Source organism: Ascidia mentula, chromosome 6 (genome assembly GCF_947561715.1).
Source record: "Ascidia mentula chromosome 6, kaAscMent1.1, whole genome shotgun sequence".
Classification (NCBI taxonomy): Eukaryota; Metazoa; Chordata; class Ascidiacea; order Phlebobranchia; family Ascidiidae; genus Ascidia; species Ascidia mentula.
Genome location: NC_138571.1, coordinates 4,643,566 through 4,783,420, shown reverse-complemented (window position 1 = coordinate 4,783,420; position 139,855 = coordinate 4,643,566). Strand labels below are relative to the sequence as shown.

Here is a 139,855-nt window from a genome sequence, read left to right as displayed (position 1 = left end):
ATGGCAAAAGTTGTATTGTAGACATTGCAACCTACTGCGAATTAAACAACATTAATTAGTTGCCATGAACGCAATATCGCACATTGGTCATACTGTAGTTCACAAACATAATTGAAAACGATGTTTTCTATGTTTACAAACGTCTCAGCAATTAACTCCGTGACTTTTGCACCCTTTTCTGTTCAACAACGCATAGCGCGTTTTGTTAAAATTTAGCGGCTACCATGTATACGAACATACTGTATTATGTCAACATACAATCAAACTTCACAAACTTGGTTCGACCGCACACATATTTTCACTTGATACTAATGACTAAATACATATAACGCAACCTGAGCTACGATCCAGTTAACTGCAACCCAACTCGACTAGTATCCAAATTTGAGCGCTAACGGACGATAACAAAGCTATTAACGCCCTATAGTAGCGTGGACAATAGAAACACACAGGAGGCTATTGTGATCACTCGCTAAACTAAATAAACCTCGGCTTTGGGAATGTTTGGATCATTCTTTAAATATTCTGTTAAATGGAGACTCCTTATCTAGGGAAAAAGGCAACATGTTTATGCCATCAGAAATGGGCCTGAAGATAATTTTATTGGCCCAAAACAGTAGAATGTGGGTAAAAATTATACAACTAAAGTGTGAGTTTTTGTTTATTAACCTAAATACTGTTTTACATCAAGACGTAATCATGTTCAAACTTAAGTCCCAAAATTTTTGGTACATGCACTAGATAATATATCATGTTTTGACAAATCCTTACACAAACACAGTTTAGCAATACCTGATTTTGTGTGCATTTCTAGTGGATAGTTGGGATTTTGTTGGGTGTTTGTTCTGCCCAAGCTGTGATTGACAAAATCGATGACATCACTCACTGTGTCATTGTCATGCATCACTGAGCAAAAGTTATGCAAAACAAGAGTTGTATCAATAATTTTTTAATGTAACATATACCAAAAATTTCAACAAATTGTTGTATTTAGCAAATAAATTCCAGAAATCATGAAAACAAGTATATATAAACATTAATGTTAATTACCAGTTGGTTTTTGCACAAGGCTTTTCACGTAATTGACTCTTGGTTGCCTTGACTGGTCATTTTCCATCAAAAATGGAACTTTTGATGTAACGCTTCTACTTCCTTCATCACCATCAAACATATCTGGTAACTAAACAGTAAACAATGGGGGTAAGACAGGAAAATCAATTCAAAGCCAACCACAGAATTTGGGGAGCTTGGAGCCCTTTTTACCATTTTGAAATGTTTAACTTGTTTCCTTTTTTCCTTATTGCTATGTTTGTTGGTAAATAAAATTATGTTTAAGTATTCACATAAATTCTGAAGTGGCTTTCATGGAAACCTAGTAAACTGCAGAAAAAATAGAACAATACCTCGGTGGCAGAAAAATGAAGAAATGCAGCTTTACGTTCACTGTCTCTCACTGGACGGTCATCTGCACAAAAAGTTGTAAAACATATTAAGTTTGTTTTGATTTTTTCCATCATTGCAATTATCACAATTTGTTTGAATCACTACAAACACTGCATTTGCATTTTAGCATTAGGATCATTGTTCATCTTTTAAGGTTTGATTTTTACAATCATTGTTTTACAGAATTGCCAGAAAACCCACCAAGTCTTCTGAGTAACGGTAACATGTGAGCAATGAAAAGACGATAGTCTGGTTCATTTCCTGTTACTGGGTTAAGTCTGAGATCTACGTCACGAAGATTTTGGTTTTTTCTCAATCTGAAGATTTCCTTAAGATTTTGTACTTTGTTGTAATAAAGATTGAGTTGTTCCAATAAGCTGAGATGTTCCAAACCCTGGGAAATTATATTAAAAATCCTTAAAATAACTGATGGTTGCAGTGCATTTACATCAGTGGTACACAAAACATGGCACACTTAAGTTCTAGTTAAAAAAATCAGCATATAGCGAAATTTAACATGCTTCATCCCCGCCTTTTACCTTGAGGGAAACAAGATTATTCTTTGATAAATCCAGATGCAAAAGTCTGGTAAAATTTTGCAATGAAAATCCAAGTTTGCAGATTTTTTCATGGTAAGTCCCAGGAAGTGCAAGAGATTTTACATCATCTGTAAAAGCAACACTCATAGCAATAATTTGTAGAGTTTGTTTTGGCAAAAAGATAACATTCGGCTTGTATGATAAAAAAGTGTCAAATAAAGTTGTTTAAACTCACCTAAATTGTCGTGGTCCAGTTGAATCCGATCCTTGATCCACTCTTCAGTTATTTCTAGTATTGTAGCCATGCTTGCATGTCAAACTACCAACTAACATACAATAGGGAAAACATGCATTCAACAAATACAAGTCCATAAGTGGTTACGGTTACTTTTTTGATACATTGCATCATGCTTTTTTGCATAGAAAGTTAAAATGTAAATGAGCCATGAAAAAGTTGAAATGTCATGAACATGGATGAAACTTCTTAGGTTATCGAGTCAGGCGCCCAGGGTGGGTCTAACGGTAACGCCAATGGTCTGATCTGATATGCCAAATGTACACTTCCACAATACGTACTATGCACTGTTTGTTTTTTAAACAAATTAACTATTCAAAAAGTCTTATTGGACAATGCAACGAGCAATCAAAGCCAAACCAGTTTCACATTTAAATAAGAAACAACAAGCGAAATTGAACAAACAAAAATTCGTAAATTTAGCGCTGCATTCAGTTACAGGGAAATACCCTTGAGGTAAAAAGTTTTAAACACTGAAGGGGTAAAAGTTTAATAATTTGTGCAACGAAATCAATAAACATAGCTTCTGCGTTTTACCAATAGTATCATGCCCTTGAGTAAAACTTAACTCAAAATATGTGATAAATTCTTGGAAATAATTTTTATATCCAAACGTTTCAAAAAAATTCGTAAAAATAGATATGTAGGCTATTCGTTATTCAGTTTTCAGATACTCATTTCAAGTTATCCAAAACCAAGAAGTATCGTATTTAATCTTCTTGTAAGTGTTTTATTACATTTTGTTAAACCGTTTGTATGTTTAGTAAAATAAAATGACCATTCGCAATAATTGAACTACAAATATACTCTTGATTGAACTCTTGTCCAAGTAGCAAATGAATATTAACAAAATATAACTTAAAATAAGCCGATAAAGGCGTGATGGTCGTGCATCCTTTCTTTGCCCGGTTACAGCTGTCGTCGGCACGTCAGGTAAATCACGTCATTTCGCACCTAATTACGTCACAATCGGACTGGCTGCGTCACAGCACAAGGGGAAGTTGGGGAGTTTCGCAACAGATCTAATCTGAGTAGTGTTAGAGAAAAGTCCATGGGTATTATTCAACATCCAGAATAGATTAGAGACAAAAAAGTTTTGAGCAAAGGTACTTTAATTGCATGTCGTAGAGGTTTGTGAAAGTAAATACTCACAGTTACTTGTGTAGATGGATACATAGTCATTTGGACTACAACTTATTGTGAAGGCCGCGTTTTCCGAAACTGTTTAGATTGATGCAGCAGCCATGTCGGGTGATTTACAGAAGATTCAATTTCAGCTTGGAAACATATGCAATGCTTTTTCGCACATCACCCAAGTCGCACAAACAATTTTGCTTCGACTTGACGGTCAAGATAAGCGTTTGGATTACATTACAAACCAGCTTGCTGGTATTACTGCAAACCTGCAGCCCGTCCCCGACAAGGACGAAGGAACTGGCAGTGAAATCAGTGAAACTTTAAAACCTTCAGCTTCTACTCCAACTCTACATAAAGTGGAGCCTGTTACCTTATTGACAAACAACGTAAGAAATATTTAAAGAAATATCTATTTAATTATTACGTCCAAAACTTGCAATAAAGTTAGTCAATCTTTTTATCGATAACATAATTTAACAATTTATTTTTGCCTTCTAATAATTTTTCAAAAAAATCTGTAAATGAAAGGTGTTTATTTTTTAACGCCTAGACTAATGAAGAAATCACCCCAAGTCCGTCACTGGTGTCGAGCAAGAGCACTCCATCCTTGATGACAAATGACGTTTCACCAGAGAAGGCGAAAAAGCTCACTAAGAAGAATGGCAGGAGAGGTTAAAATGACTTGCAAAAATTATGTGTAGCTGTTTGTTTTGTCAAACGTTTTATGCAGGAAAACTTTTCTGCATTGAAACATCAGAGTTTTCCGTAACGAATGTTAATGTATTTTCTTTAGAAATCAGTTAATATCAGTTTAAGTACTTTATGTGACATTTCGTGCATATATTATTTTCATAAACTTCTCATCTACAATTTCAGGGAGCAACTCGCATAAACCACTTAATCGACAACGTCACAACAGACACGTGATGCAAAAGCAAGAAATAAAATGCAATAAAGGCGCAACAAAATTTAGCGACAAACCTGCCAATAATGAAGCCAAGATTATGTCCAAGAAAGTGTCGTGCGAGAGTGGAGTTTTTTCGTCTGATGATCTTTACTCGGAAGAACTCGATGACGAGTTTGTTTATGAAACAGGTATAAAAAAGTTTGAACTATACTTCTACTTTAAAAGTTGGTTTATGTTGTTCGGTGCCATAAGACACGTCATACTACTAAAGTGAGTCACAAAGTTTTTCCAAACTTGATAAGCCCATATAACATAGAAATCTGTGTGAATATTACCGCTACAATTTAGTGTGTGGTATTTTAATTCAAATATATAACTAAAAATAACAGATGGTTGCCCTGTTCATACCTAACCATTGAAATTCGAGCAGATTTCAATTTCACACATACGAAAAGTTTTTGACACGGTGTAGCAGTATTTTCCAACAGACATGGCGCATTCAACGAAAAATCAGCTACAGTTTATGTGGTATTTTTCGTGTTATGCCCATACATGATTTTCGTGAACAGCAAAATTCATGTAATAGTGAAATACGTGGAAGCAATTGCTTAACGTAACAGGCCTTAAGATTTATTTTCTAGAAACGTTATCATTCAGAACTGTGGCCTGACAACGAGCTAAGGAATGCTATTGTTTGTTATAGTCTTATCAGAAGAAGAAATAGTAATTGCTGAAAGCAGCAGTGACCAACAGGACGAGGTAGACCAAGAGACGCCCTTCGCAACTCCGCCAAGTATCTCACCAAGCCAAAACAACACTGCAAGCGAATCAAATCAACAAGAATCAGCTGTTGAGAATGACAAAACCCAGGCGCAGAATTCAAACCACGCCGAACCTTGTGTCGTCACAGAAGCACAGACTGATACAGCTGAGAATCGCCACTGTGACGTCACAGAGATTGGTTTTGAGGCTGCTGGCGCCAATGCTTGTGATAAATCTGAGAGCCAACTGGTGCCTACGTCTGTTAAGAGCACTGGTGTGCAAAACAACAAACCGAAAGGGAATCAGTTGTCTGTTATGGGTCACACACTACAAGAAGGACGTCGTGCTTCGTATGCAGGCCTAACCTTAAAGCAAAAGCAGAAGATCCTGGCTAAAAAGACAGACGTCAATAAAGGTGAGAAAATGAATCAATTAGAATGAAAATTAACAATTTTGCTGTAAATTTCAAAACCATGAAAATGTTTGTTTCTGTTTCTTGCATTTGTCAGTTTTTATTGCTAATAAAGATGCAATGTATGCGGATAAAAACAATCGGCGCCTAAATGCTTATAAAGCAGTGTTTCGTAAACTTTCTTGTCCTCATAACCTTTGCAAGACTATTAAAGTTGAAACACAAACGTCAAGAAAGCTCGAACGTTTGTCACAATTGACGATTTTTGTCTTATTGTACTTAGGGTGTTATAGAACGTCACAGCAAACATTCGTAACAATTAAACTAAAATGACACAATTTTAAGCGGACATTTTGTTGCTGACGCTGCCAGATTCAATAATTCAAGGCTCTTCAGGCAAATAGTGATATTTATATATGAATAAAATTCACACATAATTATATATCAGTGTTAAGCGGACATATTTGTGCCCCAAATCTACAATTTCATAGAACACTTTATATATTTTTATGGAAACCCTGGGTTCTGCGGAACCCACTTTGGGAATCGCTGTTGCAAAGTTTTACATCGTGAGGTATACGACCTTATAGCGGGGACTCATAGGAGAACACACTGGTGGAAAGTAATCAAAACTGTTGCACTTGCAAATAAAAAAACCTCTCAGTTTACAAATTCCAAAACTACTTTTGCGCCATGGATAAAAAAGGTGGAAACCTGTGCGCGGTTAAGCCAGCTCAAACGGATACGATTGGGCATTTTTTTAATTTTTATTCGTGTGTTATTTTAGATAGGATGACACCCACATCTTTACCAGCAAACGAACCACCTCCACGACCCCACTCAAGTTGCACAATCCCTCGCAACGATACAATGAAAAGTGACGTAGGTGATGCGTCATGCATGGATCGACGGTAACTTGGATTAATTGTGACATTTTATTATCAACAAATTTTATTGAATGTTTGTAAAAATACAGATTAATTGACGTCAAACGTCAGTTTTCAAACTCCAGTACCAACAGCGCCCCTGGCGGAATTCAGATAACAATTGGAGCTGATACGGAATCTGAAGATGACGAAGACGTGGAAATAAGTGAGACCATATTTACTTTTTCTAAAAAATATTGGTACTTATTCCGTTTTTTTCTTGTAACAACTCGTTTTTGCCCCCATATTTTTGTATAATCCATTTTTCAAGCAACAACTGCGATTTGCCGCAAGTGACTAAGTTCTGTCTTTAATTGTCAAAACAATAATTTGTTTTTTATTCACTTATCTCTATTTATCCAACTTTTCACACAATGTATTTAATGCTATCGCTTTTTATTTGTTAAAACGTTATTTCCACGTTTTTTGAGAAAACTGCCGCAGTTTTCTTAGTTCTTAACTTTGTCTTTGTAGAACTTCCGAATATTCCAGCTCCGGCATTTTCCTACAGAAGTGTCACAGTAAAAAATTCAACTTACAAACATTTCTACGAACTGAAGGAACAACTTGGAGGGTAAGTCGGTCTTCACAAACTTGAACAAGACTTTAACCACAATTTTAAACGACATTCGCTAAAACCCGATTATGTAACGTGTTGTTTGGTTTTGCAGAGGTCGGTTCGGCAAGGTTTACAGATGTGTTGAGAAGAAAACGGGTTTACAACTCGCGGCAAAATGTTTCCTGTGCAAAAAACCTGTTACAAAAGTACGGTTTGTTTTTATGTTATTTTCTTGTGTCCAAATCGCAATCGAGTTAAAGAAAACAATGAAAAATAGGGTGTAAAGTGTTAATCAACCAAAACGAACTTAAAAAGATATTCTGACAAAAACTTTATCTGCACCACTGGTAATGCACGAAAGCACAACGAAAAAAAGTTTAATAAAGACGTGCCTTTTTTGTTGGATTTTTTTCATACATTTCCCGTGGATGCACTTGCGCGCAGTGTCCTGCACTTGCGCGCAGAGTAAAGTCGATTGCACAACGACTAAAACGTCCAATACAATGAAAAGGCTTTGCCAGAAGATCTTTGTGATTTGTGTTAACAATTTGCCTGACATGCAATCGCAACAAACTGTGAGAAAATTTCGTTTAAATGAGCTGGACATATGAAAAATAATTTTTCGGTACCCTATATATTCATTGTATATCATGTGAACTTTGGTATCGCTATAATCTGCACCCATTTCAAGCGAACTCCATCAAGACGTTGTTATAACTAACTTTTGCTGAACTCGTCTGTCGTTAACAACGTTTGTCATCCAGCTGACAGATAACGTTTATCGTTTCAATGAGGTTGCAAGATTGCGTGCAAACCAGCATAGAGTTTGTGTTGCTGCTAATTAACCTTCGACGTTAAGTTCAAAACCTATTCAAAACTGCTTGTTTCACATCAATTTATCAATGCAGACCCATAAATGGTTAATCGTAAAAAAAATATCAAGTATTTTCAAAAGTAATGCAGCTGAGTCCATTATATATCTCGATAGCCAGCGAGTTTTGGCCAACGTTCACAACGTTGAAATTAAAAATACTGCCTCTAACGAAACAAGTATACAGCATTGTTTGACAGCTAACTATGTCTTTTTCTTGCGTAATATCTGCCCGAATTACAAAAACATCCACAAGTAATAATATAACTTTGTGTTCCTGTTGCTGCCAGGCATATTGTATTTCAATTTATCTGTTCTTCTGGCACAATTAAACGTATGCTTTTTATTCACCGACCATGATGGCCTGCTATTTAAGGTAGAAGACGAAGCCTATGTCAAAAAAAGTAGGCGAAACGGCTGTAAATAAAAATATGCGTTGTGACAGAAGAACAGATCAATTGAAATATAATAATATAACACGCACACAAATCTAAAAAAATGCCGGAAAGTTAATAATTATTTTGTCAACAGACTCTTCTTAAATCCAAGTCTTTGAAGAGAGCACCACAAAACCTAAAGACAAAACGAACCCAACAGGAGCCAGTTGACAAGGTATTAACAAACATAGAATAAAATGACCTCACCATGCAAAAGTGACGTAACTGTTACGTTATAGGAAGACGTCATGATCGAAATTTCCATCATGAATCTGATTGACAACGAGAACGTGGTGAAGTTGTATGATGCTTACGAAAATGACAACACGATGACACTTATACTCGAATAGTAAGTTAGTTTAGTTTCCAACAACAAACTTTACTACCTTGGTGAATATGTAATCCCTCGAAGTTGGTTGTAAGGTTCGATATTGTTGAGCGGCATTTCTACTAACTCGACTTTCCAACAAAAACACTAAATAATCTTTATTTGTGTGTGGTTCTATCATTTCCTGAACTGTGTATTTCGTTGTGTTGACGACCCTTGCAGTTTCAATGGCATCGTGAGCATGGTTTTGTACCGTGCCAGTATTTTTAACAGTGTGTGTAGTAATTAATTGATCCGAAAATATTTGGCATGGGTGTAAATTTGTTAGCGGTCAACTTATGCAGATTGCAATCAAACAGAATTATGGTTAACAGAAATGTTGACAAATTCGCGTATTTGAAATTTACTATAACCTGCATTTGCTTTTACAATATGCAAAAATCACCATGGATGCGTTGTATTTTTCACTTCTAAACCTGGTTCTTTACAACAGTTTGGGAGGTGGTGAATTATTCGAGAGAGTGTTAGCCGACCAATCACAACTAACAGAACTTGATGCTGTCCTGTTCATGCAGCAAATCATAAAAGCAGTTCAATATCTCCACAAAAATCTTATCCTGCATCTTGATTTAAAGGTAAGATAAATACGAAACTAGTTTAATAAAATTGGTTCTCGTTTAATGCCCATTCTCCATGATGGTGCTTTACGTAAGCGCTTTTGCTACCTTTATGACGTAACAATATGGTGTTTGTTCGGCCCAGTATGTTTTTGTATCTTGTGTGTCAAAAATTTTTGATTTCTATGCAATTCACGTCACGCACTAGTATGGCTCAAACTACGCCTCTGTGATGTCACAAGAGCAACAAAGGAAGATGTCGTTTCATAACTGCGGCAATGTGATTTAACAGTGTGGTGTTTAATATGTCAAAGATCTTGTCCTTGATCAGATCAATATTTGTAAATACTCTTGCATTATATGTTTATAGTCTGCAACTTTTCTTAACAGCCGGAAAACATATTGTGTCTGGATCGCACGACTCACCACATAAAAATCATAGACTTCGGTTTGGCGAGAAAGTAAGTTTTTTATTCTTTTATTTTATCTCAAACTGTTTAATTTAAGCCAAAAAAAAGGACGGAGATTTAGTGTTTTCAGTTTGGATCAATTGTGCTCCGTATGTAAGCAGATCACATACTTAAATTTTGAGATTATGATGAGATGTTTTAAATTAAAAACCAGAAATGTATTAACTCAATGTTGCGAATGTATAGAGTTTATTTGTTCTCCGAAAAATTAATTGATATTTGTGTGATCCCAGGTATATTCCACGTCAGAAACTTGTTGTCCAGTGGGGAACCCCCGAGTTCATGGCGCCTGAAGTTCTCAATTACGAAGTTGTCAGTTTTCCTTCTGATATGTGGAGTGTCGGGGTTATATGCTACATACTGTAAGTAAAGAACCAAACTTCCACTTCCAAGTAATAAATACCTAAAAAATATAGATTCCGCCTGTGCCATATACACCGTCAAGTCAGTTATTTTTGTCTATCGTCGCATTTACATTAACAACTATGTTCAAACAAAATGCCTCAATATGTCAAAAAACACGTTGAATTAGGAAACCTTGAAGTTAACATTCATAATTTTATGAATACCTGGAAAAAGTTGTTTAAATCTTCATTGCTTCCGTTTTTAGTTTAAGCGGAATATCTCCATTCCTGGGTGAAAACGACAGTGAAACGATGGAAAACATTGCGGATTGCGCCTGGGATTTTGATGAGGAACCTTTTAAAATTGTGTCAGACGATGCGAAAGATTTTATTTCAAGGCTATTGGTCATTGCTAAAAGGTATATTTACTCTATGTGGGTTGGTGTGATTTTAATGCCTCGTTTCGGGTTTGAAAATATCTGCGGTGAATTTAAATACAAGTGAAGTTTTAGGTGAACTGAAAAGCGTTGTGAACAAAGATACTGGGCAATGTTGCAAAAAAAATTATATAGCGTTATTTAAAAATTATTTTGACCCTTTTTTTCAAAAAGATGTGCACAATGTACGTTGTTTTTTCTCGTTCATTTCTTCTCACGTAATGCGAGCATGCCAAAATAAACGGGGAGTTACAAAATCCTGTAAGCTTCATACACTTATTTTAGTGGTCGGATGAGCGCAACACAATGTCTCCGGCACGAGTGGCTTTCCACCCCGCTCACAAGTAGGAGAAGAAAAGCGCTCATGAACAAAACTCAACTCAAAGTCTTTATGGCCAGAATGCATTGGAAGGTAAGATACCGAAGGTCGAGGGTTCGAATCCCGCCGTAGGAAACTTTTTCTTTCATCGCTTATATGTTTCCCAGGCAAGCATTGCGGCAGTTACCGCTGCCAACTGGCTTCGAGGAAAAGTTACGAACTCGGGGTCGGACAGTGACGTAGGATCTGCAGTTTGATGACGTCATTCTTGTCGTGTCGAGTAGCGACCAACTTTCCACGTGATATTGTTGCATTCTAGGAATGCCAAAATGGACATTGAAATTATGTCTGCTGCGTTTGTGATGTCAAGTTAACCAAAAAAAAACATAAAACAAACAGCTTGTGTGCTTGATGACTAACTTGAGACAAATGAAATCACATCACATATTTTCAAGCTCCCAGGTGGAAACCATCTATAATATTCATCTTTTATAGATTGTTAATTTCATTTAATTGATAAATTTATAAACGAAGCAACCCGAGCAAAATCTGAATATATTCTAACAATTAAATATCATCGGTGAACGTAGATTTTCCTTTGTCTTGTCTGCGATCTGTTGACGACTTTCCTCTTTATTTTCCTTGCACTATATTCGTCGACGAATTAATTTAGTGAATTTTTGAAATATTTTTGCACCGTTAAGTTTGTTTAAACGCCAAAGCAAACAAATTTACAACCGTTGTGTTGCGATTTTGGCGCATCAACAAAAAGATTGCATGATCCTAATGTAATAATTTGCAATTTTGATAGAGTTTGAAAACAATTTTAGTATTTTGCTGTACACTTTTGTCAGTTCGGTGTATGATGTTTTTTGCCGCGTAAAATTTTTATTTCAGTGTGTTTCAAAAAAACAGCGATGTACAATAAAACTTGTGCTGGAACCTGAGCCGTAATAAAACTTTATTATTCATGTCCTAATGCACAGCAGTCCTAATTTGTCGTTTTACAGTTTTCAACACATGTTTTTTTCGAAATAGGATTAGTTAGAACCGTATGGTAATGTCATGAATTTATAGTTTCGTGTAGCATCCAGAAGAAACAAAGCATGCTTAACTTGTTTGGGGACGTATTTTGTGTTATGCAGCACAAAATAATTCTGACAGCTGTTATAAGAAGCTACTTACAAAAAAAAACTCATTTTAGTCTGGCAAAAAAGACACCAGCACGTACCTTTGAAGACATTCCAAAGCACTACAAATTAAAACTACTTCATAAAACGACCAAACACAAACCCTTTTCGCTTATCTTCCTGTTGTCACATGAGGCCATGTAATATAGCATCTATTGTTTGGAATGTGATACTGCAAGACGTATAAAAACTGTAAGACGGCTAGGTTGCCATAATTATCTTAATTCTAATGCAAACTTGTTCCAGATCACAATCAATAAAGGCAGGTATGAAAAATGTAGTTGAATCTTGTTTTGAGGGAATTCTGCCCATTGACTCCTGCCGAGGTGATCGGTAATTTTTCTCTGTTGTGCTTTTGACTGCATTCGGACAGACGCTAGTATTCTGAAAGTTGAGCTTTATAAAATGTGAATTCATCGGCATTGTGGTATTGAACCATTCGTACCTATTGCTTGGATAGTTTTTGCAAAAACTAGTGTTTTAGTTTGTGTGAAAATCAACCTATATCCTATGGTTTTCCGGTCAGTAGTTGAGTTGATTATTCAGCCAACAAGGTTGGGTACATCTTAATATCATCCAATAAATATAGATAAAAACACCAACAAACGCAGTTCACTACTTTAAATTAAAAATAGTGAAACCCAAAAATGTCATTGCACTACGCATATACATTGATGTAATATAAATATTTGCAAATTACCTTTTGGTATGAAACCCGCGCAAGCCTTATCTGTGACGTCGGTCAGGTCAGCTCCTTATAATGATGGGAGCTACACCAACCGCGTCATTCAAACTGATGATGGCATAAGTTTTCGCCAAAACGTTTTTTAAACATGATAATGTTAATAGCAAGATGGGCCAGTCTTTTTATGCTCAGACCTTTTGGTATGTTATGCACGTCTGCCGTACAACTAATAGCATATATTAATTCTACCAATGCTGCAACTCTCAGCTGTTTTTCGTTTATTTACACTTACAAATATTGTCACGTGTTTGGAAAAGCAACGAAAATTGGATTAAAACGCACACAGAAGGGTCAACGACAATGGACAAGCACAGGGCATTGTGTTCGTTACGTCACAATGCGACATAGTAAGTTTCAGAACGGGGAAGAAAAAAAACATTTGTGGAATCAAAATCAAACAAAGGAATTTCCTACTTGAAAATTGCAAACAAAGCAATGACGGCGACGCCAACAAGAACAACAACATAGGCCACAGTTGAAATGCATTGAAGCAATCCTGGACAATGCACAGAAGCATTACAAAAGCTTTTTCATTTTTAAAAAGGGGTTATTGATCAATTGTGCATGTGAACAACAAGATAATGGTCCATTTGAACACCCATTGACGTTTTGTAACCACAGAAAGTTTGCATTACATAAGGTAAAGTTTTCATACCATAGCAAATTGGAAAAACAATGTTGCTTGCCCCACTTAGAGAAACAAAGATGACCTAATTTTATTCAGAAACATACATCTGAAAACTGCTGTGAAGGTTTTGAAAACATGAACCCATGTTTTGGAGATCAAATGCAAGATATTTAGGTTAATACTGTTGCCAGCTGTTAATTGTGGTAAAGTGTGAAAGGCCAGTTATTTCCAGCTGTCTGTGACATCAAAAGGTTAAATAGAAATGATTACTTCGGACAGGAATAAATTATTGTAGTGGTTTGAAACAATTTTGGTGGTTTTGAAACAATTTCAATAACCATGTGCATTGGCTGTACATAAAAAAATCAAAATATTTGAATATAGCTCAAAGATTATTTGAGCAAAACATACAAAACCATTCTTAAATGAGCCACTAACAACTCTTATAAACGAACTTTGCAAATCTTGCCATATCCCCAGCATTACAAAGGATTTTTTGTCGCCCCACAAAGGTACATACAATTACATGACGCGTCAGCCAAGCTGTGTTCCTGGTCTAAGTTAGGTTTAAGTCTGGTTTGATGCACAACTACTGCAAGATACACCACAGTAGTTTGCATTTAGTTTTAGTGAGTGGCGCACTGCATGCCGCGAGGTTGGGCTTCTTCGTCATCCTCATCGTAAACATTACGACCACCGCGACTTTTGTGATTTTCATCAAAACTGGAACATTAAATTATTAGTTACAGAATTTGTTACAGTGGAAAATTAAAACACCTGAATTATTCTTTTAATGTTGAAGTGCAAACCATATATACAACTAAAGTGTATACAAGTGTAAGTACTAAGGTACCCACAATTTTTTTCTAAACAGGCATTGATTAATAAAAGTGGGCTGCAGTTAAGAGTCACTGCTTTGACCCACCTTTTATTTAAACCAGTGGGCCTGTGTGCAGCTCACTTAAAACAGTAAGTTAATTTGCAATACTTACTCATGAAGGTTCACTTCTTCCATGTGGTCCGTGATGAGAACCTCATCTTTCGCCGGAAGAAGTTTTTCGAGTTTTTTAATATTTTCAGGGGTCGTCCACCTGTCTGGAGGGAAGTTGATCTTGAACTGGATTACAAGTCGTCCCTTCTCGAATGGGTCCCGGTAAATAGGCATTCCCTCGCCCAAAACACACTTGATGTCTCCATACTTGATCACTTCCCCTGTCAAGTAAATGCATTAATATATGGGTATATTTTTGCTGTGACAGACAAGGCATATTTTTTGTTTGTTTATATTTGTCGATCTCACTCGAGAAAGAAGTTTAGTAGTTCCAAAGTAAAATTATCTTCGCATCAAAATTATTGGAAAGCAGCAGACACCTCTTCAATTTCATTTATTTTGATCAATATTAGCATAATTGCACAAACATAAGGATATTAATAAACAAGTCATACCAGGAATCGTGTTAATAACTATTTCCCTGTTGTCCAAAGTTTTTATGACCCTCTGAAATCCACACAATGCCTCTGTTATTGAGATTTCCATTTTCATTAAAAGATCTTCATTTTGTCTGCAGAGATATTCTGCACATTAGTAACTTAAGAGCAAAAATAAATGAACATAAAGAAACCGATTAAATGTGTGTAATGTTTCTGTTAAATTATTAAAATAGGTTGATTTATTTTTTTGATACAGTTTATCATAACAGAGAATGAGTTGTTTTATATAATCTAACAATCCACAAAAGCAATGGATGTACTTTACTCTCGCTCGCCAAGCAAAAAAAAAATCGGACCAGAGTGCAGGCTTGCCTTGGCCACCACCATATTGGCCACACAAAGTATAAACGATATAATATTGCCCAACTTTCACTTTTGTCTGACAATCAGGCAATAAAAAAATCACAACCTGATAAATAGCCACTGAAACCTTACCTGTGGAAAATATCGTGTTCTTTTTCAACGAGGACAATTACAACATCTCCCGGTTCAAGGTCTGGTTCCTGATCACCCTCTCCATGGAACATAACCTTATGACCCTCGGTCATCCCTAAGCAACAAAACATAGCAAGGTTTTGAAAAGGCATTAAATACAATCAAAAACTTGAGTCTGTTAGTTACAATATATATAGATATGTATGTATGTAGCTAGCAATAAAGTCTTGAAATATGTTGAGGTTTTAGGGTAAGTCACATTGAATGCTTGTGTATTTTAACTGTTTCTCCAATCCCACCTTTATCAACATGAACTTCAAGTATCTTGCTCTGCTTGAGAACTTTTTTTCCATTGCAGGTTTTGCAACGATCTTTTGCGTTGATTCTCTCCCCCTTTCCGTCACACTCACGACACATAGATTGAATCTGTGGTGGGAAAACATTGCAAACATAAACAAACGCAATTGCCCTGAGACACACAATTACAAAACCCTGTGAGTAATGGTTGCATGCATTGTTTTGTTTGAACACTTTACTGCTTACAACACAAACAAAGGTTTGGCACTTGTAAAGACAAACAGTATAAATGGTGAAAGTGCTTTTTACATAAATTGACAGTAACATTTTATTCAGCTTTGTGTTGGCACACAAATCAAATTCATTTAAACTGTACATTCAGATGCAAATAAAAACTTCTGCTTTCAATGGTAAAAGTTACAACAGTTTGAATTGTTAATTGTGTAGTCTGTACACCAACCTGTTGCATCATTCCGGGTCCAATTTGGTGAACCTTTACTTGAATTCCAGTCCCACGACATGTCATACACTTACTAACAGCTCCTTCTTTTCCACCTCTGCCTTTACACTTTTCACAGATTACATTTTTCTGCAGGGAAAGACGTTTTGTTGTGCCATTGTACATGTCTTCCAAGGAAACTTTTAACTGGTGAACGACATCTTTTCCTTTGTGTGCTTGGTGTCGTCTTCCACCCCCACCTAAAATTGGGTGAATATTTCTTATTTACTTTTAAATTTATCAACAAAAATTACGAAAACAGATACATTCTTTTAATACTGTTTAAAAACTTGAAAACAGTGGATTGTGACACACTTCACACTTGAATTAAAAAGAATAAGCCTGTTTGATCTTATCTTGTATGCAAGTTGTATATATATGTATATATACAGATTTACATTGTGCGTACCAAAAAACATGTCGAAAATATCGAAGCCTGAATGTCCATCATGTCCACCACCCTCTTTGACTGCTTTTAGACCACCTTCGTCATATATTTTCTTTTTCTTTGGGTCACTTAGGATTTCATACGCAGCTGATAGTTCTTTGAACTGCATAAAAAATTACAACAAGATCATAAAAGTTTTCAGTTTCGAGATAAACATATTTTTCTGTCCTCTACAACAGAAAAACAAGCATAGACAAAATCAATGTAAAACTGTTAATTAATAACTTAATTAACAATTAGCTTTTAATAATTTTGTTTCATAAACTTTATGCACCTTATCATTAGCTTCTTGATCGTCAGGATTCTTATCAGGATGGTACTTCATGGCAAGTTTGCGATACGCTTTTTTCATTTCAGAATCGGAAGCACTGGGACTAACGCCCAATACATCATATAACTGCGTGTCCTTCACCATGTTGGTGCTGGCGTTTAGTTAATAAATTAGCTAACTACAGAATATAACAATAAATATAATATAGAGAATCCTGAAAAGTATGATTTTGCATGACATAACTACTTACAATAATTGTAAAACTACTTGTAAAGCACATTTTCCATTGTCTAAATATGCCTAGACTACGCTACAAACTATTTAACCTACATCATATATAGCCTATATTTTAATAATTCTTAAGGAGACAAACGGAATACTGTACATGTACTGTATAACTGTTATATATAGCATTGCTGTACACAATAAGTATTTTGTATTTAGTTTTTTCGATACAGGGTTGGTTTAATGACAACATTTAAAAGTCAATTTCGTCCTGGACTAAAATATCACAAAATTTGCTTTAAAAAATGCAGCGTCATTAAATTTATTTAAAACAACTAAACCACACCAAAAGGAAGACAAAACAGCTTTATGTGGTTAACTGTATTTTAACAAACAAACCCTCGCGTCTGGTATTTACTTCTATCGGCATATAACAGTAAAATTATATAACTCGTTCACCAACCATTCACAAGAAACAACGGCAATTCTTTGTCAACCGGTAGCGTGGATCGTTCTAGATGTTTGTTTTTTTACTAGAGGGCAACAGAGATGTAATTTTTTCTGTGGGGTTGACAACTCAAAATATACAGCAGATTACAACAGAAAGTGGCTAATTAAGCTTGATTTAATTTTATTTTCTTTCAAGGAATTCAGAAATCTCAAATAGATATAAATCAATGGATAGTCAACACTATTAAATATAATGAAGGCAGCAAATAACTTTTACTCACAACTGAGGAATCGAACCGCGTGTCATGTGGATTCAGTTCCGGTTCGGGTTTTTTTCAAACTAACCATTCAGAGTATTTCAAAGATTCAGATTCGGTTCCACGTTACTGTTTTATTTCGAATTTGAAACGTAATTATAACGTAAATTATCAAATTTATATCAAAACGTTGGAAAAAAAAGAGATGGCTTTGACAAATCATATAAAAACTTCATGAAATAAAACGTTTGCTTGTGCAATTTCAAACTGGGTAGTACTGTCTCAACGCAAAGACGAATTTGTTCGAAAGAGGTTTAGTTGGGTTTGAATTACCCAGTTCGTTTTTTTTTCTCAATACGAATTCAGATTCAGTTCCCGATCATGATTCGAAAAAATGTCTTTTTGTTGTTGTTGCGTTCCTATGAAAAAAGTTGGAGAAACACTACATTTTGGTCCAATTTCCGGCCATTTTTTTTTTGCAAACATTATATTTTCAAGTAAGATCATAAACAACTTACCAACAAAATAATTTAAAGAATGGCAACCAGATTATGGATGTTAGCTTATCTCATGTCTTTCTGACGTCATAGACCAAGCTGACTTGGTTGAAACGTCAGTGAGTGTTTTTGGATCGATGTTGAAGAAGAACTGCAGTTTCTTTGAAATTCGCACGGCTTCTAAGGCATAATAAACAGTTTGGCTAAGCTAATTCAAGTATCATCTATTGGATACGTCTATTTTGCTCGTGTCACTTGCATCAGTTGGTCAGTTCGTGTAGTACTGTGTAGTGTACGTGTCTCGTGTTTGTGTGTGTGAAGTCTATGTCATGTGGCGACACTGACACATTGCCAGCACTATGCTGCCATCATTTAATACCAAAAGTGTTTTGAAATGAGCTAATGCCATTGCTAGATTGAAAAGTTTGCCTAATTTACGCAGGGAATTTGTTATTTTTCTGCATTTGTTGGTATATTTCTGCTCAGTTTGGTAAAATTTGTGTGCAAAGGAAAAGTCAAACATCTTAAAAATCTGGAACTCTTACCGCTAAAAACAAAATCTGGAATTGTGTTTTTACACTTTAAATGAGATAGTGACTTCATTAATTAGTTAGATCAATGGTTGCAAAGTAATTTTGTCATATTGTTTTGTGGGAGGGTGAACCCTATGGGGGGTTGTAAGAATAAAAACGTTTTTGTGTCATTTGTTGTAAATAAAGCGATCAAATACAAATAAATCTTGTAAGATTGCTTCTGTACTTTGCAAAACATTTGGCTTTTGCAGTTAATAATTTCTTTTGGGGATAGTATCACATTAAAGAATGATATAGCTTTGTTTATGAGTCATACTAACTGCATGACTTTTTAGCTTGGGTCATGAGAAATGAGATTTAATAAGGGTTGGGGACATTGGTTTAGATTGTATGCATTGTAGAAAGTTGTTTTCTGATTACAGGTTTTAGTATTTATTTCTTTAATAAGTCACTGATCTTCAGCAGTAAACGACAATGTCATATGCCTATTTATTTAAATACATCATCATTGGCGACACAGGTACGAATGATCTGTAAATAAAATGTCTTAATTGTCATGATTTTGTGTTCTGTAAGTTGGAAAACTTAATTTCATGTTTTGCTTGTATTATTAATCAACCTTTACCAGGTTTACGTTAATTTATAAAGAGTACAGCCAGGGTTTATTCAAGTTTAAGCATTTGTTTTATAACTTGGTATATATATATATATCTTGCTGATTATATTTAGGTGTCGGCAAATCATGTCTTCTCCTGCAGTTCACAGACAAGAGATTTCAACCAGTTCATGATCTGACCATTGGTAAGATATTTTATGTGGACTCTTTATTCAATAATTGTGTATGGTCTATTTTTCCTGCAAACCTCTTCTGTTCTGTGTTTTATGTGATTTAATATATTTAGACATGACATATAATATAATATACACAATTTGCCATCATTTTTATTACCTGAATTATGACAGGTGTTGAATTCGGTGCTCGCATGATAACTATCGATGGAAAGCAAATAAAACTTCAAATTTGGGACACGGTTAGTCATGCATTTCATTTTGTATTTGATGTGTTTATGCTACAAACACATTTTCTATCCACCACTAATGACATATCATACCATGACATTTGCAGGCTGGACAAGAGTCATTTAGATCAATCACCAGGTCTTATTACAGAGGGGCAGCTGGTGCTCTGCTTGTGTATGATATAACCAGGTTTGTTTGGTTTTTGAGTTAATTTTGGTTATAAATCACATTCCCAATCAGCCAAAAAAAATTGTCAGTCTCAGATTTCCATATATATATAAATTTGTAACGAAAAATATTTTTGTAATTTTAGAAGGGACACTTTCAACCACCTTACGACATGGCTCGAAGATGCCCGACAACATTCCTCATCAAATATGGTTATTATGCTCATCGGAAACAAAAGGTCAGTCAGCCGAATGAATAATAATTTTGTGTATTTCAAACACAACCAAACTGTTGTGAAACAAGTTACCATCAGCTAAGATAAAAAAAATAAGTGTGCTGATATTTGGTGTTGTAATTGAATAAAACAGTACTTATTTCAGCAACTGCCTGGTTTTGGAAACAGTTATTTATATGTGAATGATGACCTTTTTTATGTATATACAGCAATAATAATTTCTTTTCAAAAAATGTTTATTTTACGTTTTCTCATATGCTTCTGTGGAAAAGAGCACAAATCTTAGACATAGCATGATTTTGCTATTGTTAATACAACTAATGCCAAGTACAAAAGTTAGGTAGTCAGTCTGCTGTTGCATGAACAACCACTACAACAGGTTGTAGACAGCACTTGTTCTTTTAAGATCAAATAATTCCTTATGCAAATATTCCATTTCAGTGACTTGGAAGCACGCAGAGAAGTGAAAAAAGAGGAAGGTGAGGCATTTGCAAGGGAACATGGTTTGATTTTTATGGAAACCTCCGCAAAAACTGCTGCCAATGTGGAAGAGGTGCGTTACGCAATTCTGTATTGTCTTATAGTGGGATTAAATATAATACAATAGTCCCTTTGCTTTGTGGGAAGTGCTGATCTTGCCATCCTGTCATGTTAAGTTGTATTGCTAACACGCATGTTTCCTGTAAAGTTTGTTGAAGTCATGAAATGTTGCTGAAATGTACAACCCGGTCTGTGCGATTTAAATAAGCTGTACATGTAAAAATTTAAATTTTGACACATATGCATAAAGTCTAACATGTACTGGTTGTAACAAAATTTCCGGGAATTCGTAACCCATAAAATGTAGTTGTTGTAATTTGCGTATAATAATTTTTGGACTGGTATGTATGGTTTTCAGTATATTCCACACATATAATTACAAACTTGTTGTTTATTAAAATCAAATTTGTATTGTATAACGATCTTGTTTAATACTGGCCTGAGGCCTAATTTCAATGTATCTGCCAATAATCCCTGCTGCTTTGTACTCTTCTGCTCGTTAAAATATACAAAAGATGGTCATTGATTTTTTCTGCTTTTACACAAAGAAGTGACAATAATAATCTTGTGACCTACATTCCCAGGCTTTCATCAACACAGCTAAGGAGATATATGAAAAAATACAGGAGGGGGTATTCGACATTAATAATGAGGTAATCTGGCCATATGCCATTTCATTTATTATTCATGCTACACTTAGGAAGTACATTGTTACGGCATCCACAAGCTTTGCTTGGCATTTTATGTATAACTATTCACTTACTTGTAAATCTTACACAACGAGCTTGTCAATTTTTTTATTTTAATGGCACTGTTATGTAAAGATTTGCTGGAGTAGAGTATGAGTATATTTTTTTTCTTTGCTGAGTTTTTCTTTACAAATATTTTTCTCTGCTCTCTTGTCTCAAAAGAAAATATGAGACTGATCCTCTTACTATCACTAAAAGTTAACAACCAACCTTGCCTAAACTTATAAATCTAAAAAATTAAATTGCTTTTTGGATTAAATACTTGTATTATACCCACATGTACATTTAAAATAAACACAAGAACTTATACCAAGTTTCAAAACTAAATTAGTTTTTATGTAATCATCATTTACATGTGTAAAATCTGGGGTTATAATATTTTGCAAAATATAAAATGTGTTGTAAAATATCATCTCCATGGCCTTGCTTCTATTAAGCGATTCTGGTAATTAATCAAAATTTTAGTCTCATTACAACAATTTCCACCTTTTGACCACATTTATGAAAATATATATTTCCAAGTTTAATATCTGTTGGTTTTTGAAAAAGACAAGAATATTTTGCTAAAAAGCATCGACAATGTCTAAAAACAAAACCAAATTATGATGTCACAGGCGAATGGAATCAAAATCGGCCCCCAACATTCCCCGGCATCTGGTGGTGTCGGAGGTTCAAGACCTCGTCAGCCGACAGACAGCGGGGGTTGTTGTTAAACACCCACGACCATATTTCATTGCTCGTGCTCTGCACTATTGGGTACATAGATTTCCTTCTTGTTGTCAGTGGCAACAGCGCTCCTTCGTGCCCCACATTTAATGCTGATTGTTGTTTTCTACATATGCAGATTTACTCTGGTTTGGGCTTGTTTTTGTTCAAAATTGCAACTTTTTTCTAAAAAAGTTGATTTCTTTGTAGTTTGGAAGTTGGGTTTAACATATTTTCTTCAACGTTTAGTTTACGCTTTAATCTTTAATATCTACATAAAAACTTAACTTCTAATTTATCCATGTAGTTTGGTAATCTATTAAAATTCAAAGAGTTCCTAATTCCAACAAAAGTACATTCTTATTTTGTTCACATAAAAGTTTTCCAAAAGAATTTTTTTGGTTTCTTACCATTTTATGTGCAATGCCTTTCAACGACTTACTGCAAAACCTTTTCAAATTTTCTCCCAAATGGGCAAATTTTTTTGTTTTTTTACTTGGGCTCCCATACTTGCATAGTTAAGATTCTTAAGAAACCCGTTTTGATTGTATTAGATTAGGGAAATGTATAGCATGACTGCTTCAAACAGCCCTTTGTTATTAACTGTTAGATTTTGTACGCATATTATTTGGTAGATTTTATTTGTGTTGTAACAACGTCCTTCAATGTTTGAGCTGAAGTCTAACAAACACGCACTCAATGTAAATTAGACATGCTGTTCTTTTCTCATTGTGTTGTGAATTTCTTGTTGACCTGATGGATCCGAATATTTGTAAATTGCTTGTTATTATAATAACTCTTCGTGTTTAGAAGGCAAAGATTCCCACTAGTATGTTCCACCTTTCACATATCCACAGGATGAAAATATTCTGTCTGAACGTAAACTTTTGCTGGATTTTTAGTGCCCAAAGTAATGATAATATGTTGCAAGCAATTGGCAAAAACTTGCCACAAAAACGTACAATGTTATAAACAGTGCCATGGCTTTTTGAACCACCTTGGTGGTATCTCAGACCAAACCCTTGTACTGTTATTGATGTGGTAGGTGCTGGTGTTGTAAACCTCGTCCCCTGAAACACAAATAAACTTTCAACCTAGCGTTGTGCAATTGTTTTGTTACCAAGGCAATGCAGAAATATCACAATATTTGCATGTTCCTTCAAACACAAGTGGAGTTGGTTTTGCTGTGATGGAGTTTACCAGGTGTGGCTGATGCTAAAATACAGTGTGTTGCATAGGGTCTGTAACCACACTCTACGTACTATTTCTAAAATTATGTCTAATGACTTCGTGTACCAACCTATGTGTGCAACTATGTTGATCCCTATTATGAATATGTAAATTTTAATGGGTAGATTTCCGGACATTTTTTACTTTCCTGGCGCAATAAATCCCAGGCGTATGACAAAGTATTTGAATGTAAACTCGTGAATTATGAATAATTACCCAGGGTGCACGTGAACACATATACTTTGGTCATTATCTCGTAATCACACTTCCTCCCGGTGAAGTTTGAACTCTCAACATACCCGAGGTCCTAATCCACCAACCCAGTTACTAATCTTGAGTGAATTCATGATTGGAAAGACCGACAATTTGCCACCTCTATATTGGTTCGGGGAATTCCCCATTCAGCGAACACTAAAGTGACACATCCTGAATGCCCAGGATCGAAAGTTCGAGTCCCACCGAGAGCGAACGTAAATGTGTTACTGATTGAGACTTTTCAGGAATTAGGGGTAAATGTTACGGTCATGTGCTCTTATCTGAAACTAACTTTTGAGGAATTCTTATTGAAACAAAAATAAGAAAACTAGATATTTTTCCATAAAAAAAGTTTTTGGCAAAAAATTAAGTCGAGAATGTTTTGCAGAAAATGGATAAAAACCTGGGATTTGTGAATTTTACAGCAGAGATTTCTCATGCCTCCAAATCTAAATGGATCGACAAACCGATATCTTGAAAAATGCAGTTAATTTTAATAATATTCTGAAAGTTGTAAGACAGTGTGGCATAAATGTCGTTGTTCATAATGAGGCGACAACTTCTCAGCAGCTGTGTTTAGAGCAGTCTTAAACTTTTAGCAGTTAACGATAGTCAAAAATTTTACGCCCATTGAATTTATGAAATCTGAATTGAAAGGTAACTAATAGGACCAATTATTAAAAGAACAATATCTTATAATGCAAAGGTTAGCACCTGGCACCAAAAGAAAACCATTCTATGTGAGAAGAATATATACTGTGTGACATCAGTAAGACAAAACGTGGACTGGTAGTTGAAAAACACAAATATTTTATGAATAGAACAATTATTCAAAAAACAAGATTGCAAAAAACTGTTTAAAGGTTAAGGGCTATTATAAATTATTTTGGGTGTGCAACTGTGCTTGTTGGCTGTTGAGACACTATTTGTATACCAAATTCTAACCCTTGTCACTTCGAAATTAACCTTTCATTCTTCCGTGGTGAGTGTATAGTAAACGAAGCTCAAACGATTGCAGATCAGCTGTAAATAACTATTCTAACGTAAAAACCAAAATACAAACTACTAAATTTTGATGCATTAATATATGTGTACTCGATAGTGACTTTAAACTTGTGGTGAAGCACAATATGTGTAGGCCTATGCTCAACAAAATTTGTAAACTAGTTGTACTACAAGAAAAGTATAAGCTTGGAATCTTTCGCATTATGCAATTTAAAAACCGCGGTAGTTTTTAAGTTATGGATACGAATAATAATCAATTTGTATAGGAAGCTTAATTGTTCTACATGGGTGACAATTAATACATACCTTCTTCTTCGTTCGGACGACAGGATATTACTCACCAGGAAACATATCTTCGTACCGCGTTCGGACATCTAATTGTTTTAGGCCAGATTGGGGTAGAAGTTCTAACTGTGGGACAGATTGGGTATAATTATAACTGTGGTTATATTGTTTAGTGTTATTGTCGTGAAAGAGTCAAATAGTAGAAGATGCATTACAAAATGTTTGTGACAACCTTGATGCTGCTTCTTGGAAAACGTAAGTAAAATTACTATAAGAGAGCTCAATATTTTTTAATGCTTATAATAAAAAAAAAGCTAACACGGGATTTTACAAGATTTCTAAAGTTAAGTTTAATCTGTGATCGATCCTTTGATCAGATTTTGTAAGTTGTTTAGACAAACAAATTATTTGTTAGGTTTACGATGCTCCTGGTGGAAACTATCTTTGATTGGCGACGGATCTTCAACTGGAACGACCTATTCATCTACAGGCGAATTCAAATTAATTTGCAAGACAAATGAAACAAGTCGATTAATGACGATCGAGTTTTGCGAAAGTAAGTTAAATCTTACAAAGTACACCATACACAATTATTGCAAAATGCAGATGCATAAACGTGTTACAAAACGACACATTTCGCAGCAAATGTACAAAATATACACAATTTTATATAGTACCTATAACAGAATGAAGCGAATCGACATTACACAGGCATTGCTACTTCAATATACACAATAGCACCCAAAGGACTTCAATGTCATTTATTGCTGCATGAAAGTTACCAGTTTATTGCGATTTTTTATAATATTTAATTTTTCAGGTATTCCATTACGCATTCAGCAACAGAATGTTTAGGCTTTTCCTGCACAGATTAAGTCACCAAATTACCCGAGCAATTATGATATGCAGACAACTAGTATTTGGGATTTGACTACGGGAGCCAGACAAAGATTCACCTTCAACATCATGGACTTTTCCACAGACGTCAACTATGATCTTCTCTACGTGAGTCTGACCACGTTTAGCATCATTATATTATGTAAAACTCACATCAAGTCTTCTGGCAATTAAAACTTTTTATTGTGATCGATTTTCGGTCGATAATCGTTGCTTAGGATCATAGGCGTCGATTTAGGGGTGACATGTCACCCATCACAAACAAACAGGGGTAACAACGCATGTATTGTCACCCCTGTATTTCGTTTAATTTAAAAATTATTGTCAGAAAAAACACACACATTATACTATGCGTTAAGCTACTTTCAAATGACCTTTATTATCATTGTCACAATCAGGACAAACACAAGTGTCTCGTGGATTGTTACGCAACAAAGTGACACGAAACGGAATTTGCGTCGTTTGCCTATGTGTAAGGCGATACGACCGACGACATGTTTTTTGCGTGTTTCTACTATGCTTAGGATAATGCGCATCATCTCTGACCAGTCACAATGTGTACCTTTTAATAATGAGTATTTCGGTGCTTTTTGCAAGCGGAGCTTTTGGAATTGAGTTCAATTATACCTGACATTATCAACACCAAACATTGATAACATATCGTCAACCTGTTAACTGTTAGATTTCATCTGACGAGCCAGGAGCGAACTCCCTCAGGTTGTCTGGTTCTACTTCACCACAATTGTTTACAACAACTGGAACCAATATTCGAGTCGCTTTTCTGGCTGATGCTGTTTCTTCTCAAACTGGCTTCAGCATCGTTGTCGAAAGTATCATTTTGTTAGATTTTCTTGATATTTTTACTACCAAAACTCGCGCTAATGGAACTGAACTTCTTACACAATTAAATGTCGGTTTCGTACACCGACGCTTCGCCTGTTACCTATATACAACGATGATACATCTATGGTAATGGTAGGACACCCAAACATGTATTTAACCAAAAAAAATGTAAAAGTCCAAGAAACGAGTCTCCTTCTGTTCGCCCAGTTTCAAAATAACCCACGCGTTTGTCCAGTTTGAAAACAACGGAAATGCATCGCGATATTTGACAAATTGTCTCATTGTTATCACTTGCATTCAATACTGTCATGGCGCTTGTAAAAGAACAACTAACTTGAAGATCGTACACTGGGTAAAATATCTTTTTCTACATGTTTGTGCGCTGCATTATAAACCCGATGAAGTCTGATTGCATAACAGCCGGCACGCGATTAGAATAAGATGAACATTTTATTATTGACTGAAGGTCATTTCTACAGAAATCAAAATGTCTCCGGAAACAGCGACACAAACCTAATTGTTGGTGCGAATAAAACTTATCTAAGTTTGTCCCCTTTTTTATCTTTTGTTCAATTTTTTTAGATGTCTTTTTTGTCTGATTCAGGTTCTGTAATTGTTCCGGAGAACATCACGGGGATTAAATGCGAAGAAGAGATTGAGATAACGTAAGAAATGATTGATTTTTTAAACATAATGTGATTAATGACTGCAATGTGTCAGTTACATCGTATGAACACACGCTAGGATTGTGAATATGACTCATTGTTCATTTCGACTTTAGCACGTTTACGAAAGAATCAACAGGGTTATACCGTGTGTATAATTTACTTGATAATATACAGATGATAAAGGGTCGTGGCACAGTATGCAGAAAACAATAGATGCCAAAATGTCGTCATGTTTTCGCATTAGTTATTACCATGGCACAAGTTATTGCCAAAATGTCAACATGTTAACGTGTGTTTTTCCTAAAATAAGTTTAAGTGTCTCTATCCACTTTACATAAAATTGGATAAGAAGGGTGTATTTTGCCCATTTCGCGATCCAGAAAAGATAGTTGGGCAAATATTTTTTTAAATTCATGACATTTAGAATTCGAAGTCAGGACAATCTGGCGAGACTTACATACGAGAGTGGTGATGTTCTTTACATCAGTTCCGAACATAAAACCAACCTTGATGAGTACCAGACAAATGCAAAACTAACGATGCTGCACCGATATTTCGCTTCAACTTGACGCGATGTGAATTCATATACGAGGTATGTGTGTTGTTGAAAAATAAGAAATATACACGCGTTGAAAAAGTTTCCAAAATAAAACAATTGATTCCTTGAGAAGACTGACTTTTATATTATAACGTACACGAGCTCTCGCGAGTAACCCTCGCTTCATCAGGTGTGAATGACAAAGTGATAGAAAAAACAGGCGCAAATTCGGGTGAAGAAAATAGACACGATGAAACGAGTACATTAGTTTGTTCTTGCGGCATCGTCGTCTACGTTATAATATAAAAGTCAGTCTTCTCAAAGAGTGCCAAAGCAGGACAATTTACACGTATAAAAATACACGCTTAACGTTCAAACCAGCCCGGGTATTTATTTATTATTTTCATTTTAGACACGAGACGACCATCTGATCTTTACGTTCATCGTTCGTGACGCCAAAGCAATGGATTCTTCCAAAGCAATTCAACGATACGTTTCACACAGCATCAGTATGACTTGTAACTTCACTGCAAATTACAATCTCTTGTCAGAAGTTGTTCAACCTGCAATAAAGTGAGTATCGGGATTGTCAATGTTAAAGACATTGTATGCATTGAGCATTCCCCCTCTATTCACTACTTTTACGAAAGTACAAAATGTTTTGCTTCGTTTTCCAGATGAAAATGTGTAGTTTTGTTTTGCTTTGCTTTGATTGGTTAAGGCTACAGATCACGTGTACCACATGACACCATTACTGGTTGTGGAATATTTTTTTATAAAAAACTAACCATAATTCTGAGAATGAAGATACTGACCAATATTGCATAAAACATTGTGACATTTTTGTATTGTTTTCTGCAGTGTGGGCCAGTCTCTTCATTCTACAAATTATGAGTAAATCTGTTGTTGATGTTCCTTAGCCTAACCATTATATGTTATTTGCAGTGAAATAGAAGTGGATGGTGGTTTTATATCTGGTGAGTTTAATGTTTCATTGAACGTCTACAGTGACGAGGGATTCAGTGAGCCAGTGGATGAAAGCTCTCCAATAATCGTCCCACAACTATATCTTTGCTGTGGTTAAAATGAATGGAATTCCAGAACTGGAAACAGATTTTATCGTCCAGGTTAGCAACTGCACCCACTTATTTTTTTTTACAAAAAGCTTTTGCTTGATGAATAATAATACGTGTTAAAAGGCAGAGGATTGTTGGGCTACACACGTAGAGGACTCTGCTGACTCACTCTCATATCCTATCATTGAAGCTGGGTGAGAACATTAATATTTCTAGTTTCAAACTAACACGTTCATTTAGTCGTGTTCTGAATTCGATATACTTTTACTGTTTTGAGGATTTTAGTTTGGTTGTCTGGATTCATACTTGCATCTACTGCAGTGATGGAGTCTAACCCTCGATAGTAGATAAGAATACAAACCCCCATTTATCGTGAATTCAGATGCGCAGCGCCATCTACTGACAATGAAGGTCCAAACAGGAAGATGGTGATTCGAAACTACCAGACAAATAACGCAAGCTTTAAACTCGAAACTTTCGTGTGGACAAACGTCACAGACGACCAACAAGCGATCTATCTTCATTGTGACGTCACCATCTGTCAAAATTCAACAGGATCTTGTCCTGAGATGGTCAGTTTGCAACCTATCTTAACTTTGTGTACTAAGTGCACTTGGATGGAAATTTACCACAGTAGTTCAGGTATATATTTAAACCCGAGGTTCTCGAACTGTGCGCGACGATGCCCTGGTGCGATTGAGTTTCCAAGGGCGCCGCGTAACAATTGAAATCAGTGGTTCTCAAATTTTTTCGTGTGGAAAAACTTTTTCATGTGGAAAGAAACATTTGAAAAGATCGACGGCACTTGCGGTCAATGAAAAATCTATCAGGAGCTATACCAACCAACCGCATCATTCAAACTGATGATGGCATAAGGTTTTGCCGAAACGTTTTCTTTTAAACATGACAATGTTAATAACAATATGTATGGGCCAGTCTCTTTATACTCAGAATTATGAGGAAATCCGTGATCTGTGCCCCTAAGAATTCATTGATTTTCGTAGCCTACTTATCAACAAAAAAGTGTTTAATAAAAGTACTGTGATTTCGCCGAATGTGTAACAACCAATAACTTATTGCTCCTTGATTTGCAGAAATCTTGAACGAAAAGCTGAAGGAAGTCAATCCCGAGGACAACGAGTTGTTTTTAGCATCGGTTGTGATTCTAGCTACTGCGATGTTGTTGCTGGGTGTATTTTAGGCGTTTAAAGTTACTACATGAGCTGTACTCATGATTTAGTAACTAAGAGCACTAACATTAAATTAAAAAAAATAATAATTTTCGAGACCTTTTAAGATATGATTTTTGTTGTGAAAATTCATGCGAAAATGTGCTTAAAAATTTGTAACAACATCATGTTTAGTGTCACTTGTAGAAGATTTCGACGACAAAATATATTTGGGGAAATTATGCTGTGTTGATTCTGGTGAAAAAATCCATGCCGCAATGAAAGAAAGATTCCCCTGTATTATTTGATTTAAATCAATTTAACAACCGCACCAGGCAAATATCAATTTGCCTTTGTAAATAGACACCTATGGGTTTTATTAGCTTACAGTTAAGATTGTAAGATGTAGCATATAGGATTTGCAAAGCTGACCAACCATAATTTTTAGTAATGTTTTTGATTATAGTGGTAGAGCACCCCACGTATATATAAAGTTTGCCTGGCAAGTTGTGAGCTTGTGTACCAGTTTACCTTGGCCACAATATACCCCGTGTAACCACTGAGCTCCTGCAGCTCAGTTGGTTGAGTTAGCCCAGGGTCGTGAGTTCAAACCTCACCGGGAGATTGTTTTTTCAGATCTCGCTCCGACTTGTCGGGAAAAGTGGCTGATCCAGCTTGGCTGCAATGCCTTTAAACCTCACAGTTAAAGCAGTTCCAATTTGTTTGCGAGTTTCCTATCTCTCTACATGCAAAAAGTTGCATCTGATCTCCTAGAAATCATGCATGACGAAGATTCTCCAAGAGAATAAAGAAACAAAGAAAAGAGGAGCCCTTGCTCTACCATGCGATTATACTATGGTAATACCATATACTTATACCATTATGGTAAGCCAGTGTTATATGTGACGTCACAATGGTGGCAGCCACAATGCTTTTTTTGCTTGTTCTTGATATTTAGATCGACTTTGGGTCCTTGGGATTGGGATCACTGCAAAGTGTAAGTTTCCGTTGTATTTGGGTGTGAAATAGTGATTGTCATCTGTTGGTGGACTGATACTTGGTGAAACGCATTCTAACTTTGCTATTTCTGGGTCATAGTGCTTTCATTTCGGATATGTGTTTCTTGTTGTGAACGACACTCATAAAAATATTGAGAATGACAAACTGAATTCCCTTCTACAGCCAGTACTTAACATGGCAGTGGCAAAGGTAAACCCAGCAATAAGTAATTCTCGAGGAAAGTGGCTAGTTGAACCAAATTTTCAGACCTTATTGTTACAGTGAGATTTATGTTCTTTATGTTTATTCCCGCCACTTGCTTTGTGACGCTTGGCGTCTGTGACGTAACAGTGCGCGGGATTGCAACGTACGCTGGCCACGCTTTTAATGCCAGTAATGAATGTGCTTGTGCTGTACTTGGATAGTTCAGCTTGAATTTAATTTATTGTGTTTACCTTTTTAAATCAGCCAGCTATTGAATAAGATATAGGGCTGTTAATATTTGAATAAAGAGTTTAATTTGGACCTGAACCCAAAAAGTTGGTACGTATGCAGCGCTACTGATATTGTTGTTGATTATTTGCTGTAGTGGGTGAATGTTCGTTTTAACAAGAACCGACGTTGAGTCACTGGTCGCGCTCACCAAATAAGGGGAAAATTGTTTAACAAAACACCAAATAAGGGGAAAAGCTGGATTCTACAGGGCGAATCACATTGGCATTTTTCATTCAAAACAAAACAAAAAATTGCAAGGTAAGGCACAACAAAATGCACATTGTTATGACAGTAAAGCAGGTTATGAGGCACTAGAGATAAAAACACACCACGCAACTTTGGAAACTGGACAAAATAGTGTTTTTTGATTTCATTCTAGAGACAAATATTAGCAATACACAAACCGGGAAGTGGACTTTACACAAAATACTAATGATAAATTTTTTTTTCCAAGTGGACGCCTTCGTTTTTTCCAGTAAACAAACAACACAAGTGATAGTTTTTGAATTATGTATCTTTATGATCAAATCTCACTTTTAGTTTTTATGTTACAATTGCTTCATTATTGCCAAAATGCACATAAATCAAGGGCAAAATACAGTCAAAAAAATACTGGTCAAAAAACACATCCCGTTTACACATGGATTGCACTTAATCTACATTGATAAAAAATATGTAACCTTTCAATTGCTTTGTCAGTAATGGCAAGGGAACCTGAAATAAATGATTTTAAAAGAAAAAGTCACAGATAACCACAATAGATGATTTCTTACAAAACTTGGGGGTATGTTATTTTACTAAACAGAAACCCCCGGTGACCTACATAAAAAATAGCGCCAAAATGAGTAACATATTTTGCCTCAACCAGGAATATTATGCGAAGCACAAATAGGTGAATGTGTAATAAATATTTTGCATATATATCCCCTAGATTTAAACATTCTTTTATTTTTCAAAAAGTTTCAAAATCATTCTTGCCAAAAAAACTTCTGAAATACTTGTAAAAAAATCGACATATGGATTTTCAAAAGGAAAGCAATTAAATGAACAATGCTCATTGATCAAAATAACACTGAAAACAAAATGTGTAAAATTAGGTTCTTGTTAGACCATTTACTGGTTGGTGGGGAAGGCTGAATAAGGTGGAGGTATGGCTTGTGCTGTTGATGCAAAATTAACATAATTTGCTTTAACCAAGAAAACACATTGCTTGGAGTTGCATCATATACAAACTGAAAACTAATCAGAATGAAGCAATGTTACAAACAATAGGGTCAAATAACTATGTTTTAATCAGTGCGTTTGAAATTTATTTGTTACTGTTATTTTATCTTGTGTCACATTTTTGTGAGAGTAAGATAGTTTTGATTTCATACCTGCTTGTCTTGAGCTTCCAGCATTCACTCCATGAGCATAAGCTTCTGCAACGATGGCAGCAAATTGACGAAGTTTAGCTTGGCTCACCCCTTCAAGATAGGAAACTTTCGCATGAACTTCACATTGAAGGTCGTCCATATGTTCTGCTCTGAATATCTGCACAAAGATTTGCAGAAAATCTTTACCGGCACAACATGTACACCAGCAGAGTGGAAACTATTTTCAATGTAAATGAGTGCATAAATGTGTTTGTGAACTTATCTTACAAGGCTTCTCTGACAAAAATATCATTTTATAATGTTTAACCTTAATTATTAAGGATTTTGATAAACTATACCAATTACAAAAACAATATTCAACAAATTTAGTGTTGCATTAGTCAAATCTTCAAAAAATTGCTGAAAAGAAAAATATTTTTTTATAAAAAACATGTAGTATATAATTTGGTCTAGCATTGTTAAAATTGCTGGTTTCAAAGTTGTTTGAATTGGTGGAGAAAATTTTCGTAAATTTCTTTTGGACAATAAAAGTTCCTGTCACTGTCTTCAAGGTTTTTTTCATCAAATGATTCTGCTTTAGTTAAAGGATTCAGTCATAAACAGCACTTACACGGTATGGAATTCCAAAAACAAGCATAATGGGCAGACAAAATATCCACATGGCCGGATTGAAACATAAATCACATTTCTTGCTGGAGTTTGTTATGCAGAATTTGGAACCAGTAACGGTGTAATTTGTATGAAAATTATCTTTAAACCTTGATTTATACCAACATTTCAGCAATGGTCCAAGATTAATCTAAAAACACAATCAGAAATATAAGCTATTGTTGCACATATGGTAAGCAGTAATGTTTCATTCAGCTCACCATATGGGAGCATAATGTTGTGCTTAATTTTTAATTATTGCAGGAACTAAATACTATTCCCATTTAAGTTTATTTATCTTATGGTTTTTAGTTCTTACAAAAAAATGGTTTTACAATTCTGCTTATCTTGAAAAACTTAAAACAGGTTGCACAACATCACCTCTAGTGCAAAGCTTTTTCCAGCAGCAAGGGACTGTTCACATTCATCCAGTTTATCTTTTAATTGTTGCTGTATGGCAGGATTGGTGCTGTTGATATACATCACAAATTTACCTGTAAAAAATATGTTTTGGGCCATCAAGATTCCGGCAAAACTTTTTGCTAAAAATTGGCAAATATATTGACCAACTGAAAATTTGACAAAAGTTTTTTTTGCATACCTGTTGTAATGTGCCATCCATTTAAAACTCTCTCCTTTTTTTTCAACACAACATGAAGATAAGTTGGTACAGTCAGAAGTCTTTGCTTTATTGTCTCAAATTCTGATACATTTGTTATTTTCAATTCCCTTGAAACGCACAAATATTTCTTAAAGTTAAAGAACAGTTAGCATTGGAGCATTAGCTATATGTGTTGGAGAAGGCCTTTTTTTGTAGTAAATGCTTTTGGTTGGGTTTTTATGATTGCAAGATATCAATATAGACGTAACAAATGTGGCCGGGCATCATGGTAACTTGAGCAATTCGTATGTTTGCAAGCAAGTTTGACAAGAATTATTGATTGGAAATATAATAACCAAGTGCTGTAGAGACGCTTATTATGGCCACCAAAACTTTTCCCAAGTCGATCAAGCTCTTAATTGGTCGAAATATGTGCTTTGACCATGGGTCGTTATAGTTTCACGAAATATTAAAACAAGATTGCAGAAATAGATGAGTTGGTAAACTTACTCTCCATATGTATCTGCAAATACTTGATTATCGTGGGCAAAAACATTGGCTTTGCGTGGATCATGGTGAAGTTTGCCATCTTGCCCAGGTTTAAAATGCTGAGAGGAGCATTTTAAAAATCTATCAAGCAACGTCACGCCAACCTCGATCTGTTGGCCTCTGTTTCCAGGGGCTATTGACATCACGACTAAACTACAACAAAACTTGAAAATACGTAATTTTTACTACTGCTGTCTGCTTTATAGCAAGTTGACGACCAACTCGAAACCTCAGTATGTTTATCTGTACAGTGTTTGTACAAGAGTTACGTGGGAGCAAATATGTATTTAGTGGTCATGTGTTTTCTTGCTACCTCGCATCGGGAAAACCCATGTTAAGCGTGATCAATTCCCTAACATGTCCGGACAGTCGTTTTATATTTAGGAATAAACGTGTATGTACGCACCGTCATCAGTTTCGGTTCTTCGGGCGGATATTAAACAAAATGCCTTATATTCTGCCAAAACCAGAACCTTTATTGATGTGCAAATACCACAAAACATATCAACTGTAAATGTAAAATAAAGTTCGAACTGTTACCTGTCAAAGCCTTTGTATTGCGTTAAGGTTTTATTGATTAGGAAAAGCAAAAGTACAACATTGAATTGCAAGTTTGGTACACAACAATATTTACATTTCAAAAAAGGAAATTTGTACTCAGAAAAACACGGGCACTTTAGACATAAAAAATAATGAAACTTGTGAAAAAAACAGACAAATACTTTTTTCCTATGAATATCTTGGGATTCCATTTGGGCACAAAATGCACTAACATTGGCAGCTAAAAGATCATAATTCAAAGTGTTTTTGAGATATGTGTTTGCTTTGCAAAAAATGATAAAGTAAAAGAATTAACAGAAACATGGAAACAATGTGATGCTTTGGAACACAAAGCTTGGAAAGAGACAGACAAATACAAATGCACAGAATAAGTGAACAAATCTATTATGCAAACAATTGCATGAGGATCTCCAATCAATGAATTAATATGCACTCCAATACCACTAAATGGCAAAGATATAGAGTATTTACAAAATCCTTGCGAAGAAGACAGTTTTATACAGTAAGTGATTCTGCAAAGACTTGTGTTACTAACATTGCCTGGCTGTTTACATGCACTTTAAACACATGTTGGAAAATATACAAACAAATTGATGTGACAAATTTAAAGTAACTGTGGTTACATCGAAATTTCCAAATACCCTTAAGCTATTAAGTTCAAAGGTGCCTTTAACAATGTTTAAAGCATTTCCAAATGTACTTCGGTGCAAAAAACCTGGAGTTTATTAATTAAACAAGAAAGCCAAAGTTAATATGCTGCTATACATTATGTGCAAAGGTTTCGAACACGACTGCGTCCATCGCCAGTGCAATATAAGAATGCAACCAAGCGAGCGCTGGGGAAGACAAGCAACATAACAACACGCTCAACTCTGACGCTCTCTTGGATTTCTCAAATTGCAATGATGATGGAAGCAGTCATGTTTAAAACATTTCCACATAATGTATAGCAGCATATTGGCTTTGGCTTTCTTGTTTAAATTTTAAATTAGGTTTCCATGAAAGGCATATTGGTAAAGAGAATATTCAAGACATCAATAATACTGAAAAGTAGACACGGTTTCATATTTGACCATATGCTGGTGGTGGAGGGTTATCTGAATACGGTGGAGGCATAGCTGGCGCTGCAAATATGAAACAGTATAATCACTACACAAGAAAGTTGTATACAGTGACACCGGAATAAAGCAGTTTGTGAACTGAGGGATGAGATATAGTGTGTAACTTCTAACGTTTAAATTGTGCATTATGTTTTAAATTTGAGAGTTTGGCATGTTAAAAATATGTCCTTACTTCAGACTTTCAATAATAGCAATACTTTTATTATTACCTTATATGTTGCATTTTAGGAAGCTCTTTTATTTTAACTTACTGTCAATAGAATAAGGGGGAAAAGATATCTATTTTAATGCAAATGTATCTGGAAAAAATCCTACAATTAATCTAAGTGTCTCTGGATTTTCATTGGTAAAGTTGTCATTTTCCAATTGGGTAACAAAGCAATTACAAGATCAATGCACATATACAGGAGTTTCTTAACTTACTTCAGTAAGTTCATGTCTTAAAATTAATGTTTATTGGCAAACCTGTTTGCATTGCATTTCCAGCATTCAGCCCACGTACGTAAGCCTGCGCAAGCATTACGGCCAGTTGGTGGCGCTCTGCAGGACTCACACCCTCAAGATAGGTGACATTGGCACGAACAGGACAGTCAAGGTCGTTCACCTTTGCTGCTCTGAAAATCTAACAAAAGATTTTCAAAAGATAACTCACATGATAACACAAAATTCTTTATATTTTGCACAAAAAACTTAATTTAGTCTTGCAGTGAATCTCTGACAAAATGCTAGGACTATGTCATAAAAAATTGTTTCTCAAACTGAGTTCCGCTAGAACTCTGTCACACTAGACAGATCCTCAGGTACTGCAGAAGATTTTGGAATTTGGAAAACAAGCTATTTATATACAAAAAACACACAATAAAGTAGACAACCGGTAATAATATTGTATATGCCTCGCCGATGTAGTAAAAGTTATTTTTGCTTTTCACAGATCGAAAAGTTCAATATTTGACATGAAGTTTGTAAATTACAGAATGAATTTCATTGTACTCAGAAATATAAATGAGCATACTTACACAATATGGAGGTCCGAGAACAAGCATGAATGGAAGGCAACCAATCCACATAATTGGGTTGTAACATAAATGACATTTCTGACTGTAGTTTGTGATACAGAAATTGGAGCCATCGGCAGAATAAGATCCAGACATATGAGCAAACCTTGTCTTGTACCAAGCCTTTAAAGCTGGTCCAAGATCAATCTAAACACAAGGTCTTAATTATAAACAAATGCTTTCCTTTCAACATTGGCAATGACCATAATAATTGTTCTGTTTATTTTTGAAGTGGTTTGCATGTGTTTGATAAATATACTCAGACAATATTGATACTTTTTTGAACATATGACCAAGATGTTTTGCATGGAAACAGAATTATTAACACACACACAAAACTCTCCTCATACAAAAAGACAGGAATTATATTTTTTGTTGTCTGTGAGTTAATAATTAGAACAGTAATGCATTTGCTTACAATCATCCAAAACAGACATGTGAGTATAATTCACCGAGCAGATTACTCCATACATAATCATTCCATGAACACTTCATCACCAAAGACTTAGTTCCAGATTATTATCAACAACTTACATGGAAACCCTTAGTTGGCTTTCATAAACTATACTTTGCAAAACCAAAATGTGTGCACAAGAAAATAACTTGCTAGTATATCAACCCCAATGCGTTAATCATTGTTGGAATCAGAAAGTATAGTCAGTAAAAGATTTGGGCCATGGTCAACTGTTGTTTGCAACATGTTTGGGTCACTGAAATAATACTGAGGAATGCTGTCCTGGGCAAGCGCGGTGCTTTTAAATTACCCGATAAGTGAATTTTGTTTAAACATATATAACCAACGTTTTATTTGCCATCTTTTAACATAACAGATACTGAGAAGTCTTATATTTTAAATACAACTGATAATTTGGTTGAATGCTAATATGTGTATTTCATTCTGTCTCGTTGTGTCAAAATTAATGCTTTCACGTTTAACTGGGTCATGACAGACCAACATATTTGTCAAATATTTTAGTGCAATAAATAATATGAAGTTAAGCGATTTTGAGTAAAATAAACAGCACTGATTTTACTATGCAGGAAAAGGCAAATCTATTTCCCAAATCTATGAATAATCAATTAATTGTATTTTTATCCCCAACAGTTTTTCTTATTCAAATAAATTATTAAATATACATAACAATTGTCATTGATAGCACTGAGGATTTATAAATGCAAATGATCCTTCCAAGAAAACCAGTGTCAGAATTTAGACATACCTCAAGTGCAAAGTTCTTGTTTCTGGAAAGGAGATGTTCACATTCATCCAATTTATCTCGTAATTGTTGTTGTATGAAGGGATGTGTGTTGTTGAGGTATATCACAAAGTTACCTGTTACAAAATTCAACAGAATTGCAAAACCCAACAACAACACTGAACAAGAAGACCAAAGGATGAGAAGCAAATGTTCAAAACACACTGTATTCATCATCTGTGTTGTACTTAACTACAACTTAGGAAAACCAGATAGTCTGTTAAAAGTGACCATATTTACACGAAACTCAATTACTCGCAGAATTTTTGAACACTGATTACATTTAAGACTGCTTAAAAAAGCCTGAACGGCCCTAGATACAAACATTTCTGAGACAGCAGTACTTAAGCATTTTTCTTTTAAATTATATTTTGGTTGGTTGCCAATATTTCACCAAACTCTGTATATATTATAATACAAAATACAATCGAAACACAATACATAGTTCAACCAGGGCAAAGCAAACATACCCCGTGTGATGTATCTTGTGTTCCCAGATTTCTTCTCCTTTTTCAAGACAACTTGTAAAAATGTTGGTTGGGTGAGAAGTCGATGCTTAATCATCGCAAACTCAGACGGATCATCGAGTTTAAGTTCCCTTAACAAAAGCAACATTAAACACTCCTGTAATGATTATTTATTATTTCACATTATGTGGTGTTATGCAGTAAATAAAGTGACAGTGATCCATACATACATACGCAGACAGATTTTTATGGATCTGACTTAGATTACTTAATGTTTTTGCCTAACTCTGGTTTGTTTTATGTTTCCAAGTCTAAAATTGGCAATTTAGTCATAGCCTATGGTGAATACTAATCTTCTGGCAAACTTTATTTTATCGATGTTTCTGTTATGTTATGCAGCTGCCTTTATCATGAGGTATGACATGTAAATCAAGCAATGTGGACAATGTTGTGTAACATAAACAAGCCTGGCAACATCAGTAACAATTTAAAAAAAACATATTGCTGTAGTTCTTCAAAGCATCCCTAAATACATACTGGTTATCAGTCACATACAAATGACATCGACTTACTCTCCATATGTGTCCGCAAACACTTTCCTATCATGGGAAAATACGTTCACTTTGCGTGGATCATGGTGAAGTTTGCCATCAGGTCCAGTCTGGAAGTGCTGAGGGGAACATTCCATAAATCTTTCCAACAAAGTCACACCAATCTGGACTGGTTCACCTTGACTTCCAGTCGTAACAGACATTATGGAAGGAAGTGCAAAATCGCAGAAATTTTAAAGGTAAATACACAATCTGCAGTAAATTAAAAGTAGAAATTCATCATTTCCTAGTAAATGCTTATTACACCTACTGTGTGAATGAATTAGTTTCTAATATATTTCAAAATGAATTTTAAATGTTACTATAACAACTTTGTGTCCACGCTTCTGGTTTTAGAAAACATGTTTCGCTTTTTATTAAAGCATCTTCAGTTCTTATTTATCTAGTAACATTTAAAATTGAATTGAAGGTTAACTTGTGTCACATGAAAGAAGTGCTGCTGGTTATGTATATTTCATGTAGTAAAACAATTTATTGATATTTAAAAATGGCTACACTGCCACTAACTACGCTACATTTTAATTAAACCCTAAAAAAACTTTGACTTGCATACGCTATGTCAGCAATTACAAATGAAAAATAAAGTGTTTGTCTGTTGTCTCAAACTAATTTAAAATTTTCAAGTTATGACACAGCAAGTCAGCAAAACCTAAGCCATAAACATCGGGACATCAACTTGAAGAGGAACCACATGATGTGACGCCTAAATGTATAAAACAGGATAGAAATGCCTGAGGCAATCACAATGTATCATTTATGAATGATGTAGTCACCTAAGTATCTTTAGCTCGGTTATTTATACTTAAATGTGACAAAGATGCCATGCGTCAATTGTTAAAAGACACGAAAAACGTACAACAGTACCCAAGTTTGGTCCCAAATAGCTTAGAATCGTATTAAGTTATTATGGTTTCGGCTTTTTTCCTTTCATCATTTTTTTCTCCAAAGCGACGAGCTGCAGCGATTCGCGTCATAATTTTTTAACGTTGGAGAAACATTTCTATGGATAATAAAGAGGGAGATACTCTTGAACTGAGTCAACAAGTTTTGGTCCGACTTGATCCATGCATATGTAACATAAAAATCTGTGCGACTACAAACGCCGTAGTTTAATGTAGTATTTCAATTCAAATATATAACCTAAAATAACAGGTGGTTGTCCTGGTCACATCTAACCATTTAATACTCGAAAAGTTTTCAATTTTGCACAGATATGTGAATCAGGTTTGGCGAAAACTTTGTGACCCGCTGTAGTAGTATTTTCCGATGACAGACGCCAAACTTATTAAGTCCATGGGGTTTTTCAACAGTGAACTGGGCCTCTACAGGCGGGTGATTGGCAGCATTGGTCAAGCCCCTGACCCGTATACCAAGAAGAAAACTTGATCGGGCTTCGAGGCCATAAGGGTTTAAATCCCGGTTTGGTCAAAAAAAGAACAGGACCTCTGTGGTCCACCGAACGATGGATAAGCAGGGGGCACAGGGCTTATTAGCTTTTACTGTATAGTGGACCCACACAACGATCAGCGCAGCTGGTGGCGGAGAACAACTGATTTAGACTCATGGCAATTTTTTCAATATCTTTCAGATTTCAAACCAAGATGGGAAATAAAAGAAATCTCCGGTCGAGTTATCTCTAGTAACGATATATAGCGTGAGTATAGGCCTATAAGAACCAAAGCTTCCAGTTAGTTGTGATTGGTTTATGTTTCCGTGCCCGCCAGACACGTCAGCTGTGGGCTCTCTCTTGTTGGTTCTGTTGGCCATGTGAGACCTTTACGTGGGACTGGCTGATGTTATTAAAGTAAGGCCGAATAATAAACAGCACATGAGTCAATCGAGCTTGCAGACTTTAAAATACTTGAAACAGACTGTAGGACAATCTTGAAATCATTTCATTTGTTTAAAATACAAAAAATCAAATACACCTTTTTGCAACAAATTAAGGAGACTCACATTTACAGAAGGAACACGAAATAATTTTACACCGTCTTGACCCTGATTGCAATAATCGGGTGACTATAAGTGTGCACTTGCATATACGAGGTAGAAAAGTCATTAATTTAACATTTGCAGAAAAATAAAAAAGAAAGGCATTACGCTGAAAAAAATCCTCAAGTTTTTGCATATCTCATTTTTTTACGATGTTTCTCCGACAACGAAGTCGTATGGTGGCGGTAAAGATTCAGACAAAGTTTCGTATGCGGGCGGGCTTTCGTTTAATGGATTGTTGTTATACGCGCTCCGAAGTAGAACGTTGGTTGCATCTGCAAATGTACAATAAAAAAGATTTTGTCAGTGTGGATTAAAGTTTAAAAAATTTGAGAATATTAGCGGCAAAATTTATCGCAAATTATTTGTCGTATGGCAGTGTTTTAAGATTGTATGTTGATTTCAATTGACCCACTTGCTATAGGCTACGGACCAGCGAGAAACAAAGTTTGCACTGCCTCTAGTAAATAGCAAACTAACTTTATCAACTGAAATGGTAATTTTCATCTGAGTGGAATCACTTAAAAAAATATTTTGACTCACCGAAAAGGTCGGCGGCTCCCCTCCTTGCCTCAGCACTTCGAATCGATTCAAGAAAAACATCCATACTGCCCGACATGCTTAAATTTAGAGTAGCGTCAACCACCTCGGCAAATTCCAGTTCCACATTCACATTTTTGTGTTTAGCGGCGCGATAGATCTGAACAATAGGAAAAGTGTTGCTGTATAACGGTGGTGGTGGGCGATATTGTAACTAATAATTTTGTTTAAACTGTAAATACACGTCATTAATTTAAAAAAAACTGTATGTTTACAATAGGAACTGTACATATTTTAAGCATATGGTATTGCATTCACTCACAGTGAATGTATAAATTCCTGATTGAAAACGCCTAAATTTTCCATAATAACTTACAAAATATGGAACACCACAAAAAATCGCCAACGGAAGACAACCCCCCCAAAATAAGGGGTGGGTGACGCAATCACTTGCTGTTTTCGACCATGTGGAAAACGTGACAGAAGCTCCCTGTATGATGCTGTATCCCATGTTTCGAGGGAAATGGCTTGCATACCATTTATGCAAGATACGTTGGACTGAAATCTGGGAAAAAAAGTATAAGTGCTTAATAGGGTTTGTTATGTAAAACGATTTTCACAAGTTAAATTGTTTTTTGGTGGTAACTGCATGCTGATATATACAATTCGTAAAGTTAATTGTGTTTGAAAGCATAACTGACAATAAAGGTTTTTATGCAAGTGTAAAAATATGAAATATGTGGGTAAAGATTGTGATATCTTTCAAAATAAATAATGTTAACTTAGTAATACAGTGGGGGTAAAATAGTGCCAAGCGACAAAAAGGTCTAGATTAAAACAAGCTTAAAATAAGAAAATAATCATTTTCTCTTACATTCAAACTGAACTTTTTTCCTTTAGTTCGAAAATTTTCACATTGACAAAAAGCTTCGAGAATTTGTGATCGCAGAACGACGTGGGGTGACTTAATGAACACAACATATTCGCCTGAAGAAAAGCAACAAGTTTTGTTATATTCCAGTCCCGGTATTTAAACTGGCATTTGTAAATGTTTTGTGTCAACTCAATGCGTTCAATTAGGATTGACATGTATTTGTAGAATTACAAGATTTTTCGTCACAAAGACATTTTGTGTCTGAATAACTGAATAAAAATTGAACGCCAAAGCTTTTATCAGTGTAGACTTAGATCTACTATAAGTTATGCTTGTTTGGAACGCGAGATCTTCTTACACAAATTTTGCACAGTGACTTAATACCTCTACTTCTGCACGTTTCAGTGGCGGCGTCCACTCTGCAAATGCTGACCAGAAACACGAGGGGTTTTTCTGTGAGAGTCTTCTTCCAGTGGTTTAAACACTCTGATGAATTTTCCAATTTTACGTGACTGAAACACAGAAAAAAGCTGTTTAATTTCATGAATGGATAATTGAAACCTACAGGATACAATGCAATGAATTTCCCATGCTAAGGACATTCTTACCTTGAAATTTGAACATTTTTATTTACTTTCACAAGCGACCAATGCTCAAATATAAATTACTCAGAAATGAATAACAAAATTGCCAATTACAACGCATACCTCGGATAATTGTCGTAAAAGATATCTTCAAGGTCACCGAACACTGTGACTTTGCTTGAATCGTAGTGAAACAAACCGTTCTCATCTTTGTAGAAGTAGCTGCGGGGGTAAGTGGCATTGAAAGTGGAAAGTAAGGACACAACTATTTCACTCATGTTTAAGCTTATGTTTTTTGCCAACCTGTAAAAGCTACAGAAATTTAGTTCATTTCAGTTTTGTACAAGACACTCAGTAACAGTACTTTTAACCTTCCCACATAAACCAATCGAATGATTGAAAACATTTTTAATACTTCTTTATATAATTTCTTTGACGAAATAACAATACAAACAATCCACCAGGCTTGTACACTACTGATTAAATGACATTTCCATTTCTTTCTTTTTACGTCACAATTAGCATTGAAAATATACAAACGCAAACGAACTAAGCTAACAATAGTATTTCAGCATATGTATGGAGCTTGCTTAACCGCGTTGCGCTTTTATACAGTATTTGGGCAACCGAAAGTGCGTGCGACCACTGGTATGTTGGCAAGAAACATTGGTATAGTCACCATTCGGCATGTTGTGCGTGAATTGACTCACGTTGGAGCAAGAACCGCTTGCTGTTGCTTGTTGTAACTATTCCGAATTTAACGGATGACGTAAATTTCAGCCAAACAAAACTATTGATTTAGCTTGGCTTCAGTGAATAAATTTTGCAATGAACCACATTTTGCCTCATAAGTTGTATTTGCATTTTCTCGCATAAATTTGGTTATTATCATGTGTTTGGCTAAACGTGTGTACATTTTAAGTTTAATTACGCTGGGACGCTTTTGTGAAAAAAAGAACTAATAGTTACTCTCATTTGGCGTAGGCAGTTTACAGTGTTTGCAAATGTATCCTTTTTTGAGTGATCAGGTTGATAAATTCAACATTAACGAGCAAACAAAAAGGTAATTCAAAAGGTAACACATTTTGCGGTTGTGTTTCGGGGACGTTTGCCTAGGGAAAAATTTTTGAAACGCCCCCCCCTCAGAAAGTAGGGTTACTTCCCCCCGTAGTTTCACCACATACTCATGTTTGTGACGACACAATCGTTGCGTGAGTCATCGCCAACATGATGCTCTTCGAAATTTTTATACCGATTTCCGTTTGTTGTTGGTGAAATGTTAATTGCAACAAACTATCGGCACCAAGGCAGTCTGTACAACTTTTGAAACAAAAAATATGACACATAAAACTTGTTGCGCACGCATTATTCCATTATGTTCTCATAAAAACTTTTATATACGTCATAAAAGCGTCATGAATTACACTGAAAACGCAAACACTTTGCGTTGTTCGGGTTGCTCAGCCATTGCTTTGCGTAATTACTTGCTATTGTGACGTTTAAATGATATTGCATGAGAGATGCAAGCAATGCATTATCCGATCTTTTAGTTCGAAATATTATGCAACAAATAAACACTTAACAGGCTCAAGAAAAGCCTTGGAGGTAATTTATGCTGGGAGTGTTTCCGTTATGTTTATTTGCTACAAAACTATGTTACTAGAAATTAAGAAAATTGACAAATCGAGTCTATGTGATATACAAAAGAATTGTAGTGTGGAGGGTTTCAAAGTCGGAAAACTTGTCGTTTGCAACAACATTTTTGTGCAAGCCAAGCTTAAGCCTGTGGCATTATTTACAAGCATTCCTTTACCTCTCAATGTGGTATACAAGTAGTCTGTAGACCATTGTTTATTTATAAAAAAAACACGCTGAAAAAACAAACAAAAATATAAAAAATTCTTCAGTTATTTGTGTTTGCAGCAGCTTCATAGGGAGGTGGTGAAGGATATGACAATGTTTCATAAGCAGGTGGATCATCGTTAAAAAAGTTGATGCAATTTGGAAGGAAAGTTATATTGCTTTCATCTAAAAATATGAGTGTTGTGAGTTACAGCCGACGACATTTCCAATATAAGTACAGGGTATCGAAACTCACAGCCCATTTTTTAAGGTTGTGATGTTTACTATAGCAACACACTATTGGGAGTTTTACCACAAACTGTATGTAGTTTTGTCGTGATTATTGAAAGAAATTTATAATTTTTTTTCGTGCGTGGATTTTTCAGTAGTACGTAGAATTTATTAAAAATACACGCAGATGAGAAATGTTTATCTGCAGTAAAAGTCTTCATATAGCAAGAGCGAATAAATGTACACATTTAAATAGATTTCAAAAGACAAACAACCAATTTAACAAACATAGAAGGTGTCTTACTTGTTGTTGCGCCATTTTCATTTGATTGCCTTTCTAGTTGTGACGAACTTTCAAAAACTGAATCCTGACCCGCACAGGATGAATTTGGAGAGAATTCCGCACTCTCCAACTGGAGTCTGAGTTTCTTGTGTTTGACAGCGCGGTAAATCTAAATGAAAAATTATATACCCTTAAAAAAACACTACGTATTGATAACAGAACCGTTAGTTGTAAAACTATAAGACTATGATGATGATTCATCGCATGACAAGCAATATGGCATCCCCGCAATTCAATTTCAAATTTCCCAGGAAGCCCTTTGCCCCGATGTCAACGCGCCAGTAAATTTATTTAATCAAGATATTAATTACCACAACTTTTTGCGTTGTTAATAAAATAACCAGTAGCGCAGTGTCAAGGCTATTCATTTCGTTTTATTTGGAAGTTTTGGGTTCACGGGCCAGTCAATCTTTACCTTAGGAAACATGCAGCTCATGGCCAGTTTCAAGCACAGTTTTATATGCCGGACTAAACTATAGAGGAAACTCTGTCTGCAATATTGTGATGCAAGTAGTTGCATACACAATGTTTACTGTGTTAAGTATTATTGGAATCACATACCAAACACGGAATGCCGTAAAATATTGCCACGGGAAGGCAACCTCCAATTAGAAAGGGGTGACTTTCACAATCTGCGCACCCACGTGACCACGATGATAGGATCACAGATCCACCCTCTATCACACATCGACTGCTGGTGTTGTCTGGGTGCTGGTTTGCATACCACTTGCGCAAGATGTTATGAATTGAAATCTGCAAACAAATAAAAACGTTTGGTGTGAGTTTTAAAAAATTAGGATTTTAAAGCGTACAATTTCTTGCTTGTTTAACCCTTTAATCTAGTTTTAACGACTATATGCCAATGTTACACTACTTGATTTTTAAGTGGACAAACAAAGTCCATCTCATCATTTATAAACTTACTTTTAAACTAAACTTTTTCCGTGCGTTATGAATGCCCTCGCATCGACCGAAGGCTTCTTGCATTTGATGTTGCATGGAGGTATCGAGGGAATTTATAAACACAACATATTCACCTGCAAAATATTGACAATGTAACAAGTCATTGTGATGTGTTTTCTAAAAAACTTTGAAAAAATTATTACACATACTTTTATGGCTTGTTTATTTTCAACAAATACTTTATTTATTTTTGAAGACATCTTCCCACTTATTTTTAATAAATCGCCATTTAACGCGAGGAAATTAACATCGTCTGGTAAATAAATTCTTTTGTTCTTTCATTTACAACGAAATATACAATCGCAAGCTTATGTTGAAAGACAAGCATGTTGAAAACTCAGGAGACAAAGGAACCAACTTTGAAGGTAAACATTTTATTGTTACGTCATTATGCATAATGGGCAATTGTTATCTAAACAATAAAAAACACTTATTTTGCGTGATTCGGTTAATGACTGCGACATGGTAAATATCCCAAATTAATCACAAACATAAAGTAAGCATTGCCCATGTATGTGTACCTGTGTCTCTGCAAGCATCTGTTGCCGGATCCACAAAGCTCATGGTGACTAAGAACACAATTGGTTTCTCCATAAGAGCTGTTTTCCACGCCTTCAGGTCATTTGATGATCCGTCAAGCGTAATGTGGCTATAAATAGACAGGCGTGAGTGATTATAACCATGTGGAATTTTTCTAGTTTCGGAAATTTCTTCGAATAACAGCACCGCAATTTAAGATGGTAATAGGCTATTTATTTTTGCGTGCTACCAGCACTTCGTATATTGGTGTTCGGAATTTTTTGCGTGTACAAAATATAAAATTCTGCAAAAAGAATGTTTAGGTAGTTGGCGCACTGGGATGGACATAATCGCACTGGGAATGACATATTGTTACAAATTTACATCGTTTAAATCTTTACCTTGGGTGATTGTCACTGAAAACATCTTCTATGTCTCCAAACACTGTGACTTTACTTGAATCGTGATGAAGCAAGCCGTTTTTATCTTTATGGAATAAGTTTCTTGGGTAGGTTGTATAGAAAGTTGAAACAGGTAACATAGAAATTTCAGCCATAATGTTGACAAAATGCTTATTTGAAAGTCTGCATGGCAAGAATGAATATATTAAGATTATCTACTAAAAGGTCACCTGCTAGATCAGTGGTTCTTAAAGTGAGGCAATTATTGAGTATAGCAATATATTTCAATAAACCTTGTACATGTAGGCTATAATTCATATCTGTGAGCATTTTAGTAAGATTGCAGTTGCGAAAACAAATGCTTTGGGGACATACAGTGGTTCTGGCGGGACCTGACAGGGTGTCAAAAAGGTTGAGAACCACTCGGCTGGATCTTTTCAATAAAATTTCCGTTAAATATTCTCGCCCAGCAACAACAACAACAAAATATGTTTTTTCGTCCAATTAAGCAATGCAATGCGGCTAATACCTCTCTGGCGCTAAGTAAAATGCATATAAAAGGTTATAAAACTAAATATATTTTCATCGTCTGTTACTATCTTTCACTTCTATAAATTTCACAATCGATATTAACGTCGAACGCTCGAGTAAAGAATAAATACGGTGCCGGAAAAGCTCGTCCATTTATACGTTGCAGCACGTGCAAGCTATTTCTGTCATGCAAACTTTCCGGAACGTAACAACCTCGCGCAAATTAAACATGAGCGTGACTTTAAATAGTCACCGCTCCTGCGTTGCATATTTAGAAACTTACATATATGTGACAGACAGAAAATGACGCAACAATAATCACGCATTTAAATAAATCTCGCCAAACGAATCAACATTTAATTTTAATCTTGCTTGATATAATTTTGTCCCTTATTTACAATTACCTTGTTTGGCTGCTTGTGAATTTATTACCCAGTTTGAGTTTGCAGTTCTCTTTATACGAAACTGAACAATTGAAATCCATTGAACTAAATCAATTTGACGTATTAGATTCTAACAACCAATACTCGGCTACTGCTTGTCTGCCAATATTCCAACAACCAATACTCGGCCACAAGAAAAATGCATCAGGCGCATATTGGAAATGTTGATATCAATTAAATAAGTTCCGTCCTCAAAGTTTGCTGACCACCAGTTAATTTCTTACTGTAAGTTGAATTTTTTAATTCTCCGAACATCAAAAGAGACTCGTCTTTAATATCCTAACCCGAAATTACGCAACCACTTACGAAAAAAAGCAAAGCAAAATTGCAACGCAAACGCCACCTTTCGAATCACTACGTCTTCGACCATTATATGACTATAGATTGACCTGCAACACGACAAGACTTCTGCCTCGGCGTCGCACGCTGCGTTAAGCTACAGTTTAGTCGATTGTTGTTGATTATTAATAGCAATGATCGGCACGACGCGAGAATTTGAATACGGCTACTCTCTATCCACCACCGCCAAGAATAAATTTCGAGTTAAAACAAGGGCTTCCGATAAGTTTAGAATAAATTTGTGTTTATTTGTATAAGAAGTTATTTTGTAGTTTTATATTATTAGGACTTAATTTAGTGTTTTACGAAATTAGATAATCTTACATGTAATGTTATATATGGTAGAGATACAAATGTTCTATTAATTGAAATGTAAAACTGATTGATATTTGAAGCAATAGCTACGTAATAATCATCTCTTTTGTCACGAAGTTTAACAAACGTCAAGTTATTGTATTGCGTAAACATGGAGGGCAAAGGCAAATGTTTTGGTCACGGTTGTCTATACCTTCGTTGTGAAGTGCTTACGTACACCTTGGTTGAAAGTTCTGACGTCAATTAGAATGCATGATAAAAGCTGAATGGCGCGCGGGTCGCATTGTGTCGTTCTAAGTATTCTCCACTTTTCAAATTTTCAAATTCACCAGGAACGGTTACGATGCAACCGAGAAGACATCCTTTATACCAGCGGTTCTTAATACTTACAATATGCCATCAAGATCATAGCCTATGTACGTTATACATATATAACAATTAGTCATAAAGCTCAATTTTCAAAAAGCAACTTTGGATTATTGAACTTGTCGTTCTTGCCTTTAACACAGCTATTTTCAGCTGTCACGTTCCGAAAGCGTTGATCCAGTTATCGTGCAAAAATATTCAAACTTTAGAAGCTAAACCGAGAAAGAAATCAAAACTGCTGATTACTTTTCAATGCCGACATACAGTTATTTTTATCAGCAACAGTTTCGTTTTCCACAACCGAAACCATATTTTCCAAGCCATGCACCCACAACACACATGTTAGTTACGCATGTGAAACCACAGTAGTTTCGTTCGTGATCTGAAGACTTTCCTACAAAGTTTTGTAAACATTGAAACCGACGGATGTTTTTAACCGCGCGCGCCAAGCGATTTGCGTTAAACTTTCAAACCTTATGTGATTCATTTCAGTTGTCTGTGTTTCGCACCAAAGAATTAGGGAGTTGTCTATCTAAACGATTCAAGGCACAAAGACTATTTAATATTGGCGCATGGGTAATTAGCTACTTGCTTTGAACTGTGATCAATCTACACATTCCATGAAGTGACATATTTACTAAGCATATTTGTTTAGACAAATGCAGCTTTTGTGAAAACTATAGTCATATTAAAATAATGCACACACTTTTCTTCGTTCAGCCCTATTTGAACAGTAAACTGTAAGTTTAAGCCAATGTATCCTTTGGGGAAAAAAAGTTAATTTGTCGCCATTCTGTCGGCTCCCAACAAAAGAATGATATCAATTTACAGAATGTGTAAAGAGACTCAACAACTGAACAAAGCATGTATTCCACTTATTGTTTACGTCACAATGGACAATGAAAGTAGTTGTAAGTTGTTGTGGTTTGGAGGCAGCAGAAGTATTAAAACCCATTATGTTTGCCTCGCACTGGAAAATCAAGTCGAATACAATATTTCCAACGACGAATTAAGGCATTCAACAGAATCGATTGCGGCTAGTCCAGGAAACAGCTATTACAGCATTATCCGTAGTGTTTGTGTGGTCATGCAGTTAAAAGAGTTCGACCCGAAAAATATCTTATGCGATTGCGAATCAAGCAAGCTAGTTAGACACATTCTTTTTGGTATTGATCAAGTATCTGAAAAATTTGTCGTCATTAAAGTCGTTTCAAGAAGTGGAAACACTCATGATTTTAAGGCCAAGGAAAATAAGTAAAGACCATAAGTTTCAATGCATATTTACAAAGAGGGAATTCCCCTGTTTTATTTGTTTTTCAGACTAATTTCCGATCTAAAAGTGATCCAGGAACGCAAACATGAGAACATCGTTTGTATCTTTGGATTGGTCAAATGGGGATTATCATTAGGAGTTGTTGTCGAACATTGTTATGGAGGTACCCTAACACGGCTTCTGTCAAACAAATCTGTACGTCTACCTGTATCGTTGCGGGTTCAGTTGTTAACTGATGTGGCAAAAGCACTTGCGTTTCGCCAGACTGTAAAACTTAACAATTCGGTTTACGGTAACATTACAACAGAGCAGTTCATGATTACTCATAATCTGACCTGCAAGTTTATCAGTTTTGGCGCTAGTGAGTTAGACACACTTGGTGGCAGCAAAGGGAACGAGTTTGAGTTAGCCACATACTTTTGTGCGCCGGAAAAAATGCAAGACCCAACTTTAGTTGACGATAAACAACTTGATGTTTATAGTTTTGCGTTGATAATCTACATATTTCTAACCCGCCGGGAGCCACAAGTAACGAACAAGGATGACTTCAAAAACTTCATCATAAGCGGTGGCCGGCCGGACTGTAACGAGATACAAACGTTGAAAACAACTCTAACCATCGATGAAACTTCAATCGTGGATTCGCTTGAAGAAATGATGATGAACTGCTGGCAACAAGATCCCAGAAAACGACCAACCATGACTGAAACGAGCGAGAAGTTGCAGAAAATTTTCGCACAGCTAAACACAGAAACTATCGATGAACAACGACGTGTTGTTGTTGAGGAAATGGGCTTAGAATGCCCCAAGCGAGAAATGTACACCCACCCTCTTTCTTTGTATTCCACGCAAACGAACACTTTTGGAGGTTTGTTGATAATTTGTTCTTCTTAAATAGCCGAGAAAAATATGTGTTTTCAATCAGAGATGGGTGACGGAAATCCTTCTGCGCAAAACTTGGACCACCGAGATGTGGAAGTTGACGTCGCAATTCCCGGCATTAGTGATTCAGGTTTGTTTTTTCTAAACTCAACTAAACTACCAAATTTTCCAAACATAAAATACAGATTTATTCTAAAGCCATGCACTCTACCAATGTTTGCATGAGTGACCATATCTATTTACCATTTTTAAAACCAAAAAAAACGAAATAATCTGGTTTAGAAACCCAGCGTCAACCTTCAGAGCCTGGACGAGTTCACCCTGGCACCGACTCAACTTGTGAAACGGTGGACGGAATAACACAAAGTGAACAAACCAACATAGAAACTGGTAACCACGGGTAGACACAATTCTATTAGGAAGTACAAGCAATGAACCAATAATTATCAGTAAGCTCCAGACAGGTATGCACTGTTTCGACCTATCCGTATCATCAGTGCAACTGGTGACTGACGACAGTATTGGTGGCCCAAGCAGTTGCTTGGCCACAGTATGTACTACAGTACTTCATACCTAGTTTGGTGCCTTACGGTTCGACGAGCAACAAAGTGGAATAGTCTCTGTCCAGATACACTGATATACGATCAATGAATCAGTGCACCTGGTGCAAGCAACACCACCTGCACTGATGAGACCTGACATGTCCAACCTGGAGCTAATATTAGATTTATTTTTCCATGCTAAGTTTTTTGAGAAAGAAAATGGCATTCCTCAAAATCTTGTAAATTTCAGTTACAGAAGCATCCACAAATGAAGAAGTTCCAGACAATCCTCAAACATCCAACATATTACGTAGGATTTCAAATAACTTATCAGGTATGACGTTCCAAACATAAACAAAGGACGCAAAACATCGAAATTTGAAGCTACAGATACGGTTTCACTTACACTTACATATGGCGTTCTGTACATTACACCTCAGTTACATGTTCTCAGGGTTACGGAACTGGATCATCGTTCTTTTTGTTGTTTTCGTGGTCCTTATTTCCATTGGAGTTCAAGCTTTCTTCGGATAAAATAGTTCATGTCTATTTCATACCCCTGCAATGCTTGGTTCTTGTCTGGTATTTTATTTCTCCTATACTTTTTGGTGTTTTTGAACGTTGGGGTGTTGCGACGAAAACAACTACGATATCCTATCACTATATCATATAGGACAGTCCATATCAGTAATACTTAATCTCCATGTATGCTCTATTTGATTTGAATTGCCGGTAAATAAAACATATATAATAAATATTGTGCTTTAGTTGGCGTTCGCTTGGAAACATTAAACTGGGGTCTAATAAATATCAGGTATTTGCGTCAGGTAGGCCTAAACATTAGCTTGGCTGGAGTGCTAATGAACTTTATTGATTTCCACATTTACAGATGTGTTTTTGTGTAGCATTTACCGCCTATCGAAATAAACAAAGCAAAAATTTTTTTTCTTCATTTTACATAGACCTAGGCAATATTAAATGGCAATGTTTGTTCAAAATCAACAATTTTATCATAATACTCAACAAGTTGATTTATTCTACATGAACCAAGTAATCGATTATCGAACAAACCATCAGCAGTATTCTAAAATAAAAATAAAGTGTTTCGCACCCAAAAGTCTTCATCACAATATGCTACAACAGTGTTTCCCAACCAATGGTACGCGTGGTACCACTAGTGGTACGCGACGGCATTCCAGGTGGTACGCGAGCACCTTTACGTGATTATAGCAAATATAGTCGAATTTGAAAAATCGTAAGCGATCTCAAAATGTTTGTTACTTCATCCCCTAGGTTACTTTATAACACTCAGCTAGGTGTTACGCGTCGAATTTGTTTTATGCGTACGTATGCTGTTACACTGATAAAACATTTTTTTTGTATAACGCAAGCGAATATTGTCTGTGAAAATACAGTCAACACTACAAATGTCTCAAAAGGGTTAACGTCGTCGTAACATTTCGTCAGGCATGAGTACGTTACTGCTTCATGTAAGTTGGGAACCACTATGCTGCAACAACATATGCCGGGAAGCAACTCATCCTGGCAAATGCTTGTGCAAAGCGTCATAATACGCAACGCAGTATTGCTGCCTTGCCGCTGTAAGCCACGTGGTCGCTTTATACGTCACTCAAATCAGCTGTTTTCCTGTCTGGCAGCTTGGGCTGCGGGCTAAAAGCTCACTGTGTCACAAAATGAGATTTTTTGGAAAATTGTCTTGGTACTTTATGTGTCTGTCTGACTAACTTTTTGAGCTATCATAAAGTTCAATACCGAGATTAAACGCCGTCATCTTATGTTTTTTTGAAGACAAAATTGTGCACCTGACTGAATTATCATTGTAGTTTTGTGCTCCTGTAATTTTGTTTTCATGGCTATTGACATCCTTATTTTGATATTTTCACATTTGACTTTTAGTAAGTTTTGTTTGCATTTATATTAAAAAAATAAATTAACCAAAAAATATTGTCACTTCATCTTTATTCACCCTATTTTCTGTTCTCCAAACATGCGCAAAAGTACAACAAGTTGATATAAACATCAAAACTGAACAGAGCAGCATACAAAGCATGGTGTTGCATAATTGTCAAAACTCGGGTGCATTTAAATGGACACAAGCACTTAAAAAGTGTGGGCTATTCTCAAACAGGTAAATTTTGCAAAACTTCAAAGAAACTAAACATAATCGTAAACAGAATTCTATTGTTTGTAAATTTGCAACTGTGATAAGCTTATTACAAGTGTTTCATTGAACACATTCTTACCGTACACAAAAAGATTGCACATGGTTCAGTTGGTTGTTTAAAATAATAGTTCTTATTTTGACGAACCCCTCACAAAAATTCAACTCGATAAATACACAAACCGCAGCAAAAATTTTTCACATTCTGCAAAAATGGACAAAACAATTAATGTGCACACATATACTATGCAAAGTTCAAAAAAGTAACAGTGAAATTTCTCCCATTCCCAAATGAAACAAAGAGTTTTTTATTCTTCTGATGATGATTGTTCCTCTGATGAAATTCCCTCATCTTCACTCTCATCAGCATTTCCATCTCCTTCATCACCAGAAATATTCCACTGTGGATGATCCTCGATCACTGGTTTTGCCTCCTTTACGTCCAACTTCAAATCAAATTTTTGGTCACACTCGAAATATGAATCGGATCTCAGCCAAACCGTGTAAGTGTATCGTCCTGGTTTTGTTGGGGCCGGGAACTTTAATTCAGTTTCCTCTTCTTCGCGGAGATTTGTCACCAGCACTGGAGAAGTTAGAAGAAGATGCTTTTTACGATCACAAACATACAACCACCACCACTCTTGTTTTTCTACGGGCATATAAGGGGCATAGACGGTGTGAGTTTTTTTATCTTTTACTTCAAGGGCAACTTTTTCTTTCCTTCTGTAGGAGGACTGCATTGCCTGCCATTCTCTATCATCCTTCTCATCATTATGTTCTGGTTCTGAGTCCGAGTCAGATCTTTCAGAGTCACTTCCAGATGTATCTGCTTCCTCTTTGTTCTTCATTGGAACTTCCGTAACAGGACCATTAGTTTCCTCAGCCTTTTTCTCCAACTTCTTCACTGGTTTCTTTGCACCTTTTGCTGGTTTCTTTTTCTTCATTACCTTTTTCTTCTTTCCTTGTTTTTGCCATGCTTTCAACTTGGGCTGCTTTTCTTGCAACTCCTGTTCTTCTTCATCCACCACTTCAACTTCGGGACTGGCATCAAGTTCTTGAAGGTCTCCAAGACATCGTCGTTTCATGGAGACTGTAACTGTGACAATGGCACCGGCTGTAATGACGTGAGCCTCTTCATCATCTATAACTTGGGTGGTTACATCCAGATCTACCAGTGGAAAGGAACGTAGGACAGAGAGCATAGTGTCATATTCCTCGTCACCCATTCTTCTTAACATCTGTCGACGATCACTTTCACGTAATTCGACAAGGCTTCTTAGCCCACGGACAGACTGTCGCTTGTGCTGGTAGCAAAATTTTACAAACTCATCGTTGAAATAAGGCAACTGGAGAAGAGATGATTTGTTGTCTCTTAATCCTTGTACCATCATAGGGGCTAGTTTCATAACATTTTCTAGGGTTTCCAATCTTGGTAGATTAGCTTTGTTCCAGTGTGCCATGGTGGTAAGTTGTGCGATGCAATTTACCATTTCCTGAATCAAAAGAGGACTTTTCCGCAGTACATAGTCAACGTCTTTTTGGATAATAGCGGAGTTGATGTCCAACCTGCAAAGGTGGCTGTAAATAAGAACCCTAGACTTGACGCTATATGGAAAGTTAAATGGCCTGTCCTTGGCATTTTCCACAATGTTAAAGTCGTGCTCTAATTCACTGATTAGGTCGGGAATATCTTCATTATCCTCTCTCGATGGAGGCCTCACTTCCGTGTTATGGTCATGGCTAAATTCAAAGGAACCAGAAAATATCATCAAGGCACGTTTCAGGTTCATAGTGGGGGTCTTGTTGATGTAGTGATAAAACAGCTGGGTTGTGTCAAGCAAAACCTGTTCTTTAGTGTACTTGATGGACCGATTCCACCAAATTCCAACCACCAAAGGCAATGCTATCATGAATAGAAACATATAAATGCTTAAAACAACAAAAGAGTTTTGGGTTTCAACAATCCATTTGGGCAAAGCTATTCCAAACTCCATGGCCTGGGGACCATCGGGGTTGCCGTATTCACGCCAATTCTGCATTGTTTCTTCATCGGTGAGTGCTTCGTAAGCTTTTCGGATTCTCATGAACTTTTCAGGATCTCCGCCTTTATCAGGATGGTTTTCTTTGGAAAGTTGATAGTAAACTTTTTTCAGCTCACTTTTTCCTGCATCTTCGCTAACACCCAAAACCTCATAAGGATTATATTCTATGTGGTCATTTTCAATGGTTGAAACTTTATACACCAACCACAAAAAGCCAATCCAAGCCAAGACAAGAAGAATTTTTCTAATGCTAGGTTTCGATTTCTTTCTTCGTAATTCTTCCTGCTTTTTCTTGTACCATTTGCTTTTGCCATGAATATCACGCTGGCTCCAAACTTGTCTTTCTTCTTCCTTTAATGTTTTTGGCCACATCAGGTAAGTCAGGGGAATAAGAATCATTGCAAAAAATGAAAGCAGAAAGTATAAAAAAGTGGAGCCTTTTTCATCATAGGAAATCTGTTGTGCCATCTTGTTGCTGTACAGACTTTCCTTGTGTACTAAATAAGCAAGTCTAAAGTCAATTAAAATAAACAATTTTTTTAACACTTTCCGAAGCAAATGGTTAGCTAGAATAAATAATGTTTCTAAAAATTGCTATGTGATGCATAAAACCATTTAAATAATAACACATGCACTCACTGGCCTGGAGTACGGCTTGTACAGCGCACCCCCAACCTTTTTTTAAATTTAAGCACACAATCGCATCGCGTTTCTTTGATGAAGGCGCATTTCTTTTCTGATTACACTCATAAAAGTACTTAACACGCAGTTTCGCGACCTACAATTACGTTGGTGACGAACGTGTAGATGGAAGAAAACCAGGCTTCGTCCAGTTTTTGTCGGCCAAACACATTGTTAACATAGACGACGCTTTAACTTGTATATTATAGCGTGCAAACGACCTTCTAACGGCATTAATTTTTCTTCACCGCACCCCCGTTGATGGGCAAAACTCTACGCCTATGCATGCACTAAAAGGTAATTTTCGAGCTACAAGCAGAAGCAAGGGTAAACAATGGTTTTATTGAGGCGTTTTTAAATTAGATTAGAATTAAAATTAAATGAAAAATTAGAAGGTTATTCTTAAATTAGAATTACCAGCATAAAAACAATTCAGTTTAAAGTTTCGTGCTGTTTAAACTAGAAAATACAATTCACCGGTTTTGGTGAAAAATCGTCCCGAATAAAAAAGGCGTTGAACACATCAACAGTTTTGATAAAACCGCAAATTGGAGTAGAACTAATATTTTACTTAGTTTTTCCAACTTAGATAGGGGCACATTTTGCTCTAATTCGTCAAACTACAGATTTAGAATTACCTGATTATCTAGGCCTGAAACATGCTTCGCTTGCATGTCTTGCCTACTCTCCAAACTAAGATGAATTAAAAGGTACAACACCCACTAATATAGCATACAATATATATGAATAATTACATTTTGGGCTGTCACAAAAATATACACTTTCCTAGCATAGATTTTGTTGTATCTTCCGAAAAAATCATCATATCTCTAATTTGTAATAATAAGTTTGTACGGAAAACACCTAGGCAAGATATTTTTTGAATAAAATGTAGGTAAATCGTTTGTTGGTGTTGTACCTTAAAACTTTGTAGAAAATTTTTCTGCACAACTTTTTTGCATGTGCAACAAGACACAAGACAGGGTTGCCATTTGTTTGCACGGCCGGATATCAGAAATTTGGTCGTTAGAAAATTGGTTTGGCTGCGAAAAATACGTTTAGCGGTAAAGCAATTTGTACGTTTTTATACGTTCCGGTGTGACTGAGCATACAAAAACGTAATCACCTCGACGTAATAGCCCTCCAGCATCGGGACAACTGACTGAATTTTAATTAGACCTCGGCATTTAAATATCTCTAGCCCACAGTTACTAGAGCCCAACTCAAACACGTTTCAATAAATGAAAGTTTGTTTTTTTCGAATCGCCTGTTGTTTCTATGGCTAACGGACACCCGGTAACATATTTAGCAGAAAATACTACAAATGATCTTTATTCGTCTGTTTAACTTTTTCTTCGATACATATATTTCGCTTGTGTTGACAGGCATAATCAGTATCGCTAAAAACAACACAAAAACGCAGTTAAAACCAACATTAATACAAGAAAATAAATGTAAAATACCTCACAAACTGACAATGCATTACATGTAACGATTGCGCAAGTTGAGACTAAACTGTCGGCTTTGACTAATCTGAGGAGACACTCGATCAAGTGTCTCCTCAGATTAGTCAAAGCCGACAGTTTATAGTTTCCTGCGTTACAGTTGGTTTGTCGGAAAATTTTGAAGGAATTGCATCACCGCGAACTCAACATCAAACTTGTCCAGAAAATCCCGGTGAGACAACATACTGCCTGCAGGTTTTGTCCGAACAAAACCGATATTCTGTTCTTAGAGCGAAGTTCGGTCTGAGACCACAACAGAGATCTGAGACCGAACCGTGATATATATATGTGTCGAAGAAAACGTTAAACAGACGACTAAGGATTATTTATAATACGTTTCAATAAAACTAGAAACTCCAGGAATTACAGCGTAAGTAAAAGCATTTTTGAAAAACACAAGGTGAATTTTTCAGGTTTATGTGCGGCCTATATGCATTACCAGTTGTAACACGTTTCGTTTTCAAGCAGGTTGCAAATGAAGGCTGTGTGGAAGTCGTTTCTTCTGCATAGGTTAATGTATTCAAAAAACGCAACAGGGCCGAAGTTGGCAAAAGCAGGAGCAGCGCTAAAAGTAAACGAAAAATATGAAACACTACATGAGAAAACTCCACATGAATATGTGTAATCTATATTTAACTAAATGTTTTGTTGCAGATTTTATTCCATTTGTTGTAACATGGATTTTCTAACAGATGTATACATCTATATATCACATAAATATTGCCCACCGAAAATTATGCATCACAAAAATCCGCATAAGATATATTATAACAAAATACTGTTTAACTAACACAGCAGCAGGACAAAGTGTATGTGCAGCAGATGGCAACATTTTTGAACAAAAAAAACGGTAGCATCTACGAATCATTGAGAATTGTGATTTCGTGAAATAGCTTAATAAGTTACTGCGCAGTAGTTGTTAAATACGGATTGAAAAAATTGCAGACATAAGCTTTTGACATGCTGTATCGGTTATTTGTAAACTTCATTTTGGTTAAACACTGTTTCAAATACCATTTGTATAATCACATAAGTATGTTGGTCAATTTTTCAGACGTCACATTAAATCACGACAACCAAACTTTCATAGTTTCGTCTTTCCCTGCTTTGCTCAATGCCTTCAGGATCCTAGGACATTTCGACGCGTGGATGGATATTTCGTTTGAACGTTCAGGTTCCAGTGTAATCATGTGGGAGACATGAACCACTGAAGCCGCTAATCTTACACCGACACTGCAGTACAGCGCATCTTTTTCCCGATCCGACAGCGGCACCACGGACTGGAATCCGGCTATCACTTCACGCACGATTGCGTTTGGTTCCGTTCCGCTACCTTCGCACTTAATAAGCATGTATGACATCATAATTGCCAGTTCGAAAATAATCCAACTGCAATGAACGGTTTCGAAGTCGATAATTCCGAAGATCTTTTTGACGTCATCTGGGATGGTGATTAGTCTCGAAACAACAGCACGCCTGTCTTTGAGTATGATGTTTGTGTCGTTGAAGTCTCCATGTATAAAACCTGGGCATTTATTGTATGTTTTTATCAATATTTAAATAAATTCATGGAGTCGCTAAATTGTTTGGTTTCTTAATTTATAATTTATAAACTAACAACGATTCATGGATAAAAAGTAACCAAGAAAATTATTATGAGACCTCTTCTCAGTTCACTGATTTTATTTTGGAGTAAATCTTCGTGGAGGTCCAGAAATTCTCCAATAACGACTTTAAGCTCAACATCTTTGATACAATCTAGATATTCTCGAATTCCTGCAGCATGTTGCATGATCCACACGCTCTCTGGATGAGTTGGGTCAACTTGGTAAACTTCATCCAACTTGAAAGGAATTTCCTGAAAACATCACAGTGATACGCTGGTGAGTAAGACGCGCACAAACACTGAAAAATTAACAACAAATTCATAATTTTGTCCACTATAGTTCTGTGGGACAAATTAAGCGGTAAGACAGATCCGCCACACACTGACTTGCATATCGATGTCATGTACAAACCTGTAGACACTCAGTCACTGTCCCACCGAAGTAACCCAAGTTCCAAGCAAGGGTTTTGAGTTCAACGGAGTTAAACGACTCATCAAACACAGTCTTGCCTTCAATGTACTTGTACATATGTACCGGGTATTCTATGGTAATTTCTGAACAAAATATCATATATATATAGTTGCTTATAGTAACCTAGATGTCTCCAGTCATCAACTGACAAATAATGAAGACGAAAATGTTTACTGCTGTGCAAACAGGGAAGCTTGGTTTCAAATAGGAAACAATACTAAATGTCATATTAACATCAATATAACTTGGACCAATATCACTTGAACTTTTTGTTCAAAATCGTCGAAATTGTGTCTCAACATTTCTCATATGTTTCCTCATTACAATTCACCTTTGATTGACAATTCGTCTGTTGGCAAAACAATCAGAGGTAATGTCACAATGAACCCTTTGTTGTGTAAGTGTTCCAGAACTTTCGCAATTTCCTTGTCTGAAAACAAATATGGTTACCTTAAATATTTGGCGAACGAATTTGAGAATTGAGTGTACCACAGTAATAGGGCTCTATTTTTTATACTTCTAGCAAAAAGCTGTGCCCCAAAATTAAACTCCGCCCTCAGCCAGGTTTAAAATCCTACAACAAGGAATTTGACTGCAGGGAAACTCGTGACACCGGATACATGACGAATGCAATTAGCTGTTATTGCCAATGCCCTTGGTGAAGTTATGTCCCATGTGTACGCAGTTCTGCTTGTACAGCGACGAATTTGACAATGTTTAACCAACTTTACCCACCGCAACAGATAGAATCTTGAATCTGAATTTTCAGTATGTACTTGCATAAGTCCATCCGGTCAACTGCAAACAGCAAAATATAAATCTTAAACTATAAAAAAAGGTTAATCTTGTTTTCAATTAATTAAGAATGTTTATGCCATGATTCAATTTATCCTGACTGATTCCTTTGCATAAATAACACTCCACTCCAGGTAATAATGTGTGATTAAATGCCTGAATGTGATATATCGTCCACAAATGCATTAAACCCGAACCTAATCCGTCTTTGTTCCGAATTCTTCCGGTTACAAGATAGTTGGCATCGCAAAGTCCATACAAACATTTTGATTCGACGACTTCAACCCCGAAACGCAGGGCAAGTGATTGCAGAGTGGAAAGTGAAAGTTGCTTGAAATCCATTCATCAATTTTACGCCAACTCATACACAGGAAACTGTCAATCACCCAACAAACGGAACTCGTTGAACTAACAGAGACTGAATAAAGACAAACATAAAATTGATGCAAATCAACTGCACAATTTTCTGCACTGACAGTTGACCCACATGAGTGAAGAAATACAATTTGTTTAAGTTCTGTTAAAGCGTCTCATGACATTCCCACAATTATTTTACTTTCAGCACCTTCAAAACCAGGTCCTATTTTTCGACTCCAACATAAAAGTTACTGTTAGCAGTGCCGTAAACCCAGCGCACATGTTATTTTAAACCAAACTTAACAACACACCTCAAAATTTATAAGCAAAATAAATCTGAAACTTTTAACAAACATTTTGTCTGATTTTGTTTAGCAAAACTACATCTGCGTGCTGCATCTGCAGGCAATTTGGCTCTACTTGCAAGACGGAAGCAATTAAAACAAAGCAAAGTTCAACAACACGCAACGGCTGACGACGACAGAAAAACGTTCAGACGAAGTTGTAGTAAAACGCAAAAACAAGAAAAGTAATCACACAGTTACTTTGTCGTCTTTCCATACATCTCGTTAAGTTTGTCTTCGTAATAAGCTTTACTTATGACGCAATACAGTGCAATTGTTAGCTAACAGTAGGCGAACAAAACGCCCCTTGCATTAGGAATGAGCACGCAACGAATTTGTATATTTTATACCCTATGAGAAAAACAACATCCCCGATACTTGGAAGCATGATAGCAGCAGTGTGTGTGATCAGAGACTACTAAGTAGTCTCTGGTGTGATTATTGTGATATTGTATAGGTGGCATATACCAGGGTGCTGACTGCAGTGTCAACATGATACATTTCTTCACATGTAAGGATACCCATAATTACAAATATTTACAAGACTGTAGGACAGAACATTGTGTGTGCCGTTATTGTTCCTTTGTAAGTTGATCTTCAAAAACGTGCATTGGCTATGCTTTTGCTTTTCAGCTTAATTTCGCATGTAAACATACATTTTAATCCAAAAAGGATAATGTTATAATTATATGGCTACAATTCGTTGTTAACTGTTTAACCATTATGTATTTGTTGATATTTCTTGTACAGCCTTCGAGTTACTTTGCAGCGGAGAAATCATGAGATTAAATTGACCAACGGAGATATAATAAGCTTGAGATTCATGATGTCAAGCTCTACATAGCAATCTAAAGTGGCGGGCGTTCACACCAGCTGGCATCATGCCGTGATGGCCTGATTTTCTTGCTCGTGATTGTATAGTCACCATAAAGTGGAAGTCTTTGCTTGGCCGTTGGGTCAGCAAAGTCGTTTGAAAGTCACACCAGCTGCACTGATGAGACCTTACAGGTCGAAACAGTGACCATCTGTATGCAAATTACACACTTCATATCATTGGCTCCACTTTGCTTATCAAGTAATGATTATTTTTAGTGAAGCGCGAAAATATGTTATCCTGATTTAAATAAATGCCATTTATTAAGTTTCTAATAGTAAAAGAATATTGGAAAACGTTTGCAGTTAGCTCAGCGCGAAACTTTGGCCTTCACGCCCTCCTAGTCATTGTTGGAGGGCATAGACGGTGTACGATTGATTTTGAGCGCTGCTTGTGTCCGTTTTACCTTGTATTAATGTATATATGCAAATATACATCATGACGCATTTGTGTTAGCTTTACAGTTGACAAGAACAATTAAATCGGATATCGCCCAGAAAAACAAACTAAATGTGTAAAAGGGAAAGTGTTCGTACGCTGCTTTACTTTTCCCCAAGTAATTTGTGTTCGTTGCCAATTTCTCGGCAGAAAAAATTGTTGCTTTACTTTCCTTTAAAAATATTTCTATAAAAAACACTGTGACGTCGTTGAGCGCCGTGTTTCATCACCAAAGTTTTTCCATTTCGTTTGAGTTTTCTTTATTCATCTGTAACTCTAAACGAGATATATTTGCATACAAACCCCAAACACATAGCGTTGAACTTAAAGTAGTTCAAAATTTTTGTGAACCGGCGACGAACTTAACCCTGCTACAAATTCGCACCCGAAAAATGTTGATCTTTTAAGAAATATTGATAGCATTGACAGTATTTCTAAGTACGAATTCGCTTGCTTGGTACGATAATCATTATAATCATTTCAAAATGTCACGCAGTCTATTATTGAATACAATTCGCAGCAGGTTTCACACCAGTCGCGGTTAGCGGCTGGCATCGCGGTTTTCTAAACGCGGCAAGCGTCAAAGCATTCATACCAGACGGCATCATGCCGTGACGGCGTCATTTTCTAGCTTGAAGTGGTTGAAGGCGGAGTTAATCTGATTTAACTTTTCCGTCAGCCGCAATGATCGATAGCTTGTAGGATATTCGGCTTGTTATGATAAATTTAAGGTGGTTTTGATTATGTTTATTTGTATATGGAGTGTTTGGTTATAAGATATCAGAAGTTAATTAATGGATTTGTGGTAATTAATTTTTGGACTTTGTGAAAACGTTTTTTTTACGAAATATTGTAGATCAGCGTCACTAACGTAGTCATTTGCTGTCCTAACAGTAAATGCGAACCAAGTAATATATAAGTCGTCAATAAACGATCTGTAGATATTCAAAATAAAGTTAAGTTATTTGTCATGTAATAAATCCAAATGAAGTTTCCCATTAACGTTTCTACGGCACAAAGACGCTGAAGGTGTTTTAGATATTGAAATGATTTGCACTGCAGGTAATAAATCACCTTGCCGCTTCCAAAAGCGCGGGAAAAATCCGCGACCGCTACGCATCGCGTCATCGCCAGCCGCAACCGTCAACCACGTCTGGTGTGCAGAGCCCTAAAGTAATTTCCATGCAATTCCGCCTTTCTTATAAGTGTCGCACTTGTCACATTCTTGTTTTTTGTGTGAAAGCCATCTGTTACGACCACTTGTGCGCAGCCTGTTCCTGCGCCGTTCGTCCCACAAGATAAAACGCGCCCACCCAATTATCCACCAAGACAACCCACTCCTGGTTTAAATGCTCGCGTTGGGATGTAGCAAATAGGCTATATTGAGCGTAGAGGTTTTTTTGTAAACCACAACATTCATATAGCCTAAAGCAGATTGTTACGTCACAGTATAAGTATCGAAACAATGTAGAACGAAGATATGCTGCCTCCTACCACAGTTAACAAATTGTATCTGTGTTAATCATTTACATTTTAAATATACAAGACTCAAATTAAGGTCAAAGCACTTCACAAGTTTACAACACAAGTAAAAACTAAACGTACCAACTGTGGGGTGACCCAGGTCCCTACTAGCCCGCGGCTAGTGGTTCAACCAAAGTTCCAAATACACATATATTATTACGTCTTAATCATTTAAATAGAAACCAAATAAAAGTTAGTTAGCTCTCAACAGATAAAGTTTAAAAGCACAAACAATTAAACCCTACAAACATGTCGTTCTAAAGACAGGCATGCAGGGCTGTAACGTTACGGACAACATAGGTAAGCGTCCAAGATCAGTGGTCTGGACAAAATCAGTTGCCTAAACATGTGACTATTGAGGCAATCAGGGATTGTTTATATTTACAAGGAAGGGTTAATACAAATTATTTAATAGTCTGTTCTTATGGCACAATAAAAAACTTTATTAACCGACGTTTCGCCTGTTATCCAACAAGGCTTCCTCAGGGTAATGGTACAGCACATAACCAACACCAAGAAAACGTACCAACACGAAAAAATAACGCCAACACCGCTTGTGAAATCACGTGTTTTCAAAAGGGCGGGAAAACAACAGTTACAGGAAGTTATTATAAAGCACCGCCCTTACGTTTTTAAGGTTCGCTTTTATTGTGCCAGAAGAACAGACTATTAAATTACAATATGCCTGGCAGCAACAGAAACATTATAATTTATTAGTCCGTTCTTGCAAAAACCAGCCAACACTTTCTTTAACGTTCAGCGAATAAGCGCGTTATGTTTAAAACTAGCCATTGTTTCCAAACATGTTGCATTGTTACGAAACAAGTACCATTTTTCGTTCAATCGGACCTTCAAAGAGACATGCGGTAACAGCCCACAACATGCAAGGTTTTTAATTGTTTTGTCGTGATTTAAACGTGTATTCTGAACTTATGTAAGTACAATAAGCCTGGTCGTTCTCATGCTTTAGTTACCAGATACGACATTTTTGCTTTTCGACACGCACGACAATTTTTCTCAACATGTTCCTCACGCAATACAAAATCGACGTCCTGGCACACCATACCTTGCACTGTGACCACGATAGCTAACTTAAATTGTGAGGGTAATCACGGTAAACCTTGCACTATGTAACTTTGTTAAACATTAATAGGGTAGTCACGCTAAACCTTGCACTTTGTCCACGATAGGTAAGTTTGTTAAACGTTAGAGTAGTCACGCTATACCTTGCACTTTGTCCACGACAGGTAAGTTTGTTAAACATTTGGGCAGTCACGCTATACCTAAAGTTCTTGTGCCAGAAGAACAGACTATTAAATTACAATATGCCTGGCAGCAACAGAAACATTATATTTGTCACAAAAATATTTATAATTTTCTTAAACATTTTATTGTGACTGTCTTTTATACAAAACGACCGTACATGCCCTGAAGCGGGTTTTCAACTTTTCGCCTGACACGTGAGGACGGCGTTATTTTCTTGCAGTGCGTGCTTGTTGCGTCTTCGAATCTTTCCAAAACCTGTTCTATCGTGGCTGAAATTCTCATGCAAACTGTGCATCGCGGTGCCCTGGTGCGTCGATTCGAATTTCTGAGAGAGTCGCGTAATAATTAAACATAGAAAATGCAGTTTTATAAAGAAAAATAAAATGTAGGCAAATAACAGGTTAGTCTGCGGAGACTAAAAAATGTAAACTTTTAAACAAACCGTTCTTGCAGAATTAAGATTGTTGTGAAAAGTTTAATATTTGCAAATGCGTCGAAAGCAAACAAGTTGGAGAAAAAAACACGGCATGACTTGAATTAAAGGAAAGTCATATTATAATAAGGGGAGTTCTCTTTCTCGTATAATTATATCATTTATATTTTGCTTCCCAAAAAGCCACGCATAAACAATGAACACAATAGTATAATTCCTAGGTCATGCGAACAACCACATTATCGAATCAGGGGTCCACGGTGCGGAGAATCAAACTCTGACGAAGAATGGCATCCGATTGCATTTAGAGGTAATGGGTTGCAACAAGATGGTGATTGGCAGCATTGGTCAAGTCCCGACCCCATGAATAAAACCTGATTGGGATTCGTGGCCAGGATATCCTGGGTTCAAATCCCGGTGCGATAAAAGAAAAGATGTATCGGAAACCTGGTGATCACGTGGTCGTGATGACCAACAGAATCGCCCAAAGGGCAGATTTTTGTACGGAATGTACTGTGTTAAATTGCAACAGTTTGCTTGGTGATGAGAAATACAGTCAATTTTGTGGACTGCCTAAAGATGGCAACTGTTTCCACCAATATAAGGTCTTATCAGTGCAGCTTGATTAAACCGTATAGATCAAAACAGTTGCGGTACATGCAGCCCACAAAAATCATAATATTGGATCAATGCTCAGTTATATAGAAAAATCAAATCAAAAGCTTGCTTTAAGGTGTATTACAAATTCTTTGTATCCACAGGAACCCTAGACTTTTGGCTCAGTCTTAATTGAGGAAAAAAGGAAAAAGCATCAACAGCACTCCCTGAGTTGACCAAAATGTAAACGCATGGCGTTCGCAAGTTGCGCATAACCAAGGAGCGATTCAATTTAGTACTTTGTTACAATTCATGTTACCTTTGCTTGATACCCTATTTGAGTGCTACACAAACTCTGGTACATTTACCATTACCAGAACTCATTCAGTCAAATGATGGTACGAGACCATTTAATATGTTTTATTAGTTTGGCATAAAATCCACATTACCAAAACAATTTTTCGGGAACGTTTGTTTCTTGTATTTTCATACCGGATCGTGTGTTTATGTAACGGTAACTGATTTCCTAGAATTATACGATTGACATTTCCTCATAAGTTAATACAGGTTCTCGGTATTTGAAAAATGGGCCGCCATCAGCACAGCGCATAAGAAAGTTTGAATAGAGCACTCTCTTACTTTACATGTCGATTTTGAAGTAAAACCACAACCTTAGCCCTGTCTACAATTCATTTAAAACATATTATTGTTTCTTATTTCGCTTAAACATTTTGACATATCGTGCAGGGTGTACAGGATGTACCGTTCAAAAATTGTACGCGGGTTTAAAGCCATTATATAACAACCTTATCAAGTATGGTTACAACATTTGTTTTTCATTAAACTTACGTATCCATGACGTAGCTGATACCGCACAAAACACACACAGGGCAATGTTTATGTAGCAGGCGTGTGAGAGGGTTTTTTTTTTTCCTGTTTTGGGTGAATTTCTGATGGTGTCATAATTTATTTTCTTCTGCCGATAGTTTGTATTCCATGAGTTGGTTGCATGGAATGTTTCCAACATCATAACATCATATTTACAAGTGAACAATCATCCAGCGACACGATAAGTTCATATCCGTCTCCATCAGCATTATGTTCCAACTTCATCATATTTCATCTTATACGATGGTCTTTATGATGCGTAAGCACGATGAAGATAAAACTAAAGAACAACGCTTACAATAGATAGACAGCAAGCTATGCTTGTATTGTGCTTGTGTCCCTCACATAAGTGGAATATTCTTATACCTGTTCCCCTTGTAATACCCGTTAATTGCTGCCAAAATTTGCTGTTTTAGTCACAGGAAAATGGAAAGTCTCCTCCGCATAGCGAGACAGGCTGCAATTCTATGGCAGAGCGAGAACCACCTTCACATGGGCTGCGGACTCGATAGTCTTGTGGTTTTATCAGTGTCCATTTTACTATTCGCGTTTATAGTAAATGTGCAATCAAAAATATTTGTTTGACTGTTGGAGAGACCCGGACTGCAGCAAATAGCTGTGAATTACCTTTAACCTAAATCTTTTATCTTTTATCAGCATTAAGAGCGCTGATCATCGGAATTATTCGTCAAGGCCAATCTGCCGGGTAGCTAAAAAAAAAATCAAGTAATAACAAAATACATACATTTTAAACTATAATCCTGTGCTGATGTGAGTGTGATAAAGAAGGGCATGATTCCAGCAACAACCATCTTCAACCAATACTTGACAAACACAACAAGTTTATATTTTGCAATTTTATATGTGTCTGTATAACTCTGCCAAGTGGCAGGCGTTTTGTTAACTCTAGAGTAGACTAATCCTAATCAAAACCCTAGCCCCAAACCTGACACGACATTGTACGACAATAGAAATATTACATCATTGTTAGTCGCGTTGTGCTCGCGAGGCGAAGTGTTGGTAATTATTGCGAAAACATTTAAAGTATCAGCTTGTTATAAAAATCGCTAAAAATTTGGTTCAGCGGTAAAAACCCGATGGGTCAATTGGTTCTCTAATGTATTTTCCTACAAAAAATATTGCTCTTATTTACCATGGAAAGATACCGAATTGTTTGGAAACCTTGCTCCCATTTTGAGTCTGATATCAACACAACTCTCACTGATTCGTCTTAAATCCTCCCTCTGATCGACTAACGATTTTTTCAAATGTAAATTTGGCAAGTAGCAGTTTCAAGAAATACCTGTCAAGTCAACTTTGTGACATTTGTTTATCCACATAAAATTAGCCTACGCTAAAGTTGAAAAAAAAAATATTTTAGCCAAACAATCTAAGTAATAGAAAAATATTGTAACTCTGTAAGTATTTCTTAATTCCGCACAGAAACATTAACAGATGAATGTGCATTGTTACCGTTACTATTTAGGATGCCCAGCAGTCTTTATATATAAGCACCCTTGTTACTGCATGTAGGTTTCCCTTCGCACTGCTCTAAATATATCGCCAGCAAATAAACATGGACAAGCATTGTTACACAATAATGTGAAAACTATGCGGACTTGTGTTTAACATCTTACATTTATTACCGACATTTCTTAAACTAGTGGCTTTCTCAAAACAACATCCTGGAAAAAATAAAACATCGTTATGTCAACGCCAACCATTGTGGCGCAAATAAATATCAGTCTGATTGTACAGATACTTCCACGTTGGTTTTTATAACGTAAACATGGCTGCAGAGTAAAAATTTGAATTGCCTGATTTATTATAATGACATGCCTTAGCGATATAACTAACCCGTGTTTACGCCAAGTTCTGTCAGAAAAACTTGTATTTGTACCTTTTTTTATATGAGATCAAACAGTACCTTGGTATCCTCTGGATGTAAAATTACCTTTCGACTACTCGGTAAATCAACCGCACACAAATGTAATCACAGGACTTTCCTATGTACCGTGATTGTTGCAAAACAATAGCTCAGGAAGGCTGTGTAAGCTTCGGCAGTGTCTTCCTCTTCAACGACATGACACTAATATCCTTCTAAATATTTCAATAACCATGACTTCGTGCGCGGCGCTCCTTGACTGCCAATAAAGTGGTGACACGTTGTATCTTATTACGCCGGTCAATGATGTCATTAATGAGTTTTTGACTCGTTCCTGCAAACACATCTATCAGTCACAAATAAATGAAAACCCCACAAATAAATAACAAAAAAGGCGCGAATATCGAAAATTTTTGCCAGGTTACGTCATCGCTAGCTGGTTTCGCAATCGCACAAATCACCTATTACGCAACTTATCCTAGAGATTGGTGTATAGGTCAAACTATAATTTTCACTGTTACACCAGAAGTGTCACAACCGCACGATAGAACTCACCAAGTCAGGTGCATGTAACTCAACCACCTTATGCAACAAAAAAATTCTTGCTTCCATGCCGACCTTATGACATAACAATTTGACAAGTATTACGAAGGAGTTCGAAAAGGGGCCGTCCCGCTCCCGCTACCAACTTCATGCACATTATCAAAATTCAAAACTGTTGTGCGCAGAGGAAATATACGCAAAATTGTCACGCTAAACCATTCGTTAACGAAACATACTATTTTGGCATACGTTCAAACAAGTGCTTATTGGCCGTGCCAATGGTTTACAAACAGCTCGTAAGTCCCCCTCTCCCCCACGCCACAATTCCGTCTCGGTCCGGTTTATGTCCAATTCCGCTTTTAATCAAACCAAGAAAGACGGTATTTTGGAGCCGGTCATTGGTCCGTTGTCGTCACGTGAGAGAGAGGCGGAAAAGGAGCTGGCGCTGCGATATAAAAAAATCAAAATGCGGAGATTAGTGCGTTCGAAAGTAAAATAAAAACTGACATAAAAGAAAACATTGTACCAAGCATGTGAAATAATGATGTGAAGAAAAAGTGGCGTTAAAGAAACATGGCATAAATGATACATCAAAAATTGAGAAGGAAAATGTCGAACTGTTAATAAATACAACATAATGCGGTGCAAAAGATAGAAGTAGGTTAATTGAATTTTGAGGCTGGCAAAGACCAACGAGAAAAAATGAACAAATTAGCTGATTATACAACAAAACACTGTTATTGTGTCACAGTACCACTTTTTGTCCGACAGTGGGCGTCGGCTGCCCTCGGGTTTGCACGTTCTGCTTGTATGGCATAAACAAAAGTTCTGTCGTCCTTGGATTCGGCTGATCAACCGGCTTCTCAGTGCTTAGTAGTCTCTGGTAAAACTATGGCAAAGGCAGATCAATGTATTCGAACAAAATGTGAAAGTAGAGCAGCAAATATTTTCTTCCTTTTAAAAAATAATTTGGTTGTCTAACACCTTTTTAAAAACTAAAATTAATTGAACAAAATGGCACATAAGCTTTTCTGTGAAATTAAATTTTCTTTTTAACAGTATTCTATGGTTGCACAATTAATGTTTGTTTGCAGCGCCACTTAGCGAAATGTTCAAATCCCGTGCGCACTGGTGCGTGACAAAGTGTAAAAATCCGCTCTTTTTGAGGTCATCGGTTACGAAATCTTGGATTGCGTAACTTAAATTACATAATTTCTTTTTTTGTGAATCATATTTTTTAAATATGTAGTAACTGAACATAAAAGAGTTTGTCATAATAAGACCTGTTTAGAATGCTTTGGATTGCATGGACATGACTATTCCGATCGGATTTTATAATATTTCTACTAGGTTTTCCATAAAAATTTAACTCGTTGCGAAGTTTAAAATGGTGCTAAGCAATTTAATCACCGATTGTGCTGCAAGCAAAGCAATGAACAATCGCAACTTATGCAAACACAAATAAAATGTTCAAGAAATTGTAAAACCATTTTTTTGCATCATCTTTCAACAAAAAAGTCCCTGCTAATTTTTTGCTTACCGTTACTTGGCATATTATGTTATGAAATGCAATGCTGTTTAAAGTAAGCTTACTATTTCATTTTAAATTTCTTTAACTTGATCTAAATGTATATTTTTGTTGTAAGACTAGCAACAGAAGTCCTTCTGGTGACTGAAAAGAGAAAGATGACTTCACAAACAGAATCAAACTCTGTTGACACAGAAATTCCGGATGATTTATTTCTTAACCAGGAATCAACTACCATTGTAATTGATGTCAATGAGGACAGTGACTTGTACGAACTGGACGATGACGAGATGTGTGACATGGAGGTGTTCGTCGACGAGGACAACTACTTGAATGCAGGAAGACATGGAAGGACCAACCAGCATCTGCAGTACACAACAGTTACATCTCATGAAGATGACGATTCAGTGAGATGTACTCTATGCAGACACTATTGCAATAGTACAGATGAATTTATGGGTCATATACAGACCCACCATCCACTTGTAATTACGGAGACTGGTTTTCGATGTCCGTTCTGCAAGTACAATGCTAAGGCACGGCTTTCAGTGGAACAACATCTTCGCATACATTCCAATGACAAACCTTTTAAGTGTGGAATCTGTGGCAAGAGATTTAACCAAAAGTCTGGGGTTAAGCAACACATGAGGTCGCATTCCACAGCAAAACCATTTCCCTGCCATCTATGCAGCAGTCGATTTAAGGCTGCCAGCACTTTGGCTTGTCACATTTCTATGAAGCATGACCAGAATAAGCCGTTCCAGTGTAAAGTGTGTAGCGCCTCATTCGGGCATTCAAGCAATCTAACAATTCACATGAGGACACACACTGGTGAACGACCGTACAAATGTACAGTGTGTGAAAAGTCATTCGTACAGCAGGGACATCTCATTACACATCAAAGACTTCACACCGGAGAGAAACCGTTTAAATGTGAATTTTGCATTTCAGCCTTCACCCATATTGGTAACCTCCGCCAGCATGTTATCACTCAGCATACCAAAGATTACAAACACAGATGCAAGCTTTGTTCCAAGGGCTTCATTGGCCCAAGTGATCTTAAACGACACATGATGAAGTTTCATCCCGGCGTTTTGGAAGGTGAAGTTGTGCAGGATGATTCAAGTGAATATGTTATTGTCCAAGGTGAGTTCAGCCCCCAAGAATTGTCCGACGAAATAGAAAATGTTGGTGAAAATACCACGGAAGTTGTCTCGGCAACCAACGATGAAGAAAATGAGGGGTCAGGTGAACACCAAATTGGAATCAATTCTGACACATTGGCAACAGAAATTGTGAAATCTGAACAAGTTATAAAAATTGAGCATGAAGAAACCAACCTTTAATGGTGTGTTGAGTTTTGTATGTGCATGGCAGGATATTTCCCATGGAAAGTGTTGTATGAAACTTTCAAGTTTATTGTCGAAAGAATAACAGTCTTGTCAAAATATATTTGTGTGTTAAATGTATTTTGTGCCTCTGAAATGTTAGGCTGAACATTTGTCACAATTCACAGTGTAACATTGTTCTGTCACACAACTTTGTCTGCACAAAGTATGGGAGCCACATTGTAGGTTACATAGTGTATATAAACCTTTTTCATCAACCAGTGTGATAGCCTTTTTCCTAAGTCTCTCCTTTCCCACAATGTTTTTTTAAGCAGTTGCCAACTTCACATAAAACCTGGTGACCAGATGTGACCAAGTAATATTATTTCATTTGAGGAAATACTAATAGTATCCTGAAACAATTTATGTGTTAGCTTTTATGGGTAAAACTTTTGCTTTAAATAATTCATTGCTGCTGTTGCCAGGCATTGTTTATTACTATGAGACAGATCGACCGACAAAAAATGTTGAAACTTACAACTATTTTTGCCAGAAAGCTGTCTTATAGTAAATTCTGCTTTGGTTAATGTAAGCAATTGTTTTTGGTTTGTTGGAATAACTTGTGTATAAACCTAATTTCTCACTGTAGCAATTCTTGAAAAAGATGCATTGGTGTGCTGTGAGGTGTCTAAACTCAATGTAAGCCACATAATTGGACAAAGTAATGACAAACAAAATCAATTATCATCTTACATGCACTTTTGATGTTTCTATGGTTGGTTTAATGTCCAAGATTGGTGACAGCTGAAATGATTTGTCTTGTAGTGCTGTATTGTCAAGTCACAGTGACATGTAACATTTTCATGCTCAACGCATCCAGTTAACATTTGAGTTGTGTTTGGTTGTTGATTGATGCAATTCCACTTTAGACAAACAGTAGAAACATATTTTGTGATCAACAAAAAACTGACAATATGGGAAAAATCAATGGTGGAACAGTTGTGGAAATGAAAGGAGACGAAATGACCAGAATTATTTGGGAAATGATTAAAGAGAAGTTGATTTTTCCATATGTTGATCTGGACATTAAATGGTAAGTGTTTTTCTTGTTTTAAACATAAATAAAGACTAACCTAAAATGCTTGCATATTGAAAAGAAGGTTGTTTATTAATATTCATCTGTTAAACGTTATAAAATAAAGGATTTCATTGTTTTTAACCATGATTCTTTATGTCAGAATTGGGTAAAAATATTGATAATTCTTTTGTTGTCCAAAACATAATAACATTTTTATGTGTAATGCTGTTACTGTATTGAATATAAATAAAAAGAAAACCTTGTCTGTCAAATTTGGACTTTTCTTTCTATTTGTGTTGTTTTCTGATAGTTTCGATCTCTCAGTGGAGTACAGAGATGAAACAGAGGATAAAGTGACTGTGGAAGCGGCAGAAGCTGTCAAGAAATACAGCGTTGGTATAAAATGTGCAACAATCACTCCAGATGAGAAGCGCGTGGAAGAATTTAAGTTGAAGAAGATGTGGAAATCTCCAAATGGCACTATAAGGTTTTTATCCTTAATATTTTCTAGGTTTAAACTAGCTGGTATGTAGACCAATTTTAACTTAGGTTACCATTTTACTGTTTTTCTGTGAACAAACTGTTTCCTTAGCAAAAGGTTTCCTTTTCGGCAATGTAGGAATATGACACTACTCAATTACGAGAAGAAACAATATATAATTACTTCCACAGAAATATTCTGGGTGGGACAGTTTTCCGGGAAGCCATCATCTGTAAAAATATCCCGCGATTGGTAACCACATGGAAAAAGTCTATTGTAATAGGAAGACATGCCCATGCTGATCAGGTATCAAGACTGATGTATATGTTGTCATACTCCCACTGCAATAATCTTGTATTTTTGCATTATTATTTTTGTTTCTACTACAGGGTCAATTATTTTTCTTATTTTCGGTCAAGAAGTTGGTAATGAAGATAATTGTTCTTTTTGCAGTATAAGGCGACAGACTTTGTTGTACCTGGTCCTGGGCAAGTAACCATCAAATACACTTCCTCCAGCGGAGAAGTAACGGAATATCCTGTTTTCACTTTTAAAGGTAAGTGTGCAATATATACTTCAACCATAATTATAAACAGTTTGTTAAATATAGCTGAAAGTTGTTTTGTCCAAACTTTAATATTTAGATGGAGGAGGGGTTTCCATGGCGATGTACAACACTGACAGTTCCATCCGAGACTTTGCTCATTCATGCATGAAGTTTGCACTGCAGAAGAAATGGCCTCTTTACCTCAGCACCAAAAACACCATATTAAAGAAATATGACGGACGATTTAAAGACATATTTCAAGAAATTTATGAAAGGTATTTCATCTTTGTTGTGTGTGGAAGTAAAAAGCAAAACTGCCTTCTCCATTTCCTTCTGCCTGTATAAATTCCATTCATTCTGTGTTTAACCACTCCGTCATGTTAAACAAACCATGGACAACTTCCTCTGTGTGTCTGTGGACTTTGTACCCTTTTCCACAACATTAGGCCAAAGGTCTGGTTGTAATTTTCCATCTTTGAATAACAACCTTGACTGGCAACTTTATGCTTTGACAACATTAAATGGTGACACAGCAAAATTTTTTCAAAAGAAATTTCCATTTTAGACAGAAACCATTTTTTATGAATGTAGGATTGGGAGATACTTGAGATGCAAATATTCTTTTCCTTAAACAAACTTAAGTAATATTATTATTAATAAAGTAGAGATTTCAATGACTTTTACTGACACAATGATAGGCGGATTTATTTGTACACTTTATGTACATTTACACCTGACGAAGCGAGGGAAAATCACGAAGGCAAATGTACTTTTTACATTACAAAAGTCAGTCTTTTACAAAAGAGTGCCAATCAAGAGAATTTAGCTTGTACTTTATGTACAGTTTCCCTTTGATGCACATTCCAGCAATAACCAATACCATCAGAAAAAAATTGAAAATTCTGTACTGGTTATTTAATATTGTTATCTTTTTTTCCAGCACATACAAGAGCGAGTATGAAGCAGCGGGCATATGGTACGAACATCGACTGATTGATGACATGGTCGCATACGCACTTAAGTCAGAAGGAGGTTTCGTGTGGGCTTGCAAGAACTATGATGGTGATGTTCAGTCAGATTCAGTTGCTCAAGGTGGAACATGACATACTTTTATAAGTGTTTTAACGAACTGGTCACATAGGTTAATTCACATTCCCATTCCACCAATCAAATCATAGTTTAATGAGTTATAAAATAAAGGAAACTGTAATTAATAGTGAATAAAATTCTTATTGTCTTAATGACATGATAAACAATTTTTCTTGAAGAATACCTCAATATTCCATTCTCTAACCATTATTTGCCAAATGTATTGTTTATTATATGTGCAAAAAAAGCCATGTGCACACACCCTGTCTGCAGTGTTGTTTATTTTTCATCATGTGTTCCATCAGTCAGTTGAGAATTTTCTGGGTAACCACCAGCGTTACTAAAACATCTATATTGTCAGGTTATGGTTCACTGGGCATGATGACCAGCGTTCTGGTTTGTCCTGATGGAAAAACTGTCGAAGCCGAAGCTGCTCATGGGACGGTCACTCGACACTACAGGCAACACCAGAAGGGATTAGAAACATCAACTAATCCTATTGGTAAGACCGTATCCTTAATTTTGCCAGGATCTATCCCTCTACTGAGCATTGTCATTCTACCAGCGACCTTAATTATATGATGTTTCAAATTATTGATAAAAAAACAATAAACTACATGTCTACACCGTATCGGTGAACAAAGCCACCCTGGTAGGCTGTCGATCGATGCCGTATCTATAGTTACTAAATAAATTCTCAGCAATGTTTTAAATTATTAACTTCTAATCCTATTTTTAACTTAATATACATTAGACACTTATTCTGGTAACACCAAATTAAGTTTCTATTTTGCAAAAAATTAACTTCTTTATAATGCTTACGATGCTTCAGTGTACATATGTCTTGTTCTACACATTTCATCCAACTATTTTTGCCTTTGTTCCAGCATCGATATTTGCCTGGAGTAGAGGTTTGGGCCATCGCGCAAAACTTGACAACAACAAACCCTTGGCAGATTTCTCTAAAGCACTGGAAGAAGTCTGCACTGAGACTATTGAAGCAGGTCACATGACCAAAGACTTGGCAATTTGCGTCAAAGGAATGCCTAAGTAAATGACATGTTATGTTTTTAGTAAGCTTTAGTATTTTAAGTTTTTTCAGTGCACCTGTCATGCTTTTTCTGATGCAGAGCCTGGAGGTACCATTGACTTTAGGCAGGTTGTGCGGTCGCAACTAGTTTGTTACCCATCAGTTGCGACTGCATAGTTACCACTAAGTCTCTTGAGTCCTAATAAAAAACATCGAACAAGTCAACAGCATACTAAAAACAGCATTACCCGTTTGCTTGTTAATGGCATGTTTTTTTTATGTTTAGGCATATTTTTGAAACATTTTTACTTTCAGTGTGACAAGGTCAGATTACCTGAATACACATGAGTTCATGGACAAGTTGGCTGAGAATCTCGCTGCGAAACTTCAACAAAATCAATCACAACTGTGAATATTTGTAACCACAGCGATTAGATAGATACCCACGGCTGCTCTAGGAAATTTTGCCAAATTATCTCCCTAAATTCCTGTGCTTTATGTTTTTGATAATTTTCTCAATACGATGCAAAATATTAATCTTATTACTTAATTAACTTACCTTATTGTCGGCATAGCAACTTCCCAGTGGATTTCGTTACATTTACTTTCGTTGTATAGCTTGAGGTGTGCTTTACCATGATGCAACACAGTCTTCCAACAAAAATAATACGTTTTGCAGTACTTTTCTTCATTATGACAGAAACGTTCAGCTCTCTAATCTGACTGATTATCAGAATTAAGATTTTCAAAATATCAAATCATTGTGTGCATTTCCTTACAAAAAAAAGTATATATTTGGTTCTTGCACTTTTACTTGTAATTAGTCTTACATATGGTTTTTCCTTAATATAATATCAATTTAAAGTATTAAAATGAGTGCAATCGGTTTGTTTGTTGGTTTAAAATTGTTTCACATTTATCACAGACAGCTATATATGCATGTACTAACTTTGTTGTTAACTCCATCAAATATTTTTGTGGTAACTTATTATGCAAACTTGTTTAGAAAAGTAACATGTTTTTATGTTTGTCGAAACTTGTGGGAAAATTTCTTATTCTGCTTTAAACATTGTTTAACTGTTTTCAAGTTAAATCGAATTTGTTTCGGTTGTCATGACAACTAGTTGTATTTGAAACTTAGTTTAATTTTCTGTTGATCGTTACTTTATGTTGTACGGGAGTCGGATTTGTGTGCTCTGCGAATTTGTAATGGAAGTAATATCACCAGTTTAAAGAGTAATGTGCACTATATGTGGTGTGTGGCTATGCACAATAAAATTATCTGAAAAAAACAGCAATACAAACTGTGAAATATGATACAATTCCACTAGATCTATCCAAAATTACTCAGAAACTCTGACTGACGATAAGCGCCGGTCTTTTTTGTAAAATATCAAATGTTAATTTTGCCTTGCCGACGTCATCAGTTCTGTACTCAAATAGAATTCCCTGGCAGGCTGAATCATATTGTGCCTTTATGACATTTTCAGCTATATCTGTTCATCAATTAAAATAAAGTAGAATTTAAAGTTCATGCATAGCTGCTTCTGTTCATATGGGTTAGGTGTTATTTTAGCGACAAAAATGTGTTTTTTAAGGGGTCCCTGAACTTGGTTTTTATTTTGTCCACGATTTAGAATTTCGTTCAGCTACTTTGAGACAGAATTCAAGGTTGTAGCCGAAACTCGCCAACATTTTCCAGCTGACTTGTGCTTATTTGGAGGAACCCGATTAACCACAGCATTGGTTATGCACAACGCACTCGTGCCGAATTGCACTCTGTAGGTTCTATAACTAGAAAATCTGACAAAACACGTTCCGTGAAGAAAGAAACAAAAAACATTATCACAAACCGGGAGGCGCGACTGCGGGGAAACACATGAATTTTATGGGTCGTAAATATCTCACACAAAATAAGTCAACATATAGCTCAACTATCTCCGCAGACACGAATACTGGGTTATGCACCGTATGCCCTTGAAGTAGCTGTCAGTCGGTTCATTGTAATTACTGTTCGCTAGTATCCTAAAACTACGGGTCGCGGACAACCTTGATTTGTTGAATTTTGTTAATTGTTTGAACATTGGCGTATTTTTTGATTATTTTTTATGTTGTTTTAACGCTCAATGTATGCGAAAAAGAGATCCAGTATAAGGTTATAAAAATATTAGGCTAAAAACTTAAATCGGGCTTTTGATTGCTCTTTTGCACCATGGAATCATAGAATACTTGAACAATCACAGAATACTAAAAAGTTTTATTATTCTATGACAGAATCAAATGTTTGAAGCATAGCGCCAGAGGGCGCTATGGTTTAAAGGTTTAAATTAGGGTAGTCCCCTTTTCTTCAAACGGCGCGAAAACCACGTGTTTGTAATTTTGCAGAATGCTGATTGCCGAATTATACAAATTAATCCTATTTTGTTGTTGACATTTTCGGGAGATTGATTTTGCACAAGCAGGCCTAGTAGAATTTTCATTGAACGAAAACAGAATTTAAGTAGTTCTTATTTTGGTTCAAAAAAACTTTAATGAACATAAATGAACAGTAATTGTATTTGGTTGTGTAACATGTTTATTATTTTATAGATTTTTGTGTTGTTTCTAATAAAAATAACTAATCATTTCAGTTTCTGTTGTTTAGGTAGACTAAATTAGCAACTGCAATCACAGACAAAAGTTTGAAAATCGCAGAAATTGTCGCCAATTGTAGCCAACATGACTGACTTGGTTGCTTCAAAAGAAGAAGTGAAGAAAGTGATTCGAAGTTTGCTTATTTCTGCACCAAATGGTAAGAATATCATTTTGCCGTTGTATCAATTGTTGTTGTTTGCTATGTTGCTGATATTTTATTGTGTTTCTCTGCGTTTCATCCAGTATTTTTAGTTAACCAGACTGTCCTTGCACATTTTGTAGGTTTGACATTATCTATGTTGGAAAAAGATTATTATGCGGTTACACACGAACCTTTTCCACACCGAAAGTTTGGATTCTTTTCTGCAGGAGATTTTGCTCGAAGTTTAACTGACATTTTGTATGTGACGGTGAAACACAATCAGGCCCTTTTCTATGGCATTGCTGATGAAAAAACAAATCATATTTTAGAAATGGTTAAAAAACAAAAAAAGCCAAAAAGATACAATAGAATGTTCCCTGAAGGATCTCCGAAAAGAAAAACTGGATTTAAACCATTTTCATTTCGATCTTTAAATCAATTTCCTACAGCGGCACTTCGCACGGCTGTTCACAAACTTGTCAATGCCCACCCAGATGGCTTTCCTGTATCTAGATTACCCGAAATGTACAAAGAAACGAATGGATTTGACTTGCCTTCCGACACAGTTTCCAAGATACCTGATATGATATTTGGAATGCCTGATGTTGCCAGGTTAGAATTTGGCCGTTGTGATAGTTCTGGCAACAATTTGTACATTTTTCCACCCAAATCACCTTTGGACTATAAGGCGCTTGTCAGTGGCAAAGTGAAACTCAAAGAGACGGTGCCGAGGAGCCATAAAGTACAGCCCAGATGTTTTGGACCCACTGGGGGTAAAAGTGAAGAAAAAACAAACCAGAATACCCATGTAAGTTTGATCACAAAACTATTAAATGATGTATCTGAGGTGTCAAGCCCACTTCCCCCCAGCAAAAGTTCAGCTGTTGTTTCTGTTAGTACTGTGAGTCCATTGACTTCTTCAGTTAAACCAACACTCACAACATCATCGAGTGAAGCCAAGCAAACTTCCGCAAAAAGTTGTGATACAGGAGGTCTTGTGAAAAACAGTGAGTCTTTCCTGGAAAAAGCTTCACCAGCAAATCTCAACTCGGCGCTTGATAGCATTGATGCCATTTTTGCACACACCACTCCACCAAAATGCAAGGAATTACAAAATGAAGTCATTGAGCTACTAAACGACAACAGAATGGGTTTGCATGCTGCAAAAATGCCTTTAAAGTACAAGGAAAAATTTGATAAGGAGTTTAACCTAAGTCGGATAGGTTATTTTAGTACGATTGAATTCATGTCCACTCTAACTGACCAAGTCAGTATTTGTCGCCCAACCGAAACCAGTGATTGGATCTTGTGTCTCCGAAAATATGACAACAAGAACTGTAACAAGGCTGGTAAGGATATGTGTATGTTTATTATTTTGTGTAGACTGTAGAGTTACTTGAAGTCTTTGGCCTTCCACATTATGGTGATCTTCTAAACCAGAGGTCAGCAACCCCTTGCATAAAGTGATTGATTATTCATGGCAGGCCCAGTCATTGAAGTATTGACATAATTTGTAAAGTGACTTGTTGCATTAAAAAGTTGCCAATTCTTGGCCTAAATCCTTCGGTTGACAATATTTTTTTGAGTGAATAACTAACAGCTGTTATTGTTGATTTAATTGACAACATTGTGTCACAGGCTCATCAAAAAAGATTTCCGGCAGCTTCACCAAGGTCGAAAAACATCTGAAAACTTTGCTCGAACGCTTTCCAGAGGGAGTAAATTTTTCCAGCCTTGCACAAATTTACGAAATTCAGTTTGGAAAAAGTTTTCCACTTGAAGAACTCGGATTTTCGTCACTTGAACAGTTTATCGTCAAACTGCTTGATAGACTTGCTTGTGTAGATGGTAAGTGCAAGATGGGGCAACAATGAAAGACTAAGATTATGTTTGTTGAATGTATGATGTAAGGGTATTACAATTAGGCAAAAGTTAATGTGTGTGGTACAATTTTGCCCTGTAATGACATCGTCAGTTTCTGTCTGAATGAATTTATTTTATTTCTTTTTTTTATAAAATCTAGGACTGCATGTTTATTTTATGAAATAATTTATCTATTTTGTTGTTCTTTTTTTTACATTTTGTATAGTCTGCATTAACTCACAACATGTGTATTAACATGCAGTCCTAGACCTGTATGTCAGTTCATGTATTGTTAAACTTGTTTTGTTTTAAAAAGATGTTGTTTTCGAAAGATACTGACGATGTCTTAACTTTAGGCGAAATATATCCACAGAAAAAATACGATCATAACAACAAATTACTTTTGCTCATATAACTTGTCGACAAATATATCAACATACTTTTTTCCCAGGAAAACTTGTTCTCCATTCTGCCTCCGAGGTATTCATTGAAAAAGAAGACAACACCCCAACTGTTCCTATTGACGCTGTGGGAAGTGGCGTTTGTTACAATTCACCTGTGACCCCCACCAAAGAATGGGATTATTTTGACATTTTCATATCCCATGTGAATTCTCCATCTTCATTCATGATTCAAGTTATCGGCACGGAAACCACTGTCGCTTTGGATGAACTTATGGATCAACTGGAAAAATGTTACTCCCAACAAGAAGGACAGTTTTACAGGTGAGCGAAGTATCATACAAACATTGATGATATAAATTGTTGTTCATACTATGATACAGTGTAGGTACTGTTATAGTAAAGTTGTAGCTTTCTGTTGTGATCAGGTTGTATTACATCAGAACCCTTCAACCTGGGAATCACTCCTAGGGGTTTCGTCATTTCTTAAGGGTTCCAACCAAGTCATTAAATCATGACATAACAACATTAAGTAATGGAAAATATGTGATTATCTTTCATTTGACAAGTTTTTATAGTTTTCTTAATATTGGGGTTCTGTAAAATTTGCTGAACTTCTTCAAGGGTTTCATAGTGCCAAAAAGGTTGAAGATCTCTGTATCACGTCCAGTCGACATGTTATTTCTTGTTGCCTTTTCGTTTAGTTTCTAAAAGTCTAACTTGATAGTAAACAAGTTAAAAACAATAATTTTGGTTTATTGTAGAATGCCGGTGCATTTGATACATGTTGGTCAGATCTGTGTGACCATTTACCATGGTGACAAAAACTGGAATCGGGCGATTGTTGTCAAGGAGCCAGAGGTTGGATAGACATAGTTAGAAAGTTTAACCTATCTGGTATTAAGTGTTTTCAAAACATGTTTTGCAACTATACTAAGGCAAAATATCATATTTTATTGTAAAATAATTTGTGTAAGCATCAAATAAATCATGCTTTCTTATATTTGTTTAACTGTTTTATTTTTAATTCCGTAGGGCAGGAATCCACAGATTTAAACTGTTTTCAAAACAAAAATTCTGTGTTTATGTTTTTTCTTCTTTTTTTTCAATTATTTTGGTTAAGTACAAAATCAGATTATTTAACTTATGTTTAGTGTGGATTTGTGGAAGTCTTGTATGTGGATTATGGGGATGTGGCATCAGTATCTGTTCATTCTCTCTTCTTGCTGAAAACTGTCTTCCAAGTTCTTCCTGCTCAGATGATCCCAGCCCGACTCTCTCATCTCCAACCCACCGACATGGATAAGTGGCATCCGGACACAAGGAGAGTGATGTTGGAGATGTGTCGCGACAAAAGTCTTGTGGCACTTGTAACAGGTATGTTGCTGTGCTTTGTATTTTACATTTGCAAAAAAAGGTATTTCGCGAGGATTAATTAATTTCTGTCTAATTGCTTTTATTGAACGTTATTTAGTATTTTTTAATATATGTAAATTTGGTAAAGCAAGTGGTTATGCATTTCTATTATTCGCTGTCATTTCATTATTATTATATATATATATGCATATATATATACAGTAAACATATGTAAAATATACATAACATCTGCGTTTTCTTGCCAATCAGACAATATTTAGGAATGCTGGTAACAGACTTACTAATATTACTCAAAATGAAGAGACTGCAGAAATGTTTTATTTATTTTTCGGCAAAAACAAATGCCATCATCAGTTAAAAAATGGCATGGCGACACTATTTGTATAAATATTTATATGTATGTGTTTGTGTTCTGCTTTGTTTAAAAATTGTTTTTTATTTGTTTTTTCCATGTTTGCAAACAAGATGTGGATGCACATGGGGTGCTTTCCCTGTTGGTTTGTGACACGAAGCAATCTGACACGGTTGATATTTACCTGAACGATGTTTTGATTGAGAAGGGAATTGCAATTTATGTTGATGACAATTCAACTGCGGTTGAAAGACAAGCAATCAAAGATGCCTTGAACAGTTTCCAAAACACTGTGGAGGTTTCAACTGCATACAAAGTGAAAAAAAATATTGTCTGTTTTTTATTTAGCATTTACAAGCCTGTATGAAGATTTTGTCTTTGTTTTATGGACAAGAACTATAATTTATGAATCATCTGTTTGGAATTTTTATTTTATTTCAATAATTTTACTTAAAGCACGGTGATTTTTATTACTTGATAAATTATGACTGTTTAAATAAAAGTGTTCATTTTTGTATCAGCCTGTAGAACCAGCTGTACCCTGTACGGAAAGCAGAACTGCAACTTCAACAAATATGTTACCATCCAATGATGACCCACCTCCTTATGAGTTGCATGCTCCTCCTGTGGATATATTTAATCCCCCAGGTCAGTTGGATCTTTCAAAAAATTAAATAAAAGTTATTGCAAGATCACTAAATTCCATGAACTGGTCGGAATGTGTTGTTATTTTTTGTACTTCTAGATTAGATTTTTAGAAGTATTCTTAGTTGGAAATTTAGGAACTATGTGGTGTTATTTGAAAAAGGCTTGAATTTGATTCAGGTTGTGTATGTTGCGAACTTACAACCACTTTATGTTTCCACTGGTTTTTACTTATGTCAGTGACTGTTAGTTTTGTGAAGGAAAGACTTATTTTGCTAATTTCATGGCAAAGTATGTTAAAGGTTTAATGTAACTACTTACTACTTTATACTTCATTTTTACATACTTTCTTATGAAAAGGTTTTTTCGAAGGAAAGAATCTTGAAACATGTTTTAAATCCTTATTTATGAAACTTCATAAAAAATATTTTTTACATGGTTGCGAGAAAAAGTGAAATTTAATTACAGGCAGTTACCCAAAGGCAGAAGAAAGTATGGGACCATTTGTTGGCAAATGCAGTGGAAAGGTTTTTAATGAAGCTGAGTGCATCATGTCACGATATGTGACACAACAACCAGGTTCTCAACAGTGCAACTGCAACACAAGAAACTTGCAAGGTTGTCGTGAATAGATATGTTTCATTAAAAGTGGCATGGATTTGAATGTCATTTTAGATTAAGGCAAAAGTTCTTGAGTTACAGAAATGTTGAAACCAAATCTCTAATTTGTTTCTGTTGAAATGTTGTTTTCATTGAAACTCAATTTTCCACATAAAAACTGAATGTGCATGAAAACTATATATGCGAAATAAAATGGCAGGGATACCAATAAAAACAATGGTTTTTGAGTAAGTTAACAAAAATGTAAACACTATTTTGGATCTCTTGCATATGTGTGTAAATATGTATATATATAGATTGTGTTTGAAGATATTGTCTGTGTTATTAGCTAGTTTTATGCCAGAGTCTAATACATAAATACTTTTAGAACCATTTCCCAGCAAGGAAGGCGTCAATTGCGACACGGTAGAAATCCACAAGTTTTCTGGTTTGTAATCCGGGCAAATTTTCTGATTCTTAACAATAATTTTGAGCTTTTTTTCAGACACACTTGTTTTTCATGTGATTTACTATGAGGGAAATATGTTCCTGACAAGTGCTGAGATTTCATCAATATTTCGTCCTGATTGTGAAGATATTCTTCTTCCCATGCTGATTATGAAAGAACTCCACTTTGAAGAGTTGGTTTTGGCCAATGATGTGAAGCATGCAAGACTTTTTACAGAGCTCGAAAGACACAAAGTATTTAAACTTGTTTCAAAATTTAAAATTTTGTCTGAGGAATTTGTGTATGTGTGAATAATGGCTCTTTACAATACATTCACAAGTTGTTGTGAATTGTGATACATACTTTTGTTCATAAAAAGGTTTTCCTGATTACTACCTCCATGAAACATGCTCATTACTTGTTGTAAAAATAACTTTTTGTCTTGCATATGCACGCAATAAGGATCTATTAAGCAACAGTTGGAAAAAATGTTTTTGTAAATGTGTATAGAACAGTGGTTCTCAAACTGTGGTACGCGTACCACTAGTGGTACACGAGAGCTTTTCAAGTGGTACGCGATTTAGTTTACTCTATACAATTTGCCGCACTTTGCAGAAGCCAAAACCGCTGCAAATACATGATGTCGGTTTTCTTTATTGTGTATTTGTGACGCAATAGTATCAACGTGAAATTGTTGCACTGTTGAAGTAATTCTGACATCGTGTATTCAACTGTGCAACAGTTTCACGTCGATACTACTGCGTCACAAATGCACAATAAAGAAATCCAAGCAACTTGTGATATTGGCTAAATTGTTATTCATTGGTGGTATGTCATAACAGTTATGGTATAGTAATACGGTGGTACGCAGTGTATCAAAAAACCAATGAGCGGTACGTGATTGGAAAAAGTTTGAGAAACACTGGTATAGAAGATAGAATCATGTACATAATTTATATTGGTTGCAAAAGTTGGAACTTAATTTTCTGGTCTTTGTTTAAAGGTGAAGGGAGCTGTGGTGAAAGGTGTTTTGAAGCAATTTGTCACATTGTACAGAGTTTGCGATGTTCCCAGCATGATTGTTGACATCGGTTATCCTGAAAAAACTGACATACTCAATTTCTTCATGAAAATATTAAAACAAGACAAAAGAAAAATGTTTGAATCAGGTTGGCATGTAACAAATAATGTTGATGTTCTGGTTTATTTGTATGTTTGTTTATGATTTTTTTTTTATATTTGATTATTTAATTTTTCATGTGTAAAAAAATTTAAATTATCAACAAATTTTATGCAGATACAAAGAAAACAGCTCCCCCTTGTGTTAGCGACACTGAAGTTGCCGGTCCCAGTCATTCAAGCTTAACATCCTCTCAGCCAATCAAATCCCAGAAACCTGGATATATGACAACATCTCATTCTAGGTTTGGAGAAAGTGAGTCATCTTCCCTGGCAAAAACAAAACAAACCTTGCAGAGTGAAAGTCCACGAAAATCAAGTTCGTGTGATGAAAAGAGTGAAGTCGATGAATTGACAGATTTTAAATCATTTATTAAAAAGACGGGTGTCGACATTCTGGAGGCTTTAAAACACAACATGACTGAAAAAAGGTAAAATATATTCATATTATTTGTTGGTTAAGGAATGCAGAAATGTTCATAGATCATATGACCAGGCAGAATCATTCACTGCCATTAAACAGAAAAACTGAAACAAGTAACAATACAATATTGTTGTTGACATTTTCCACTTACATTTAGTTGTCTGGAATGTTAAGATTAAAGTGTTCAACAATACGGTATAAAAAATAACTGTTTTTAGTGTTTACAATAAATATACAGAAATCCTCAAATATTGATTTTATTCTTGGACTCTTCTCATGAAAGTAACACAAAAATTGAAAATTCAGGACCTATTTTAAGAGCATTTTACCATTTTTTAAAACTATTTGAAAAAATGTTACATGTTATGTTGTTTATTTTTGTAGAGAAGCTTTCCTCAATGAGCTGGTGACAAATCCATCAACAGAACTCATCAAAAAATTGGAAGACATTTTCCTGAGGATAAAACTTGTAGAAAATGTCCTTGAGGGGAAAAAAACAAGTTCCAAACATACTGTGAATAAAGTTGTGACAAGCGACCTGCAAGAACCAATTTCCACAACATGTGTTATATCTAAACCTATTGTGGGCTCATCAAAAACCAGCATTGGTAATTATTTCTGGTTCTATATTATTAAGTGGAGTTTTCTGTATATTTCTTCACAAATTGTTGCAAACAGCTCCTCTTATTCTTATAAATTTTTGTAATTGTCAAGTCAAAGTCTGGAGGCCATACATGGTTGCACAAAAGCGCACAAATGCTTTTTTTAAATTACAATATAAATTGACCTCGTGTTAAAACGCAGTTTATTTTATGTAGAACTGTGTTTAGACATGAGGTATATTGTTATTTTTAAAGTAAGTTTCCACCTGTGTCGTGCACAACAAGAGGCGTTGGAAATAGGTCAAATCAAACAAAAAATATGTTGTTTAAATTTGGGGGTATTTTTGTTGGCTAGAATGGTTGCAGAAATTCGCAAACATTTTCTGTATATTTTTATGTTAAAGGTCAAATACCGAGCTCATCGTTTGATGAATGTTTAGGTGTGATTCCACCCTCACAAGTAAACCCAGTTACAAATATATTTGCTGCCATGTCTCTTTCCAACACCGGAAGAAGGTAATACTTTCAACTTTTTTATTTAGGAATGCACTTTTTTATTTAAACCTGTTGCGGGATTTCTGTGACAAAAGACCCATTTGAACCAGTCCATTATTTTTTAATAGTAAATGCTTTTTATATGCTTTCAGTGTTACATACTTTGTACATTACGGGTCAGCAACCTGCAGTCCGCACATACCTTGGCCACTGAGCAAAATCATTTGGCTCACAGTCTCTACAAATTTCAGTTAACTTTTTACAAAGGCTTGACTGTGGTAACCGAATGTCCCGACAGGTGTTGTTATGTTGTGGTCGACAAGGAGGTATTTTAATAACATTGCTTAAATGAAAGGAATTGTTGGTAATAATTTGTGCGGTCCGCCAAGACCTCACAAAGTTTGGATTTGATCAGTGGCCAAGGAAAGGTTGTCAACCCCTGCTGTACATAAACATATTGTTGTTTGAAACTTGATCGTAACCATGTATTTTTTAGTGGACTCAAGATCTCATCACCTCCATTTAAGCCCCAACAACGTTTACAGACCCTACACGACCCCTTGGCACCCCCAACAGTAACTGTGGCCCCCAGAATGTCAACATTTACTCCACAAATCCAATCCAACCCATTTTACTACTGCCCTCCTAACTCTGGGTATGCCCCCGAACCCCATTTGCAAAATATGACACAACAGACCCCATTTCCAGTTCTATTATCCCAAAGCCAGACCCTTTCAGCACCCCCTGGGACCCCCATTCAACAATATAACCCTGTTTGGATGCAAAGTCATTTCACGTCAAATAATGTTTGAAATTCATCTGATAACAATGACAAAGTTGTGCAGATTGGTATTGTGAACTTTCGGTTTCAGTATATTTATTGTTTTTTTTTGCTGTTTTAATGTCGATTGTTTGATGAAAGTTATTTCTGTGTTTCCTTTCGTTCTCCCAAACCCATGTTCCTTTCGCTGAAGTTCCGTTCGTTGTGAATCATGTGTGTTCTTGATTATCAAAAATATTTAAAAGAAAATACCTAAAGAAAACTGACTTCTTATTGTGACAAACAATAAGCAACTCAGTTTAGTGGTTGGCGGTTATGCGTTAGGTTAGAAAACCAGTATCATGGTGCGGAGGAGTGTGGGTTCGAAACCCAGTGAAGGCGGGTATTTGTTTCGATAGAGGATTTTCTGACTTCTTTATACGTGACCGCGTATAAGTGGTCAATACACGCAAAATTATTACAATGGTTTGTGTGTATTTTCTGCAGCTCGAATCCAGAAGAACCTGCCTCCTTTTTTTTGACGTCAACGAGATTGGAACGCTATGCAAAAACAAATTACAACACTGGGGTTCGAAGCCAAGTTATTGTGGGTCTACGTGGTATAATGGGTTGGGTTCCTAGGACCACGTGGCCTCAGGGCAGACTTGTCACTCGCCGTCTGTGAAATAGCGCCACTGTGACAAAGGTTGCTTATTTTTGCCTACGCCAGGTGTCGCTCGTGTGTTTGTGAACCAAGTCGCAGAGCTACTATTTGTTTTTCTAAAGTTTGTAGATAAGATCCTCTACTGTTGATATGTCTACAAAACACAGATTATGACGATTCAGCATGTCAATTACGTATTTACACCAGAGAAATATCAGGCACCTTACACTAGTGTATTTAGATTATCTAATTCTAATTAATGCAATAGCAAACATGTTTTTTATATGTAACTGCTCCCAATGGAGGTTACTACTGACCTGCTTACAAACTTAAGAAACTACGACCAGTGATCAATCCTTTCGAACCGAAGTGACCTCTTCTGTCTGTCGCTCATCAAGTGGAGCTGAAACCAAACAAGAGTTCAAACCAGGGCAATAACAATAACAGGAATACTAAGACGGAAACATCGGCACTAAGTACTCGGGTTTGTGCAAGCATGTGGTGCTGTGGTCTCATGTTTTAAAGACACACGGAAAGACCACAGTTATTGCCTATTATTTTTGCCAGTTTTTATCGATTTGCATGTAACAGTGCGAACAGGTCAGAAGTATGTTGGTTACTATTGAGTAAGGCGGCAGCAGAATGATTTGAACGATTGCATTGCAACGCTAGGTCGAATCAGATTGTTCTATGATGTAACATTATGTTTTGTGTAATTTAACACTGTGATTTAACATTGTATCAGGAAAAGTCGATTAAGTTTCTCAAGTTGCTAAGCTTTAACCAACTCTTGTGCTTTACATGCGGTAAATCGCATCGATCCACAAAAGTTACCACCAATTAATTTGCGATTGCAAATCACATACACCAGTGAATGTTGTTAACTAAGCAAGTGACTTTTGTGGCTCGCTTCATAGTGAAAAAAGTTCGGAAAGTCTCCAAGCAGTTCGAATCCTTGAAATATGATCTAAATGGTAAACTATACATAACATAGTATTTCATGCAATGGGATGATTGGCAGGATCGCCCCACTGCGCAGGTCCTTGCTTGGCGATCACAGCTATCGTATCGCGATCATTAGGTTTGCAGGCTTGGCAGCCCAGGCATTGCAGCCCCGCTGGATCAGCCACTTTTTCCTGACAAGTCGGAGCTAGATTTGAAAAATCAAGCTCCCGGTGAGATTTGAACTCACGACCCTGGGCTAACCAGGCCCAACGCTCTACCAACTGAGCTACAGGAGCTCAGTGGTTTCACGGGGTATATTGTGGCCAAGGTACACTGGTGCGCAAGCGCACAACTTGCCACGTAGGGGATGATTTTTCCTGTCAATCATGCCATTGCATGAAATATTACTGCGTTATCTGATACGGTGGTAGAGATCCCCTGCGTATATGTGAAGGTTGCCTGGCAAGTTGTGCGCTTGCGCACCGTACCACCTAAAGGTTACACAAGGTCGCCGCGTACCACCTAAGTTGTATTAAAAGTAATTTTAATCAGGTATCTGTTTGGTTTTCTGATTCGAATTTTTAAATGCAACCACGGATGTCGATAAAGCGGTCGACGAGCCCGATGTGTTTTTTCATACGAAGAAAACGGATGTACTGGAATAGTGTTTCGAATAAAAAATTGTGAACAAACGAAGCAATGCAAAGGCAGGGCGTGCACTAGAAGTATGTTCTTTGGCTGTTGTGAATATGTGGCAAGTTGCTGGGTGAGCTTGTAAGACCTTATGCGGTATTGTTGTATAAACATCGAATTACGAAATAAACGTTTGCTGCTTTCCCGACAGGACAATGCCAAATTGACCAAACCATTTTAGATAAATTCTCCAAACCTTTTTGAAATATTTTCCCTATGTTAACTTTTAGTAATCTCTTGGTGCACTGTTTTGAACAGACTTTTCCTATTTTAAGCAAGCGCAACTGTATACAAACAAGACAGGTGTACACAGAGCCAATAAGATATCGAGCACCCCTGACAGTCAAGCACCGAATTCTTACGTCACCACAAACATCATTTTTGTATGAGGTTTATTCAACCTACCGTATTTCAAGGAGCGGCTTAAAATTAATTAACCAACGATGAATTTGTGCATATATAAGCACAAAATTATAATCCGGACTTACAGACACGTTAACTTGAACCTGAAGCAGATCAAGTTATGCACGCATGTTTCTTAACCTGATAGTTTCCTTAAACGCAGATGGAACGAAGGATTTAGACGGAGTTAAGCTTTCCTGCAGAACTCTAACAGCCTTCTAGCATCTGGTTTAATATCTTGCAGAAATATTAAACTTTTTCACCACTATTGTTTTTGACCCTGTTAAAGCTATGACGTAGGTGCATTTTAATGTAATCATCCAAAATAATTTATATTGCAAGGGTCGAATCGCATCCGTATATTGATTGCGGTCGCTTTAATTTGAACGACCCGAATTCTCCGTTGACGCATTCCTAAAACGTGACGTCACATAAACTGGCTCGAGTCCGGTGACCTCTGAGTGTCTCCTTTTAATAATTATCAGCTGACCTTCTTTGGTGTTTATTTTATAAGTCATTGCAATGGGGAAACAACTTTACTGTAAATATGTTACTTCGGGTCACGTTGCGGGGTTACTTTGGGTTAAACCTCACATAATGTTGAATCAAGGCTCTGCACCAATTTTAATCAACTCAATGGACAGCGTAGTTTTCATGATGAATTATTACAAAAGTTATAGCGAAAAACATTTTCAAAAACATTGAATAATTTACAACTGCAATTGACAACGAAAAGTAACCTAGAGTAACCCCAGCGTGAAATGGCGTGACGCGGGTCAATCCGTCTGACGCGCCATTCGCTTTGTGACATCACAAGCGACTTTTTTCCCTTGCAGGTCTCGCTAAATGCTCCATCACGAATACGCCTTCCAGCATTAGCCAATGAACGTGCAGCCAGGGAAGTGAACGTTCGCGTAGTTCTTGTATTTGAGTGTTGCCTCGGACCCAGTGGGCGCCAGAATATATTTGTCTGTGGTTTTGTTATGGTTTGTCGCAGACTAGTGACCTTTTTTTGTTTATAGCTGAGTTCAACGAGAGGATGTTATGTAGGATGGCGTTTTTATTTGTCGATTGAAAGATGTATAAGCTGGTGTGAAAGATATAGCCCTACAAGTGTATTGTGATGATTGAGCAAATGATAAAAATAACAAAATGTTTTGAAATTACAACAATTATTAACCATAGAATGTTTTGGTTTTAACCTCATACGAAATGTTTCGGTAATTTCACAAGCGTGTACTTGAAGTAAGTTAGCCTGTTTGTCAACCACATTGGGTTGTATGCAAGGCTGGCGTTACAGCTGTTTATGTTTTTATGCTTGTTCTGAGAAGGCACGGAGCTACTACCGACTTCCGCCATTGGGCATAGTGGAAACAATGTGTTGTTTTTGTTTGGTATAAACAGGTTTTGCCCTGCAGTCCTTCAGAAGCGATTTTGTATGAAGGTTAGTATATTTGCCGTTAATTATTCAGTAATTTAGTGCCAGTATTGATCGCAACATTTTTTTGGTTTGGTTCAAACGGGTTGTTTTATTTGTCATTGTTTGGAGATTGAAACATAGCGTGTTGAAAAAAGTTTGGAAAACTTTCTGCCCAACGTTTGCGTTAAGTTTGTAAATTGGATTTTTGTTATATTATGTTATCGCGAAGCAAAGTGATGTTTAAACATTTTAACTGTGGTCTTTTGAAGGAAAGTGTCCGGTGTTACTTTTTCCGAATTGTGTTTCGAAGTGTTACTTCCACTGCCGTGGTATATCGGAAACGTTCTAATTTTCATTGTAATGTCAGCGCGCGATCAATTTAATGCTGGTAAAATGTGACGTAAGAGGGGCTCTTCTGGATTGGGACTATTATTAAATTCAACGTTTTGGTCGCCGGCTAATACCGTACAACACGGATTCCATAGATATAGTTTTCGGTTTCACGTGGATGGCTGTGATCAAATGGCAACAAATTATTGGTAACCGTGGCTGATGTAAAAATGCTGTAGCAATGTTTACGTTTTGTTATGGTTTGACTCGATGAAAAAGGAAAACTAAACTAAAAAACAATCTTTATTTGAGGTTCGAAAAACTTTTAAGTGATCGAAATAGAAATGCCAAAGCTATTTGGCTTGCGCAGTGATGAAAATCCCACTATATGATATGTCTCTATTGGATTCACGGTCGCTAGACCAGCACAGTTGTTGTGGAGTTTTCTTGAACCCGAAGTCTGTTACATTTACTTCCGTGAGCGCACGGTTTAAAAACGTTTGAGGTCTAAAGTATTGAAAATGACGAATTAATAAAGATGTGGGATTTTTGCAAGGTTGGTATTTTTCCTTCTGGCGGGGCCTCTAAGCACGTTAGGTGTTAAGAATAAAGTCAGTTGTAAGGTTCGTATTGACCCTCTTAGAGTGTAACTGTTAATGTTATAAATCCTAGGGTTAAGCAAAGGCGCTCACTGTAAGAGCCAATCCATATATCATATCCTATAGTGTAAAAATAACCTCATAAAAAAGTCCGTTAAAGATAACGCCAACGTAAGTGTGCCGCGGGATGTAAAGGCTGTGAACCACTGGTTCGTGCTTATGTTCACCAAGTTGTTGTAGGTTGTACCAAGTTGCACCTTTAGTGATTGCAACTATAATGTGCATTCTGTACATATGGCGCAATCTCATCTGATGTCGGGTTATTCGTGGTGGAGTTACAACATACAGACTACGGACTTTGTACGTACGTTACCTTCCCTCTGCTTTGTATAACGGTTTAATTTACATAAAACACTGTGGGAGAATGGGATTTTTTATGATCTGGTGTTTTCTGGTGCTAAATGTGTGTTGCGCAATTTTGATTTTTATTCTTTTGAGATTCAATAACTTTAAAAAAAAAACGATATGCCTGAATTGTAATTTGTCTGGGAAAGGCTGAGAAATAATAGACTTTAGGGTGCCACCGTGTGAGTTTCTTATGCTGACATTGGTTGCAATAGTGATGGCGCAACATATGGCATATTGCGGTTTCAGTGTGTGTCGTACACGAATGATTTTCCCCGACCCTGATAACATTTTAGTTGGACATCTTGTGTAGAAAGTATATACGTTCAATTGTTAGACACGCATTTTTACATTCTAAACCTAAACAGTCGTTGCTCTTTCCGTTATGTAATAATATATTTACAAATATAATGAAATAATAACGTTACTGCTTTCTCCAAACAACAGATTCGGCTTTCAATAGTGTAAAATAATTGCAGCAGAAATGGTGATTCCCCCATCTAAATTTGACCCCGTCAACGAAGAGGGGAACCCCCCGGCTAACACAATTCACGTGGGCGGAAAACCAAAAAGCATCTCGTTTTCTGGATGCGGATTCCTCGGAATTTATCACATTGGAGTGGCGAGTTGTCTTAAACAACACGCGCCGAAGTTGGTGAGGAACCTGGATCGTATTTACGGTTGCTCGGCCGGGTCGATCATTGGGACGATGCTGTTGACCGATGTTTGTTTCGGTGAAGTTTGTCACCGCACTATGAAGATCGTGTCTGACGCCAGGTCCAGATATTTGGGGCCCTTGAGTCCCGGATTTCGCCTCAACGAGTCCTTGATCCGTGATCTGAGAGCTGGATTGCCGGAAAACGCCCACGAACTTGCCACAGGAAAGCTACATATTTCCTTGACCCGCTTATGTGATGGAAAGAATGTTATTGTGAGTGACTACAAGTCCAGAGAGGAGCTCATACAAGTCCTCATCTGCAGCTGCTTTGTTCCAATTTACTCCGGGCTTTTCCCACCAAAGTACAGAGGAGTAAGATACGTGGATGGGGGGCTTTCGAATAACCTCCCAGCTGATGACGACACAATCACCGTTTCGCCGTGGTCTGGAAACAGCGACATCTGTCCGCGTAACGACAACTCGACTTCTCTACTCGATCTGAGTTTTGTCAACACGAGTATCCAACTCAACGCATCAAACTTGTATCGCTGCACATCGATGTTCTTCCCGAAAGACCCGGAGGAGCTAAAGGAGTTCTGTTCCCAAGGTTACAGAGAGACTGTGCAATATTTATGCGATCACGGACTCTTCGAAACGATCCACCCTCGTCGTAGGAACCTCACCTTCTCATCCGAGTTAAATAAACTCAATGAGCGCAAGAGAATCACACGGCGACTGTCGCAAACCGCTAAAAAACTTGCTGACGTCAGCGAGCTCACGGTTGAGTGCGAGTCACGTGACGGACGCACCTCGTCACGCTACAGTGAGTCTTCGGAAGAGAGTTCCATAGAAATCATGCTCGGTGGAGATATTACCAATGTCGAGTTTAACGAGTGTTTTGACGAGAACGAAAACACCTGCGGTGACGTCACAATTCCTGTTCCTGAATTCCCGCCCGCGACCCAGGAAATTGAAGGACAGAAAGCGTTCACAGTGATTCATGCTTACCCGGTCGACGCCAACAATGTCCTAAAAGTTGAATTCCACCTTCCGCCACCCGTGTTGGAGGCGCTAGAGAACGCGTTCGAGCGAAATAGTTTCGTGTCAAAAATTCCGTTTGCAAAATTCCTCTGGTCGTTCCGCGATTCCCTGGTGGTTCGAGTCCCCATCGATAAAGCCTATCGCCTGGCTTACTTTATACTCACGCGGTCTTATATGATCCCCGCTGACCTGCAGTGGCTCGCTGACCACCTGCGCCACCACGTGGACAAACTGCAGGCTTATTTTCGTTGTTCTGGTGAAACCCTCGTGAGAAAGCTCCAATCGGTTGGCGAGAAAGCACGTGAAGATATTCAAACCATATGTGAACAGATCAATGTAAGCGTCCAACTTCTCGCCGAAGCAATGATGGAAAGAGGACTCAATGTCGGTGATTGGTTAAAACCGGTTTTAAGCAGTGTTTCTTTAGCCAAGAAGATTCCCTTTGTTACTCGACAAAACTCAAAGGTCGTCCTACAAATGTGTTAGATTAATTTCAAACTCCTTGGAATAAAATACTCCAGCAGCAATAGCCTTACTTTAAAAAACAATTTTGTTTTGTTTATTATTCAGCAAAGTTACCAAAATTTGCTTTTTAAAAATCTAAATCATTGTTTTTCTCTAAGCAATATCAACTTTTTCCCCAAGGTCATTAAAATTATCCAATTTTGATTTAATCCTCCGTGGAAATCATCCCCTTTTTCTATCCGTGATTTGACGAAAATACCTTTTTTGTGCCAACATACGTAACGCTTTGTTTTGATTCGTGGTGCTTCGCGTTTCCAACCTCGTCTGTTGTTGATGTAATTTACCAGTCGATATTTGTCCTGACTGCAGTTGGAATCTGCAGTTACTTCGTCATTCAACGTCAAAAAAATCTCTTTAATTCCCACCTGAACGCAACAGCTCAAAAGACGAATTCACATTCAATTTTTGCTGCTCCGTTTTCTTCAAACTTACAGTGTTACGTTGTGTATTTACTTCTCGCTTTACTCTCATGTGCTATACATACGTGTTCATTGGAGCGTGGTGGATTCCTTTCCATGAAACCTCAGGCGTAGGAAATGAAATAATAAATTACCTGAAAGTGCACGGACACGAGTATTACTCTCAGAGGTATTGCTTTTAGGTAAAACCAATTATTAAGCAAGCTACATTGAAACAGGTCAATAGTCGGCTGATCTCAGAGCACAGTAATTGCCAGTCTTTAAATATGTGTAAAACAAACAAAATGTTTTAATTTTGCAAAATCTTGACGCCATCTATGAGATCAGTAGTAAAAAAATAAACTCTATGTTTTGCCCCAAAAGTTTTTATCGTAACAATCCCCAACCCTGAATAATCCTATGTATGGTTTAGATACACAGTGACCAGGCATTAATGTCCCAACATATCGCGTCAACAACTTCTCGTAATCATGATGGACTTCGTTCCCAGTTGTGAACTTAACAAACATACGCCCCATATCTACCTCTCATTGGAGCGCTCTGATTGGCTGGCGTCTTGTTGCCCCGCCTTTTTAGTATGCGGTTCTTTGTGTTTGTCATCTCCTTACGGAATGTAGGTCGACTGGCTTCGGTGTTATGTAATGTCAAGTAGATCTTTTTATTAGGTGCTGCAAAGTCGCCCTATGGTTGCAACGATTTCCACCCTTAGTTCGTTACCACATTCATAAAAAGTTATGTTTCCGTTAGGTTAAAATCTGTTATATCATTTCAGTATAATCTGTTTCCAGTTGTGCTAAAATCTAAACTAAATTCGTCGGACATTTTCATTTCCTGCGATTAAATTGAAATAAATATGATTTATTATTTGTTTAAGATATTATATTTTCGGGAATGTGTTTGCTTTGTCCAACAACTGTCGCATGATTCCATTTCCTCATTTAAAAGAATTCTAATTAATTGCGGTAAATTTTCAGAATTAGAAAACTCCGTTTGACGACTAAATATGTAGTTGGCATAACGCATTTTTAATCGTCAGTAGATTTGCAAAAAATGCACTCAAAAATTTATATGCGTACGTGACAATTCATACTGTACTAGCACACTTAAAAGTTATGTAACAGGCCAGTTAGTAACTGGGTTACCTTACTTCGCAACCCCAGGTCAAACCAACATTTCCACCAATCAGCGACGACCGGTGTTGGGTGTGGGGCAATGACCGGGGTTACTACTCGTCAGTTTTGGAATCTCGGCCAAGTCAACATGGTGAACCTTTGGCAGCAAACACTTCTTAGTGTTGGTTTTGGAGGATTATTGACATATGACTAAATTAGGAGATGTAGGCCTATACTGCCTAGCAAAACCATTGCCCCGTAAGCGTCCCATGACAAGTTATATAACAACCGCATACATTGATAACAACGGACTTTTTTTGTCAGTTGCGTGGTTTTAACCCCACATATATCCAACGCTTCGAACATTAATTTGAAGTTTGTAATCCGCATGAGACCATTAGGTTTATTTTTATTACTTTGGAAATTATTCTTCAACAATGACAACAATGTCTTTTATGCAAATATTGCACTTAAAACTTTGTGCGATGTCGGTCAAATTCTCCCCAAAAAGCTTGAGTTTGAATACCCAGTAAAATACATGTTGGTTATCTTGTAGAGTTTTTATAAATTCCCAAACTAATTTCGCAATAAGATTGTAAACGGTTTCGGTCATATTTCAGAAGTAATGAGGTTGTATAGTTGCAGGTTAGCTTGAGCAAAGATCATGACGTCACGATGTCGTCACACTCACAGTCAAATTTATTGAAACTTCAATTGAAAAGTACAATTCGAAAAAGTTTACAGGGAATAAAATGCTCAACATTAAGTTACAATACAACTAGTTTATCCGAACGTTTCCTAGCAACATACTAATTGACAAACCAGCATACATTATCTGTCCTAGCAGCAATGGAGTGTCAATACACTTGAAATTACCATGCTAAAAGTTGTGGAATTGACGTACATTTGATCGACAAGTTTTTGATACAGACTTAAAGCAAATATGATGTTAGCGCCGGTGCGCCAACTTGCGGATGTTGCATATTACTACGCAAGAAAAAATAATTCAACACCGGCTGATTTGCGTGTAAACGCATAGTAACTATGTTGATCGTACAGAAGGTAGTTTTTTGAACATTCCACTTAAACCATGTACCCTTTACGTAACATCTCCACATCCCTTTTCGAATATCCAACGGTGTTTTCCCCGACGTGAGAAGCAAATTGGGCAAACAGCTCGAGCAAATCCTTCTTCTCATCCGCATTAAGGAACATGACCGCCATGTTAAATCTACGAGCTTTCGTCATTTGTTTCATGATCTCGAATGAACGAGCAATGCCGTCGGCACTTTTGGCGCTCATGTGATCTCGTGATATGCGCGTGAGTGTGGTGATCATATGAGCGTCTGTCTTGTTGCTCACGAGGGTGGGAAGGAGTTTCAAATCCACTCGATCGATGAGATTTTTGTAAGCCCTAATGTTTGTTTTTGGTTGAATTGCGTTCCACAGATGTCCGAATTCGTAGGGGGTTGTAACGGGTGTGGTTACTTGTGGTCCCTCTGTATGTTGGGAAACTTCTTTTTCTTGGTCAGTCGACGATTTCGCTGCGGGAACCGTTGATCTTTCAATCTTTTCCTCATCTTCAACGTTTACTTTTCGAGGTTCCGCATCCTCCACTGCCACTTGCTCAGATTTCTTGTTTAAATTTTCTTCTTCCGTAACTTGCTTCTCCACATCCACATCTTTTGAATATTTTCTCCCTTCTCGGTTCTCCTCGGGTGCTTTAGGAAGCGGTTTTTCATTTTTATCATCTTCTGAAACTTTTTCTTCATCTTCCTCATCATCATCACTCAACTCTTCAATCACCATCTTCCGTTTGGGAGATTCATCTATTTTCACTTCTTCCACCTTTTTAAGAAACTCATCCGGATCTTCCAAGTCTTTGAGCTCCTTCTGAAGAAGTTTCATCTCTCCTTGGGCAGATTTATTCCCGGGATCAACAACCAGAAGATGTTTCAGATCCGCCTCCGCTTCCTTATAAAGTTTCAAGCTCCTCCTCGACTGCGCTCGCCTGAAAAGTGCTTTCACGTTCTTCGGGTCGAGTTTCAATGCCGCGGTGCAATCGTGATCAGCCGAAATGTGTTTGTTCAGCTTGAGGAAGCAAAGTGCGCGGTTTGTGAAACTTGCAACCTGGTCGGGAGCGATCTGTATGCATTTGGTGTAAGATTCAATGGCTGCCGAGTAGTTGCCTTTTCGCACCAAACTATTCCCTTCTTCTTTCAACTTCTCAAAAAGCTCCTGTCGGATTTTCTTCTTCTTCGCGTCTTCATCGGCTTTCTGAGAAGCTGATTTTGTGGCTCCGGAATTCTTTTTGCCCTGAGCTGATTTCCCTCTGTTTGCTTTGCTCGGTTTTCCATGCTGGTTTTCCCGCTTCCCCCCCTTTTTATGATCAGGTTTCTTCGGTTTATCTGCAGGTGGAGGTTTCTTGGCCTCAGGAACAGTCGACTTGACTCCAGCTTCAGGTTTCACTTCTGCTTTCGGTGCTGGAGGTGACGTAAAATTTTGCCTAGCAACTGGTTGTGACGCAGACAAAAAATTTCCAGGAACTTTTGGTATTTCTGGCAATTTTTCAATCCACTTCGGCCCATGTATGTCGCGCAAATGCTTCGCCGTTCTATTGGCGCCATCCTGTGCCTGGTTTGCATTGTAATCGACCATTTGCGCAGTCTTAAAGTCAACATACGCGTGGGTGTAACGTTCCTTATGTTCGTAAGCGCTAGCACGACGGATTAAGGCCTTCACATCAAAGGGTTTTAGTTCCAGCACTTTCGTACAATCCTCTATGCAAGCCCTGTCTTCTCCTATTTTAAGTTTACATGCAGCGCGGTTGCTATAGAGAAGTGCTCGGGCGTGGCTGAAGTCCGGTGTATTTGGGACTTTTTCTATTGCCTGCGTGTATTTATCGGCAGCTGTGCCATACTGTCCGTTGCGGAAAAGTCGGTTTGCACCGTGCTTTATTTTCTCGGCAGGAGATGGTAAACTTTTTTGTTCAGGTTCAGTTTTCTGTACGGTTTCCACCTCTTTTGTTGCTTTCTCTGAGGCAGGAGGTGACTCCGACTTCTCAATCGTTTTGGGGGCCGATTTTTGGTCTCGTGTAACTGTTGGTTCATCTTTACTCTCAGCTTTGTCACCAGGTACTTCCCCTCCATTGACACCATTTACATGTTTGGGTGCTTCCCCACTTTCAGCAGCTACTGACGTTTTGGATCTGACGTCATTATTAACAACATTACATTCAGGGATTTCTGATGAAATATCATCTGTTGGTTCATGATTTTTTTCCGTTTTCTTCTCTTCGCCACTGGGCGATCCTACGTCGTTGTTATCAGGAGTTTGTTGAGTAGGATCGGTCGGAGGAGTTGAATCCTCACTGTCGGAAGACTCAACTTCATCAATCATCATCTTTCTTCCCGGCTTCATCTTCGCTATATCACTCAATTTTGTCTCAACTTCTTCTAAAAGTTTTTTTGCCCGTGCATTGTTGGATTCCTACGAAAAGTAAGAATATATTTTAGACTCTAATAACATTGTTAAGTTCACACCAGGCTAATAATCCAATCATACAGTTGTAACATTATGCTGAATAATTTTGTGACGAATCCAAAATAAAATTAAATCTACAAAATTATATATATTTGTTAAAGGACAAATCCACAATAAAAAAGTTTGTGTTTATCATAATATTCACTTTATAAAATGCAAACACTGCTAAAGCACTGAAAATCTAGACTTGTTGTGTTGCCACACTAATAACAATTATGTAGTATGACAAACTGCTCCTTTAGCTAAAATATTTTATCCTTCATATAGAAACTAAGTCCTTTTACAGATAATAATTAAACCACTGCACACAACTGACTGACAAATGCCAGCAAACAAAACTATATCTCACTGTAAGATCTGCAACAATTCTGCAACTGACAAGAAATGCCCACAAATGCCATCTGTCATTGATTAATGAGGTTAAGAGTATGAAATGTTGCTGTGACAGTTTCAGGTCATACAGTTCCCATTATGTCAATTGGCACTTCTGGGAGTTTATGTGCAATGTGTAGCAAGGGTGCAGACATCTTAGCTCTTAGATTTGTTTGAAAAGACCAAGTAGTCACATACTTGTGGCTTGTGTATTTGCCCAAAGCTAATTTTTAGGCAATATACAGCAAAGCCCTAAAAGTCTGTATAATTTGTGGAAACTGTTTTCTTACCTTTGAAAGGACGTAATTCAGATCAGATTTGGCTTCTTCTAGCTGGTTCAACTGTTTTAAAGCAGTTGCACGTCGAAGTTTCGCCTTCAGGTTGTCAGGCTCCATATCCAAAACTTGGTTACAATCCTTCTCAGCATTTTTCCAATCTTCAACACGAAGATATGCGAGTGCACGGTTGTTAATTGAAGCCGCCACGGGCACCAAGTTGATGCTGCGTGAGTAATATGCTATTGCTTCTTCAAAATCACCTGAAAATGGAAAATGCATGTTTATCATTTAACGAAAATTCTCTAGTATTTATGCTGCACATCTGTACATGGCGTGATGTCACAAAACAACAACATTGTTTGACCATCACACAACCATTCTTTTAACCTCCAAATTAAGTTGATCTTCAAATTACTTTACCAGAGACTGACACATTGACTTGAAGTTTTAACAAAAACCATAGTTATATATGTAAATATAATACTACTGATTTATAAACATCAGGTTTAAACCATCTACCCTGTAAAAACCTTTGGAACACTTTGTAAAACTTACCCGATTTAAAAGCTTCGTTCCCCTTCTCTTTCTCTTGTGCTGATCGAAGACATTTCTCTTCTTTTGACATTTCACTTGAATCTATCTTATGTGGGATATTTACCTGAAAATTAGTATTAATTTACACTTTATTAACGTTGTTTCTTTCCATCCATTCCCAATAAAATATGGACCAACATTTCTCAACTTAAAGTTGCAAAGGTTTGGTTGAATGGGTCAAAAAGATATTCATTAAATTGCCAACAGGAAAGATTCAGTTCTTGGCTCTATTACTTTCATAAATAATGATGCTTAACATTGTTGTAAAACAAAAAAAGGTTGGTTTCACTCCATATGCAGTTAAGTTGTAGAGTGGTTATAGTGGATGTAGTCATATAGAAAGCAATGGGAGAGAAAGGACTGAATCAAACTGTACAACAGCTATGCATATGATGTCTATATTGAGAGACCACAGGCTGATTTATGTAATGATTAGATTGTTTTGTTAAACGGTCAACCACAAACTGGCAAGTTAGACACACAGCGGCAGAGTCTACCTTAACATTGATACATTAATATTTTAATTAATGATACGTTCAGAAACTGGTCCAACAAGGAGATTACAGAGTGCATGGAAAATTCTAAGTGGTCATAAACCAAGAAGTGGAGAAACCTGTGTGTCGACTGTAGTAAATCTATGTACAATAAACTACATAAAGTATATATTTGAACTGGAACCTTTTTGTTGGAGGGAACAGGAGTTTTCTCAGCTTTCTCTTCAACTTTCCCACATTCTACGTCGGCATCAAACTTGTCCCATGCTTTATAATCCCAACTTTTAATGCGAGAATCCTTTGAGGACTTTGAGATTCCATTGACTTCTACTGGTTTTGCTGTGCCTAAAACAACACATAAATTATATAAATATAATAAAAGCAGTATAACAAACAAACAAAGAAATTTGTGGGCAGGGTTACGATTCACCGGGACCAAATAAGCACATGCTGATTTTGATTGCTGAAATTGAATAACTTTACAATTATTTCAATAAAATAAAATTTTTCTGAAATATTGAAATATACTTAATTTTCATGATTGTGGAGGCTATATCAATATAATACATCAGATTGATGACCATTTTTAAGAGGCACAAAGTGATAATTTGTTTTGTCACAACAATATCGTTTTTAAGCATTTATTTAAAAAGCACTGCGCCATATAACTAACACACCACATTTGATGTAATTAAGCACATTAAAGATGTAAACATGGTATGTGTATTGCATGGCAACCCTGTTTATAGTGATTATAAATGCTTTCATTTATCACAGCTTTCATCACAGAACAAACAAAACTGAAACCTTTTAACAGCTTAGAAGTTCTGACAGGTGGGATGTTTTTTTCTGTTCCTTTAGCATTTGGGACAAAGTCCTTTTCAACCTCCTTCATTTTACTCATCCAATCCTCAAGACCATTTGCCAAATCTTTACGGTCGTTCTCAGGCAAATCTCTGCATAATTTATGCACTTTATGCAACTACCTTACAAAACACTCTTAAACAACACCTTACACAACATTCTTCTCAAGAGACAAAAGAACCATATTTTAGCTCAAGAGTTAAATAACCAAACAACCACTACAAGAAGTTTAAGGACAAAAACTTTGCTACTAAACCTAAACCACATGGAATTATGAAATGTCCAGATCTGTAAGTAAATAAGTATTTACCTTGTTTTCTTTATTGGATTTTCTTTCCTAAGAGCTTTACTCTTGGGGTTGAGTAGTATAATTTTTTTCTCACAGTGCTCTATCAGATGGGGGTAATAACCATGTTTTCCTGAACGAAGATCACGAAGAACTTTTTCAAGTTGCTGTAAAGAAGATATTTAATAACATGTATAAACAGAGTGTGCATATTTATTTAATTAAGAAATGATTAACATATGCAAGACACAAATTCTTTGTCAACAATTTACATATTATCATTAATAAAACGACAAACATTGCATACCTTAACGTTGGTACATTTTTCAATAAAACCGTAATCCATCATATCAATTGTTACACCTGGGGTTGAGTCCCCGCTCCCATTCAACATCTCTGCGGTTTGAGAAACCGACATTTTCGCCAAATTTATACTTTGTATTGGCCTGACGCAATAACAGTAATTTACAGCTACGAATTTAACAGTGAAATAAACTCGTTAATCCGGCCACTGCAAAACAAATACTAACATATTTAAATTATTCAAAACGCTAATGTTCAATCCAATTAAGTATCTCCAAAATTTTCACCGTGCTTCTCTTGTTTTGTCGTTAAGCAAAGAAAATACTCGAAACGCGACAGCGACATCAAAACAAAATATAAAAACACAATAAAGCCGGCACTACAAGACATTACTGATACATAATTTTTTTAAAAAAAAACGTAACACAACATTTTAAGATAAATGTCAAAGAAAATGTTTTGTTGGAAAAAGAGAATAAATTTGTCACAACAACGCGACGTATTTTGGAACCATTTCTTTTGTGAATCAGCATTGTTTTTCTTACTCAGCATTTTGAGTGTTAGCAAGATTTTGATTTTAGTTATTTTGCGTTAAGTCGGTTTAAGGATTTTACAAATGTGATGCAAGCCTTCTTTCCCGAAGTCGATCGCAAAATTACTGCTCTTGTGTGGGGCGGAACTGTTTCCGAATCAATTTTTAAAAGATGGGCTCAAGGTAAGTTTAAATCGACTTTCTTTCATGTAAAACAACATTTGTGAATTGTTATGGGCACTGTGCCTCTAAAAACCTATAGTGGGCCGTGTAGGCTATATGTAGGCATTGTTGCTCTATAAAACTATTGTAGGCATTGAACTAGCAGCCCAACTCATGCAGTATTAATGTTGTATTACACTTAATTGTACATAGCCTATATGTGAGCTTACGCCAAGATGAAGAGAAAAATTATGAATGATGGTTTTTCAAGTCTTTATCTCTATTTGATTTCTGCCTTATGAATAAATTCCTAAAAAGTACTAAGAAATTTATGAAAATGAAAGTACAGCTAATAGTACTTCGCCTATGTATCAAATTGTGTCATTTTCAGGTTTTGAATGGAGTTCAGATGAAAGATGTGCTCTGGCTCAGCAATTTGGTGGTCCATGTGCAGTCATAGCACCAGTGCAGGGATATTTTTTGCAAAAACTGTTGTTTGATGATAGCAGTGGGGAAGACCGCATGCCTCAAATTAACCCTGATGTCGATATAGAAAATATATCAGGTACCACATTGGAAAGTTCATAATTTGCAACTGAAAGCTTTTGTGTATTATTGATATATACCTAATTGGTTTTGCACAGATCACTGATAAAATTGCAAAAAATTACAGAAAAATCCTCAAAAATCTTCTGTGCATGTTATTCTTTCCAATCAGTTTTATACATAGTATTTTTTTTTAATTGGAGAACACATTAAATGGTTTACAAAATTAGTAATATTATTCACAGATGCAGAACGCGAAAAATCTTTTGCCACTGCCTTAGTGTCTATTCTGATGATGATGAACAAAAGTACATGGATGTTGTGTGTGTCACCTGTTGCAGGTACCTTTTACTTTTTTTTTGTTTCTTTACCAGAATATGTTAAGCAAAATATTTTATTTATGCTAAAATTTAATTTATTTTTTGTTTTGTGTACTTTCTACACAACACCTTCACATGTGGAGGTTTGTTGTCATATATAGTCAACGTTCCCTCGTATGATACTGAAAATTTGTCTTTGAATGCAAAATTATTCTCGCTATATTTTTTCATCACATGAGAAATAGTTGAAAGATAACACAAAGAACACTGTAAACACCTCCACCAAAAATACACTGTAGGTCAAAACATTATGGACAATTTCATGTAGCTCACAACTGAACCTTATTGACTCATTTATTTCTTCACGTTCGAATTGTTGTTATCAGATAACCATAAATCTTCAAACACTAATAGTGGAAACTCCAGACTTCAAGTTAATCAGATGGATTCACCCAAGTTGCAAGACTTTCATTCAAGTTTAAGGTAATAATTGAGTTGATATAATAAATGTTTTTTAAACTGTTGGATTTAAGAATAAAAAATTGCATGACAATAAAGTTTGTTTTTTTGTTTGGTTTTACTTATGCCTTGAAGTAAGAGCTAATATGGCTTATATCCAACTTTTGTACCCATTTTTAGGTTGCGTAAATGTTCCAGTGAAACTGAACTGCACTCACTTTTATTTAACGACCTCAGTTCCTTCATGTCACCCTTCGGAGTTCTGAAGTTCCTTTATTCAGTCATCTTATCAAAGGTTGTGGTTTTGTGCAAAACTGCAATGTGTTTTAAAACAAAAGGCTCAAATTTTTGCATGCTTTTGGATATTCAAGTGTTTTGTTGATGTTGATCAGAATAATGTTTATGTATCTGAAATATTTTCCCTATGTTTGCTGCAGGGGGTGGATAATGTAATTAATGAAATGGACAACCCTGATGTCCCTCTGATAGATTCCATACATGGACATGGGAGGTAGTTTCACTAATTATCTTGTAAACAACTTGACTGAATTATTATTTACCAGATGGTAAATGTATAAAATTGTTTCCAGGACTTTCACTATTGTATGGCGCTGAAAATTTCTCAAGCAAAAAAGTTTAATTTTGTGTAAATAGTTAATTCAGGCAATTTCTACTAACAGACACTAGATTAAAAACTATTAAAAACTATTGACAATATTTTGTTTTATGTTTCAGCCAAAATTTAATCAATTTACTCATCTGTGGCCAGGCCGTCTCAAACGTGTTCGATGGGAATCGTGACGTAGGAGGTTTATGTGAGTGACGTGTATCAATGCTTCAGCAGGGTTTACAAATGGTTTCACTGCCATAAGTTCTTATTGCGGCTAAAGTATAAGTGTGACGTAACAATCGAACTTTTTTGCACGCTACTGTGTGACGACATTATGCAAGCGGTGATACTAAGAAACATAAACCGACTCTTGATCGTAGCTAAGTGGCCTGTGTATATCGTCAAAAAGCGTCGATATATTTACACTTTTCGCCACTCAAAATGGGGGCACCCCCTTATTTGCGCACCCCCAGTCTTTAAAACCATGCTCAATTTTCCAGGCCTGCGGGGAATCCCCTCCACTTGCAACATCGGCTTTTTGACCCTCCTCGAGAAATTACGTTACTGTACGGTGGGGAATCACCTAAAGCGTCCGAGGTACCCGATCTGGTTGTTGGGAAGTGAGACTCATCTTTCCTTGCTCTTCTCATACGAGTGTTCCTTGGTGGCGCCCGACTCTGCAATGGACCGAGCTCATAAAATCTTCGACAAGTTTGATCCGGAAGGTTGGTGGGATTTTTCTTTTGTGGACGTTTAACTGCCATTTGTCAGTGTAACGTTATTATTAAACACGTCACCATTAAAAGACCATCTCTCACGCTTGAAGTTTAGTCATTATAGCTTTTGAACCGTGTGGCTTTTGCTTTTGGGATCAATAATTTTGTTTATCTTCCAAACAATTTACCTTTCGAATATCAAACCCTGAGAAATTAAATATATTTTGTATTTTCTTACGTTACCATTATGACGCCGAAGTGGAAGAATCGCCCCACTGCTCAGGTCCTTTATACCAGGCGCTCACAGGTTTAATGACTAACCAGGCAAGGCATTGCAAGTCCGAGGGTCATCTGAAAAATTAAGCTCTCGGTGAGGTTTGAACTCGAGACCCTGAGCTTACCAGGCCCAACGCTCGACCGATTGCAATGTCTTGGCTACCATGCCAGTGCACCTTAATACCTTTATAATATAATTTGAACGTGGTCAGTTTTTCAGATAACGGCTTCGTTCCGACTTCAGCCCTCGAAGATTTGCTGCGAGAACTAGATTTGGTCAACGAACCAGAATAGTGAGTGTGTTTTGTTGTTTCTTTGAAATTTGGGAAAATGCTGCATTTTTGGGCATAAAAACTATGTTGTAATGTAATATTTCGCCAATGTAAGGTTTGACAGCAAATATATTTTTTTGCCACAAATATTTTTTTGTTCCATTTATCAAAATACCAGCACTCACATTTTCTAACTAAATTATCAAAAATCTTGCACAATAGCGAGGTTATTGAAAGTAAATGTTGATATTTAGATAAGTAAACTTGTAAAGCATGTTATTAAGTTAGTGATGTTTGCTATAGTTGTATGAAACCGTTCCATCTATTCTCACTTTGTCGTCTATCCTCAGTGTTCAAATTATGTGTGAGAACTTGGACCCGGAAGGACTCGGTGTCATCATCAGATCCAAATTTTTCGAAGAGTTTTTTTCCAACGAGGTAAGCTCATCAAGCTTATCACATGCGTGACGTCATATTCAGGCCCCCAAGAGCACCTGGACCCATGCAAAACTTCGAACATAGTTTTCCTCAAAAGAGATTTCTGTTGTAAATGTTGTGTTCCCCGTATAAATTTATGTGATCTCCATTAGAAAATGTCCTCGCATCGTCACGTTTCTTCTCTCAAGGGCTCTGTATATATCCAACACTATAGAGCTTGTTACCATTCTGTCTGCCAAAGTTTTGTTGATTTCTTTTGCAGAACAAGAAGACACTGCCCGATAGTTTCGATATGTTTCACTATAATGGTCTCTCTCAATCTCATCAGGATGGAAAGGTTGGACTAGAAATACCAAATATCAAACAATATATGATTGTGACTGGGAACATTTATTGACAAAAACTGTTTCACAACAATTTAAAGCGCAGGTTAAACCAAAAACAAAATCCATTCCCGAAAATTACCAATTTATAATTGTGTATTTGTGTACCTACATATCCGTTTTGCAAACCACAAAGTAATCTGAAAGTTAACTGACATTAATTTTGCGAACCTGGAATTTGATGACATTAAATTAATTGTCGATTGCGTTTTGATCTTATTTATTGAATGATTTATTTTCATGTCCCCTTGTTTATTAAATTCTAGGTTCGTTTTCGTAGAGGAACTGCTCGTCATATCGATTGGCAAGAATGCAGTGGAAAAACTGCTGACTCAGCAATAGAGAGTTGTCTTCAAATGCGGTGGCCTGGGATATGGATGACGTGGCATGACGAGTCCGCCCCTTCACTCAACTGATGACGTCACAAACCACTGTGTTTTGTTTATCTGCATTTGCGCTGATACACATGAGTGCACTATTTATCTAAGTTCGGAAATATAACATGCATTTGTGTCTTGGTTGAAGTTCAAATGAACAACGATTTAAACGTCAGATCACGTGACAAAATAACGACACAAAGTGGAAGAGAGGAAAGGGATTATTGCACAATTACGGTTCAAACTATGCTTTGTTCGCTTTCATCAAGTGCGTGTTTACCAAAGTTGGGGTCATTGAAAAGTAACGTTTGTGAGTCAGACAATTACCCAACAACTTGCGCTGTGCCTTTCTATTCAGCAGAGTAGAATTATTAATCTTGGAGTGAAGTTTATTATTCCTACTGGAACTTGTTATAAACTGGTTAAGAGTATCCTATAATGTGCTGCATTTTACACTGTAAACAACGACGGAACCAAACATAGGGTTGAATATTTACTTATAAATATGAATCAAGTGTGAATGTGGTAAAATCTCTTCCATGCAATATCTCGAAGGTAATTCGCCAATTTTCGAAACGAAAAATAAAATATTAACGCCTAATCATGGGTTTGAACAGGTAAAATTCCAATGAGTTACTTCAGGACGCAAATTTATATTATTTCCTGTTATAGTGTGTATAACCACTTCGTATTTTGGCGATGCAGGTGCAATGAAGGAAGTTTTTTAATTGAGTGTTTATTTACATAAAATAAATGGCGATACACTACTACAAGCATTAAATACATATCACACATTTTTACTACTAATAACTTTACATCACACATCACACAATATCAGGAAAATATGTTTAGTATTTTTGATTTCGTAATATTTACACCAGAATCTTTAACAATGCCATAAAACTAACTCAAGGAAATGAGCAAGTTTATTCGAAAGCATCGGCAACTTGATACAACGCAACAGCTCTTAAAAACTTCCCCTCGCTTGCAAACCGATCCGCCATATGTTTGGGGATTGTGGAAGTTGCTCCAAGATCCCTGAATAGTGCAACAAGTTCTTCTTTTTCAGATTTTGAACGATTGTGTTGTTTTCTCTCCAAGAAACCAACGTATTTCTCAAGTAGTTGATTTATGGTTGTGTCTTGAACAACAACATATTTGTTAGAGTTCTTCTCTGTTGTAGAGTTTGCTTACAGCATATAAGGAACTCTAAACAGCTAAATATCGACCAGAAGCTTTTAGATCTGTTTAATACCAAACACAGCGTTCAGCTCACCTGTTGTGGATGTGCTCGGTCCGGCGCCAAGCATACTTTCTTCTCCTTGCTCATCGACTTTGCCGGAAAACTGCGAGCTTGAAGACGGCGACATTTTTATTTCAGGACTGTGATCATGTACAACTCGACCAACCATTGGGGGCATTGAAGATGCTTGCAATACTGATAAATGTATTTCGCGTGTTACAACAAACCACATAATGCCAAAAAATCCAAATTTTACCTCGCCCTCCCAAATTCGAAGATTGCTGAACTCCTCTCGGGAAATCACCGGGCGTGGTAGGTTCGCCATCTTTAAACATTTCATCATGTTTACCGATAGACACAAATATGACTATTATGGATATACCTATCAACGTGCCAGTACGAACAGAAAACCTGTCGATCCGAACTTGGGGGTTGGGATTTGTTGAAAGCATGCTCATATTTGCCACCGCCTGATTCTCTTGTTGCTGAATTTGAGCTGATTGTTGTTGGTCAAGGAGTTTCTTCAACTTATCACGAATGTCGGCCATCTTGGGGCGTTCTGATGGGTCATGAGCCCAGCATTTTTTCATTAATTTTTCAAGAACCTCCACAATGTTGGGATCAGATAGGGTTGATTTTAGCTCGTTTATGACCTCACATGCAGGTCTCTTTCCTTGTTGAACCGCGTTAATGAATGTATTCATATCACAGGCTGGATAAGGCAGTTCTCTTGTAAGAACCATGTGGATTATTAGAGCAAACGAATAAACGTCGAGACCTACTGTCGGTTTCATGGACAATTTCTTTAGTTTTTCAGGGGCACAGTAGAAAAGTGTGAATTGGGGTTGATCTTTTTTCTTTTTTGTCAAATGATCACTCAATCTACTTGCTGTTATGGTGGCAAGTTCAGCAGCACCGAAGTCAGTTAGTTTAGCAACAATATTTTCAGTGAGAAGAATATTTTCTGGTTTCAAATCAACGTGAATGAGACGTCTTGAAAGCAAACCATGACATGCTGTGAGGGCATCTGCAATATTACGCAGAATGCGGACAAGCAATGGTAGCCCCAGGGTAATGGATTTGTCAAGGAGAAGCTCTTTTAAATTTCCTCCCTTGCAGAACTCCATGACAATACCTATACTGAAACCCCATTCCACCCACCCATGTACACGAACTATGTTATCGTGCCATACTTTTTGAAGGTGTTCCGCTTCCTCTTTGACACTGTGAACATAAGATTTCGAAATTCGAAACAATTTATGCAAACTTTATCTGTCAACTTACGCTTTAAGTACGTCATCCTTGGTTTTTATACCTCCAACCACTGCAAATACTTTTATTGCAACTGGTTTAGAAGGATCTCCATTCAGATATCCAATGAGAACTGAAGCAAATCCACCACATCCAGCAAGAAAGTGCTCACGGTCCAGAAGTATTTGTGAAACCTCAAACTTTGGTAACTGAGTTTGAACAAGTAAGCTTCAACACGTTTGCTTTAAATTGAATAACATTATGTATCTTTCATGTTGAGAAGAATATATTAGTTGTGCTAGAAATTAGTAATCATCAAGTTGTTGCTTGATTTACTCACGCTTTCCATCGATACTTCAGGCATTTTTGCTTCGTATTGCTACTTTCTCACAACCTAAGCATATGAAAAAGGATAGGCCCACTTGAAATGTTTTCCAAAACCATTAATAGGCCCAAGCACACGACTTTGACTGAAAGGCTTGTCAGATATTTATAACCAGCCCAATGAAAACTGCCTTTTTCTGTTCGGATTTTATGTTGCGCCATTTGGGCCCAGCTAGTCATCGCTTACTGAGTGGGCGTGTTTGTTTGTGTTAAAATTAAACATTTACCTAGCAGTGACGGAATAGTTTGATAGATCTGTGATAAGTTTTATAGCGATAACATTTGATCTATTCAACAAAGCAAAAATATGTGAGAATATGTTGTTAACCAATGTGGAGCCAATAATATGAATTGTGTGTAAGCTGTTGCACTGATGAGACCTTTTAGGTCAAAACAGTGGCCATCTGTCTGCAGCTTACACACAATTTATGTTGTCAACATTCGCTAAGAATGTTATGACGTTTATTTGAACAATTCCACAAAATGGAACTTCAAGAAAACTTAACCACGGTGAAATATATATCAATAATAATATACAAGTTAAGTTAAATAAAATTTGAAACAAAAACACTTTAGAAACATGAATGAAACAACAAACATGCACCAAACACTAAAGCGGAAAACACCTCATGATGACAATTCCATGGTTCCTCTTTAGACCAAGAATAGAAATTACTCATTTCCTGTAGTAGGTGGTTTGATTCAGACGTTTATTGATGAACTGTGGCAAAGTGTTTCCAACAGAGTTAACGGAGAATATGACAACAAAGCGCACTCACGCAATAGTGCAAGATTATAGGGTCTATTAATAACATTAGGGATGACAACAAGCTAACATTTTGACGAGATAAGTTTTTGAAAAGTAGTTCAATCTTGTCGGCTCTCAGAATTTTGCTGCAACAATTTGTGCATAACTTTATGGCTTATGCTTTCCTTAAAAGGAAGGTGACTAACAAAATTTTTTTTCGGTTCATACATTTTGCGGAAAAATAACTTTTATGCAGTTTGAGGGATTTTCTGATTAAAGCATACGATACTCAATTAAGCGTATATTACCATGTATCTTCATTAGAGCATAATGTTAATATATAACGATTTCAAATTTCCTGCAATGTGATACCAAGCAGCACTTACATAGGTATAGCTTGTCATCACTTACTGAGTGGGCGTTTAAAAACGCCATTTTAACTAGCAGCGATAGAATTGGTTGATAGATCTGTGATGATCAATTTAATAGTGATGACATTTGATTTATTCAACGAAGCAAAAATATATGGGAATCTGTCGATAACTTTCGGTGAATATGTTATGACGTTTGTCTGATCAAATATTTATTAAATAAACTTAATTCGAACTTCAAGAAAGCTTAAACACAGTGAAATATATGTCAATAATAATATGTATGTAAAGTTAACTGAAAAACAAAACAACGGAAAGTTGAAAAAAGTGAATGAAACAACAAACATGCACCAAACACTAAAGCGGAAAACACCTCATGATGACAATTCCATGTTTGCTCTTTAGACCAAGAATAGAAATTACTCATTTCCTGTAGTAGGTGGTTTGATTCAGACGTTTATTGATGAACTGTGGCAAAGTGTTTCCAACAGAATTAACGGAGAATATGACAACAAAGCGCACTCACGCAATAGTGCGTGAATATAAAGCGTATCAATAACTTACGGCTGACAATTTGCCATAACAGCTTTTTCACACAATTCAAACATTATTCAATAAAGCCTGTATTTATGTGTATTCTCATTAGCGTAATATTAATAGTTAATAGATTTGCAAGTTACTGCAAGTTGATACCAAGCAGAACTTTCATAGGTACAGCTTGTCGTCGATTACTAAGTGGGCGTTTAAAAACGCACACCTTGACTTACAGCAACAGAATTGGTTGATAGATGTGTGATAAGTTTTACAGCGTTAATATTTGATAATTACCCACCGTTGTACATGAACTATGTTATCGTGCCATTCATTTAGCAGGTGCTTCGCTTCCTGTTTAATACTGTATAGTCGATTTCGAAATTGACAAACAATAAAATAAACTTTATCTGCTGACTTACGTTTTAAGTATACGGCGTCCTTGCTTCATTCTCCACCAATCACCTTAAATACTTTTACTGCAACTGGTTTGAAAGGATCCTTATTAAAATAACGGAGATATTTGGTTGATAGAATAAATCAAAATTGTGTATGAACATGTTTAACTATCGGTGAAAATGTTATGACGTTTATTTTATGAATTCCACATTAAAAAAACTTGGAAAATCAAGAAAATTTATCTCATGAAAATATATTTCAATAAGAATGAAAATATATGTGCAAAAAACCGTATTAATTGAGAGCTGCAGACAGGGTGTGCAAACTGCTTCGACTTATAAGGTCTCATCAGTGCATCTGTTGACTGTGGCATTGTTCTAGCTTTTACACTAGCGGGCACACTGATTTCCACTTTGTGGTACCTTTCGGTCAACGTCGATCCGTTGGGTACCTATAGGGTACCAAACAACAGAGACCAACCACTGTGGAGCGCACTATGGCCAAACGGAGCTGCTTGGTAACCGATAGTGCTAACGGATCAAACCCAATAAAATATATGTGCAAAAAAGCCATAATAAATGAGAGAAAATACAAAACAAAGAAACCTTTAGAAACATGAATGAAACAACAAACATGCACCAAACACCAAAGCGGAAAACACCTCATGATGACAATTCCATGGTTCCTCTTTAGACCAAGAATAGAAATTACTCATTTCCTGTAGTAGGTGGTTTGATTCAGACGTTTATTGATGAACTGTGGCAAAGTGTTTCCAACAGAATCCCGATTAGGTTTTCTTCTTGGTACATGGGTGGGGCGCTAGATGCTGCCGATCACCTTAACTCTCATGCATTAATTGCATGAATATACCACATACACAAGTAACAATTACGCAGAATGGATCGCGGCACATTTCACGAATCAAGCGACTGTGGCATGCAAATGCAATGAGGCGTGACCACGTCAGCTACCTTTTTCGTATTGTCGTATTTTGTTTCAACGAAAAGGTTTATTGACGGAATAGCTTTTTATGTTATATTATGATATGTCTGGCAGCATCAGTAACAGAAAACTGAAACGTAGTTGCAAAAGGTTTTTCCAATACTTGTACGCAAATACTTCTTTAACTCGAATTTCGCGAAAGTGTTTTATAAACAAGTTGTTGAAAAAATCTTCTAAGCTTTTGTTGGCCATAAAGTTGACAGGTGGTTTAACCAACTACAGTGGGTCACGGTAAGTATTTTAAATAAATGATAATGTGGCGTCTTTGCCACACGCGTCTTTCCTTATGTTGCTTTATTGCGCGCAAGCGTCATTACGACTTTTGGACTCGCAATAAACGGCCACAAAGCAGATGTGCCTATAATTACGGTAGATAATATTACCCACCTCACGGACGGTTGATGAAGATTTCCCCGATTCATGCGTGACATAGAAACTATCGTTTCGGACCTGTTTGTTGGAAATATCATTCTTTCCGAACTAAAATAGTTAGCAAGGCATTACACAGAGCTTTTTCAAAAATAAGAAAATCATCTTTAAAACGAAACGTTTGTTTCGTTCACCACGTGGTTCGACAATGCTACACACGTTCTACAGTGTCGAAATTCACGGCTTTTAAACATATCCAGCAAAAAACAAGATGCTCTTAGTGTGCAACAACGTTTTTGCTAAAAATAAACTAAATATTGCAGGTCGAAACAGTGCGTGTACACACCCTGTCTGCAGCTTTGCAATATTATGGCTTTTTTTGCACATATATTACATTGGTGTTTTATGCCTTTTGCACTATCGGTTACCAAGCAGTTCCGTTTGGCCATAGTGCGCTCCACAGTGGTTCGTCGTCTCTGTTGTTCGGTACCTAGTATAGGGTACCCTGCAGATCGACGTTGACCGAAAGGTACCACAAAGAGACTAGTTCGCTGCTAGTGTGAAAGCTAGCACAGTGCCACTCAACAGCTGCACTGATGAGACCTTACAGGTCGAAACAGTGCGTGTACACACCCTGTCTGCAGCTTTGCAATATTATGGCTTTTTTTGCACATAAACTAAATATTAGTGTTATAATATTGCAAAATCTTCGTGGAAACATAGGTTAAAGTTTCCACGCATGAAACAGGAAAATCCCCTATCGCCCGACCGTAAGGACATCTACGTACAATAACAAGGCGTGTACAGAACACTTTTTCAATGGGACAATGAGCCAGCATTCTTTCACAAGCAAACGCGTCATCACCTCACAATGAGGAGATAGTTGTTTCGATCCGGGGTATTCCCCTTTGCGCACCAACCTGTGGGAAATAATGGGAAGTGTTCTTTAGTCTGGAGGTAAAAGAGGAACTTCAGACATTCGTTCTACATTCTGTCAGGCCATTAGTTTAGTGTAGTAGGTAGCTTTAACTTTTTCTGACAACTTAGAATATGCCAAGCGTGCCTATGATCCTGTTATTGTTGCTGTTTCTGGGGCATTTAACCACCGGTGAAATTACATTTTTACATACTAAAAATTTGATGTTAGTTTTGTTAATTTTTTAGTTTGATGTCGATTAACGAAACCTCTGTCTGTTGTAGGTTTGTCGAAACAACAAGGAAGAAAGAGACAAGACTGCGTAGAAAAATGTTCGTCTTGTCTTAAGAAGTAAGTGGACCAAAACATATATATAGTAAATGTTATCTGCACACTCATATAAATGTAGTTATTAGCTTGCAAAATACAACTTGCTGCTGCTACAAGCCCAAGACAAATTCCACAATTGCTCTTTTCTAAAAATGTTTTGCTTATAGCACAAATGTACTGATGTGGAATATAACCACTTACGTATACACATGACTCATGTACAAAAACTGGTTACAAATATGCGTGGTTAAACGTATGTTTTACTTGTTCTCAAACATTTACGACCAAGAAACTTTGTGCCAAAAGTATTACATTATATGTGTTACATTTAAATATAATTTTTTGAAGGTCAGACGTGTCATCTTGCGCTATACACTGTGGAACGTGTGCTGGGAAGACATACAACAAATATGCAGCAGTTCTTGGTGGATTGTGGAAAATTGGAAGTTTAGCTTACGACTACTATTATTCGGAAGAAGAATAAACGAAACCTCCAGAATTTAACCATCAGTACTTTTTATTTATGGACGTACATGTACATTTACCTGCAATTATCGAATGTCTCGCCTGCTACTTTAGTGGAACAAAGTATAACCTGTCTATAAAACATTTTAAAAATAAATCATACGTGCTTTTTGTCTCATGTGACGTGTTTGCATTTGCTTAAAACAACAGTGGTACACACAATGTTTGTTTCAAAATGAGTTAAAGAAAGCAAAGTAAGGTGATAAATACATTCGTTGTTTGTGTTTCGTCTGTTCAAATTTTTGATCTCCACGTTATGTGTTCTTGTTTTTGAACAAAAAGATAAGTTTGAAATGCTTCCTTACAACGGAACTTGTCAATCTCAACATGACAAAATATGTGAGTTGGACTGAACTTGCCAGGTATCAAAACGCTGTATCGCGAGTTTTAGGGGATTTGCATGGACAAAAAACTACCGAAATACTGTAAAAGGGTAAACGTAATCAGGAAATGGACAAAGCTAGACTTGCCCATAAATTTGCAGCAAGAAAGCCTTCAAATCCGTTTTGCGACTTTTTATTATTAACCCATGCGCCCAATCCCCCATTGTTTGAGACTCGGATCGTAACAAGTTTAAAAGTCACCATAATGAGTCAGCATTTTTTCGCAAACAAACGCGTCATCACCTCACAATGAGAAGATAGTTGTTTCGATTGGGGGTATTCCCCTATGCGCACCCATCCGTGAGAAATAATGGGGAAGTGTTTTTTGCCTGGAGGTAAAAGAGAAACTTCAGACATTCGTTCTACATTCTGGCAGAACATTAGTTTATTTGTGGAAGTTTTTTACCGACTTATGATCCTGTTATTGTTCCTTGGCCTTTTTTCTACAGGTGAATTTCCATTAAGTTAAGCTTCAGAAGCCCAACATTTTGTGTTGTTTAGTCCAGAGAGTGTTAGTATTGTTAGTAGCATTCACTGTATCAGTAAACCTATAATAATCAGTGTATCTTGCAGGTTTTTCGAAACAACATGGAAGAAAGGGACAAGATTGTTTGGGAAAATGTTCGACTTGTCTTAAAAAGTAAGCTTGCACCAAAAAGTATCCTGTTGTTCGTATTTGCAAGGTTTCCAAATGCCTTTGCATAATTTTTGAACCCACTGCAGTTTTGCCAGACCCCAGCCTTGTTTATTACCTTTTCAGATCAGTTGTGTCTTGTGCTCTGAATTGTGGTATGTGCGCCGTGGAAGCATACAGTAATTATGGTGCAGTTGCAGTTGGATTGTGGAATTTTGGAAGATTTGCGTACAACTACTATTATTCGAAAGATGAATAAACTAAACCCGCCACATGAACAATATCAATTTAGATTACCATGTAATTTTTAACAGTATTTCTTTTATTAACGCAAATTTTAAAATTAACAACAACCAATATGTTTTCTGTCCAAAAAGGTATCAATAAATGAGATATAAGTGCTTTCTTCATATGTCTATTTTATCTTGCCTCAAGTCATGCTTTTTCGTGATGTAAATATAGCAGGAAACAAGCCATTAAAACGTATTTGTGCTGCTGGTACAATAAAAGTTGTGTAATGAATGAAGAAAGTTGTCACACGGTGATTACGGTGCAAGCAAAATGATTTACTTTTCCATGCAAATTTTAAGTATTCCCAAGTATATTTCAAAAATTTCGTCGCCGAAAGACAACCTTAAATTAATTAATTGCCACAAATCGATTTCTTTTAACTTGTCTTTTAACAAACACACATGAGAGCAAAACAGTTAGTAAGCTCCTCAGAAACAAACGGCGTGCAATACAGGAAAATGTACGTCGATACGCGATAGTAAGGCAGAAAACAATGGCAGATTGGTTTTGAAACGGGTAAGAAATGCACTTTACGATCACATCCCCATGTTCTTGTTATCTTACGTACCAATACGCCCGATTCCACATAGCAGTCGTTCTTAAACTTTTGGAATGATTTACGGTATTTGCGATGCTTAATTGGATTGGATTGTATCAGTAATTTGTCACTTTCCAACTGCGACAACCTGCGAATCCGTGTTTTACAATTAAAGCAACACCAAGCTATAAATGATGAATCAGGCATGAAGAGACAGGCTTCATTAAAAGTGCGCCTATTGTTCTGCTCGACATGAGCTGGGTAAGTTATCTTAAATTAATTGAGCTGATCGCGATGGTTTCACGGTGAATGCAAATAAATTCAAATGTTTTTGAAAGGGGCGAACTCGAAAATGTTTTGCTGAAATTTGGAATGAGTAAATGCTTGGACAAACCGATAGGCAATGTTAAGGTAAAAAATCCATTTCTATTTTTGTACGAATAATATTAGTATTGTTGTACCCCATACCAAGGTTTTACGTGGAGTGGCCTTCCACCACAGTTTGTAATTACGTCATTTGGACAGAATGTTCTGTGTTCTCTGTAATTATAATTATGTAAGTGTGCTGAGTAGTTGTCAGTATCGAAGCACGGAGGTGGCCAAAGCAAAGTGAATAAAGCATAAAAACGATAACGTTAATGTGAATTGGTTGTGGATAAATTATAGAATACAAACACTCCATACTTACTTTGTATATTTGATATTTTTACATGATCAAGATGCAGAAAGAAATACAGAAAAACGTCCAATTTAACTGCAACCCTATTCGATTATCGTAATAAAAATTCTGTACTCGAAAAACCCAAAAAAACCTATACAACGTTTCTCAAGTATGTCAATTCATCGCATTCATCGTGTTACAAGTTTATTCAGGAGTAATATCTCATTAACTTTATCAGCATTTAAGTTTCATGGTGGATCTTTTCCATGGAGTACTGGAAACCTCCATTCCCCACCGAAGGTAAGCGCGGTTAGAAGGATTTCGTACAATGGGTCCGTGTAAATTTGAGAGACCACAAAAGTGAAACCACCAACCACCACCTCTTTCTGCAGCACAATTTTGCCTGGAGGAAACAATGCTTTGTTTGTTTTGCAAAAACCATGATTTAAATCAAATGTTGGTGCCAACGAGACATGCTTAATTTAAATGAAACGACACATCTATAGCTCCTTTTGTATTTTGGTAAAATCATATTTTTGTGACGCACGACTTCTACGATAACAATTGCTCCTCAATCAACTGCTTCTTATCTGTCATATGTTTTGCTAAAATCACACCAAATCATATTTTTTGTTACTTAAACCAATCCGATCTTAAACGAATCTACACACTTCACTTCAATTTGTTAACGCCAACAAATTTTACTTACTCCAATAAATCGTGGTCGGAATCAAATGTCGAAAATTCGACGAAGTTGTGATTTCCTCTTTGGCGACCCTTTATCCAGACTGTGTTTGTGAGGGAATCAACAGCAGTGGAAACTTTGTCATATTCGGCAACATGTAAACGATAATTATCAGCTTCTGGACCAACCGTAAATGATCTTGAAAGAAAATGTTTGTAAATGTTTTGTTGATATAATTGTTCTCTCATTAGTTTCTCACTTGTATTCAGCAAATTTGTGAATTTCATTAAAATCCCACAAATCTACTCGAAGTGAACAATTGTTGTTGTAAGTCACCCGATGAATATTTTCCAAACCTATCAGATGCAGAGTTGTTTAATAATTGTCTTTGTTTTAAAATCTTTCTTCAAAACACAAATATATTTGAATAATTTATTTAATATCTTCTCGAAATAGGTTTGATTTGGAGTTAGCAACATGAAACTTAAAACCATAATCACCACTCATCTTCATGGCCGATAAAATCTTATTGCGTTTTTATTCTATTACAGCGATAATGACGATTGGGTATAGGTAATTTAGAATAACGAATCCGTGGAATTCGAATGCTAAATTTTCTTAATCCAAATTCCAGTATAATTTTCTTGCGAGTTAAATTGCATTAATTGCCCACGCAAGGCCTCGTAAACACGATGTTTGTATCATTATCACACACATGCGAAGAATCTTATTGATTGGCTTCAGGTGTGGACCATTTTAAAACGATTCGTCAACCTGTCAAAATTTGTTACGTTACACATCGCGACAGGCGTCGCAACAACCGTGACTCGCAACAAAAATATACGAAATACTCGTGATTTGCGCTAAACACCAAGGAAGGAAGGACATTTTTGAAGCAATGAGAATGCGATATAAATAAATAAGAGTTGACCTCCAACATGACCTCGATGGGGAAAAATGTGGTAAAAAAATAAAACCAATACCTTATTACCTGTTTATATAAACATTATTTCACAAACACCCATAATAAATATGCACTCACCCCACCAGAAACTAGACAACAAACATCCAAACCCGTTTTTGAATTCGAACCAAGTACGATTAAAACTTTCAGTGGAATCAACTCTTCTCTGGAAAACCTGGTATTTCACTAACATGTGATCAAACTGACATTTTCCATCTATTATGAGACTTACCAGCCATCCGTCCTCACAAATTGTATCTGTTCCGACGATACGGCTTTCTGAAAGTTTTTGTGACCAGCAATATACTTTTTCTGAATGACAACATGAACATAATTTTTTATATTGTTCAAATGAATGTGTTTTTTACCTTGACAGAATTTTCCCATGTATCCGTCGGAACAAACACAGAAATATTCCATGATTCCATCAACACACGTTGCATTATTCTCACATCGATGTCCCAATTCACATTCGTTTATGTCATCTAAAAATTTGGAAAATGGGAAAAATACAAACCAGTTACTTCCAAATGTTGATTGCATTTTGATGCGTTTCCAGCTTCAGCACTAAAGGAAAACTCACCGAGAAAAGTAAAAGCTTGGACCAGATTTTCATCATTAGATTTCTGGTAAAATGTTACATCAACATTTCCATCTGAAGCAAAATGAATCCAGGTTTATTCACCTGGTTTTATTTAGTTTTATTCCAAAATAAATGTTCAATTGAATTTCAATGTATTGCTGGATTTCTTGAATCGTACCTCTGATAATTCCGACTCTGAATGCAGCTCCACAGACAGATGAGTTGTGGTGGTAGAAATCCTTCCCGTATGGATAAACTGGTGACGTTTTGCATTTAGGAGGACAAGCAACTTGCGTCACTTGCGCTTCCGCCTTTCCAGTAGTTGTGCAAGTCACTAAAATATCGCGGATCGTGAAGTTCAAGTTTGTTAATGGACTTTCTATTATTAAATATACTATTTATCATTAATAAACTGTTTATTATGAAATAACCTGTTTATCGATAAACGAAACGGCCAATATTGCGATGTACATTCACAAAATCTGTTTTTAACGCCGCAGGTTTTCGTTTTCTGTCTTCAGTACTTTAACAACTTACTTTTAAAGGAATAAGAAACATTGCTTGGTCCACACGAGTTACTGGACACGCCATTCCTCTCACCACTGTTGTATTTCTCCTTGCCGTTTGCTTTGTAAACAGTAACAACACCACCGGAGTCTGCAAAGATACATTATTTGACGTACTTTATTTGATCGTGTTTCTTTGCGGAAATAAAAAGAAACATCGCAAAATAGAACAACTAATTTAATTGAAGATTTTTATTGACAAATGGCCAAGACCAATCTAAAATATGGTAATATTTTTAGTTAAATAGTTGACTTACTGTCAATGTGTTGATCTTGTATAGCAGCCAGACAAATTGGACCCTCGGAGTAAACCCTGCTTCCACACAACTCCTGATCCTTCCTCAGACAATTTGATGGACAAATCATCCTAGTTATTGAATGTTTCAGATCTGAGAACTTCGTATCGCATGTAACTGAAAATACGTCACTCTTTTACTACAAATATGTTGTGCGATTGACAGCACAGATTGTCGCAATTATTATGAATTGTTCATTTACACCACCTCTGGGGTCATCTTTGCAAGTTACACTCACCATTAACAGATATGGTTTGAATGAAAAAAGCAAACAAGACAGCAATTGAAACAAGTGAAAACTGCATTTCTCCAAACAATATTCCTGGGAAAAATTGTGTGTTAACTTTGAATTTAAAGCTTGATAAACATATATTATTTTTTGTATATTTGAAACCGAAACCTTCTGTTAGAATATATGCTCCCACTAATAGTTTGTGTTTTTTTAACATTTCCCCTTTGCAACGTTAGCAAAAAGCTGGTAAACTAAAAGAAATTATATTTTTTCTTACCAATACTCGTTCATGTTTTTAGATTCAAAATGACAGTTCTACCAACTGTTTAAATTCGTCTGCGTTATTATTTAACATGCATGGTAGCGTTTTAACATAACATTTCCATGCGCGCAGTGAAATCCAAAAAGCAGGCACTAAAGTAATACTAAAACTTGTGTGATATAATGCAGTGCAATAAATTACTTTCACAGAAATGTTGTTACAACTGTAAAGTTTGCTAATGAAACAAACAAGTCCACTGTCATTTATGTGTTTTAATAAACGTAAAAGAGGCGTTCAAAGTGGCGATAGTTGGTGAGAATTAGTATTTCGGGGTGCGTCCTTAAACACATTGGCCTATGAAAATAAAACAGTCGAAATTTAATTCATGGACTCACAATCACTTTGCTACATCACCTTCATTTGCTAATATAAAACCTTTTAGTCTTTTAGCCTGTTTATAGAACATATTTACATACAAATGAGAAATAGCATTCGTATAATGTTGGTTTGGCTGTAAGTTTAACTGTTGGCTGTAAGTTTAACTGTTGGCTGTAAGTTTAACTGTTGGATGTAAGTTTAACTGTTGGCTGTAAGTTTAACTGTTGGCTGTTGGCGCTAAATCTTTAGGTTGAACTCTGCACTAAAAAATATGACTATACTCATTTACCACTCTGTTGATTTTGTCTCTACGATGCGCATTTGCTTCAGTCGTGTTTATTTATCATGCTAATGACGTCAGAAAATTGTATGTTGCTATACCAGTGATCGGTCTTTTCCTCTGCATTAAACGGATTTACAAACACATTATACGTCATGAGCGGTTATCATATAATTCAGTGGAATAATCATAACATCCACAAATGTTCATAAGGCTGTGGAACCAGAAAACAAAAATACTTTTTACTAATTTAAGTGTTAACAAAATATACAACCAGTGTAGAATCGATAATAAATGTTATTGTGGCTAACACTTATTTGCTTGATACTTATAAACGTGTAGCCTGAAGTTAAATCACACCAAGTCAGGTTCCTTTCCGAGCGTTTCTGATTATGCGGACATTTATGCATTTGTTTAAATATATTTTATTTTGTGAAAACCGCGTCTCGCACGTGACACATAGTTTGGGTTTTCCCCAGGGTCTGTTTTGAATCATTTTTCGAACAAAATCTTAACGTTTGCATTGAAACGGTTTCTCTCCCGCGTGGGCTTTCATGTGAAACATCGCATTTGATGGTTTTTTCCCCAGTGTGAATACTATCGTGTAGTTTAAGGACTGTTTAAAGATCGCATGTGCAACTTCGTTCTGAAAACATTCCTAAACTACTTCCCATGAAGCTCTTCTGGCATTCATTGCACTGAAAAGGTTTTTCTCCAGAGTGAAGTCGAACTGTCGAATTACTTTCAATGGATTCATAATGAAACTGTAATAGTGATGTTCTAGATACTGTGCAGACATTTTCAAATAAAAGATCTTCATATTTTTCTTGTGCGAAATTGTACATTAACAAAAAAATATACGTGAAATGAAATACTGTGTGAAAAAATGTGAAAATATTGCGTCAGGTAATAATGAATTTTAAGCCAGTGGTCCAGACGTAAACCAAAGGTAAGTGATAAGGAGAGCGTATCAGAGTGACGTTAAATTATATTTCCGATGTTTTAATGACGAAAACGGAAAACGTTTAGTACGTTGTGAAGAGGTGACGTATACGGTTCGCATTGCTGTGAAGAGGTGACGTACACGGTTCACATTGCTGTGAAGAGGTGACATACACGGTTCACATTGCTGTGAAGAGGTGACGTACACGGTTCACATTGCTGTGAAGAGGTGACGTACACGGTTCACATTGCTGTGAAGAGGTGACGTATACGGTTCTCATTGCTGTGAAGAGGTGACGTATACGGTTCGCATTGCTGTAAAGAGGTGACGTATACGGTTCGCATTGCTGTGAAGAGGTGACGTATACGGTTCACATTGCTGTGAAGAGGTGACGTATACGGTTCGCATTGCTGTGAAGAGGTGACGTATACGGTTCACATTGCTGTGAAGAGGTGACGTATACGGTTCGCATTGCTGTGAAGAGGTGAAGTATACGGTTCGCATTGCTGTGAAGAGGTGAAGTATACGGTTCGCTGTATTGTAAAATGTCCATGGATAATATTGATTATATTACCTCTATCAAAAAAACAAGATCACTCATATGTGACAAATAATTGGACATTTCTTACATACCACAGTGTATTCATCAAGAGTATTGAAAATTACTGCTGAAATGGTTGTGGACGAAAGGAGTTCTACAAAATGGGAGAATAGACAACAAAACTTTTGTTGCTTGTAACATTGTACTTTACACATGCTTGAATTTACTTTGTTTGATGTTTTCTCCAACAGTAAGAAATATTATTTTGACAAATACTGGTTTGTATACTACAGTAGCACATGCATTTACAATTTACTAGTGCAGTCGGTAGTCCGCTTATCTGTGCTTGTATCTGGTTGTTCGTTTGCAACGTTCCGTCATACCTCCACACCATCATCGCCTTTTTCCTACACGAAACAATAATAGTTCTGAAGACGTCATCCATGACGCAATGGATCAGGAATGCAATAAACCCCTGGTCTCCGTAACTAATAACAACTGGTCGTCATAGGTGCTCAGAAACACACGACCGATACCCTTGCGTTTTACGCGACGTCGTGAAAGCGTTATTGGATTAAATTTAAAACAGCCGCACCGTCTCTTTGTAGACGCAGACCAATGCCTTCGTTATAAACGATATTTTTAAGTACAGCTTTGTTTTTCTGCATACATACACACACGAAAAGTTTATTTTTAAATAAACGGTTTTAGTTTTGTGAAACAATTTGTTGCTATTAGAGTTGACATTATCATAATCATCTTGAAGACGAGCCTACGGCCAGACTTCAAATATTATGTTGTGTTAAACAAATTACTTTTCATTCTATTTGGTTACAAAGTATTGGATTTGTGTTTGGGTCAAATCATGTTTTCCACAACAGGTACCTGAAAGCATTGGGTTATCCAACATCAATAAAAATCTATGAACAAACTATTCCAAGGTAAAGGAAAGCGCAAATTTGTTAGGGTAATCTTTTACTTTCTTGCAGTGGCGATGGTAATTGTATATTAAACAGTTAATTTGCTAAATTTACACAATTTTACTTCTTCAGCTATTTGCAATACTTGGAGTTTTATCAAGGCTTGATTTGATGGGAAATGACAGTAGATTAACAATAAACCTTACCTGACATTTGTTGGGTCAGTGCGTACTACTACGAAAGTGTGGTTAACAGACAAAATGTCAAAAACGACTACAAAAATCAGCCTGGGCAGATCGTTGACCGGCAGATTTGTCTTTACGAATCAATATATAAAATTAATCGGAATTGCTCTTCTGGCACTTAGTTTCAAAATAGCAGAATATATTATAATCCTGGAACTTTTTAAACATGACAATGTTAATAGCAATATGGGCCAGTCATTTTATACTCAGAATGATGAGGAAATCCGTGATTCCTGTTTCTATACTAAGCCAGTTTTACAATGTTTTCCATTCCTAGGTATAAGGCTTGCTGCCAGCACTCGTACCACCAAAGCGTCTTCTATGAAGTCACGTAACAATAATCTCGCTTTCGCACGATTTCGTTCACAACGGTGAAAATGCGACTTTGATCAGCTGTATCTCAGAAACAAGTCGCCGTATCAAGCTACTTTTTTCGACAAGAATGTTTTGAAGTTATGACCATCTCTTAGTTTAATTATGATTATGTTTTATTTTTCCGTGTCACATGCACTTTAATAAGCTCTTCCGAAACAAAGGCATGCAATGTACGAAAATATACGTCGATATAATTTATGCGAAGGTAAGTAACAATGGCAGATAGGTGATTCGATCTGTATGGTCTCATCAGTGCAGTCGGTGGCGGTGGCACAGGGCTAGCTGGAAGATTAGCAGGCGCACAGATTTCCACTTTGTGGTACCTTTCGGTCAATCATCGATTTGTTGGGTACCAAACTAGGCACCAATCAGTAGAGATTTGCAGATTGGTTTCGATCACATCCCCATGTTCTTATTATCTTGCGTACCTATGCGCTCGGTACCACATAGCAGTCGTTCTTAACTTTTTTGCGTGCGACGAATTTGGAATGATTCACGGTATTTGCGATGCACAATTGTGTTGGATTGTATCAGTAATTTCTCACATTCCAACTGCGACAACCCGCGAATTCGTGTATTTACAAATTAAAGCAACACAAGCTATAAATGATGAATCAGGCAGGAAGATACCGGCTTCATTAAAAGCGCGCCCATTGTTCTGCTCGCCAGGAGCTGGGTAAGTTATCTCAAATTAATTGAGCTGATCACGATGGTTTCATGGTGAATGCAAATAAATCGAAATATTTCAGATAGGGGCAAACTTGAAAATGTTTTGCTGGAATTTTAAATAAGTAAATACTTAAACAAACCGACAGACAATTGTTGTATACTTGATATATTTGCATGATCAATATGCAGAAAGAAATACAGAAAAGCGTCAAATTTTGCTGCAACCCTATTCGATTATCTTGATAAAATTATGTACAGGTAAAACTTAAAATAAACAACGTTTCTCAAGTCAATTCATCGCACTCATTGTGTTACATGTTTATTTAGGAGAAATATCTCATTAACTTTATCAGCATTTAAGTTTCATGGTGGATCTTTTCCATGCAGTACTGGAAACCTCCATTCCCCACCGAAGATAAGCGAGTTTGGGAGAATTTCGTACAATGGGTCCGTTTAAATTTGAGCGACCACAAACCTGAAACCACCAACCACCACCTCTGTCTGCTGCACAATTCTGCCTGGATAAAACAATGCTTTGTTTGTTTTGCATAGAACATGATTTGAATGAAATGTTGGAGTAAACGAGACATGATCAGTTTCAATTTAAATTAAAGGTCACGTTTATAGCTCCTTTTGCTTTTTGGTAAAATAATATTGATCAACGAAATCAGTTTTTGTTACTTAAACCAATCCGATCCTAAACCAATCTACACACTTTATTTTAATTTGTCGACGAATTTTAACGCCAAACAATTTTTCTTACTCCAAAAAATCGTGGTCGGAATCAAATGTCGAAAATTCGACGGAGTTATGGTTTCCTGGTTGATGACGACCGTTTGCCCAGACTGGGTTTGTGAGGGAATCAACAGCAGTGGAAACTTTCTCATATTCGGCAACATGTAAACGATAATTATCAGCTTCTGGACCAACTGAAAATGTTCTTTAAAAATAAAAAAATAGTTTGTTAATATTTTGTTGATATAATTGTTCTCTCATTAATTTCTTACTTGTATTCAGCAAATTTATGAATTTCATTAAAATCCCACAAATCTACTCGAAGTGAACAATTGTTGTTGTAAGTCACCCGATGAATATTTTCCAAACCTATCGGATGCAGAGTTGTTTTAAAATTGTTTTATGTTTAAAATCTGTCTTCAAAACACAAATATACTTCAAGGATTTATTTGATATATTCTTGAAGAAGGTTTGATTTGTAGTTAGCAACATGAAAACTTATTGTGTTTTTATTCTATTACAGCGATAATGACGATTGGGTGTAGGTAATTTAGAATAACGAATCCGTGGGATTTGAATGCTAAATTTTCTTAATCCAAATTCCAGTATAATTTTCTTGCGAGTTAAATTGCATTAATTGCCCACGCAAGGCCTTCTCGTAAACACGATGTTTATATCATTATCACACACATGCGAAGAATCTTATTGATTGGCTTGAGGTGTGAACCATTTTAAAACGATTCGTCAACCTTTCAAAATTTGTTACGTTACACATCGCGACAGGCGTCGCAACAACCGTGACTCGCAATAAAAATATACGAAATACTCGTGATTTGCGCTAAACACCAAGGAAGGAAGGATATTTTTGAAGCAATGAGAATCCGAAATAAATAAATAAATGTTACCAACATGACCTCGATGGTAAAAAATGTGGAAAACAAAATAAAACCAATACCTTTTTACCTGTTTATATAAACATTATTTCACAAACACCCATAATAAATATGCACTCACCCCACCAGAAACTAGACAACAAACATCCAAACCCGTTTTTGAATTCGATCCAAGTACGATTAAAACTTTCAGTGGAATCAACTCTTCTCTGGAAAACCTGGTATTTCACTAACATGTGATCAAACTGACACTTTCCATCTATTTTGAGACTTACCAGCCATCCGTCCTCACAAATTGTATCTGTTCCTACGATACGGCTTTCTGAAAGTTTTTGTGACCAGCAATGTACTTTTTCTGAATGCATGGACAGAATATTTTATATTAATTTCATTGAATTTATTCTTTTGCAGTGCATTTAAATGTACAAATTTTTACAAATTAATGTGTTTTTTACCTTGGCAGAATTTTCCCATGTATCCGTCGGAACAAACACAGAAATATTCCATGATTCCATCAACACACGTTGCATTATTCTCACATCGATGTCCCAATTCACATTCGTTTATGTCATCTAAAAATTTGGAAAATGGGAAAAATACAAACCAGTTACTTCCAAATGTTGATTGCATTTTAAAGCGTTTTCAACTTTAAGCACTAAAAAAATACTCACCGAAAAAAGTAAAAGCTTGGACCAGATTTTCATCATCAGATTTCTGGTAAAATGTTACATCAACATTTCCATCTGAAGCAAAATGAATCCTGGTTTATTCACCTGGTTTTATTTAGTTTTATTCCAAAATAAATGTTTAATTGAATCTCAATGTATTGCTGGATTTCTTGAATCATACCTCTGATAATTCCGACTCTGAATGCAGCTCCACAGACAGATGAGTTGTGGTGGTAGAAATCCTTCCCGTATGGATAAACTGGTGACGTTTTGCAGTTAGGAGGACAAGCAACTTGCGTCACTTCCGTTTCCGACTTTCCAGTAGTTGTGCAAGTCACTAAAATATCGCGGATCGTGAAGTTCAAGTTTGTTAATGGACTTTCTATTATTAAATGAACTATTTATCATTAATAAACTATTTATAAAAAAATAACCTGTTTATCGATAAACGAAACGGCCAATATTGCGATGTACATTCACAAAATCTGTTTTTAACGCCGCAGGTTTTCGTTTTCTGTCTTCAGTACTGTAACAACTTACTTTTAAAGGAATAAGAAACATTGCTTGGTGCACACGAGTTACTGGACACGCCATTCCTCTCACCACTGTTGTATTTCTTCTTGCCGTTTGCTTTGTAAACAGTAACAACACCACCGGAGTCTGCAAAGATACATTGTTTGACGTACTTCATTTGATCGTGTTTCTTTGCGGAAATAAAAGGAATCATCGCAAAATTATTTAGAACAACTAATTTAATTGAAGATTTTTATTGACAAATGGCCAAGACCAATCTAAAATATGGTAATATTTTTAGTTAAATAGTTGACTTACTGTCAATATGTTGATCTTGTATAGCAGCCAGACAAATTGGACCCTTGGAGTAAACTCTACTTCCACACAACTCCTGATTCTTCCCCAGACAATTTGATGGACAAATCATCCTAGTTATTGAATGTTTCAGATCTGAGAACTTCGTATCGCATGTAACTGAAAATACGTCACTCTTTTACTACAAATATGTTGTGCGATTGACAGCACAGATTGTCGCAATTATTAAAAAATGTTCATTTACACCATCTCTGGGGCGATATTTGCAAGTCACACTCACCTTTAACAGATATGGTTTGAATGAAGAAAGCAAACAAGACAGCAATTGAAACAAGTGAAAACTGCATTTCTCCAAACAATATTCCTGGGAAAAATTTTGTGTTAACTTTGAATTTAAAGCTTGATAAACATATATTATTTTTTGTATATTTGAAACCGAAACCTTCTGTTAGAATATATGCTCCCACTAATAGTTTGTGTTTTTTTAACATTTCCCCTTTGCAACGTTTGCAAAAAGCTGGTAAACTAAAAGAAATTATATTTTTTCTTACCAATACTCGTTCATGTTTTTGGATTCAAAATGACAGTTCTACCAACTGTTTAAATTCGTCTGCGTTATTATTTAACATGCATGGTAGCGTTTTAACATAACATTTCCATGCGCGCAGTGAAATCCAAAAAGCAGGCACTAAAGTAATACTAAAACTTGTGTGATATAATGCAGTGCAATAAATTACTTTCACAGAAATGTTGTTACAACTGTAAAGTTTGCTAATGAAACAAACAAGTCCACTGTCATTTATATATTTTAATAAACGTAAAAGAGGCGTTCAAAGTGGCGATAGTTGGTGAGAATTAGTATTTCGGGGTGCGTCCTTAAACACATTGGCCTATGAAAATAAAACAGTCGAAATTTAATTCATGGACTCACAATCACTTTGCTACATCACCTTCATTTGCTAATATAAAACCTTTTAGTCTTTTAGCCTGTTTATAGAACATATTTACATACAAATGAGAAATAGCATTCGTATAATGTTGGTTTGGCTGTAAGTTTAACTGTTGGCTGTAAGTTTAACTGTTGGCTGTAAGTTTAACTGTTGGATGTAAGTTTAACTGTTGGCTGTAAGTTTAACTGTTGGATGTAAGTTTAACTGTTGGCTGTTGGCGCTAAATCTTTAGGTTGAACTCTGCACTAAAAAATATGACTATACTCATTTACCACTCTGTTGATTTTGTCTCTACGTTGCGCATTTGCTTCAGTCGTGTTTATTTATCATGCTAATGACGTCAGAAAATTGTATGTTGCTATACCAGTGATCGGTCTTTTCCTCTGCATTAAACGGATTTACAAACACATTATACGTCATGAGCGGTTATCATATAATTCAGTGGAATAATCATAACATCCACAAATGTTCATAAGGCTGTGGAACCAGAAAACAAAAATACTTTTTACTAATTTAAGTGCTAACAAAATATACAACCAGTGTAGAATCGATAATAAATGTTATTGTGGTACTTATAAACGTGTAGCCTGAAGTTAAATCACACCAAGTCAGGTTCCTTTCAGAGCGTTTCTGATTATGCGGACATTTATGCATTTGCTTAAATATATTTTATTTTGTGAAAACCGCGTCTCGCACGTGACACATAGTTTGGGTTTTCCCCAGGGTCTGTTTTGAATCATTTTCCGAACAAAATCTTAACGTTTGCATTGAAACGGTTTCCCTCCCGCGTGGGCTTTCATGTGAAACATAGCATTTGATGGTTATTTCCCCGGTGTGAATACTATCGTGTAGTTTAAGGACTGTTTAAAGATCGCATGTGTAGCTTCGTTCTGAAGACATTCCTAAACAACTTCCCACGAAGCTCTTCTGGCATTCATTGCACTGAAAAGGTTTTTCTCCAGAGTGAAGTCGAATTGTCGAATTACTTTAAATGGATTCAAAATGAAATTGTAATAGTGATGTTCTAGATTCTGTGGAGACATTTTCAAATAAAAACAAACAGATCTTTATATTTCTCAAATACTAAATTGTACATTAACAAAAAATATACGTGAAATGAAATACTGTGTGAAAAAACGTGAAAATATTGCGCCAGGTAATAATAAATTTTAAGCCAGTGGTCCAGACGTAAACCAAAGGTAAGTGATAAGGAGAGCGTATCAGAGTGACGTTAAATTATATTTCCGATGTTTTAATGACGAAAACGGAAAACGTTTAGTACGCTGTGAAGAGGTGACGTATACGTTTCGCATTACTGTGAAGAGGTGACATACAGTTTGCTTCATTGTAAAATGTCCATGGATAATATTGATTATAATACCACCATCAAACAAGACAAGATCACTCATATGTGACAAATAATTGGACATTTCTTGCATACAACGGTGTATTCATCAAGAATATAGAAAATTACTGCTGAAATGACTGTGGGCGAAAGGAGTTCCACAAAATTGGAGAATAGACAACAAAACTTTTGTTGCTTGTAACATTGTACTTTACACATGCTTGAATTTACTTTGTTTGAAGTTTTCTCCAACAGTAAGAAATATTATTTTGACAAATACTGGTTTGTATACTACAGTAGCACATACATTTACAATTTACTAGTGCAGTCGGTAGTCCGCTTATCTGTGTTTGTATCTGGTTGTTCGTTTGCAACGTTCCGTCACACCACCACACCATCATCGCTTTTTTTCCTACACGAAATGATAGTAGGTCTGAAGACGTCATCCATGACGCAATGGATCAGGAATGCTATACCCTCCTGGTCTCCATAACTAATAACAACTGGTCGTCATTGGTGCTCAGAAACACACGACTGATACCCTTGCGTTTTACGCGACGTCGTGAAAGCGCTATTGGATCACTAAATGAGGCGTTGTTGTAAATTGTTGCAATTAAATTTAAAACAGCCGCACAGGCTCTTTGTAGACGCAGACCAATGCCTTTGTTTTTATGCATACATACACGCACGAAAAGTTTATTTTTAAATAAACGGTTTTAGTTTTGTGAAACAATTTGTTGCTATCAGAGTTGACATTATCATAATCATCTTGAAGCCGAGCCTACGACTAGACTTCATATATTATGTTCTGTTACACAAATTTCTTTTCATTCTATTTGGTTACAAAGTATTGGATTTGTGTTTGGGTCAAATCATGTTTTCCATAACAGGTACCTGAAAGCATTGGGTTATCCAACATCAATAAAAAACTATGAACAAACTATTCCAAGGTAAAGGAAAGCGCAAATTTGTTAGGGTAATCTTTTACTTTCTTGTAGTGGCGATGGTATTTGTATTTTAAACAGTTAATTTATTAAACTTATACAATTTCTCTCCTTCAGCTATTGGCAATATTTAGAGTTTTATCAAGTTTTGATCTGATGGTAAATGACAGTAGATTAACATTAAACTTACCTGACATTTGTTGGGTCAGTGTGTACTACTACGAAAGTGTGGTTAATAGACAAAATGTCAAAAACGACTACAGAAATCAGCCTGGGCAGATCGTTGACAGGCAGATTTTGTCTTTACGAATCAATATATTATATTAATCGGAATTGCTCTTCTGGCACTTAGTTTCAAAATAGCAGAATATATTATAATCCTGGAACTTTTCAAACATGACAATGTTAATAGCAATATGGTCCAGTCTTTTTATACTCAGAATGATGGGGAAATGTTCCTATACTAAGCCAGTTTTACAATGTTTTCCATTCCTAGGTATAAGGCTTGCTGCCAGCACTCGCACCACCAAAGCGTCTTCTATGAAGTCACGCAACAATAATCTCGCTTTCGCACGATTTCGTTCACAACGGTGAAGTGCGACTTTGATCAGCTGTATCTCAGAAACAAGTCGCCGTATCAAGCTACTTTTTTCGACAAGAATGTTGTAAAGTTGTGAACATCTCTTAGTTTATTAATGATTATGTTTTATTTTTCCGTGTCTGGGTAATATGTTTTATTTTTCCGTGTCACATGCACTTTAATAAGCTGTTCCGTAACAAAGGCATGCACTATACGAAAATATACGTCGATTTAATATAATGCGAAAGTAAGTAACAATGGCAGATAGGTGTACACACTGATTTGATCTTCATGGTCTCATCAGTGCAGTTGGTGGCGGTGGCACGGGGCTAGCTGGTAGATTAGCTGGCGCACAGATTTCTACTTTGTGGTACCTTTCGGTCAATCGTCGATCTGTTGGGTACCAAACTAGGCACCAATCAGTAGAGATTGGCAGATTGGTTTCGATCACATCCCAATGTTCTTATTATCTTGCGTACCAATGCGCGCGATTCCACATAGAAGTCGTTCTTAAATTTTTCCGCGTGCGACGAATTTGGAATGATTCACGGTATTTTCTATACATAATTGGTTTAGATTGTTTCAGTAATTTCTAATTTTCCAACTGCAACATCTCGCAAAATTGTGCTTTACAATTAAGCAACACAAGCTTTAAATGATGAATTAGGCAGGAAAAGACATTAAAAGTGCGCCCATTGTTCAGCTAGAGCAAGAGCTGGGTAAGTTATCTTAAATTAATTGAGCTGATCGCGATGGTTTCATGGTGAATGCAAATAAATTGAAATGTTTCAGATAGGGGCAAACTTGATAATGTTTTCTTGAAATTTTGAATAAGTAAATGCTGGGACAAACCGATAGGCAATGTTAAGGTAAAACATCCGTACATATTTTTGTACGAATAATATTAGAATTGTTGTACCAAGGTCTTACGTGGAGTGACTTTCCACCACATTTTGTAATTCCGTCACTTGGACAGAATATTCTGTGTTCTCTGTAATTATAATTATGTAAGTGTGCTGAGTAGTTGTCTGTCTGCAAGCACTGAGGTGGCCAAAGAAAAGTGAATAAAGAATAAAAACGAAAACGTCAATGTCAATTGGTTGTGGATAAATTATAGAATACAAACACTCCATACATACTTTGGTTGTTGCATACTTTATATATTTGCATGATCAATATGCAGAAAGAAATACAGAAAACGTCCAATTTAACTGCAACCCTATTCGATTATCGTAATAAAAATTCTGTACACGAAAAACTCAAAAAAACATATACAACGTATGTATGTCAATTCATCGCATTCATCGTGTTACAAGTTTATTCAGGAGTAATATCTCATTAACTTTATCAGCATTTAAGTTTCATGGTTGATCTTTTCCATGGATTTCTGGAAACATCCATTTCCCACCGAAGATAAGTGTATTCAGGAGGATTTCGTACAATGGGTCCGTTTAAATTTGAGAGACCACAAACCTGAAACCACCAACCACCACCTCTTTCTGCAGCACAATTTTGCCTGGAGAAAACAATGCTTTGGTTTAAACGAGACATGATCAAACAATGCTCCATCCATGATTTAAATCAAATGTTGGAGTAAACCAGACATGATCAGTTTCAATTTAAATTAAAGGACACGTTTATAGCTCATTTTGCCTTTTGGTTAAAATAATATTGACCGACGAAATCATTTTTTGTTACTTAAACCAATCCGATCCTAAACGAATCTACACATTTCACTTCAATTTGTCGACGAATTTTAACGCCAACAAATTTTCTTACTCCAATAAATCGTGGTCGGAATCAAATGTCGAAAATTCGACGGTGTTGTGATTTCCTCTTTGGCGACCCTTTATCCAGACTGTGTTTGTGAGGGAATCAACAGCAGTGGAAACATTCTCATATTCGGCAACATGTAAACGATAATTATCAGCTTCTGGACCAACCGAAAATGATCTTGAAAAAAAATGTTTGTAAATATTTTGTTGATATAATTGTTCTCTCATTAGTTTCTTACTTGTATTCAGCAAATTTGTGAGTTTCATTAAAATCCCACAAATCTACTCGAAGTGAACAATTGTTGTTGTAAGTCACCTGGTGAATATTTTCCAAACCTATCAGATGCAGATTTGTTTAATATATTAATAATTGCAATATTTCCCACGCAATGCCCTTTCCTAAACACGAAGCACACAACCATTGAAATATTATCACACGCGTGCAACCAATCTTATTGATTGGCTTGAGGTGTGGATTATTTTAAAACGATTCGTCAGCCTATCAGAATTTGATACGTTACACATCGCGACAGGCCTCACAACAGCCTTCGCTCGCAAAAAATAAAAATATACGAAATACTCGTGATTTGCGCTGAACACTAAGGAAGGACATTTTGAAACAATGTTGAATGCCATATTAATAAATAAGAGTTACCAACATGACCTCGATGGGGAAAAATGTGGTAAACAAAATAAAACCAATACCTTTTTACCTGTTTATTTTAACATTATTTCATAAACACCCATAATAAATATGCACCCACCCCACCAGAAACTAGACGACAAACTTCCGAACCCGCTTTTGTATTCGATCCAAGTACGATTAAAACTTTCTGTGGAATCAACTCTTCTCTGGAAAACCTGGTATTTCACTAACATATGAACAAACTGACATTTTCCATCTATTATGAGACTTACCAGCCATCCGTCCACGCAAATTGTATCTGTTCCTACGATACGGCCTTCTGAAAGTTTTTGTGACCAGCAATATACTTTTTCTGAATGACAGCATAATTTTTATATACATCTCATTAAATTTCGTTACAAATTTATTTCTTATAGTCCACTTAAGTGTACAGATTGTACAAATTAGTGTGTTTTTTACCTTCGCAGAATTTTCCCATGTATCCGTCGGAACAAACACAGAAATATTCCATGATTCCATCAACACAGGTTGCATTATTCTCACATCGATGTCCAAAATCACATTCGTTTATGTCATCTAAAAATTTGAAAATTGGGGAAAATGCAAACCAGTTACTTCCAAATGTTGATTGC

The 139,855-nt window shown here is 36.4% G+C and overlaps 18 protein-coding genes, 3 long non-coding RNA genes, 1 other non-coding gene and 1 pseudogene across 22 annotated transcripts in view; 11 read left to right on the top strand and 12 right to left on the bottom strand.

Annotated features, from left to right (window-relative positions):
* The window catches only part of LOC145906028 (centrosomal protein of 72 kDa-like), a 6,569-nt gene extending 4,232 nt beyond the window's left edge, over nt 1–2,337 (bottom strand). Inside the window, exons 1-6 of the mRNA XM_082993403.1 lie at nt 2,218–2,337; nt 1,983–2,110; nt 1,645–1,837; nt 1,404–1,465; nt 1,051–1,180; nt 793–906 (exon numbers count right to left, since the gene is read on the bottom strand). Of these exons, the coding sequence (XP_082849529.1) occupies nt 793–906; nt 1,051–1,180; nt 1,404–1,465; nt 1,645–1,837; nt 1,983–2,110; nt 2,218–2,287 (697 nt within the window). The 5' untranslated portion in view covers nt 2,288–2,337. The remainder of the gene's footprint in view (nt 1–792; nt 907–1,050; nt 1,181–1,403; nt 1,466–1,644; nt 1,838–1,982; nt 2,111–2,217) is intronic.
* Nucleotides 2,338–3,521: 1,184 nt separating this feature from the next.
* LOC145906405 (uncharacterized) lies at nt 3,522–11,124 on the top strand. The gene is made up of 16 exons (XM_082993821.1): nt 3,522–3,800; nt 3,965–4,085; nt 4,291–4,509; nt 5,025–5,498; nt 6,283–6,406; nt 6,472–6,587; nt 6,896–6,995; nt 7,093–7,186; nt 8,383–8,463; nt 8,528–8,637; nt 9,110–9,251; nt 9,624–9,694; nt 9,937–10,065; nt 10,314–10,466; nt 10,770–10,896; nt 10,971–11,124. Exons 1-16 carry the CDS (start codon nt 3,522–3,524, stop codon nt 11,058–11,060), a joined length of 2,430 nt encoding a protein of 809 aa, XP_082849947.1. The 3' UTR covers nt 11,061–11,124.
* A 1,815-nt stretch (nt 11,125–12,939) lies between these two features.
* On the bottom strand, nt 12,940–17,041 carry LOC145907479 (dnaJ homolog subfamily A member 1-like). Its single transcript, XM_082994880.1, has 8 exons — nt 16,811–17,041; nt 16,498–16,639; nt 16,050–16,288; nt 15,592–15,718; nt 15,293–15,407; nt 14,813–14,928; nt 14,359–14,578; nt 12,940–14,089 (listed from the first exon to the last, which is right to left on the bottom strand). The coding sequence occupies exons 1-8, from the start codon at nt 16,949–16,951 to the stop codon at nt 13,993–13,995; spliced, it is 1,197 nt and encodes a 398-aa protein (XP_082851006.1). The 5' UTR covers nt 16,952–17,041; the 3' UTR covers nt 12,940–13,992.
* Nucleotides 17,042–19,116: 2,075 nt separating this feature from the next.
* Nucleotides 19,117–23,284, top strand: LOC145906775 (ras-related protein Rab-2). Its single transcript, XM_082994225.1, has 8 exons — nt 19,117–19,289; nt 19,499–19,570; nt 19,733–19,800; nt 19,896–19,978; nt 20,103–20,195; nt 20,634–20,745; nt 21,317–21,385; nt 22,096–23,284. The coding sequence occupies exons 1-8, from the start codon at nt 19,244–19,246 to the stop codon at nt 22,192–22,194; spliced, it is 642 nt and encodes a 213-aa protein (XP_082850351.1). The 5' UTR covers nt 19,117–19,243; the 3' UTR covers nt 22,195–23,284.
* A 2,580-nt stretch (nt 23,285–25,864) lies between these two features.
* Nucleotides 25,865–30,184, top strand: LOC145906957 (uncharacterized; annotated as a pseudogene).
* Nucleotides 30,185–31,846: 1,662 nt separating this feature from the next.
* On the bottom strand, nt 31,847–34,990 carry LOC145906956 (uncharacterized). The gene is made up of 6 exons (XM_082994403.1): nt 34,782–34,990; nt 34,272–34,399; nt 34,052–34,164; nt 33,633–33,821; nt 33,023–33,179; nt 31,847–32,806 (listed from the first exon to the last, which is right to left on the bottom strand). The coding sequence occupies exons 1-6, from the start codon at nt 34,961–34,963 to the stop codon at nt 32,760–32,762; spliced, it is 816 nt and encodes a 271-aa protein (XP_082850529.1). The 5' UTR covers nt 34,964–34,990; the 3' UTR covers nt 31,847–32,759.
* Nucleotides 34,991–35,345: 355 nt separating this feature from the next.
* LOC145905929 (uncharacterized) lies at nt 35,346–40,079 on the bottom strand. Its single transcript, XM_082993256.1, has 6 exons — nt 39,853–40,079; nt 39,284–39,411; nt 38,778–38,890; nt 37,519–37,704; nt 36,968–37,124; nt 35,346–36,505 (listed from the first exon to the last, which is right to left on the bottom strand). The coding sequence occupies exons 1-6, from the start codon at nt 40,032–40,034 to the stop codon at nt 36,444–36,446; spliced, it is 828 nt and encodes a 275-aa protein (XP_082849382.1). The 5' UTR covers nt 40,035–40,079; the 3' UTR covers nt 35,346–36,443.
* A 1,951-nt stretch (nt 40,080–42,030) lies between these two features.
* On the bottom strand, nt 42,031–44,159 carry LOC145906955 (uncharacterized). Its single transcript, XM_082994402.1, has 6 exons — nt 44,005–44,159; nt 43,682–43,809; nt 43,298–43,410; nt 42,800–42,988; nt 42,427–42,583; nt 42,031–42,158 (listed from the first exon to the last, which is right to left on the bottom strand). The coding sequence occupies exons 1-6, from the start codon at nt 44,157–44,159 to the stop codon at nt 42,031–42,033; spliced, it is 870 nt and encodes a 289-aa protein (XP_082850528.1).
* Nucleotides 44,160–50,988: 6,829 nt separating this feature from the next.
* On the top strand, nt 50,989–53,771 carry LOC145906954 (receptor-interacting serine/threonine-protein kinase 1-like). The gene is made up of 6 exons (XM_082994401.1): nt 50,989–51,428; nt 51,495–52,315; nt 52,373–52,459; nt 52,612–52,719; nt 53,122–53,205; nt 53,326–53,771. The coding sequence occupies exons 1-6, from the start codon at nt 50,989–50,991 to the stop codon at nt 53,403–53,405; spliced, it is 1,620 nt and encodes a 539-aa protein (XP_082850527.1). The 3' UTR covers nt 53,406–53,771.
* A 1,071-nt stretch (nt 53,772–54,842) lies between these two features.
* On the bottom strand, nt 54,843–57,639 carry LOC145905789 (translocation protein SEC63 homolog). Its single transcript, XM_082993077.1, has one exon. It carries the CDS (start codon nt 57,561–57,563, stop codon nt 55,362–55,364), a length of 2,202 nt encoding a protein of 733 aa, XP_082849203.1. The 5' UTR covers nt 57,564–57,639; the 3' UTR covers nt 54,843–55,361.
* Nucleotides 57,640–59,653: 2,014 nt separating this feature from the next.
* On the bottom strand, nt 59,654–62,551 carry LOC145906396 (hydroxylysine kinase-like). The gene is made up of 6 exons (XM_082993812.1): nt 62,352–62,551; nt 62,095–62,157; nt 61,691–61,789; nt 61,300–61,442; nt 60,944–61,139; nt 59,654–60,806 (listed from the first exon to the last, which is right to left on the bottom strand). Exons 1-6 carry the CDS (start codon nt 62,494–62,496, stop codon nt 60,349–60,351), a joined length of 1,104 nt encoding a protein of 367 aa, XP_082849938.1. The 5' UTR covers nt 62,497–62,551; the 3' UTR covers nt 59,654–60,348.
* A 10,400-nt stretch (nt 62,552–72,951) lies between these two features.
* On the top strand, nt 72,952–74,186 carry LOC145905752 (uncharacterized). Its single transcript, XM_082993034.1, has one exon. The coding sequence runs from the start codon at nt 72,990–72,992 to the stop codon at nt 74,175–74,177; it is 1,188 nt and encodes a 395-aa protein (XP_082849160.1). The 5' UTR covers nt 72,952–72,989; the 3' UTR covers nt 74,178–74,186.
* A 932-nt stretch (nt 74,187–75,118) lies between these two features.
* LOC145905750 (isocitrate dehydrogenase [NADP] cytoplasmic-like) lies at nt 75,119–79,688 on the top strand. The gene is made up of 9 exons (XM_082993032.1): nt 75,119–75,252; nt 75,548–75,724; nt 75,910–76,024; nt 76,172–76,274; nt 76,363–76,540; nt 77,206–77,357; nt 77,716–77,856; nt 78,242–78,404; nt 78,700–79,688. The coding sequence occupies exons 1-9, from the start codon at nt 75,134–75,136 to the stop codon at nt 78,794–78,796; spliced, it is 1,245 nt and encodes a 414-aa protein (XP_082849158.1). The 5' UTR covers nt 75,119–75,133; the 3' UTR covers nt 78,797–79,688.
* Nucleotides 79,689–81,102: 1,414 nt separating this feature from the next.
* On the top strand, nt 81,103–90,358 carry LOC145906952 (tudor domain-containing protein 5-like). Its single transcript, XM_082994400.1, has 16 exons — nt 81,103–81,175; nt 81,301–82,509; nt 82,799–83,008; nt 83,475–83,748; nt 84,189–84,285; nt 84,579–84,801; nt 85,267–85,451; nt 85,675–85,801; nt 86,267–86,416; nt 86,787–86,846; nt 86,904–87,100; nt 87,850–88,015; nt 88,144–88,456; nt 88,834–89,057; nt 89,456–89,567; nt 90,043–90,358. Exons 1-16 carry the CDS (start codon nt 81,103–81,105, stop codon nt 90,356–90,358), a joined length of 3,936 nt encoding a protein of 1,311 aa, XP_082850526.1.
* A 1,779-nt stretch (nt 90,359–92,137) lies between these two features.
* On the bottom strand, nt 92,138–92,211 carry Trnat-ggu (transfer RNA threonine (anticodon GGU)). Its single transcript has one exon. It is a non-coding gene; the product is annotated as a tRNA-Thr (tRNA).
* A 3,925-nt stretch (nt 92,212–96,136) lies between these two features.
* Nucleotides 96,137–98,545, top strand: LOC145905747 (uncharacterized). Its single transcript, XM_082993029.1, has one exon. It carries the CDS (start codon nt 96,249–96,251, stop codon nt 97,947–97,949), a length of 1,701 nt encoding a protein of 566 aa, XP_082849155.1. The 5' UTR covers nt 96,137–96,248; the 3' UTR covers nt 97,950–98,545.
* Nucleotides 98,546–100,200: 1,655 nt separating this feature from the next.
* LOC145905739 (sperm-associated antigen 1-like) lies at nt 100,201–106,457 on the bottom strand. Its single transcript, XM_082993018.1, has 7 exons — nt 106,258–106,457; nt 105,975–106,117; nt 105,608–105,756; nt 104,985–105,145; nt 104,268–104,370; nt 103,725–103,972; nt 100,201–103,008 (listed from the first exon to the last, which is right to left on the bottom strand). Exons 1-7 carry the CDS (start codon nt 106,366–106,368, stop codon nt 100,603–100,605), a joined length of 3,321 nt encoding a protein of 1,106 aa, XP_082849144.1. The 5' UTR covers nt 106,369–106,457; the 3' UTR covers nt 100,201–100,602.
* Nucleotides 106,458–106,822: 365 nt separating this feature from the next.
* Nucleotides 106,823–111,501, top strand: LOC145905749 (ubiquitin carboxyl-terminal hydrolase MINDY-3-like). Its single transcript, XM_082993031.1, has 12 exons — nt 106,823–106,968; nt 107,339–107,512; nt 107,739–107,834; nt 108,200–108,296; nt 108,453–108,567; nt 108,710–108,783; nt 109,008–109,087; nt 109,383–109,607; nt 110,095–110,167; nt 110,497–110,584; nt 110,847–110,921; nt 111,234–111,501. The coding sequence occupies exons 1-12, from the start codon at nt 106,875–106,877 to the stop codon at nt 111,381–111,383; spliced, it is 1,341 nt and encodes a 446-aa protein (XP_082849157.1). The 5' UTR covers nt 106,823–106,874; the 3' UTR covers nt 111,384–111,501.
* Nucleotides 111,502–111,933: 432 nt separating this feature from the next.
* LOC145905748 (receptor-interacting serine/threonine-protein kinase 1-like) lies at nt 111,934–114,299 on the bottom strand. Its single transcript, XM_082993030.1, has 6 exons — nt 114,179–114,299; nt 113,872–114,047; nt 112,970–113,811; nt 112,844–112,912; nt 112,621–112,782; nt 111,934–112,485 (listed from the first exon to the last, which is right to left on the bottom strand). Exons 1-6 carry the CDS (start codon nt 114,200–114,202, stop codon nt 112,271–112,273), a joined length of 1,488 nt encoding a protein of 495 aa, XP_082849156.1. The 5' UTR covers nt 114,203–114,299; the 3' UTR covers nt 111,934–112,270.
* A 4,304-nt stretch (nt 114,300–118,603) lies between these two features.
* On the top strand, nt 118,604–119,531 carry LOC145905769 (uncharacterized). Its single transcript, XR_014402774.1, has 3 exons — nt 118,604–118,750; nt 118,843–118,909; nt 119,237–119,531. It is a non-coding gene; the product is annotated as an uncharacterized LOC145905769 (long non-coding RNA).
* Nucleotides 119,532–120,136: 605 nt separating this feature from the next.
* Nucleotides 120,137–120,804, top strand: LOC145905771 (uncharacterized). Its single transcript, XR_014402776.1, has 3 exons — nt 120,137–120,245; nt 120,370–120,436; nt 120,557–120,804. It is a non-coding gene; the product is annotated as an uncharacterized LOC145905771 (long non-coding RNA).
* A 9,483-nt stretch (nt 120,805–130,287) lies between these two features.
* On the bottom strand, nt 130,288–131,844 carry LOC145905767 (uncharacterized). Its single transcript, XR_014402772.1, has 5 exons — nt 131,763–131,844; nt 131,609–131,705; nt 130,867–130,963; nt 130,623–130,799; nt 130,288–130,377 (listed from the first exon to the last, which is right to left on the bottom strand). It is a non-coding gene; the product is annotated as an uncharacterized LOC145905767 (long non-coding RNA).
* A 6,305-nt stretch (nt 131,845–138,149) lies between these two features.
* The window catches only part of LOC145906951 (uncharacterized), a 3,241-nt gene continuing 1,535 nt past the window's right edge, over nt 138,150–139,855 (bottom strand). The window contains exons 6-9 of the mRNA XM_082994399.1: nt 139,683–139,799; nt 138,817–138,913; nt 138,582–138,755; nt 138,150–138,318 (exon numbers count right to left, since the gene is read on the bottom strand). Coding sequence (XP_082850525.1) covers nt 138,150–138,318; nt 138,582–138,755; nt 138,817–138,913; nt 139,683–139,799 — 557 coding nt within the window. The remainder of the gene's footprint in view (nt 138,319–138,581; nt 138,756–138,816; nt 138,914–139,682; nt 139,800–139,855) is intronic.

Excerpts from the sequence above, each read along its gene's own strand:
- LOC145905750 (XM_082993032.1), top strand. The coding sequence starts at position 75,134 with ATGGGAAAAATCAATGGTGGAACAGTTGTGGAAATGAAAGGAGACGAA. Across the intron at positions 77,358-77,715 it reads GTCAGATTCAGTTGCTCAAG|GTTATGGTTCACTGGGCATG; the intron begins GTGGAACATGAC and ends CTATATTGTCAG. Across the intron at positions 77,857-78,241 it reads AACATCAACTAATCCTATTG|CATCGATATTTGCCTGGAGT; the intron begins GTAAGACCGTAT and ends CCTTTGTTCCAG.
- LOC145905748 (XM_082993030.1), bottom strand. The coding sequence starts at position 114,202 with ATGCCTGAAGTATCGATGGAAAGC. Across the intron at positions 114,048-114,178 it reads CTGAAGTATCGATGGAAAGC|TTACCAAAGTTTGAGGTTTC; the intron begins GTGAGTAAATCA and ends GTTCAAACTCAG. Across the intron at positions 112,783-112,843 it reads TTCGAATTTGGGAGGGCGAG|TATTGCAAGCATCTTCAATG; the intron begins GTAAAATTTGGA and ends TACATTTATCAG.
- LOC145905739 (XM_082993018.1), bottom strand. The coding sequence starts at position 106,368 with ATGTCGGTTTCTCAAACCGCAGAGATGTTGAATGGGAGCGGGGACTCA. Across the intron at positions 104,371-104,984 it reads CTGTTCCCTCCAACAAAAAG|GTAAATATCCCACATAAGAT; the intron begins GTTCCAGTTCAA and ends ACTAATTTTCAG. Across the intron at positions 103,973-104,267 it reads GAACGAAGCTTTTAAATCGG|GTGATTTTGAAGAAGCAATA; the intron begins GTAAGTTTTACA and ends TTCCATTTTCAG.
- LOC145906952 (XM_082994400.1), top strand. The coding sequence starts at position 81,103 with ATGACTGACTTGGTTGCTTCAAAAGAAGAAGTGAAGAAAGTGATTCGA. Across the intron at positions 88,457-88,833 it reads CACAACATGACTGAAAAAAG|AGAAGCTTTCCTCAATGAGC; the intron begins GTAAAATATATT and ends TTATTTTTGTAG. Across the intron at positions 89,568-90,042 it reads CTTTCCAACACCGGAAGAAG|TGGACTCAAGATCTCATCAC; the intron begins GTAATACTTTCA and ends TGTATTTTTTAG.
- LOC145906775 (XM_082994225.1), top strand. The coding sequence starts at position 19,244 with ATGTCATATGCCTATTTATTTAAATACATCATCATTGGCGACACAG. Across the intron at positions 19,290-19,498 it reads CATCATCATTGGCGACACAG|GTGTCGGCAAATCATGTCTT; the intron begins GTACGAATGATC and ends GATTATATTTAG. Across the intron at positions 19,571-19,732 it reads AGTTCATGATCTGACCATTG|GTGTTGAATTCGGTGCTCGC; the intron begins GTAAGATATTTT and ends GAATTATGACAG.
- LOC145906405 (XM_082993821.1), top strand. The coding sequence starts at position 3,522 with ATGTCGGGTGATTTACAGAAGATTCAATTTCAGCTTGGAAACATATGC. Across the intron at positions 3,801-3,964 it reads TTACCTTATTGACAAACAAC|ACTAATGAAGAAATCACCCC; the intron begins GTAAGAAATATT and ends TTTAACGCCTAG. Across the intron at positions 8,464-8,527 it reads AACAGGAGCCAGTTGACAAG|GAAGACGTCATGATCGAAAT; the intron begins GTATTAACAAAC and ends GTTACGTTATAG.
- LOC145905747 (XM_082993029.1), top strand. The coding sequence starts at position 96,249 with ATGGTGATTCCCCCATCTAAATTTGACCCCGTCAACGAAGAGGGGAAC.
- LOC145907479 (XM_082994880.1), bottom strand. The coding sequence starts at position 16,951 with ATGGTGAAGGACACGCAGTTATATGATGTATTGGGCGTTAGTCCCAGT. Across the intron at positions 16,289-16,497 it reads TATTTTCGACATGTTTTTTG|GTGGGGGTGGAAGACGACAC; the intron begins GTACGCACAATG and ends ACCCAATTTTAG. Across the intron at positions 14,929-15,292 it reads GAACACGATATTTTCCACAG|ACAAAATGAAGATCTTTTAA; the intron begins GTAAGGTTTCAG and ends ATATCTCTGCAG.
- LOC145905929 (XM_082993256.1), bottom strand. The coding sequence starts at position 40,034 with ATGTCTGTTACGACTGGAAGTCAAGGTGAACCAGTCCAGATTGGTGTG. Across the intron at positions 39,412-39,852 it reads TTTGCGGACACATATGGAGA|GGAACTTAAACTCGATGATC; the intron begins GTAAGTCGATGT and ends GCTTTTGTTAAG. Across the intron at positions 37,705-38,777 it reads ACAAGAACTTTGCACTTGAG|ATTGATCTTGGACCAGCTTT; the intron begins GTATGTCTAAAT and ends CCTTGTGTTTAG.
- LOC145905749 (XM_082993031.1), top strand. The coding sequence starts at position 106,875 with ATGCAAGCCTTCTTTCCCGAAGTCGATCGCAAAATTACTGCTCTTGTG. Across the intron at positions 108,784-109,007 it reads TCCATACATGGACATGGGAG|CCAAAATTTAATCAATTTAC; the intron begins GTAGTTTCACTA and ends TTTATGTTTCAG. Across the intron at positions 110,168-110,496 it reads TTGGTCAACGAACCAGAATA|TGTTCAAATTATGTGTGAGA; the intron begins GTGAGTGTGTTT and ends GTCTATCCTCAG.
- LOC145905789 (XM_082993077.1), bottom strand. The coding sequence starts at position 57,563 with ATGGCACAACAGATTTCCTATGATGAAAAAGGCTCCACTTTTTTATAC.
- LOC145906955 (XM_082994402.1), bottom strand. The coding sequence starts at position 44,159 with ATGAGTGAAATAGTTGTGTCCTTACTTTCCACTTTCAATGCCACTTAC. Across the intron at positions 43,810-44,004 it reads TTTTACGACAATTATCCGAG|TCACGTAAAATTGGAAAATT; the intron begins GTATGCGTTGTA and ends TCTGTGTTTCAG. Across the intron at positions 43,411-43,681 it reads TGAAACGTGCAGAAGTAGAG|GCGAATATGTTGTGTTCATT; the intron begins GTATTAAGTCAC and ends GCTTTTCTTCAG.
- LOC145906956 (XM_082994403.1), bottom strand. The coding sequence starts at position 34,963 with ATGTCAATAGCCCCTGGAAACAGAGGCCAACAGATCGAGGTTGGCGTG. Across the intron at positions 34,165-34,271 it reads TGGATGGCACATTACAACAG|GTAAATTTGTGATGTATATC; the intron begins GTATGCAAAAAA and ends TATTTTTTACAG. Across the intron at positions 32,807-33,022 it reads TGGAAGCTCAAGACAAGCAG|CACAAGCCATACCTCCACCT; the intron begins GTATGAAATCAA and ends TTGCATCAACAG.
- LOC145905752 (XM_082993034.1), top strand. The coding sequence starts at position 72,990 with ATGACTTCACAAACAGAATCAAACTCTGTTGACACAGAAATTCCGGAT.
- LOC145906396 (XM_082993812.1), bottom strand. The coding sequence starts at position 62,496 with ATGGATTTCAAGCAACTTTCACTTTCCACTCTGCAATCACTTGCCCTG. Across the intron at positions 62,158-62,351 it reads TCGGAACAAAGACGGATTAG|TTGACCGGATGGACTTATGC; the intron begins GTTCGGGTTTAA and ends TGCTGTTTGCAG. Across the intron at positions 60,807-60,943 it reads AATCAGTGAACTGAGAAGAG|GTTTTATACATGGAGACTTC; the intron begins GTCTCATAATAA and ends ATAAATGCCCAG.
- LOC145906954 (XM_082994401.1), top strand. The coding sequence starts at position 50,989 with ATGATATCAATTTACAGAATGTGTAAAGAGACTCAACAACTGAACAAA. Across the intron at positions 52,316-52,372 it reads GCAAACGAACACTTTTGGAG|AGATGGGTGACGGAAATCCT; the intron begins GTTTGTTGATAA and ends GTTTTCAATCAG. Across the intron at positions 52,460-52,611 it reads TCCCGGCATTAGTGATTCAG|AAACCCAGCGTCAACCTTCA; the intron begins GTTTGTTTTTTC and ends AATCTGGTTTAG.